The sequence below is a fragment of the Leptidea sinapis genome, chromosome 40 (genome assembly GCF_905404315.1).
Source record: "Leptidea sinapis chromosome 40, ilLepSina1.1, whole genome shotgun sequence".
NCBI classification, from domain to species: Eukaryota; Metazoa; Arthropoda; class Insecta; order Lepidoptera; family Pieridae; genus Leptidea; species Leptidea sinapis.
Genome location: NC_066304.1, coordinates 7,975,072 through 8,088,389, shown reverse-complemented (window position 1 = coordinate 8,088,389; position 113,318 = coordinate 7,975,072). Strand labels below are relative to the sequence as shown.

General features: G+C 36.4%; 4 protein-coding genes and 1 long non-coding RNA gene across 7 annotated transcripts; 1 reads left to right on the top strand and 4 right to left on the bottom strand.

Annotated features, from left to right (window-relative positions):
- Positions 1–4,937: 4,937 nt before the first annotated feature.
- On the bottom strand, positions 4,938–5,632 carry LOC126976336 (alpha-crystallin A chain-like). Its single transcript, XM_050824628.1, has one exon. It carries the CDS (start codon positions 5,561–5,563, stop codon positions 5,054–5,056), a length of 510 nt encoding a protein of 169 aa, XP_050680585.1. The 5' UTR covers positions 5,564–5,632; the 3' UTR covers positions 4,938–5,053.
- Positions 5,633–19,433: 13,801 nt separating this feature from the next.
- Positions 19,434–50,992, bottom strand: LOC126976321 (nodal modulator 1). The gene is made up of 17 exons (XM_050824603.1): positions 50,817–50,992; positions 50,310–50,696; positions 50,043–50,202; positions 49,706–49,954; positions 48,319–48,487; positions 47,783–47,977; positions 44,017–44,098; positions 42,990–43,195; positions 42,555–42,898; positions 36,997–37,173; positions 35,204–35,384; positions 33,967–34,166; positions 31,045–31,235; positions 29,660–29,803; positions 29,416–29,521; positions 23,321–23,647; positions 19,434–20,920 (listed from the first exon to the last, which is right to left on the bottom strand). Exons 1-17 carry the CDS (start codon positions 50,975–50,977, stop codon positions 20,759–20,761), a joined length of 3,441 nt encoding a protein of 1,146 aa, XP_050680560.1. The 5' UTR covers positions 50,978–50,992; the 3' UTR covers positions 19,434–20,758.
- A 4,795-nt stretch (positions 50,993–55,787) lies between these two features.
- Positions 55,788–57,235, bottom strand: LOC126976334 (cilia- and flagella-associated protein 20). The gene is made up of 2 exons (XM_050824627.1): positions 56,616–57,235; positions 55,788–56,260 (listed from the first exon to the last, which is right to left on the bottom strand). Exons 1-2 carry the CDS (start codon positions 56,889–56,891, stop codon positions 55,946–55,948), a joined length of 591 nt encoding a protein of 196 aa, XP_050680584.1. The 5' UTR covers positions 56,892–57,235; the 3' UTR covers positions 55,788–55,945.
- A 202-nt stretch (positions 57,236–57,437) lies between these two features.
- Positions 57,438–95,911, top strand: LOC126976327 (serine/threonine-protein kinase 4). 3 transcript variants are annotated; one of them, XM_050824615.1, is made up of 12 exons: positions 57,438–57,456; positions 57,618–57,666; positions 70,592–70,694; positions 73,770–73,928; positions 75,579–75,806; positions 77,089–77,297; positions 78,195–78,304; positions 79,736–79,860; positions 82,106–82,256; positions 85,325–85,481; positions 89,349–89,512; positions 91,815–95,911. In XM_050824615.1, the coding sequence occupies exons 2-12, from the start codon at positions 57,641–57,643 to the stop codon at positions 91,913–91,915; spliced, it is 1,533 nt and encodes a 510-aa protein (XP_050680572.1). In that variant the 5' UTR covers positions 57,438–57,456; positions 57,618–57,640; the 3' UTR covers positions 91,916–95,911. The 3 variants fall into 3 exon arrangements, with proteins under 3 accessions (XP_050680572.1, XP_050680570.1, XP_050680571.1); XM_050824613.1 differs by lacking the exons at positions 57,438–57,456; positions 57,618–57,666 and adding an exon at positions 65,646–66,185; XM_050824614.1 differs by lacking the exons at positions 57,438–57,456; positions 57,618–57,666 and adding an exon at positions 65,647–66,185 and having other exon boundaries at positions 89,349–89,439.
- Positions 95,912–97,508: 1,597 nt separating this feature from the next.
- Positions 97,509–98,822, bottom strand: LOC126976337 (uncharacterized). Its single transcript, XR_007731884.1, has 3 exons — positions 98,766–98,822; positions 98,524–98,638; positions 97,509–97,658 (listed from the first exon to the last, which is right to left on the bottom strand). It is a non-coding gene; the product is annotated as an uncharacterized LOC126976337 (long non-coding RNA).
- Positions 98,823–113,318: the final 14,496 nt, after the last annotated feature.

Genomic DNA, 113,318 nt, shown 5'->3' with positions numbered 1-113,318 from the left:
TAAGCTAGAGGTCCCGGGTTCGAATCTCGGTACGTGCAAACATTTATATAATGAATATGGATGTTTGTTTCCGAGTCATGGATGTTTAAATGTATTTATGTATGTTTATATGAATATATGTATGTTTAAATAAGTATATTGTATTAAATATATCATTGTCTTGTAACCCATAACACATGCTATATATGCTTAACTTGGGGCAAGATAATTTGTGTAAAAAGTGTGTCAATATTATTATATTATTATTACAATGCTCAGGATAATTGAATAATTCAAAAATTCTGAGTGGCACTACAATTGCGTTTCGTCACCTTGAGACACAAGATGTTAATTCTCATTTGCACAGAAATTTCACTAGCTACGGCGCCCTTCAGACCAAAAAACAGAAGCTTCGTGGCAGAAATACGCGCCTTTGTGGTACCTATAATCTAGTCGGCACCCTGTGCAATGGAGCCTCCCACTATTAAAGCCGCAATGTCTTCTTAATTCTGTGGTGAACCTTTAACAGTCGTGTACCTTACCTACCTACCAACCTATATATACATACATACCTATGTATATCATTATCAAAGCCACTTTATTAGTAAACGCGGAATAAGTTTCAGATATGAAGTAACAGCTAGTCAGACATAGATTATAGGTATACTCTGCGAGTGGCTAAATCTTTCAACTGCGGCGGTATCGATATGAACGTGAGTGGATCTGGTTATAATGTTGTCAGCTGAAACTGTTGTGGAGGAGTGATGTGAGTGAGGATCTGCGATGTGGGAGGCAGTGACGTCATCAGATATACTCGAGCTCATTACGTGTAGGTCAGTACTCACAACTACGTTATAATAATGCGACAAGATGTTATATTATAGTAATACAAGTTGTATATACCATACCTACCTATACCATGCTCACATCTTTCTCAATGGGTTAGGAGAAGCAGAAGAATCAACCAGTACCCAAGCATCGTAAACCTAATGATGGGTGTCAGTAGGTTTGGGTATTAATGTATCATCCCATCATCACTAGTGTTGATCATTACCAGTGATAATAATTATCGATCATATTTATTGTAAACAATACTGTCTATTTCTATTAACTTTTATATTATTTATTTCCAGTGACAGTTTTTTAAATATAAATTGTATCCACCAAATAATTTAAGCTGCCACTATTTTTTTATGCAAAAAAAAGACGTGCGGGTCACCTGATGTTGAATAAGTCATCACCACAGCCCACATTCTCTCACAACACCAGATGAATGACAGTAGCGTTGCCGGCTTTTTAGAAAAGTGCGCTTTTTTGCGAAGGTATCCCATAACCGATGACGTATCGTCCTGGAAACACAGTGCAAGTAAGCTCATTCAAAGCTTGGTTGTACGTGGAAAGACGTTCCTTGAAAATCGCACTGTAGAGGAACGCCACACATCCAGGTATCTTAATTTGTGGCTTGTCGTTTGATGGTGGAATGCGGCGGCAAGAATCAGGTCAAGCAGCTCTTCGGATCATTCCCCTTGATAAATGCGGTAGAATACACAAAAAACTAGACGTCTCTACTCAACGGCAAGTGGTTTTACCGTTTACAAAGTACCGGATTCCCGACAATTCGAGCTCTGCGTTGCACGTGGACAAATGGTTCAAGCTGTTAGTGGGGTGCGCTACACTAGAGATGACAGCAATACTCAATATGTAGCCGAATATAGGCCGACTTGAAGTATTACTCCCTCTCTATAAATAGAGAGGGAATAATACTTCAAGCTGGGCGTCATAAATGACGCCCAGCTTCTTCGAAGCCAATAATTTGGCTTTGCCTTCCAGATGACGGTGGAATTTGGCAATCGCTCGAGATTTCGAGACCTAGTACTCCGATACAATACCTATAGGTATTGTAAAACAATCATGGAAATCGGTTATTTTCAATATTTCGTACTGCAAAAGTGAAAATTTGAATCCAGTAACACTTTGATGTTCATCCGTCCGTTTGTCTGTCAATAAAGGGTTATCTGGGGAACGCGTGAAGAAGAAACACTTATGATGTGATATTTTTTCCATGTAAGTTGGCTGTCTAAAAGTCCGACTTCCGAGGAACCTCACTCTTTATTTCTTGTGGTCTCCCAGTTTCACAGGTGCATTTTTAGAGTTCCGTAGCCAAATGGCAAAAAGCGGAAACCCTATAGATTCGACATGTCTGTCTGCCCGTGTATGTCACAGCCACTTTTTTCCAAGACTATAAGAAACTTGGTAAGTAGATGTATTCTGTGAACCGCATGAACATTTTTACAAAAAAATAGAAATAACCAGGAAATTTGAGGGATCCCCATACTTAGATTTTTTTATCAAACCCATACGTGGCTATGGTGATATTGAGGTTTATATATTGCCCATATGCCTAATATTGCCCATCTAGCAGATAGACTCAGCTCTGCGGCATATGCAGTTAGAAAGATTAGAGAGTACACGAATGTTGCGACCATGTATATATGTTGCTATATTAGTGTACTTCAGTTATTTTCACAGCATCATGACGTACGGTATTTTATTATGGGGTCATGCTGCTGACATTAATATAGTGTTTGCTCTGTAAAAGAGAGCTGTTCGTGCTATATATCAGCTTGGTTATACACAGTCACTCAAAGAAAAATTTAAAGAAATAAATATTATGACTGTTCATTCTCAGTACATTTATTAAAATTTAATATACGTTCACAAAAATCGTCACCTTTTTGCTCTTAATAGTGATTTTTCATTATTATAACACTAGAAATAAGGGATTGCTTGTAACTAATTCTAGTAGGCTTCATAAGATACATAATAGCTTTAAGGGTAAATGTACACACTTCTATAATAAAGTCCCAGCCACTGTTCAGGCATTATCTATAAATAAATTTAAATGTTTTATAAAAAAAATGGCTCTGTCGTAAATCCTATTACTCCACTGCTGAATATCTAAATGATCGGACAGCCTGGGACTAAATTGTGATTATTTTATAGCGATAGAAATGACTGTACAATATTGTATATTTTTATTGAAAAGAGCGCAAAAGAAGAATGCTGGGAGAGTTTCTTGCGCTGCTTCTTCTCTCTCAGAGCGCCATTTGTTTCCGAAGTAGTAGTATCTAGTAGTTATTAGAAATTACATCAAAAAGAATTCTAAAGGAATCAATTTTGAGAAAATAAATGCCTTTTATAATATCATATTTCTAAAATTAGAGAATGATAAAACTTAAAAAAATATAGGATGTACATTACCATGCAAACATCCACTGAAAATTGGTGTGACCGAGATCTAGTAAGTAGTTTTTTTAAATACGTATAAATGATGAGAGCTCATTTGCACCGTATGATTTCGAGCAAAGATTTTATGGCTTTTTCAATTAAAATAATTTAATAACATTTACCTTTCTATATAACTTTTATATTATGTTACTTGCTGCTACGGATCCATTTATGAGCGAGTCCGACTCACTTAATATCCCAAAACATTTCATTCAACGCCTCTATTGGTGGAGATTCGAATTTATGTACGGATTTTTATAAACTAAAAATATAATAGATATATATGAGCCTTACATCTTTGTGTTGTTTAGTGTCGAGACAAGAGGCTCGTGGCTTTTGCGTCCCAGATGTGCGGATAATATATAAAATATGTACTATGTATATTAACTTTACGTTACTAGCTGACACGACAGACGTTGTTCTGTACATAATAAATAAAATACCAACTGAATGAATTTGTTAATAATATTTCATAACATTAAGAATATTATTTCGTAAAATATGCTCCCTGTTGTTATAATGAAATTGTTTCACAGCAGAACTGTCAAACCGTGCGTCAATACATTCTCGGATAGAAAATAACAAAACAAATATTGGAAATAAACATAATAATTGTGGGTCCCAAAATCGAAGTAGAAACTATCCTACGTCTCAATTTGGACTAAACTGCACTCCATGACCTAATCCCCATTAAAATCCTTGTTTAGTTACCTAGTTATCCTTAGTTTAGGAGTTCACTTGAAACAAACATCAGGACATTGGATTATATACACTATTAACTAACCAGCAAACGTTATATTGCCAATTGAAGTAATGAAAAAAAATTCAATAATTAAAATTTTTGGGGTATAAAAAATATATGACCACACCAAATATATCGTACATAAAATTTATCGTAAGTACTAGAATTTATTGTATTCGATTACCATCTTACAACGCTATTGCGGATCTGTGGATGGAACGGAACAATATAAAAATTGCGATTAAAAAACTGGGGTTGATCAAGGGAAGGTTGAAAATTTGAAGGTGTATTTTTTTCAATGTTAAATCATAAAAAATAAATTTAAGGATATTTTATTTTTATTCACCCTTATTATTTAGGGATATAAAAAATAGATATTGGCCGATTCAGACCTACCCGATAAGCACAAAAAATTTCATACAAATTGGTTCAGCCGTTTCGGAGGAATTTAGTAACAAACACCGGGACACAAGAATTTTATACAATATGAGAAGATATGGTGCCTATATTACTTGCTATGTATGTAAGGAAACTACCGAAAATCAGTGTTGGGATATACCCAACTAATATGCTGAGTAGCAAACCTTTCTGGACAAAACACCAAAAATACCAACTTAGTAGTAGATATAGAATAAGCTTTACTTTAGTTTTTTCTTTGGATCCTGATGTACATTAGTTTTTTTGTAATGTTACACATTTAGATTAAAACATACCTATTAAGATTTTCAAATTTTGTTCCCATTATTTGTTGTAAGATTTTGTAAATGTTTCTCTGTATTTGTAGTGTTTATTCCAAATAAAGATAAACTTACTTACAATCTGTGCACTTCAACTGAAACCAAGACCCAAGCTCCAGCAGCTATTTCAACGGAACAACCTAGTAAGCTTATGCGGCAATGATGCCTATATTATTTAAATAAAACATCAATTATTTTCAAGTATTTATTTAATTATATTTATATAAATGAATATATTCTAATCAGTCCAAAATAAACAGAAAATTCTTACGCTATGCACGCTAAACTCATTTGATAAGAAACATATTCAGGAGTCCCCGATAGCACCGCCGTCGGACTTGTCCTTTATGGGGACGCTTCTTTCAGCCAACGGCTGAGACCTGAACGCGATCAGCTTCAACTTTCCTTTATCGAGGTGACACTCCACCCTCTCCGGTGGGAACCCCTCAGGCAGCAAGAATCTCCTTTCGAAATGACTCCGGGTCCATCCATCTTCACGCTTGATCTCCTTTTTACCTTCAACCATTACTTCGTTGCCAACCGTTTTTACCTGAATCTGGTCTGGAGTGAAGTTCTGGACGTCTAGTTGTAACTCGACCTTCTTTCCATCAAATTTAACCTCTGAATCTGAATAAACACCTTCAATACCATGATGGTCACTCTCTGATGGCGCCGTCACTTGTCTTATGTATTTGAAGGGATCGCGAAAGAATGGATCCTTACTGAACACTGAGAAAGGATCTTCCAGAGCTCTCACGACAGGATCTCGGTACGCAAGATTTCTCAAATGTCTAAACCAGTACGGGGTAAGTGACATTGTTCTAAACAGTTCGCTTCGACAAATATTATTTTCACTACAGAACAGCTTGTTTATAACTGACGTTAAAACGTCACCTCGCTCCTTTTATATACTGAATAGGTGGCGCAATCTGTCTTCGAGAAGAAAGAGGAATTATCTAGAGTGTTCTAGTATCTCGGCAATTTTACGTAATAGCGCCGCTTAGCGTGTAGTAGAACAACTAACTATTCGTAACAAGGAAATATCTTACAGCGACATCTATGAGCTGGTAGCGAATACGCGTAGGTATTTCTATTTTAAAATATAGTGTGAGTGGGCAATGGAATATATAAACAATGAAATGTTATATTTTGTTTGTATTTGTAAAATGTATCTTTGATCATGTGACATTTACAAGGACTCTTACTTTAAATATAAACAAAGTAATACAGTCTGCTTATTTGGGCTGCCCAATTGTGATACCGATTGCGCAATACTTTTGAATTGTTGAAATGATGAAATATATTAAAATGTTGCGTACATTAGCCTGCATGTACCGTGACAATCGTTTTAACGCCTTTATGTTACAAGAAAGAAAAAAATAATACTTAAGTTTAATTCAATTAGTTCAAAATGTCACTCACGAATGTCAAAGATTAGTAGCACCATTTCGGAAAAGTTGAGCTTTGATGAAAAGAAGTGGTAAGAAAGTCATTACCACTCTTTTTATTTTATACCTACATATTATTTACAATTTCAGCATTTGAGATTATATTTTATACAATGTATGAAAAGTGATTCTTAAAAATTATTCAAACGTTTTGACTTACCTACTTGTGTAATTTAAAAAATAAGAAAAATTAATCATAAAAAACACTCAAGTGAATTACGAGTCAACGTCAAATAAATTTATTAAATTAGGCCTTAACTAAGCGCTTTTGAACTGAATCTAACATACGTTCCGAAGAAGTAGAGTTCGTGAAAATACTCTTTTTAATCAAATAGAGTATTTTAAATGACTTAATATACTTAACTTGGTTTGTAGGGTGTTGCATGAATCGTGTTTAAACAATATAAATTATTTAATAAAATTTAATAAAAAATAATCTATATTTTTTTATGGAATAGGAGGACAAACGAGCGTACGGGTCACCTGGTGTTAAGTAATCACCGCCGCCCACATTCTCTTGCAACACCAGAGGAATCACAAGAGCGTTGCCGGCCCTTGAGGAAGGTGTACGCGCTTTTTTTGATGGAACCCATGTCGTATTGTCCCGGAAACACCGCACAAGGAAGCTCATTCCACAGCTTTGTAGTACGTGGAAGAAAGCTCCTTGAAAACCGCACTGTGGAGGACCGCCACACATCCAGATGGTAGGGATGATATCCTAACTTGTGGAGTGTCGTGCGAAGGTGGAATTCGGCGGCAGGAATCAGGTTGAACAGCTCTTCGGAACACTCCCCGTGATAAATGCGGTAGAAGACACACAATGAAGCGACGTCTCTACGCAACGCCAAGTGATCCAGCCGTTCACAGAGCACTGGGTCCCCGACAATTCGAGCTGCTCTGCGTTGCATACATTAAGTAATTAACGTATATTGGATGCATCAACCTTAAGTGCTTGACTTCATTGTTTTTGTAAGGATGCTTCTCGATCATGATGGTCGTGATTACTGTCATAATTAGTAATTCGCATCCAACAAATGCAATGATTTATTTACTACTAACTGACCCGGCAAACGTTGTTTTGTCATATAAATTATTTTTAGAATTACTTAATTATTGTAAAATAAACGTAGCTTACGTTACTCCTTATTTATTACGCCCATAAAAGTCCCGTCAAAATTGGTCTAGCCATTTCAGAGATTAGCCGGAACAAACAAACATACAGACAAAAATTGCAATAAATTTTGTTTTTGTGTATATACCGTATATATTATATTAATATACATGTAGTAAAGAACGGTTATGTCAGTATTACAAAGAGACACTCCAACTTTATTTATATGTATAAATAACATGTCAACCTGGCACTACAAGCAAAACCCGTTCATGAGTTGACGCACGGACCAGCTATCGCTTCCCTCGCACATACCTTAGTGAAGGTAACGACCCTACCCACGACGCCGCCACGAGCACTGCCACCTAAACGTGCATGACTTGCCCTGCCCCGGGAATTCAACAGAAAAAGTCCAGGCAGATGTGTGATCATATATTTGCTCACTAAATAACAGTTTAAATGAACATCCAGTCTATTATAATATGGGCAGGACACCTGATACGGAGCAAACAAGAAAAATGGGATGGGCCAAACTAGTAACAGAATGGTACTTTGGTGAATGGTGTCCTAGAGAGAGAGACAGAGCTGAAGACTGAGTCGTAGATGGAGCGACGATTTAAAAGATGCCGCTGGTCACGGACTAGTAAAAAAAGAAGGACTCCGCGCCGTGATATTAGCAAGTGAAGCACCTTTATGCTAGTGTGTGTGCGGTTACGGGGTATACCAGTTACACAATTTTTTTCTCCCTTAGAAAATAATATATCCACAAATACTTTTATATTATTGTTTTTACACTTTTTCACAACGCACAACGGGATTTTAAAATATTTTATTGCGACGCAAATTGATCTGTCACAGACGATGGCAAATCTCATAATGGCGGTCGATCGGCTTGTATTAGTGTAAGTGTATGCGTGGGGCTATGTATTCACACGTTTACCGGTGTAAGGTGACACGGAGTCCTTATTTTTTTACTCGTCCGTGGCCGCTGGTATGACGTGGAGCAGATCATGTCGATGTCAACTGCAAACTCAATGTAAATCTAAAAGATTATCATAAAAGCCTATGATTACTAAATGAGACACTATACTGGTTATACGTGTACTGGTTTAGTGCCAATAACTTATTGTTAAATAGTCATAAAACCAAATATATTGAATTCACCGCGCCAAATGTCAAAAATGATGCGAATATTTTATTAAATGGAGAGGTGGTAAAACCAGTGGAATCTGCTGTAATTCTTGGCATTACTCTTGATTCCAAATTGCAGTGGGGCCCCCATATTGAAGGATTGGCGAATAGGCTTAGTTCTGCAGCATATGCGGTTAAGAAAATTAGACGGTTAACTGACATAGATACGGCGAGATTAGTATACTTTAGTTATTTTCATAGTATTATGTCCTATGGTATATTGTTATGGGGCAGTGCGGCCGATATTAATACCATCTTTGTACTGCAGGAGAGGGCTATTCGCGCGATTTATAACCTAGGTCCTAAAGAATCATTAAGAGAAAAATTTAAAGAAATAAACGACTGTTGCTTCTCAATACATTTTTTATAATGTTCTGTATGTTCATAAGCACATTGCGGAATTTTCTAGAAACTGTGACATTCATACTGTTAACATGAGGAACAAACATAAACTTGTTATGCCTACTACTCGGTTGGGTCGAGTTAGTAAGTCTTTTGTTGGGCGATGTATAAGCTTCTACAATATGATCCCAGAAAATGTACAAAACAAATGTGTTACGAAATTTAAAAGAATTGTTAAAAAACGTTTGTGTGGGAAAGGTTATTATAGCATAAATGATTTTCTTAATGACACCACGGACTGGGAATAAAGCGAACACACTCAGGCTCTTTAATTATAAATGTTACTTGTACGATATTACATTGTAATCCATATTTTATATTTAAAAAAAAAGCCCGCTGAGTTTCTTGCGCCCATTCTTCTCAGGTCTGAGGCATTCTCTTTTGAATGGGTGGTAGTTTTTGACGTTCAATAAATGATTTTAATCCTATTTTGAATAAAAATATTTGAATTTGAATTTTGAATTTGAATTTGTATTTATAAAATATGATTATGGGCAATCTATTTCACTGCCAAGCAGACTTATCATTAATGAAGTCTTTTAAATTGTAATTGGCCTTATAACCCAATTTACTTTAAGCCTCCTACAATTTTTTTTATTTTTTTTTATGAAAATTAACTCAGTTTTGGCCTGATTGTAATTGTCTTGAACGATGTATTCAAATTGCAGTGTTGTATTCCAATTGTTCTCAAGAGTCAAGTTTTTTTTATGAAAGAGGAGGACAAACAAGAGTATGGGGCGTTACCTTACACGCTTTTTTTTTAAGTACCCATGCCGTATCAACCTGGACACACCGCACAAGGAAGCTCATTCCACAGATTGGTCGTACGTGGAAGAAGCTTCCTTGAAAACCGCACTGTGGGGAACACTTCAAGGTTGTGGCGATAATATCCTAATTTGTGGCAGGAATCACGTTAAACAGGTCTTCAGAACACTCCCTGTGATAAATGCAGTAGAAGACATAAAATAAAGCGACGTCTCTACGCAACGCTTCTGGGGGTTAAATTAAGGTTCATTTTAACCAATTCTGGGACCTCAAGAGAGGACTCGATAGAAGACATAAGTTTCTTACGGCAATCGTCGACGCTTTCCCTAAACCTACATGGCCTGTGTATACTGCATGTCCAGTACTGTCTTCCACATAGAAATGCATACTGGAGTCATTCAACATATCATTAATATGCAAGAAAAAAAGTGTAGGAGATAGTACACAGAATTCGACATCTCCAAAGTTCACGGGCCTCGAGTTCGTGTAAGTCAATTACGACCTGTATATAGGATGCTGGTAGTCCACTTGCACTCAGAAAGTCCAACTTTTGACTAGCCTACAGCACAAGCACTCGATATAAATAAATCTTCAGGTCCGCATGTTGACACACGATCGATAGACGCGTAGAGACAATATGAGAAAATGGACATAAATGACTCGTATGCAGCATGCATTTTTGCTTGCAGCCCAGCTGCAATTTGCTAATTGCTGACGGTATTTCGGTAATTTAAATATTACTACTTAATTATTGGACTACTTCAGGAAGTAGTCCTGACATTACATCAGATTAATAATGATATTTGTTCCCGGATACAAATGACGAAACTACAACGATAATAACTTTGACACACACATTATTTATTTCTCGATCTAGTTTCTTTCAAACGTAGTTCGTGTGTCAACATGCGGACCTGAAGATTTATTTATATAAATAATAGTCATATTTTGGTAGTTGCTGTATGTTCTACGAGTAGGTATAAATATATAAAGTTGGTATGTTCAAGCTATTTTCGTATATAGGTAAGATATGCCACCTGAATGTCGAAGTTTTTATATGTGTTTTTATGAGAAGCACGATACATGCCAAAGATTAATGGAACGTTGTGTACAGCATATGCAAAAGAAGACAAAATGAGAGACTTAACTGATGCTTTGAGTAATGCATATGCAGACCATACGGTCTGCCGTCTGAGAGACAAAGAAGATGAGGCGCACCAGGAAAAAGGAAAACGCGGGTAGATGTATGATAAGATGGGAGGATGGATTAAAGAATAGGCTATTTGGAGTTCTTTGGAGGAGGCCTTCACCCACTAAGTGGCTCCTATTGAACATTTACTGATTACTTATTAAAAAAAATAACATTAACACTCAGAAACGGCCTTAAGGGGTGGGCAATTACCTGGGTCCTCGCTCTTGCAGGGGCCTCGCGCGACAAGAGAAGCAAATAAAAAAAATTATAGATTTTTAATTTTTTTTTTTATTTCAAACTTTTGATTTTAATTCTAAATTACTTATTAAGGTTATTACATAACTGTTAATGAAAATAAAGTTATTTCAACTAATAATAATATCAGAAAAAGGCGGTGAAAGCAGTAAGGGTAAGAATTCGAAGAAATCCTGTCCGAAAGCAAATTATTTTTTCTGGGGAGATGCAGATAGCACCTAGAACCATGTCGCGTATTTTAAAATATGAATTAGAAGTTGCAGCCTATAAGAGACGTACTGGTCATTTCTTAACTGATAATTTAAAAATGAATAGGGTGGTAAAATCGAAACATCTACTGAAGCGGTACCCAAAATTTACAATTAACCAAATTTTTAACAAACAAAATGACCGTATTAAGGCCCGAAACTCTAAGGAAGCTTCCCAACTAGTCGACAAAGTGCAACTATCCGACTTCAGTGATGATTTGGTGGGGTATTAGCTATGAAGGCGTGACTGAGCCATACTTTTGTGAAAAATGTATCAAAACATTGGTATTGTTGCGTAGCAACCCTTCGAAGTATATGACGAGAGTTGTCAAACTTCAAGACATTGTTAATTTCAACAACTCCGTCAGCAATACTCGTAGCTCAGCGGAAAAGTGTTTACTTTAGACGCTGTAGACCCGGGTTCGATACACCTACCAGTGTATGGATTTTTTTGGGTTTTGTAAAGTTAAAGGATATTACTAGTAAGTTCAGGATCAAATCGAACAGAAAAAAAGGGATGGAAAATGTGTAAGCAGGATAAAAAGAGTTAAAAGAATTTTCTAGTACAATTTAAATTTAAAGATGGAATGGGAGAATCATTTTGAAAATAGAACGGATCCGGGGGTATATAAGCCGTACTAAGCGTGGCCTACGGCAGTTCTAGTTCTGACTCGAAAGTGTAAAGAAGAAGAAGAAGAAAAGAAGAAGTAGTGAAAAGTGGAAGTGTTCTTCTTAGAACACTTCCACTTTTCCACACAGAAGAAGACAGAAGAGAAGTAGTGTTCGGTGCAGTGTGACGCGTTGAAGGTACCGCCGCCCATAAGAGGAACAGCGGCAGACCGGCGAAGTGCAAGTTCAGAAATAGTGAACGCAAATAAAGACTCGTTCCTATAAGCGGAGTATTATTTCCAATCCCTGACCCACTCCCGTGTCATTATAAAAGGTATCGAAACACAATTGTATCAAGATACTATTCTTGAGAAGGTAGAGAAGCCCCTTAGCAACACCATGTTCATTAACCAAGAATGGTCCTTTCAACGAGACTCGGCGCCGGGTCATAAAGCTCGGTTTACGCAGTCTTGGTTGGAAACCAACGTTTTAGACTTCATCAGAGCAGAAGACTGGCCGTGGCGTCTAGTTCAAATATGGTCAGTTTTAGAGAGTACTGCTTGCTCTAAACGCCATGATAATTTGGAGTCTCTAAAACAATCCGTCCGATTGGCAGAAAATAATTTTCCCATGCAAAGAGTGCGTGCTTCTTTTGATAACTTGGCTCAACGTTTAAAGGACTGTATTATAGACAATAGAGACCACTTCGTATAAGCTTATTACATTTTAAATTGTTTTATATTTATGTATTAAACTAACACACTGTAAAAGTAATAAATCTTATTTGCAATACAAAATATTTTTTTCTTTGTTTCAGTATTTATGGCAAAACTAGGTAATAGTACAAGTGCATTATCAACATGTCTATCACTATTTCCAGATTGGCATCGTGTAGTCGAGTTATTATTTAATAAATAAATAAAAAGTAAAATAAACCTTTATTGCAAAGACGGCTTTGACAAAATTTAGATATCAAATATTAACGAATATGGTTGTATGGGCTTGAACCTTTTACCTGTCGTAATACCTAATGGAGGAAAAAACCTTGCAGAAACCAAAAAAAAATGAATATTGCAAACGTCTGAAAATTTCTGAAAACTTTTATTGTTTGATGTTAAACCTAATTTTTCTTATAAAACTTAAATTAACTTAGCTAGTAAGTAAGACAAAGGCCTCCTCTAAGGACTTACACTTTTCACGGTCTCTTATTCTACTCTCATCCAGTCTGGTCCTGCTATTCTTTTAAAATCGTCCTCCCACCTACTAATCTGTATACCTTTCCTTCGTTTCCCGTTTCTTGGATGCCATTCTGTTACAGTCTTTGTCCATCTCTTCCTTTTCCCTGAGAAAATGTCCAGTCCATTTACAGTTTAGCTTTTGAAACATCTTGTGTCCGTTTTTGAATTTTGACTGACGTTGTCTCGTTTTCTAACTCCAATTACTACCTTTCTATTGAATTTTTGGCAAACTTTAATTTTTTCTGAGAGATGGTCCGTTTGAGCCCAAGTTTAACATACATACGTTTGACACGGGAGTATACACGTGCTGTAGACTTTTATTTATATTAATATAGACATTTCGTGTTTTTCATAACTTTACTGAAGGACCAGTATCTTTTCCAGGAATTACAAATACGTCTGTCTATTTCTTTCTTCATGTTATTTTCAGAGGATATGAACTTTCCTATATAAAAGTTTCCAAGTTTTTGTAAGATTTGCTCTGGATGGTTTTCACTCTCCGAAGGAGTGATTATTTACATAACTTTACATGGGCTATGCCCTTAATTATATGAAACATTGATGGTGTTACAATAACAATAATTTATATTACTCCGTTTTTTTAATGAAACTAAACTTATTTATTTCTCATAAGAGTATTTTAGCAAGATCATCATATTATACCTAAATACAATTTTTCGCAACAGTCCAATATCAGTAATACACACACATACCTCGTAGCATTAATCTCCATCTGCATGATTTCGCAAAATCCGAAATCCCACGGGATCGCAAATCACCGTTCCTGCCAATAGCGAGTATTATACCTAGTTACGTGTGGGATCGGTCATTAGTCACGCTCGCTATGCGTTTTTGATTACGTACGTGTTCGTCAGTGTGTACACAGCCCAGTACAGTTTGTTATATCGCTTACATCCACTTAACAACTTTGTAAGATATTTATTAAAGGCATTACTGTTGTGCGAATAACGTCAATCTTGCTGAATAGGTATCTGTAGAACCTTATCTCAATGGAGCCTCGCGCGGATTGACAAAAAATAAAACTGAAGTTGTGAAGATGTTAAAACTGATGCTATTACGACAAGGTTCTATATACAATTCAAGTTTGTTGATCGAACGAATCAATCACTTTGGTGGGAGAAATATAACTGGATATAAAAGAATATTACGATTACAGTAACTTATTGTTAATAATATAAAAATTAAGGATGGATGCAATATCACTTATATTACTTTCTCTGGTTGTATCGGTATATGGTGTTCCCATTGATAACAGGAATTATATTGGTGAGTGATTTCATGACATTCTAATATAAATCGATGTGTTTGCGTGCGGTGCCTAGTAGATCCTGTCATTTCGAACTCATTTACTGGTGATAAAATTTTAAGCGTCTTAGCGATGCAATGTACACAATAGCTTTATTTATTTGCACTTATTCTCTTTCACTGAAGCTCAAGTTAAGTTAATAAGTTTCACATTTCACTTTCATATGAGTCTTTTTTGGCCTATTAATAATTAAATGAATTTTGATATTATTAGATTCGACTCGTAATAAATTTACATGAATCCCTAATTACTAAAAGGGCACTTGTCACACGTGAATTCGCTAGAAAATATTTTGCAGGAGAAGGTAAAAACTAAATGTTTCATAACTGACAAAGTTTCCCGATTTGGTTATTTTGTATGTTTTTAGTAATTAAAACAACATTCTTCTATCAATAGTTTAATTGTTTTTCTATAATATCTACCTACTACAGAAAAAAAGTTAGGCAATGTAAGGCACATTATTATTCAGTAATAATTATGAGTGGACGTGTGCCCTTTAACATTATGAATTATATTGCAAAATAAAATTGAAATGGAATACCATGTTTTGCATTATTTATACTGTAAAAGTATATTAAAATTAAATTTCATTTATAGACATTCATTTCATTCACATTTGTTTTACGCAGCTGGAATTTGTGTCTTACTATTCCATTAATATAATCACTCGTAGTAACTTCATCCTTCAAACAAATTGAAATTCATTATATTATTTATTACGAGTTTCTTGCGCCGCTTTTTCTCTCTAAGAGCGCCATTTGTTTACGAAGCGGTAGTACTGTCTAGTATACGAGTATTAGAAATGACATCAAAAAGAATTCTGAAGAAATCAATTTTGAGAAAATAAATGCCTTTATGCCAAATGCCTTGCCTATTATAACTCTTTTTAAATAAATGTAGTTATGTTCATTCCTACCTATAGATATGATATTTTATTATAAAAAAAACGTGAAGGGTAGAATAGGTTCTTAATAAAATACGCCCTGGTCATAATTGATAATATTTTTTTCAGGATTTGGTACATCATCGCAGCACCTGATAGCAAAGAGATATATCAACCCCTCGCTACCCTTCGGCCAGTTCTCAGACACAGAGTTTCACAAATATAGAACTAAAAGGAGGTATGGATTTTTTATTTTTTAATTACTTACCATAAGGTATACCAACAACGTATTGTAAACTCTATGATTTACGCTATCACATGTTCTTATTACTGAAACAATATATACATTCTGATTTTTCCAAGATATTGGTGGTGGTTTTCATAATTAGCTCAAAGTAGAGCCCAAAATATTTATTATAAAAACATTTTACATCAAGTATTATTAATTTCGTTTTCTTGTATTTTTACAAGTTATGAACGCTATAAAATTTTTGGTTATATCATTGAGTGTTTTGTCTCGGTTTAAAATAAAATAGTATTTTACGCCACTAGGGAGGGAAGTAGGCCACATTTAGGCGTGCATGCCACCCGACCACCGGGTAGCATTTTGAGATGGCCTTTTTCCCTCCCGTAACGGAATACACGGTACACCTGTAACGGAAAGTTCGCTTTATTGCCCTGTTTTCCGGGAGGAAAGTGGCACTTTTTGGCCCTCTGAATTTGTTGTCGGAAAACAGGGCAAAAAAGCGGACTTTCCGCGCAGGTGTGGTGAAAAACATTATTGTGCAAGCGATGTGATTTCGCCAACGTCGGCTCAGATAATAATATATCTTATAAAGAGTCTGGCCATAGTTCTGTTCAATTGAATTTTTATGACGTAATAAAACATAAAAAACGGACGTAATAAAAGTTGAAAACTTTTTCACCCACATATCGGTACAGCAAGCATTATGATCGTAACTAACACTCTTTAACTTTTGGAATTGAGTTAGGGCACGTCCTCTACCTATATCATCAATGTGACAATAAGCATCAAGCTCAGTTCTTCTTTGATTGATTTGATTTCTTCTTTGTACTTTTAATAACATATTAACAACCCATTCAGTTATTTTTAACATTTACTATTAACTTGCCTCAGCTCAGAAGATGAATGCGAGAAGTTAAGACTGTGCCGGCTGCATGCGCGCTCCGCCAGTAACTTTATATCCGCGTTCGAGCTCTACTTCGTCAAGTAAGTATATGTATTACTTCTTGTATTTAACTATATTTTAATCACAATATTACGTACCAGTGGGAGGCTTCTTTGCACAGAATGCCGGCTAGATTATGGGTACCACAACGGCGCCTATTTCTGCCGTGAAGCTGTAATGTATAAGCATTACTATGTTTCGGTCCGAAGGGCGCCGTAGCTAGTGAAATTACTGGGCAAATGAGACTTAATATCATGTCTCAAGGTGACGAGCGCAGTTGTAGTGTTGCTCAGAATTTTTGGGGTTTTTCAAGAATCCTGAGCGGCACTGCATTGTAATGGGTAGGGCGTATAATTTCCCATCAGCAGTACGTCCTGCTTGTCTCGTCCCTTATTTTCATTTAAAAAAACGCTATAGTATCACAAAATTGAATCTTGTAATTTTTGCTAGACACTATCGTACCTGCTCCTAGGTATTACTAGTCACACAACTCAATGAATCTATATATATAAAAGGGAATGTATGTTTGTATGTTCCCTAATAACTCCTAAACTTATCGACCGATCTCAATGATCTTCGTTGAAGCTCTAGGAAGGTTTATATATATAATTTATATGGCAAAACAACGTTTGCCAGGTTAGCTGGTATTTAATATTTCATAAATATTTACCTAATTATTGCCAAACTTATATATTGCCCGTGGAAGGACTCGTCTTTATTATAAAGCTACACAGTGAACAATGACGAAGAGAATAAATATAAACATCATAGTCAAAAGTGTGACTGTGTGTGATATTGTTACAGCAAAGAGAACGCGAGGCTGTGGGACCACCGCGTGCACTCTGTGGCTGAGTGCCGCCGCCTCTACTCCTGCTACAGATAACTCTCTACATGGCGATAAGTCCTACTCACATCTGCAGGTGTCCTATTCGTTTTGGTGACATACATTTGAAAGGAACAACTTACATCATCACATCAAAATAAAAAAGTGTGTGTGTACTTATGTATGCACGCAAGAAGTTATACTTCTATGGCTGGCTTTGACAATTAATTATTAAATAATGAATACGGCTGCAGGGGCTTGAACCCTTGGCCTGTCCTAATAATGGACGAAGAAACCAAAAAAAAAAAAATAACGAATGACGCGAACGTCAGAAAATTTTAGGAACCAACTTCAACCTGTTACTTTTGTGTTACAGTTATGAGCGCGCATCTTAAAATTTCACTCTCATCATTTTTCATAACGCGCCTAAAGAAGTATTACTTCAATAAATACCTGAGAACAAACCAAGAACATGCAAAATGTTTCCCGAGTTTATTTGCAAGGCTGTTTGACATTCTAAAAACTTATCATTGTAGACAGAATTATCATTGTATTGACAGTGTTGTCAGCGGTATAATCAACATTTTACATATTCTTGGTTCATTCTCAGGTATAAGATTATACCAAGTATATTTGTATGGCCGGAGTAGTCATTTTGGGTAACTTTGAATATTGCGGTTAACTTTTAACAAAGTTTAAACATTTATTAATTTATTACATGGAAACTTTATGCTGTATAAATATTAACTACGGCGATCCGACGTAATGTATAAATGTGAAATAACGTTACTTAAAAATTATAACACTAGAAATAAGGGATTGCTTGTAACTACTTCTAGTAGGCTTCATAAGATACATAATAGCTTTAAGGGTAAATGTATACACTTCTACAATAAAGTCCCAGCCACTGTTCAGGCATTATCTATAAATAAATTTAAATGTTTTATAAAAAAAATGGCTCTGTCGTAAATCCTATTACTCCACTGCTGAATATCTAAATGATCGAACAGCCTGGGACTAGATTGTGATTATTTTATAGCGAGAGAAATGACTGTACAATATTGTATATTTTTATTGAAAAGAGCGTAAAAAAAAAGAATGCTGGGAGAGTTTCTTGCGCCGCTTCTTCTCTCTCAGAGCGCCATTTGTTTCCGAAGCGGTAGTAGTATAAGAAATGACATCAAAAAGAATTCTAAAGGAATCAATTTTGAGAAAATAAATGCCTTTTAAATAAGAATAAAGTAAAATTTGATTTATGTGATCTGTATTGACTTGAAGAGTGTAGTTATTTCTTGATCAATCAATATCATTCCTACAAAGTCGAATTATTAATACCCGAAATATTAATAACAAGAGTCTAATTGTTTTTTTCAAATTTGAATCTGTATAAAAAGTAGATATCAACTTCTTTAAATATTATATAGATTACTTTATATTTTATCCACAATAACTATTTAATAATTAATTAAAGACACTTATTTTATTTCACCAGTGGGAGGCTCCTTTGCACAGGATGCCGGCTAGATTATGGGTACCACAACGGCACTGCGGGAGCTAGTGAAATTACTAGTCAAATGAGTCTTAACATCTTATGTCTCAAGGTGACGAGCGCGATTGTAGTGCCGCACAGGATTTTTGGGTTTTTCAAGTATTCTGAGCGGCATTTCATTGTAATGGACAGGGCGTATCATTTACCATCAGCTGATCGTCCTGCTCGTCCCCTCGCCCCTTATTGTCATAAAAAAATATTATTATCTTAAATTGTTTATTTGAATTTCTGTGTTGAGCGATATTTTAGTGTGTGGTGCAGCCTTAAGTTATCTTTAATTGTATTCGTCAAAATGTTTCCTGCTTCAATATTCGCAGCCATCATTGCCAACTAGAGTCTAGACCATTTTGTGATACTTGTTAAATACACGTAATTCTTTAGCTCATTACTTATACCTACCGTTTGAGGTACATTTTAATATATAGACTTTATTTATTGTGTTATAAAATAAAACAATTATATTTAAAACTTACATTTATTTAACAACTCAATTCAATGACATTTCATACAATTAATTCATTTAATTAAAATATTAAATTTAATAAAATTATGAAATAAATTAAAAACAATTCATACTCCACCTACACCAGTAACCTTACTATAATACGACGATATGATTCCTTACTCACTAGTTCCAAAAATTACATCTGAAGTTCCAGGGAATATTTATTTATAGTCATATTGATTGTGCCCCTCTAATAGAAAATAAAATATTACATTTTCTTTTTTTTTAGAGGGGCCAAACAGACGAGTGACTTGCCGTATTATATTTTCAAAACATTAAAAGATTTCCACGAAAAATGTATTAATATAAAGAAAACCAGAGTAACATAATATTATATCATACTAAAGCCGCGTCCGCTGCGCGGTGTTTTCGTGTTTGTTAACACAAAAACAGGTTTTATATAAACAGATTAGGGGCGCGGCTTAACAGTTTTGTTAAATAAAACATCTTAACATGTTTACAGCGAAAAATGGATGGAGACTGACTGATAACAGAAAGACCGGTTCTTTGGGATATTACAATTAGTAGATTATAAAAATACAAAACACTGCATGCATTTCGTCGGAACTCATTGTTGAAATGAAACATAAACAATAACAAGTGCAGCAGATGGACCGTTTTGCTAACATGTTTTGTTAAAAATTAAAAAATTAACCTGGCTTAATGGAATATATACGAAAGTTTTGTTTTAATCGTGACAGAGATCTATATTACAAGACAAACATCTGTCATAAAGGTCCATACAACAGGTAACATTGATTTTCCTTATCATCCTATAAACAATTCAGAAGAACTATGCAATCAAACTGAAAACAAGTTTAAAAAACAAATTAATTTAAAAAACAAACCCAACCATGATTTTCATTTCATATTCAGATTATTCAACATCTCTCATACAACTGAACGGAAGTCTTCATGCGTATCACTCAAAAGCGAGTGCTTCATCAACAGTTTCAAGAGGATTTTCTAATGGAATATATTATGTAGAACGTATGAAGGTCCAGTCACAATCTATCACAACTTGAAGTCACACTCGAGACAGTTTCTATAATAGCAGTAATATTTTTGAAGAATTTCTTTTCTCAGTAGCCCTAGAAAGAAGAAGAAGAAATAAGTCTTGGCTTAGACACATAAGGGAGTGGACTGGCATGAAAACAGTCCAAGCACTATTCTGCCTAGCCATGGACAAGGAGAAGTTTAAAACACTGGTGACCTCCAGTAATGGAGAGGCACGTGAAGTAGGAGGTGCAAGTCCGGTTGAGTGTCAGTTGTGCGGTCAGTGCGTCTTCTTCTTGGGCTGGCGCTGGCGGGCGGGAGCCAGGGCCGCCATGAGCCGGTCGCGGCGCGCGTACCCCATCCGTAGCCCCACCCCCAGGAGCGTCACCAGCGCCAGAACCACCAGCGAGCTGGCGCGCAGCTCCTGATCCGACGACTTCACCTGGAACAACACGGAACAGTGTAATATCATCTGGCCGGTACAACAAGGGTCTTGCTGTCTCATTTTTGCTGATTATTTTTAAAACTAAGATAATTTATCTAAGCTTAATTTTTTTCGACATTTTCACAGCTGTCATAGTCTATTTAGATTCTAGACGTAAAAATGATCTAAGCCTCACAAATTATAATAATTTTAATTTAAGTAATGTAATGTTGATATGGAGAGACGCCAAATTTGAGAGGTATGCCGTACTTTACGTCAGAGTATCAGACTCGCATTTGATGAGGTCCACGTCTATGACTGTCAACGATTACAACTTAGTCCTCAGCTCTGGTGCGACAATACCCCAACATCAGTTACTATAGTATTTGCTAAGTCATTATATGAACGAGATAATCTATTAACAGGTGCATTATGTGATGTCCACAACCGAGAAGTTGGAACAAAGAAAGGCCTTACATTTCTAGTCCTGTACTGTAACAGAGAAAACCTGGCAACAGTTTAGAATGAATATGATGATTTAAAACTTTAAACATGTATTCATATTAGATCAATGAAATTACGGCGCATTTCAAGTGAGTCTAGATTAAATTATTTTAATCTAGCTTCGTAACTAAGCAGCGATTTTCTAAGTTTGAAACGGTTACACAAAATTCTCAAGAAACATTTTCCACATTATTAATGTGGTTTTGATAAAAAGGTGACCATGCTACTGAACCATATTCTAAAATACTACGAACCAGAGATTTATATAAGATTACAACACTATGTTGGCATTTGAAAGGTTTTGAAATTCGCAAGATAAAACCTAGCATCCGATTTGTTCTTTCGGAAGTAGTATCAATGTGTTCAATGAGTGATAGTTTTTTAACAACAATGACACCTAAATCTCTAGTAAATTCTTGATGACTTAAAACTGAATTCGAAATGTGATAGGAGCAGAAACGTCACGCTGTAGACTGAAAGAGTGATCAATATTTTACATTTTTCTGTATAGTTTAAGATCATCTGTATCAAACAGATTTCTACTATTGCAGGTAAAACATGATGAGACATCATTAATGAACAAAGCAAACAATAAAGGACCGAGGTTAGACCCTTGAGGTACTCCAGATGGAAATAAAATTGCGTAAGAAAAAAGGCCGTTGATAGCTTCATTTTGTGTACGATTTTTAATATATGACGCATTAAACTACTATGTATGCTACATTCCATTTGCTTTTTAAGTTGAGCTCGTGATTGACTTTATCATATGCTTTTTGAAAGTCTGTATAAATTACATCTATTACTTTTCTCTTATTATCGATCTCAAATAGATAGTCAACACATTCAGTTAGGTTAGATATTGCTGATTTACATTATACAAATTCGTGTTGTTCCGGAATCAATATAGGTTTAATAAAGTTGTAAAGATGTCAAAATGTCACGTTCAAATATTTTCGCATAGCTATTAAGTATACAAATGGGTTTGTAGTTACGAGCATCTGTCTTTTCACCAGATTTATGTACAGGTATTACATGAGCAATTTTCAATTTTTTAGAAAAAGCTTCAGATGATGGAGATTTATTAAATATGATAGGGGTGCAGAAAGTTCAACATGACATAATTTAACGAAATGTTACGGAATTCCATCCCGTTCAGGACCTTTATTCGGATTTAGGTTTTTCATAACTCTACCTTCATCATCCACCTGAACAACAGTACTGCTAAGACAGTTCTAATTACTATTATGGGCGTTAGTAACAAAATCACATGACATAATAGTCTCATACAGTGTGAAAATAGTCCGCAAAATTTGACAAATCTGGTTACCATCTGTAGCAATTCTGCTATCTAATTGAACAGAAGGTGGAATAAGTGAGCATTTATTTAAATTTTTACAGAATTCCAAAATAGCTTACTGCTACGTTTTATAAGACTAGACTCGATATTACTTATATATGTGATGTAACAATTTTGCATAATTTTCGTTGATCTTTTATGCAGAAGAGAAAACGTATCATAACCCCGAGGGTTATTAAACTTTTTGAACTTTTGGTAACATTTATCCTGTTTCTTTAAACATTTAATTAAGGAGTTGCTAATACAAACTGGTATAGTTTCTCCTAATAGGTAGACCTTTTCATTCACATGTTGCATTATTAGGGATTTTTTTGGATTAATAGATCTTATAGTATTGTGGATGGGGCCCGATCATGCGTAAGCTCGGTACGACCCCAGCCAGTGGCCCTCGGATCCCTGATAACACTACTCCCGTTAACGAGAAATTCTATTTGAAGTTAAAATGTTCAGCTCGACAGCTAATAAAAGTCTAATAAAGCCATCTACGATATAGCCTCTCGATGGGGGCTAAACGTGTTGTCGGGTGGGAAGCGTGGACCTCCATCCGGAGCGCTCACCTGGGCTTCGAAGTAGATGTCGAAGTGGTGGGCGCGGCCGTCCGCCTGGAAGGTGAGCACAGGCTCTTGGTAGTCGTGCGTGGCGCGGGACAGCGAGGCCTCCAGGCGCAGGTGGTAGGTGCCGTTGTCGGCGGGCAGGCGCGGCAGCGTGTGCAGCGCGGGCGCGGCGCGCGCCACGTACTGCGGCTGCGCGGCGTGCTCGGCGGCCAGCGCCAGGCGCAGCGCGCGGTAGTGGTCGGCGTGCGCGCGCACCCGCACCGTCACGTCCGTCAGCCGCGCGGGCTGCATCACGACCAGCCGCACGCTCTCCACGTCCGCGCCGCGCACCTGACACGACACACAACTCTCTAAACGTGCTAAACGTAATGCAAGAAGTAATAACTCATCAGCCATCTTATTCCAACTGTAAAAGTGGAGTTCCACAGGGAACTGCTTTGGGTCCTCTGTTGTTTCTTATTGATATTAATAACTTTGAGAAAATAACTCAACACCGTTGTTTTATGTTTGCTGATGGTATATCGATTTTCACGTCCTCTATTACTGATAATTTAAATGAATATGAATCGGACATTAACTGTACTTTGAAAAATATTATTAATTGGCTTGATAATAATTAATTCGTTGTGAATTTATTGAAAGCGAAGTATATAAAATATTGTGTAAAAGGACGAAAGCAAACTGACCTAGATTTTAATTATAATGGAATAAATATTGAAAAAAGTTGACAGTACTATATTTTTAGGTGTTATCTTAGTTAAGGGCCTTAATTTCTCTAGTCACATTGATAAGGTATGCTCTAAAATTTATAGATTTGTGTATGTCCTTAGAAGACTGAGGAGAATAGATTCTAATAAGTTATCTTCAATGGCGTACCATGGATATGTCGCGTCAGTACTCAGATACGGTCTTCTCATCTGGGGAACCTATTCATGTTGACCGTGTCATATTATTTAAAAACTTAAATATTTTGACATTGTCCAATATGTATCAAATCAAATCAATCAAATCATCTTTACTTGCAAGATAAGATAATAATAAGATGTTGGTTTATAATTAACAGGTGCTCTTATCCTAACCCATAAGCATGCAAACTTATAGTGGAATACAAAGTCAGTTCATGTTTTAATTTCTGTAACAATTATAATATACTGTACTATACTAAAAAAGATATACATCCCAAGCAAACTTAAATTAACATCAATCATACAATAGTTATTATTTCATAGGCTTATTCATTTTAAATTATATGTCACTAGCTACACAGTGATATTAAGTTCAGTCGAAGTTAATTTTATTATTTACTATTTTATCGTCAAGAAAATCTTTTAATGAGAAGTCTGCTTTTTTTATTAAGTAAGATTTGAGTGACTTTTTAAAGTAGAATATATTTTCATGCTTAGTAGTGTCAGGTAACTTATTGTAAATTGTTGGTCCCATGCAAAAGGTGCTGTTTCGATACAACTCTGTTCTGGACTTCGAAGCTCGTAATTTATTGTCGTTTCGTTTCGAAATTAGGGTTTCATATTTATTGATATTATTCTTCACCATATCTGCTACTTCATAAATATATATTGATGGCATGCTATTTTGTATATATTTCAAGCGTGTAAATTTGTAAAACAAAATAATCATTTATTTAAAAGGGCAATTGAATTGACCATTATCCACCAGGATAGACTGGTTTATGGCTACTGTCTCAGAACAACATTATACCTAAAGAGTAGCTACGCAATGTGTATAAAATTATTTAATCATCTACCTCTAGAAATAAAAATCTTACCACAGAAACGATTTACTGGACTCCTGTTTAAATGGTTAATCGACAAAAATTTTATAGTGTTAAGGATTTTTTAAATTTTAAGTAAACTTTTACATGCTAATTTAAATTAGCCGAATAGAAGACACTACAATAAATTTAAAATCTGTTATGTATACTGTATTCGACGCAATAAATAAATTTCATTTCATTTCTGTAACCAAACATGTAACTTACAAAATAAAATAATAATATTTAAATATTAGTTTTATTATTAGTTGACAATAAGTTGATGTTGCACACTTAGATAATTTATAAGTCTAGATAGTCTCTTGCTGTTAGACAACCGATAAATACTGGCCAGGAATATTAGTTGTAAACCTTTCTGTCTTCAGACACTGTGGTATTTGGGACGAGAAGATTTTACGGAGCTTCCCGCGCGCTGACCATCCGAGTTGGATTCGACGTGTGACCTCTTTCGCGTAATTGGACCTGCCTATCTGGATTGTTTGTCCGAGGTAGACGTACTTGTCGACATTTTCGACAGTACAGTTCCCAATTGTTATGGGAGTAGGTGCGACATGGACATTTGACATGATCTTCGTCTTGTCCATGTTCATTTTGAGCCTAACTACTTGGAAAGCTAGGTCTGCGAACAGACGGCAGCGGTGAACAGCTTGGGCGATATGACAGCGCCTTGTCTGACTCCCTACTGCAGTCGGATAGGCTTCGAGATCTGATTCTGGAGACGGACTGACATGGTGGCGTTTCCATACAAAAACGTGGCACCTGAGACAGAAGCACCGCCCATATCTTGATCGAATCAAAGGCTTTCTCATAGTCCACGAACACCAAACATAGTGACTGGTTAAAACATGCCGCAACGTATGTATGTGGTCTATGGTGCCAAAGCCTTTTCGAAATCGGGCTTGTTCGGGAAGCTGGAAGTCGTCAAGCCTGTCACGAGACGATTCGTGAGTACCCTAGAAAACAGCTTATATACATGGCTCAGAAGTGATATGGGCCTATAATTCTTCAAAACATTTTATTCATTTACACTTTACTAGTGCTATTCTTCAAAAAGATTATATTAAAGACTAGCTGACCCGGCAAACGTTATTTTGCCATATAATTTATTTTTAGTGTTCGAAGGTTTTTCTCCGACATATTTTTACAAATACAACTACTATGAAAAAGTATTTTAATTTTTTGGGTTAATTTATAGTACATGTGACATTCACAATAATTTTATTTTCTATTGGTAACAGAATTTTCAAATTCGGTTTAATAGATCTAGAGATAACGGCCGGCAATGCTCTTGTGTTTCCTCTGGCATGCATGAGAATTTGGCCGGCGGTGAACACTTAACATCTGGTGGCCTGTACGCTCTTTAGTCCGCCTTTTCCATAAAAAATGATTACCCTCTAGAAAATTGTGATAATGATTTTAAATGAATGAAAGTATTTTCTTTTTTCGTCAATTTTTCAATGATTTTATATTATTCTGCGATTCGGTTCGGAGGCAAGTCCACAAATTAAAAATCAGTTCAGCCATTCTCCAGATATAAGTGTTCGAACAACTATATTGTATAATGTATGTTAATTTGTACTAAAATTTTATGATTATTTCAGCAATAGGTATTATAAACGCTATAGTTTGTAAGGATAGATAGGTACGGATGTATGTATATGATGCTTGATAATAATGCAAAAGCTATAGGTAGTTACTGCAATATATTCTTATGTGCTCCTAAATTATGTTGAACGATTTATTTCAGTCAGCATAAACATGCAGATTTTGCGATTAAAAAGGCGTGAGCAAGTCACGTAGGGTTGGCCGTAGGAAAAACATGGCATGCCCACATGTATGGCTGCTTCTTTAAAGGTTTGACCCTGCGATTTGTTGATAGTCATTGAAAATGCAAATTAATAGGAACTGCAGGCGTTCAAAATTAGTAACCCCTCCACCCGCAGCCCTCCGGTCGCCCACAAGCCCGCCCGTCGCCTGCCACCGGACCGCACCATAATATCGCGCACTCGGTGGATTATCGTCATCGTCATAACTATTCAAATATTTGTTCCAATAATGTACAGATAGTGTTATTCTGATAAGCTATATTATTGTAAAGTTTCAATAAAATCCATTTGGTAGATTTCGTGTGAAAGCGCAACAAACATACATCCATACATCCAGATATCCATACATTCTTACAAACTTTCGTATTTATAATATTAGTAGAATTATCTACTACTACAAAGAATTATCTTTGGATAGCCAGAAGGTAGGGCTTAGCTTTTACAGGTCCATACATCCAGGCATCCATACATTCTTACAAACTTTCGTATTTATAACATTAAATGATACTTCTTTGGAAAGCCAGAAAATAGGGCTGAGATTTTCACAGGTCCATAGATCGAGACATCCATACATTCTTACAAAATTTCGTATTTATAATATTAGTAGATACTTCTTTGGAAAGCCAGAAGGTAGGGCTGAGATTTCCATACATGCTTACAAACTTTCGTATTTATTATTATAAATACGAAAGTTAAAATATGAGTACATTCTTCTTTAGAAAGCCAGAAGGTAGGGCTGAGATTTTCACAGGGTTGTAAGATTAAGTTTAGTATGTATCGATGTACCTATTTATTAAGTCTGACCAAAAGACTTGTTATTCTCACTCTTTGTCTCAGGTGGAAATGACGTCAGTCACACACAATTGATTTAATATGAATGACGGGATTGTCACTTTTATGGTATTTTTAAATTTTATAACATACATTGTTATACCGGCAACATAAGGTATCAACTTGACAAAATTTACTAAATTAGGAGCATACGTTGTTGTATACTAAGATATATAAGAAACTATAGTTATTTTATTTCCCACGGGAACTCGTTAATTTTTCAGGATGAAAGGTATCCAAGATGTTGACCGGCGATATAATAATTAACATGTCAAATTTTAGTAAATTAGATGCATCAGTTGTCGTGTACTAGGCTATATAATAAACTATAGTTTTTTATATTTCGCACAGGAACTCGCTAATTTTCCAGGATGACAGGTATCCAAGATGTTGACCGGCAATATAATAATAAAAATGCCAAATTTTATTAGATTATGTGCATAAGTTATTGTGCACTAAGCAATATAAGCTACTTTGGTTTTTTAGCTATCCCACGGTATCTCTTTAATTTTCTGGGATGAAAAGTATTTCAAAGTGCTGACCATCAATTTAAGGTATCAACATGGTAGATTATACTAAATTAGGTGCATAAGTTGGTGTGTACTACGCTGTATAAGTTACTGTAGTTTATAACAAACAAACGGGAACCCTTTAATTTTCTTGGATGTAAAGTGTCTAAGTTGTTGACCGGCAATATAAGGTACTATCAACATGCCAAATTTTATTAAATTATGTGCATAAGTTGTTGTGTACTACGCTATATAAGTAAGTAGAGGTTTTTAACTGTCCGACGGGAACTCTTTAATTTGCTGGGATGAAAAGTATCTATGATGTTGACTGGCAAAATAAGATGTTAATATGCCAAATTTTATCAAATTATGTGCATAAGATGTTGTATACTACGCTATATAAGTAAATTTAGGCTTTTAATTGTCCCACGGGAACTCTTTAATTTTCCGGGATGAAAAGTATCTAAGATGTTGTCCGGGGATATAAGGTATCATCATGCATAATTTCAAGTAAATCCGTCCAATAGTTTCAGAGATTAGCCCGTACAAACAGACAGAGAAACAAAAAATCGGGATTTGTTCTATATCTCTTTTACATCCCCTGACTTGGTTTTGGTTAATTTTTCTTTGTGCAGAAATTTGATCTTTACAGTTTTATTATAGGTATAGATAAACACACGCATGTATTTTTATATTTTTTCAGTGCATATTATATCTATTGTTTTGAAAAAGTGTTGAAAATGCTTGCGGCGTTTTGTACTAACCCATTACCCATTAAATTAGAGCGCCAGAGATGTCATCTCTGAAGGCGCGGGTTCAAATTCTCAGACGTGAAGGAAATCGTTTAAAATAATAGAAATTATTTAAAATACAAATAGTATTTTAAATGAATTATTAATATATAAAAAAGAATGTATGAGATCAAAGCAGTCCTACTGATTATTTATTTCAATAACTGCCCGGACATTACTAACTCGACTAGTCCCGCCGAGTTGTATACTCTCTAGAATCTAGATGAATCCATTAAAGTTGCACATCTATAGACATGGCAATTGCGAAATTTCTAAAATGATCAATGTATGTAACTTGTTATAATTGTTTATATTATATGGAAGACCATATAAACATAGCGGTCGCGCCCACCTGCACCACGTCGGGCCCCTTGACGAGGTAGGCTCTGGCCAGGTCCGTGCCGGCCGTGTCCCGCAGCTCCAGCACGTACTGGCACTCCGGCACCAGCCCGCGAATCCTGGCCACAAGGAACAGACAGAGTGATGAGGATGTACCAAATTTAATTTGCAATATTTAAAACATAACCATATCGAGGACAAAATGCTTGTGTAATCTTGAAATTAATTTTTAAACGGAAATGAGAAAATATATTAACTTGAAGTATCCGTCGGTGGTGGAGGTAGCGTCCTGCGCGGCGCAGCGCGGCGACAGCGAGCGAGCGCGCAGCGGCAGGCCGCCCACCGGGGCCCCGCCCACCTGCCAGGCGTGACCCCACGCCGACCACGCCACGCGGGTGCCCCTGCCGGACATATTTAAAAAAAAATACATTTATGTCTTACCTAGTCAGTCTTTTACATAACACACCATTTATACAGAATGTTGGTATCATAAAATATTGCTAAGAACTTTAAACAGCCGAACTCAACTTAATAAGTTATCTGAAGTTCTATTGCGCAGCTTACAATACAGTGAAGGTGAAATGGCAGATACAATTACTTAAGGGAAAAGCGCTATTCCACCTCACAACATTTATATTTAAAATAATTATAGAATTAAAAACTAAAATTTACAAAAAGGCAGAGTATATGTGTGAGAAAGAGAGAAACGTTTTGCTATAACAAAAGGAAACAAAATTTTCATTTCTCAAAAGAGGAAAATTTAAAATATAAACCATCAACATATTCATCAATTTACATTCGGAGTTAAACGAGAGAAACTTTATTCCTGGTGGGATCCCTCAACTGCACACATTTAGTAATGATGAGAGTATAATCATTATTTCCTTATTGAAGTTATACTTCTTTTGGCGCGATGAAATGACTAGAGTGAATTGTTACGATGCGCACGTACACCGACACCTGAATTCTACATCGTGAAGTTAGTTCTAGGTGGCATGAAAATTGATAACTATGTTCAAATTGTATATGCTAGTATTTTTATATTTAGAAAACGTGTTTCGTAACAGTACAATTAAACAGTGTGAATTAATAAATATTATTTTAGTGTTTTTATTAAATCAATTTCATATACAACGGTGATAGTATTTACTAATAATTTATTAGTATATGTATATATATTTAATATTAGTGATAAAACCGATTTGATTAAACTGTTTTGAGTTATAGAGTTGAGGTTAATTATCGGTATGTATAATTTATTTACATCGTTAATTAAAATTATTATATTATTATTATCTAAAAAAAAACTTTTTTTCGTTTTGTTTTAATTCTTGTATATTAACAAATTTTATGTATAAATAAAAAAAAAAAATCTATACTTGTTTACATTAACTTTAAACGCTTAGTGTTTATACTATCTTTGATCTTAACTATTTCTTAAAATTTGATTTAATTTTCCATACGCCAAAGAAGTATAACTACTAACGCGTGTACATAAATACAAACACTCTTTTTTTCAATACTTTCTTCCGGTTACTTTACCAATGCAAAAGGCGGTAATTCAATACATACCGCGTCACAAATCTTGTTTTGCAAGATAGCCTCGATAGTAGTGATCCATAAGATAACATATAACGTGTACCTGAATGTGAGATTGTGAGTGGTTCCGTCCAGGATGTCCACTATGTGGTGCGGCGGCGTGAAGCGGTACTCCTTCATGTTGGCCTTCACGTAGTACTGGGCCGGCGACAGCGCCGCGAACTGCAGGCGCCCGGCCGGACCACTGGCCACGTTGCGTCGGTACAGCCCGCCCGACACCGACACCAGCGCGCCCTGTGCACACTCACCGGTTAGCGGCGCAATACATGAGCGACATCAGTCGTTCACCTACGATTCGTATTCACGTCATTTAAATCGCACGTTCGAGAAACGATCCAAAAATCGCTAAAGCGTATTCACGTCGGCTAGACGGACTTCAATCGTTGTGTCAGTTGTATTCACCTATATTTTCACAATCGGTTACCAACGATTTAATGTCAAATCGAACGTCTGAGAGGTCGCTGAACTGAAGTTAGTAATTTGCAGTTGTTGGCTGTTGAAAGTTTTTTCGTAAACATGAATATCAGCTTGTCCTGCCTACTTTTGGGTCTTTCCGAAAGGGAAGAAAACGTCTACGCCGAAATAATATGAGGATCAACAAATATTTTGCTTTCGAAATGATAGATACGGAGTACGTGAAAACATTTCGCTTTACCAAGGATTTAGTCCTTGGTCTTATTGAAGACCTCGTTCCTCTAATTCCATGAGAGCGTAGGAGTGATATTCTCTCCGTTAATGATAAGGTAAATTAATTAATTTTATTCCAATACTATCCTTAGTTTCCTATTTAGATTGGTAGTTACCAATAAAGAACTTAGTAAATACCTACTTATCTGACTAGATATCTATATATCATATAAAACAAAGTCGTGTTAGTTACACCATTTATAACTCAAGAACGGCTGGACCAATGTTTCTGTTGTTTCATTTTTGGATTTCTCTTAGTCTGGAATAGGATAATAAGAAATAAAATATCAAAAAAAAATCACGAAAAAATATTATTATAAAAAAAAATATTTACTGATACATTTTGTATGGATTGACATTGTCATGACATCTCGAAAATAGAAAGAATTCAATTAAGTTTTTTGTTAGTTTCACGCTACATGAGGAATAAAATACAACTGACAGTGCATGTCATGTTATTCAAGTTTAACAGATCGGCTGGCAATACGAAATCATCCAGTAAAACCTCAGAGATCAACAACTAGATAATTTTCGACGCACAAGAAGAAATTTATGAAGTACTGATTTGAATCGAGCAGCGTTTCGATACGATTGCAGTACTTATTACTGCTTGCATACTAGCTTTCGCATTGGGCCCATGGACTTTGTTTGCGAGTATTATCCGGAGCCAGGATTGTGCTGACTTAGTGGGAAACTACCGGAATCACGACATTTTCTAGCAAACACTCAAAAATACAATGTTTGATTCCAAATGACTTCATTTGGGGCAGGCATTATCTAAGAACGAGGATTTAATCGACATTCAAGGTATTTATTTATTTATATACACACAATACAGTAGAAGAATAACATACCTGGTACTATACTTATTCCTATGTGTTCTGTGTGCTAATTCTAAAAAAAAGTGTTAACAAATCAGTAATACAGACTTTGCTTTTGATATTGTAGATATAAGGACAGATTCACCATCGGATTGGATTATCCTCTCGAGGAGGCCCGCAAATCTTTAATTTCCGATCCGTCTCGCATTCGCCTTGACCATTCAAATCTTAAGGCCAATCCTTGAAATATTTTTTTTGTCTGAATCTAGAAAATTCATTTTTCATGTTCAATTAATTATATGTGGCATGTTCACGGGATGGTAAACCATCTGCGTTATTTGCTCTTGCGCATGATAATAAAACTGTCGTCTATCACAAGGTGCTTCACTGAAGAGTGCAACCGATGCACCAAAATACAGAAAGAGCCAATAAAGAATCATTAACTACCTTGTTTTTTTTTTATTTCCTTATATTTATAATCCTATTAAAATATTGAAATGAATTAAATCCAAAATCTGCTCATTTATTGCCTCTAAGGCGGAACAATGTTCGCCGGGTCAGCTAGTTTACTATATTTAAGACTTTAATTAAATAAATTATAAAATCATGTGCTTTTTTACATTATAGGTATTAATAGCACTAGCATTTTATGCTACAGGATCTTATCAAACCATTGTTGGTCAGAGTAATTTCAACTCAGTATCTCAACCTACAATGTCTAGAGCAGTGTGACAGGTGATTAAGGAACTCAATGATGTTGAGTTATTCAAAATTATATATTTATTTTCCTCTTACTCAGTATGGAAGAGATAGAATAAAGAGAAGGTATTTCTTTACCTTTACCTATGTTATTGAACTAATTGAATACCTACTTAATTATTTATTAAATATTGTAATTATTACAGCTTTTATGAAAAAACTAAAATAGCTCAGTTAGCAATTCAAGCTGACACACGGTTACAATCTTCTTCCAGCTCATTTTGCTTAATCGAACAAAACGAGACGAGAAAGAGTAACATACACTGGCGAAAATCCAGTTTGATTTTGATGTACGGAGGTTTTTTTTATTATACAATATTTGGGTACGACTTTTCATTTTCCTGCCTACTAATTTCTGTACAAAAATAATTATACCTTACCTTTTTACTACTCTACGGCTTCAAATATTGTTAGGTTGAGTAATAGTAACTGAGCAAAAAACTGATATCCTAATAAACATATTTAAAAGAATAAGGTAGAAAATAAAAGGAATAGTAGAATTAGACTGGCAATGTCCTGTCGCAAGTCGACGATGAGTCGCTGAGTTTCAGTCCTATTGAGTTGTCGTCCTATCGATTCAGTACGTGAATACCAATTTTGGACCAAGTTTCAATAGGACGAGTTCTGAACTACAACGATTTTTGGATCGTTAGAATATACGTGAATCGGCCTACAGTACGTCTCCGTGAGTCACCCACCTCGAGCGGCGCGGCCCGCTCGTCCTGCAGCTCCACGAGGATCTCGGCCAGCTTGCTGGCCACGATGTCTCCGTTGTCGTCGGGCTCGCTGAACTCGTACGAGGTCTTCTCGGCCCGTACGCGGTACTGCCGGCCCTGCTCCAGCGGCCCGAACCGGTACGTGCCGTCCGGGCCCGTCTCCTGACTCAGTGTTAGCTCGTCTGAAAGTATCACGTTACTAATTTATCAAGAGTCGACGCTACGTCATCACATCGGTATTTGTGATGTCGACCTGTGTGTGTTATTTAGATATAAAAACAACTTTGCCAAATATTACTCCGAATGAATGGGCATCAAAATGAGATTTTCTTTTTATTATTCTTATATTCTTGAATAAGTTTCGTCCCAATTACGTACATTGTTACATTATCAACTTAGTTGTAAAAGCATAATATTATACTTCTCTATGTAAAAACTGACTTAAAATAAAGTTTAATTAAACTCATTAGACATGATGACTGTATTAATAAAGAATGAGAAATGAAAGGATGCTAATAAATACTTCAGTTCTGATAGAAATATTGAGATTCAATATAATATATTTAATAGAAAATTGAAACAGGCTATTTTAAACGATATATGATTGACATCATGTCGAAATTAGTGCCGACGTGAACTAACATTATGTAAAAATCTATCATTTCGTAGTTTCATTTATTATATTTTTCACTATTTGAAACATTTCTGATACTATTACTTTATCTAAAGCTATATTTAGTCAGAGACTACACTAAAAGGTAATTGTCATGCGAAGATCCTTCTGATCGCCCTTAACTTAGAAAGTGTCAGGAAAGATATAAAGTTTGGAGGTAGTCTTTAAGAAGACAAGTGGGTGGCTCCTCCTTTGCACAGGATGCCGGCTAGATTATGGGTACCTCAACGGCGTCTATTTCTGTCGTGAAGCAGAATGTGGAAGCATTACTGTGTTTCGCTCGGAAGGGCGCCGTAAGTAGTGAAATTACTGGGCAAATTGGACTTAACATCTTATGTCTCAAGGTGACGAGCGCGATTGTAGTTCCGTCCAAAATTTTTGGGTTTTCCAAGAATCCTGAGCGGCATTGCATTGTAATGGGCAGGGCAGGGAACCATCAGCTGTACGTCTTGCTCGTCTCGTCCATAATTTTCATTAAAAATAAGACAAGTGATGTTCCATCGGTTACCGTTGGGGTACGCAGCTACTGGCCAGGGCGAGTGTTACCTGAGGTCAGCGTGACGGTCACGCCGGCCACGGGCGGCGTGACGCGGCCCGCCAGCAGCACGCCGCGCGCCGCTCGGAGCGTGAGCGCCTCGGGCTGGCAGTGGGCGGCGCCCAGCACGCGACCCGCCGCCGGCCGCACCACGAGCTGCGGGGACCACGCCGACACCGCCACCGCCTCGCCCTGGAACACCAGCGGGGCTCAACTTACGACTCAATTACTAATTGACACGAAGCGGCTGGTATCGAATGCGGCTCGATCGCGGCGCCTGTCTTGCTTTTGAATTTATTTTGTCCAAAAAAATATTTGAAGTTACACAAATACCGACGGCAAATACATCCCGCGGGGGCTCTCCAACGAGATGGACTGTCCAAATTACAGACTGGTCATCCAAATTCTCCACGGTTGATAGAGACACACTGGAAAAAATCCGGTGGAGGCAGATCATCCGCAGAAATGTGGGACCGACCCCAAAAAGAGAGAGTCAGATTTACAAATAATGTCAACTGAAGGTGAATGTGAATGAATCGATAAAAAAATAGCCTGCAACGTCAAAGAAAAATTATTAAAATATAAAATTTCCGTTTGGAACTGATTTTATTTTTAAATAATAATGTACATTGTAGGTACTTTCCACCCTTGTATGGTGGAAAGTAGGCTACTGCAAACGAGCAGTCAAAACAAGCGCAAGCTGAAGGCTAGTGTTTTATAGGTCACGACTTTGTGTGTGTGTGTGTATCTTACACACCTGTATATCACACGACGTGTTTCAATTATTTATATATTAATTAAATCGAAGTATTTACCTACGTTAAACACAAATTTCTATCATCTCACAGAAATGTCATTTTATGCGTTCAATGTAGAACTCTGGCGGGACTCAACAGTCTCCAAAGAAACTTTCCTCCAGAAACAATACCAAATGGTGGTATTGTTTCTGAAGTATAAAACCTTGAATTGCCTCTTAGCATACATTTACCGCCTCTTCAGGGATTATAAATCATATTTCTCTTAACTTTCTTTTGGAAATCAGAAAAATATGCATGAGATATCATTCGATTCGGAATCAAGATAACAACCGGAAGACAGAAATTCAATTCTGCTCGCAATTATTAACAAAAGTTATAAACAATTTATAAAAATATTAATAAAAACTTAATTAATAAAATCTAAGAAAAGATTCTAGTAGGGAAACAAATTAAAAATCTCGTCAACTAACCAGTACTGAATTGAACCATGAAGTGATATGTATTTACTTCTTGTAGTAATAAAATATTATAAAGAGTTTCTAGCGCCCTCAGATCCGAGGGGAATACTTTTTCGAACGGGTGGTAGTTTTTGAGTTTCAATAAGTGATATTGTATCATATATTTAGGAGAGCTCCTATCGGTCATAATATGACATTTAAAAAAATAAAATTATCGATCTGATACAAACGAGTCAGTACTTAGGGTATACTAACATCACAACAATTGCCGCTAAATTCTTGGTAGTTTGATGCGAATCGGTTTAGACTTCAACTACGACTCTACCCATCTGTGATCATAAATTCTAATCGAATAACAGTTGAAAGACAAATAAATGTTGTACATTTGTATTAATAGAATGTTTATGCTAGCTTATGAAAAAAACGTTTGTTTTAAATTTTACACCAAGGAGGTTTTTATTATAATTCAAAGTAGGCAGCTCACTGGCCCTTATCATTCAGATTAGAATTATGCTGACATAGTATAATTAATGTCAAACCAATGCGGGTAACATTACTGAATTAAAAATGAAGTAAAAATAATGTTACCTCAGCCAGATACAAGGTGTGTTCGTACACATAGCCGGTGTCGCCGCGGGTGGGCGTGGCCAAGCGCAGCGTGTGCGAGCCCGCGTCTGACGTCAGCTGCAGCGAGATGTCGGCGCCGGGCTCCGGGGACAGGACGCGGACGGTCGCCGCGTGGGCCACCGCCTTGAACCGCGCTGACTGAAATATTGTATGACGTGTTCACATCTTAATTCAAAATATATTTATTTTCTCTCACAATCACATTATACATTTGTTGTTAATATCGGTATTTAAACATAGAGACCAGTGCTTGAAATAGGTAATGTACCTTGCCATGTAGTCTTGCCATAAAAACTGAAACAAAGAGTTAACATCTCCTGAGAATGCCTTGTGTAGAGGCGAAACACGTGTCGAATTGTTTAAATACAAATATTGGCGGAATCAACTAAATCTAAAGAAAACTTAAAACGTGGCTGCACTAGTTCGGTATATGAACTAGCCATATCTGACCATTCTGCGCAGGTTGTCCAAGTTCCAACTAAGAGAAGCGTTCTTCTAAGCCACTGGTACATTCATAAACGGCAATATTCGATTGAAAATATGAATAAATATTATGACTGCCTCAAAAGCTTATCCTTTCAAGAGGTGTTCTCTGTTGATGACCCAAATTTGGCATACAATATTTTTTTAGACTTGATATTACTATTCTATAATAATTTATGTTTCCCTATTGTAAAAATAAAAATATCCTCTACAAAACGACATAGATGGCTTTCCAGAGGTATAAGAACTTGTTCTAAAATTAAAAGGAAGCTTTTGTGGACGTCAAGATTAACTAAATGTAAATCAGATATAATTAAATTAAAGGCTTATTCCAAAAGATTTAAATCAATTATAAAACTTACACAGAGGTCTCAAAATAACTATATAATAAAAAATTCCTCTAATAAAACAAAAGCCACTTTGTTTTTATATGAGAGGGGGCAAACGGGCTAGAGGCTCACGGGATGGGGAGAGGTGAGGCAACCGCCCATGGACATCCGCAACAACAGGTGTGTCAAGAAATGCGTTGCCGGCCTAAGGCAACAAGAGGGCAACAAGGCATTCCGAGACTTTGCAAAGCATAGTCTCGATTTCAGACACAAGTTTGTTCCGGTTCTCGTCGACGCTATCCCGGGACATGTTGGCACGGCCGGTGTAGGAAGCATACCCTGTGCTGTCGTCCGCATAGCAATGAATATAGCTGATTTGCAGCATATCATTGATATGCAGAAGAAACAGCGTAGGGGATAGCACGCAGCCTTGCGGGACACCAGCGTTTATGGGTTTTAAGTCGGAGCATGCACCGTTGATAACAACCTTGATGCTCCGATCAGCCAAAAAGCTAGTGACCCATTTGCACAACTTCTCGGGAAGCCCAAAGGATGGCAGTTTCACTATAAGGCCTTCGCTATGTCCAAACTCACCGCCAACGCCTCTCCCTTCGACTCAACCGCTTATGCCCATTTATGGGTGAGGTATGCAAGAAGATCACCAGCTGAGCGACCCTGACGGAAACCGTACTGGCAGTCGCTGATCAGCTGGTGCCCCTCTAGGTATCCCAAGAGCTGGCGGTTGATGATCGACTCCATTACTTTGGAGAAAATGGAGGTAATGGCAATGGGGCGGTTGTTGGACGGATCTGAGCGTACACCTTTCTTAGGGATCGGGTGCACTAAAGCCGCCTTCCATAATTTCGGGACTACGCCTGATGAGTAGGAGAGCCGGAAAAGACGGGTTAGGACCGGCGCCAGTCCCGGAGCACATGTCCGCAGGACTATCGGGGGAATGCCATCGGGCCAGCTCGATTTGTAAATGTACAAGGTGAGAAGCGCCTTAAGCACGGCGCCATGCCGGATTTTTACCTCCGGCGTGTATGACTCGCACCGCCGAATATGCGGTGGTGGTGCACCTTGGTCATCCAGAGTCGAGTTGGACGCGAAGAGGGAGCCCAGGAGATCAGCTTTCTCTTTCGCGTCATGGGCCAGCGAGTCATCATCCCTGTGCAGTGGCGGAATGGCTGGCTGGCAGAAGTTTCCTTGGACAGCCTTGCCGAGCGACCAGAACGCACGAGTTCCCGAGGGAAGGCGTGCAAGTCTCTCGCCAATTCTGCTAATGTGCTTCGACTTCGCATCAGCAATAACCCTTTTGAAGGACCTGAAGGCATGATTGAAGTGTTTTTTAAGTTCGCTGGAATTCACATCCTTAGATACCACCGCATTGACCCAAGCCTGATAGCACTCCTGCTTTCGGTGAGAGGCCATTTTACAGGAGCGGTCAAACTTTGGTTGGGACCTGCCACCGATAGGAACAGAGGAGGATGAAATGAAGAGTTCCATACCTTGCAGTACCACATCAGCAACAGCGTCAGCAACGGCATCTGGATATCCCAGCGAAAATCAGATCTGCCTCCCACGGGTAGGATGCAAAAAAGCACCGCATCTCGTCCCACTCTGCTGACCTATAGTGCCACACGCGGCGACAGCCTAAGAATCGAGGCCGTGTTAGGCGCGTGATCGGCACGGTGCTCGGGATCAGACAGTGGTCCGACGATCCCAGAGGAGGGTCAACGGAAACTAGGTAGCCGTCCGGATGTGAGGTCAACAGAAGTTACAAGCAACACAGTGAAGGTGTATGATCTTCCACATCTGGGATTCGAGTTGGCGTAATAACCAGTTGCGTCAGACCATATGCTAAGGCGAAGTCGTGAATAGATCTCCCTGCATGATCGGTGGTACGTGGTGGGCGTTAAAATCGCCAAGAAACACGATCTCTGCAGTGGGGGTCTGCTCCAACACGGAATCTGTAGCCATTTGGATTTGTTCGAGGAGCCGGTCAGTCCGTTACCGCTATGGGACCTATACAGGCATGCGTAGATTCGCGGATGGTCATCGCAGTCTACACGCAGCCAGATGATGGATAGGTCCTGTCCTTCAAGATAACTCAGGCGTCGAGAACAGAACGGATACGATGATCTAAATACAACAGTAATAAAATATGTCGCTACCATAATAGCCCCAGTATTAAGTTACATGATGAATCAGTGTATCGAATATGGTATATACCCAGATAAAATGAAACTTACGATAATAAAACCTATTTTTAAAAAAGAAGACAAACTGGATATGCAATTTTACAGGCCTATCGCCTTGATTCCAATCTTATCAAAAGTTTTTGAAAAAATTATACACAAAAACATGTATTCCTACTTTGAAACATTTAATATTTTGACTAAGGAGCAAGTAGGCTTTAGGAAAAATAAGTCTATCAATGAAGCAATTTATAACTTTTTGGAAACGGTCATGTGAGAGTGACAGCAATATTTATGGACATGACCAGAGCTTTTGACTATGTCGACCATTTAATACTGATCAAACTTAACAAAATTAGAAACGTATGGCATAAGAAACAATGCTCTTAATTTAATTAAATCATATTTATCTGGTAGACAACAATCAACAGAAATAACTAAAATAAATCTTATAACTAAAACCAAAATGAAATATATATCAGACCCCCGGGAAACAACATTTGGCGTGCCCCAAGGCAGTATTCTAGGACCACTGCTTTTTCTTATTTATATAAATGACCTTCCTCAAACTATTAAGGATCCAATGGTCCTATTTGCAGACGCAGACTGCCATATTTATTGACAACAAGCCATTAACATATGAAAATTACATAAACAATTCGCTTAACGAACTAATAGAGTGGTTAAATTATAATAATCTAAAAATCAATCTAAATAAAACATGCATGACAAAATTTGCTTACAAAAACACACAATCTTATGGATTAAATATAAATTATGACGGTAAAGCGTTTAATGAAGAGAATTCCACAAAATTCTTGGGCATTTGTCTTGACCACAATCTGTCATGGAGAACACACATTGATAATCTCATTAAAAAACTAAATAGGTTCACATTTGCTCTACATATGCTGCAGAAAGTAGTTGATAATATGACTGCGGTGTTAGCAGCATATCATGCGTATGTAGACAGCACTCTGAGATATGGGATACTATTCTGGGGTAATGCTCCAGGGATTTATGAAGTATTCAAAGCTCAAAAGAAATGTATTAGATCTGTCTGCTCACTAAAAGCAACCGAATCATGTAAACCTCACTTTATTAAATTAAATATTCTTAGCATGCCAATAATATATATTTGTAAAGTAGCAGATATGGTGAAGAATAATATCAATAAATATGAAACCCTAATTTCGAAACGAAACGACAATAAATTACGAGCTTCGAAGTCCAGAACAGAGTTGTATCGAAACAGCACCTTTTGCATGGGACCAACAATTTACAATAAGTTACCTGACAATATTAAGCGTTAAAATATATTCTACTTTAAAAAGTCACTCAAATTTTACTTAATAAAAAAAGCATACTACTCATTAAAATACTTTCTTGCTGATAAAATACTAAATAATAAAAATTAACTGCTAGCTAATGACATTATATTATAAATTAAAATGAATAAGCCTATGAAATAATAACTATTGTGTGATTGATGTTAATTTAAGTTTGCTTGGGATGTATATCTTTTTTTAGTATAGTACAGTATATTATAATTGTTACAGAAATTAAAAAGTGAACTATGTATTCCTCTATAAGTTTGCATGCCTTATGGGTTAGGATAAGAGCACCTGTTAATTATAAGTCAACAACACATTATTACCTTATCTTGCAAATAAAAATGATTTGATTTGAAAACATTTGGATAATTATGGATTTCGGCAAAGTAACGCCTACGTCAATAAATAATAAAAAAAATAAAAATTTTATTGCAAATAACATTGAATACTTTTACAGTGTGTTAGTTTAATACATAAGTATAAAACAATTTTAAATATGAAAAGTTTATTTGAAGTTGTATCCTTTGGCTGCAATACAGTCCTTTAAATGTTGAGGTCAGTTATCAATACAAGCACGCACTCTTTCAATGAGAAAGTTCTTCACTGCCAATCGTACGGATTGTTTTAGGAACTCCAAATAATCATGGCGATTAGAGCAAGCCACACTCTATAAAACTGACTATTATTTGCCACCATGCTTTGACCACCTTTTTCGTACGAACACTACATGGACGGCCAGATATTTTTCTGTCACAAACAGAGAAGATCTCATTGTATCTATTAATAGCCTGTAATACAAACATTTTACTAATACCAAGCGTATTGAGAGTTTTAAAAATTGCATTTGGCTTCATATCTATTTTGTGTAATGCAATCACAGCAATTCGGTTTTCTTTATCACCCCACTCCATTTTAATATCGCAAAATATTGTGCAATGTATTGGCGCCAAAATGAGAAAACTCAATGAGCAATCATATAAAAATGGCAGATTCCAAATTCAAATGTAATGTCTAATTTTAATTGTAACATTGTTCATGGCCAGCCACGTATAATGACACCGAGCGGCCCATTCGCTCATCAGTTATTTCACTAAGTTGCAGTTAGCAGTAAGTTGGTCAAAAAATAGGTCTCGATAGGTCTAGCCGAAAAAAAGTAAACACAAGACATAACTGACCGCAACTTCGTTCGGGCTGAAGGCGACAGTGAGGTGGTCGGGCCGCATGCGGTGACAGCCGCGCGGCGTGAGCGTGTAGGTCGCGGCGCGCGGCGCACACTGCACGCTGTCGCCCGCGGGCGCCGCCCACCGGCCGCCGCCGGCCGCGCTGCGGTACTCCAGCTGCGTGGCGTGCGACGACCACACGCGCAGGCGCAGCCCGACCGCGCGCAGCTCGGGCGTCGCGTGCGTCTCCGTCGCCACCCCGATGTTGTGCGCGCTCTCGCTCCAGCACAGCCGCTCCCCGCTCACCGACACCTCGAAGCTGCCGGGGGGCACGTCCTTGAACTGGTAGTTGCCTTCCGCTACGAATTCAGAATATTATTATTATTAAAACGGCAACGCGACGAATTTCACCAAAAGTTCGATAATTCACATTCGAATGTTTAGTCGTACCGTCGGGCGTGACCGCGAGCGCGCCGGCGTCGCTCGCGTACTCGCCGTCGGGGGCGAGCGGCCGCAGCCGCACGGCCACGTCCGCGGCGTACTCGCGCAGGTGCTGCGGTATGACCACGCGCCCGGAGACGCGCGCGCGCAACTGGGAGAATCGCACCTCCCCAGTCGACCCGCCCACTGTCACGCGTTGCCGCTCCGGGTAGTACCTAAAAGTTATGTCTACACTATACGTTTTATAGGTTTTACCTTATTTTTATTCTTATCCAAATTAACCTTAAGCAAAACAAACATCTACAAGAAAATAAAGAAACGTATTGATAGTTTTCTACCAATTGTATTTTATAAGAGAGACGAACATAACTGAGCGTATGTGGGTACTTGATCAAGGCCGCCATACTGTTTTGCAGCATCAGCAGAATTGCTAGCCTTTTACTGACTGTCCGCCCTTTTTATGAAGGTACTCACATATATGAAACACCACGCAAGGAAACTCATTCCGCCGTTTTGTATGTAGAACAAAGTTCCTTGACCAACCACAACGCTACACATCTAGATTATTAAAATTTCTTTATTTTAAGCGTAATATTGACTCCAAAATAATAATTATTCAAAGAATTCAAAAAACGGTAACTTGTTATGTAGTATTAAGTGTTTTTCTTAATACTTACTCAAGTGATTGATTTCCTTGTATTCAAACTAAATTTTACCAATCTAAATTTTGGTGGTCTCCTCTATTTATTGTTCTATCTTATCCTGATTTTTCTAACTATAGGTCTGGGAATTTCTTTCTTTTTTGTCTTGCCAGTGATATTTATCTTATATTATTTATTTATTTTATTTTATTAGGAAAACAAACAGTATTAGGTACATGACATAAATAGGTTACAAAAAATATACATCTATTAACCATTTACAGTTTTCGCATTATATTACTATTATATATAATTGAACTATATACTATTATATTACTAGTATATATAATTGAACAGCCAAATTATATTAATTTTAAGTTGATTTTATTACTTACTGCAATCCATCCCTTTTTTCTTGATCAGTCACCTCAACATATGCAGAATATGGACCAGGAGGTAGATACAAGCACCATTTCCCTATTTAATAATAACAACATAATAATATATCAATATTATCAATTAATTTTGGTGAATCTAGAGGATTTTATTTCTTTTATCTCAATCATATGTTCCAAATTCAAAATTTTTAAATGAAGTTGCTTTCTAAAGAAAATATTTTTTTAACTATGTGGTGCACAAGTTTCTGCCGACTGCACATAAGGTTTAGACGTTTTTTATTGATTGTTTTATATTTAGTGATCTGAAACATGGTATTTTAAGTAAATGGATAAATAGTAGATAAATAAATTTTCTCTCTATCTGCAGATTTATAACACTTCATGTATTGGCTCTTCTTAATTGCTCTTTATTAACTACCAATTACTATAGAAGCAATGGTTACTACATGCAAACCAGCTCCCCATTATAATGTAGTTACAGAACTTGAATTACATACAGATAACGCGCGAGTTGTATGTAGAGTTCAGGAATACGATAGTGCTGTGACCTTATTAGAATTGATGACGATAATCATGAGTGTGTCGATAAATTTAAACAATGCCTTAAGTTTACCATTTTAACCTAATAATTAAATCTCAAATTCTTGTTCTGCCTTTCTTCAACACACATGTCTAAAACATTTTCCTCGTGCTTGGCGATGAATAAAAACTCGTTTTATTTAAAAAACGGAACCTGAGGGACTCGGATCGGTCATAATTTAAGGCGAGGTTTTCCCAACACTTTAGGCAAAAAGCGCTCGAACGTATATATCTATAGCGTTAGATATACGTTCGACGCGGGCATGGCTGAGACACGAGCCGAGCGATGCGGGTCAACGACCCCATCCCGGAACGACCGTGTAATATTTTATAAAACTTTCTGTTGGGCAAGAGTACGAAATGCTGTGATATTTTTATGCATTTTGAAATGAAACTTCTTTAGACGCATGAGGGTAAAATTTTTACAAATGAAACGGAATAGAGCATCACGGAAATTTGAGACGTTTTTGTTCAAGAAGAGGAGGAGGTTTTTGTTCAAGGGAGAGAGCGATTGACACAGATTGAGGGAGACTATTTCTTACTCTCGGGCTTCCGTACTAGCCTTGTATCGAGCCGGTGTAGCGCGCGGCCCTAGTAAGTAGAACATCTTCTCTACTAGCCTTGTATCATGCAGGTTTTTTTTAATCCAAGATGGCTGCCGCGCAAAATTATGATTTCAACAATTTGGTTATCGATTCCGAGGTTCTCGAGGATCCAGAGGACGAATTTTGGATCATTTTTGATTTCCAAGATGGCCTCCGCGCAAAATTATGATTTCAACAATTTGGATATCGAATCCGAGGCTCTCGAGAGTGCAGAGAACGAATTTGGGATCATTTTTGAAATCCAAGATGGCCCCCGCGCAAAATTATGATTTCATCAATATGGGTAACGTATCCGAGGTTCTCGAGTTTAAAGAGAACGAATTTGGTATCATTTTTGAATACCGAGATGGCCGCCGCGCAAAATTATGATTCCAACATTATGGGTATCGTTTCCGAGGTTTTCGAGGGTGCAGAGAACGAATTTGGGATAATTTTTGAAAACCAAGATGGTCGCCACGCAAAATTATGATTTCAACAATATGGGTATCGTATCCGAGGTTCTCGAGGGTGCAGATAACGAATTTGGGATCATTTTTGAAATCCAGTTGCGAGCATGCAACCAAGGCGTCGCGTTTGGTTTATTACGAAAAAAATTAATATAAAATAATTCACAAAGCGTATTGATAAAGCCCACGAGGAAAATTTATAAACTATCCAATAAAATAAGTTTTGTGTTTAGCTATCATAGTTTTATGATAACATAAAACAATTCATATAAAAAAGCCTATTTTTCAAAAAAATAAATCTATTGAGATTTTTTTTCGTAATCGAGTTTTTGAAACTGCAATAATTTAGATAAAGAAATGAAGATAAACATGTCAAAAAATTGGAACCGTAGTATTTGTAGAAGTATTAGAAGGATCCCAGTAACACGGCAGGCGCGCGGGGTGAGGCGTGGAAAGAGGGGGAATGCTCCCGCTCTTTGCCTTAGGACCCGACTGAATTCAACTCGCGCGTATTCTGTAGACTTCATTTCAATTTCGGTGGCTAATTGTTAGTTCGCATGATCCGTATTATTGTGTAGTAGGTACTTATTTCTTATAACTAGTTTATAGTCTATGAGTTAATATTTCTTATTAGCTATAAGAAATAATTGTGAGTCATGGACTCAAGATGGCCAGGATAAGGTCTTGTTATCCTTGTTACATTAAGGCCGATGTCGGCGAATATTACAAGTACGAGGCGAAAGGTGTGCAGAGGCATTTTCAAGCTTATGGAGTACTGTCATGGTTTTGGAAGAAATACGTTCACAAAATCGTCACCTTTTCGCTCTTAATAGAGACTTTCGTTATTATAAAACTAGAAATAAGGGATTGCTTGTTACTAATTCTAGTAGGCTTCATAACATACATAATAGCTTTAAGGGTAAATGTATATACTTTTATAATAAAGTCCCAGCCACTGTTCAGGCTTTATCTATAAACAAATTTAAATGTTTTATTAAAAATGGCTCCGCTGTTAATCCTACTACTCCACAGCTGAATATCTAAGTGATCCGACAGCCTGGGACTAGATAATAATTATTTTATAGCAAAATATTGCTATTGCTATAAAATATTACAATACAATATTGAATATTTCATTAAAAAGAGCGCAAAAAAAAGAATGCTGGGAGAGTTTTTTGCACCGCTTCTTCTCTCTCAGAGCGCCATTTGTTTCCGAAGCATTAGTAGTATCTAGTATATTAGAAATAACATCAAAAAGAATTCTAAAGGAATCAATTTCGAGACGATTTGCTTAATTGATTTAATAAATTCGTTGGAATATAGATAATTAGTCTTCACCGAAACTGGTACACTGAAATGATACCGATGACGGAAGTAGTAGAGCATCACAAGTATCAATTCGCTGTCATCAATTACTCAATTGTTATGGAGGTTAACGGTCGCGCCGGTTGCTAAATACTATAGAACATGCCTCGTATGTTCAAGTGACACATGGGATCAGTCCATTTGCCTCGCAAGATCATCACGGCTAAAGAATGTTAGTAGCACTGATTGTCAATGTATGCCGCAACAAACAGTAAGAGATGAACACGCTAGCATGCCCAAAATTATGTAAGCAACACTCCATGGTCCATAATATACTAAGCTCTTAATTCATTTTTTCTTTTCACTTCTACTTAGTTTATAGTTATATCTTATATGGATGCCTGTTTTTGCAAAAGAGATATCATTCATAATATTAATCCCTTCACTTAAGGAACTGCATTGCATGCGAAAATGTTCATTACGATACAAGTGAGCAAAGTAGGTCGTTCTACGTCGAGGATGACCTACGTCCGCAAGAGTATCGTATACTATTTTTCCTATTAAGTTGCGCAAAGTTCGACCACTATAATTATTTTCAAACATTCCCGCACGCTCAGCTACATTCCCGCACGCTCGTGTCAACGTGTGGGAAAGTGGTACTTTGCGAACGCAAATGCATGTGGGAAATCGAACTTTGCGTACAATAATAGGAAAAATATTTTTAAAAAGTGTAACTTTCTATAGTAAAAGGAAAGATTAAATAATTAAACTTAAAATGCTTAAATACATCAGTTGCTTTATTACACAGCTCAGTAGCATGATGCTTACCGTCAGTGGCAGCTGTAACGTGGAAGGGGTGCTTGTTGGAGTCAGCCACGAGGGTGACGCGACGCGGGGCCGGCGGCGATACAGCGCCACAGACTCGCCAGCGAGACACCTCAACCTGCAGCCCTGCTGCACCAGCACCAACCACTAGCCCACTCGGTGATAATGATAACTCAAACTCATCCCACTCGCAGCGCTCTGAAACATACAAATATTTTTTTTTAAACTTATTGCTTTTTATACACTGTTATATAAATAATCACTTTATCAACAATTGGATGTATTCCAGAAAAACGTTCCAAGCCACAATCATGTCGAAATTGAGTTAAGAACACAAAACTGTTCATGTGATTCATATTAATGGACTGACAAAAAATGGCAGCCCTACTGTCTCCCTTTAAATGACATCATGACTTAGTAGTCCAACCCTACTAACCCCAACTAATATTGATTAAACTTTAAACACAAATTCCTTAAAATGTGATGAATGTGGCTTGGAACATTTTTCAGGAACAACACCCAATTGCTAATCTTATTACCATGTCGGAATGCTACATTGTAGACCCCAGGTTTAAGAGCATTAATAGTAAACTTCCCAGCTGAATCAGTTGTCGCTACAGCCTGACCACTCAGGGCCACTTGGACACCTGCCATGGAGCTGCCACCTTTGGATTCTAGTACTGTTCCCATTATGTTGAATCCTGTCACCTGAAAAATATATATAAAATTTTAAATTTTTTACCATAAAATAAGGATTAGAAGTTCTAAATACACCTCTTTAAGTTGGTGCTGGAGACAGAAAACATAACTGTGCAATGGTGCTCATCAGGTATAATTTTATTCCACAAAAAAGGTAACCCTCAAAATGTTGGCAAGTACAGAACAATTAACATGCTTCATAGCATTTATAAACTAATTATATCCACAATACTAACAACCAAGAGGACCAAGCACAAACCATCAAGCAGGCAACCTGCCTTTATTCAGGCTTCTCCACAACAGACCACATTCACACACAAGAACAGTTGCAGGAAAGCTGCAAGGAATTCAAAATACTAATAATATATGTGGGTTTTATTGACTACCTAACAGCATTGGACAGCATTAATCATATTATAGTCTAAGTCAAAGTCAAAATATCTTTATTCATTGAAATTATATTTGATCATTTTTATTAGTAAATTTCTTGTAATAATAAGAGCTACATAATGATGTAGTTTGTAAAAATAATAATTATATTATTCTAGAAAATTATAACAAAATTTTTTATTAAGAAAGAGTTAGAGCAAGTTCATTCAGAAGCATTTTTATCATCTAAGTAATCCATTTAAGTTTAAGTGTATCACTTGGGATCTGAGAAGCATTTCACACAATACAGAATTCAACAGAACAATTTAAAAAGTGTAATAAAGAATTAAAGAAATTCCACCATTCCACAGTTTCTAAATTTCTATGACAAAAACAGTCCACTCATTCATCCACACTGTTTAGAACAATGGATCAAAGTTAGCAATCAGCAAAGTCACCCAATCATACAAGGTCTGACAGTCATTATTATTTATTTTCTCAATAGTTACTATTAAAAGTATTACAGCTAGTATTTTTTTCAATAAATATATATTAGGTTAGTTTTGACTGGGCAAAACTGGTTGTACACTTAGCCTCCTGATTGGGCCATTTTGTGTGGCAGTTAATATTCTTACTCCAACCAGCCCAGGCTGTCCCAGAAAGATTTTAGCCTTTTCAGACTGCTACAGGCCATATGAAATTGAGGATAGTTTTAAAGGTAATGTAAAGTCATCAGTGTATAGATATTGATGGTTGTGGTTCGAAAAATAAGCAAGTCTAAAATACAATAGTACATTCACTATTGATGATGTAAGATGCATGTAATAATATAATTAAATTTTTTCAGTAGAAACCAACCTCAAAAGCATTCTTGATGTATAGGCTATCATGCTGCACAATAAATGGTACTACATCAGGTTTTATGTTGTAGGTCATGGTAGCCTGCCCGGGGCTCTTAGTCATAGCCAACAGTTTGTATTCTCCAGCTGGGACTAGACCAAAGCTGAATTCTCCTGATGAGTCAGAGACTGAATAACAAATTGGCGAGTCTGGCACTCCCTGTAGCAGAGCAGTCTTACAACCCTCAACTCTGAACTTAGGATTATCCTGAATGCAAAACAAAATACATTTAAAATCAAAATTATATTTTAAAAGCCAGTAGATAGACAAAACAATAATTACTAAATGTACCTACCTCTTTTGAGTACAAAAGGACATAAACACCACTGATAGGGTTACCAAATGAAATGATAGAGCCAGTAACATCATAACCCTTCACCACCAGGACACCTTCAGGTAACACAGTATTTCCCTCTTTTACTTGTACATTAGCTTGAGAGGGCTCCAACTTCCATCTACAAATATATATCTTAAACTAACAAGTATTTGAGTGAACCAGTATGGCATCAGTACAAATATAATATTTTAAGAAATCATAATATATTCTATGAAAGAACAGTACTTGCTATGAGATGCCTTTAGCACATATTTTCCAGGAATAACAGGAGTAAAATGGAAATCTCCACTAATGCTTGTTACAGTATTTCTCACTTCACCCTTGTCATTCACCAATTGAACAGCAATTCCACTTGGTCCCTGCTTTTGACCGAGAGTAATTACCCTGCCAGTTATACCAAAACCATTAAAAGAGAAGTTAATATCCTGGCCCGTCGAACACTTATCTGTTTCACCATCAACATTAAGGTAAACTTGCGATGGCTCGAAACTCCATCCTGCAGGAGGATGCACTTTTAAAATATATTCGCCTTTTTCGTAAAGCGGTAAGAAATAATATCCATTTGTCGGCGCGCATTCAGTTTTCTCTAAAAGACTATCTTCTTTCGTATACCTGCAACAATATTCAGAATTTATATGTATTTTAGAAACGAATACAAGAATCTCACAATTATGTTTTATCTAATCCAATTAGACTGTGTTATTCGTTCCAAAGTTATAGGGGTTAGCTTACAGTCCTATTTCAATATTCGATACATCTAAGTTAACATGACTCTTAACGAAGCCTCCACAGCCTAATATTTCATTTGAGTAACATTTATCCAAATGTATAATATAAATTAATATTAATAATTTTAAACGGAATAACGAAACACTTTCACCCATTTTTATCATCGCAAAGATGATTGACAAGATTGACGGAATCTGGAGAATGGAGATTTTTTTTCTTCTTCTTTCCATTAATGGCAAAGGCAAAGGCAGAGCCAAGCAGCCATAGTCATAGACTATGAGAATGGAGTTAAACTTAGAATATTAACGGTACAGAAGTAGCCTCGGTAACTTCATTACAAATAGAAAGGACAAGCAATATACAACTAAGGCTGAGATAGAACGGGATAGCTTTGTCCCTTTATAGATCTTGCATCTCTATCGCGTAACCCATTTATTTGTTTAACGCAATGTCAACTTTTGGGACAAATAAACAAAAATCTGTCATGTCATCAAGCTTGCGAATAGTATTTTTGTGATTTACTATTTTGAAACATATTTTTTGTGAGATACGGATTCCTTTCGACTTGTAAATGAACGTAGTGTTTAAATTCTCTTTGCTTTTAACCGTTAAGGCCATGGTTGGGTGATGTGTGTCTGGTTTCTAATGCTGTAGCGAATATAAAAATTCAGGAGTTAACTTAAACACGTAAGTCTTGCTGTTTTGCTTCTTAACGTTTTCCATATAATTTGTAACAAGCGCGTATCAAATATGTTTTATATGAAAGTATTGATTTTAGATCCATAGTCACCTATTTTCAAAATAAATAAATTTGTTGTAATCAAAATTAACTTATCATAAAATAGTGATAACTAAAAATGTTGCCATAACATCGATATAGTTTCATTTTACTGATTCATAATAAAACACGGAACATGATGTAAGGATGTTGAACAATGTGTTAAAAAATAATAAACAAAGTATCTAGTCGTCGTAGTCTATTTGAGGTTTCCATTAGATCAAATACTTAAAAAAAGCAACATGGATAAAAGCATTTTTTTTATATAAGAGGGGGCAAACGGGCAAGAGGCTCACGGAATGGGGAAAGGTGAGGCCCATGGACATCCTGGCAACATCAGGTGTGTCAAGAAATGCGTTGCCGGCCTTTGAGGTGGGAGTATGCTTTTTTCTTGAAGGTCCCTAAGTCGTATCTGTTCGGGAAAACCGCAGCCTGTACTTGATTCCACAAAGTGGCTGTGCGAGGCAAGAAATTTCTAACGAAACGCGCGGCTGTGGAATGCCAGACGTCTACGTGGTGCGGGTGGTACTTTGCACGTAATGTCCGGTGGTGGAATTCGTCCGCTAGAATCAACCCGAACAGCTCCTCTGAGCACTCCCCGTGATAAATGCAGAGATGCAGTGAGAACCCGCATCTCTACGCAATGCCAAATAATCCATAAGCCATCTCCGATCGGCTTGATCGTCGATGATTCGAACCGCTCTTCGTTGTATGCGGTCAAATGGAAGAAGCTGGTACTGGGGAGCACCCACCCAGAGGTGAGAACAGTACTCCATGTGAGGCCGAATTTGCGCCTTATAAAGTTGCAGGCGGTGGCTTTTAGTGAAGTACTGTCTCGCCTTACTGAGTACACCAAGCTTTTTAGAGGCCAGTTTGGCCTTCTCTTCCAAGTGACGACGGAACTGAACGTCGCTCGATATATCGACGCCAAGTATGCCAATACAGGCTGTGGTGTTAGAGGGTGTTCTCGAATAGACTTTTTAGTGGTGAACGCACAAACTTGTGTCTTCTTGGGGTTGAATTGGACTAAATTTAGTCGGCCCCATTCGGAGACTTTGCAAAGCATTGTCTCGAATTCAGACACTAGTTTGTTCCGGATCTCGTCGACGCTATCCCGGGACATGTTGGCACAGCCGATGTAGGAAGCATACCCTGTGCTGTCGTCTGCATAGCAATGAATACTGCTGATTTGCAGCATATCATTGATATGCAGAAGAAACAGTGTAAGGGATAGCACGCAGCCTTGCGGGACACCAGCGTTTATGGGTTTTAAGTCGGAGCATGCACCGTTTATAACAACCTTGATGCTCCGATCGGCCAAAAAGCTACCCGACCCATTTGCACAATTTCTCTGGAAGCCCATAGGATGGCAGTTTCGCTATAAGCGCTTAATGCCACACCCGATCGAAGGCCTTCGCTATGTCCAAACTCACCGCCAACGCGTCTCCCTTCGAATCAACCGCTTGCGCCCATTTATGGGTGAGATATGCAAGAAAAGCGCCAGCTGAGCGACCCTGACAGAAACCGTACCGGCAGTCGCTGATCAGCTAGTGCTCCTCTAGGTATCCCAAGAGCTGGCGGTTGATGATCGACTCCATTACTTTGGAAGAAATGGAGGTAATAGCAATGGGGCGGTAGTCGGACGGATCCGAGCGTACAACTTTATTAGGGATCAGATGCACTAAAGCCGCCTTCCATAGTTTTGGGACGACGCCTGATCAGTAGGAGAGCCGGAAAAAACGGGTAAGGACCGGTGCCAGTTCCGGAGCACATGTTCGCAGCACTATCAGGGGAATGCCATTGGGTCCACTCGATTTGTGAATGTCCAAGGTGAGAAGCGCCTTAAGCACGGCACCATGCTGGATTTTTATGCGGTGGTGGTGCACCTTGGTCATCCAGAGTCGAGTTGGACGCGAAGAGGGAGCCCAGGAGATCAGCTTTCTCTTTCGCGTCATGGGCCAGCGAATCATCATCCCTGTGCAGTGGCGGAATGGTTGGCTGGCAGAAGTTTCCTTGGACAGCCTTGGCGAGCGACCAGAACGCACGAGTTCCCGAGGGAAGGCGTGCAAGTCTCTCGCCATTTCTGCCAATGTGCTTCGACTTCGCGTCAGTAATAACTATTTTGAAGGTCCTGGAGACATGATTGAAGTATTTTTTAAGTTCGCTGGAATTCACATCCTTAGATAGACCACCGCATTGACCCAAGCCTGATAGCACTTTCGGCGAGAAGCCATTTTGCAGGAGCGGTCAAACCATGGTTGGTACCTGCCACCGATAGGCACAGAGGAGGATGAAATGAAGAGTTCCATACCTTGCAGTACCACATCAGCAACAGCGTCAGCAGCGGCATCTGGATCACCCAGCGAAAAACAGGTCTGCCTCCACGGGTAGGATGCAAAAAAAACACCGCATCTCGTCCCATTCTGCTGACCTATAGTGCCACACGCGGCGACAGCCTAAGAAGCGGAGTGAACGGCACGGTGCTCCGGATCAGGCAGCGGTCCGATGATCCTAGAGGAGGTTCAACGGAAACGAGTTAGCCGTCCGGATGTGAGATCAACAGAAGGTCCAACAGTGAAGGTGTATGATCTTCCACATCTGGGATTCGCGTTGGCGTAATAACCAGTTGCGTCAGACCATATGCTAAGGCGAAGTCGTAAACAGATCTCCCTGCATGATCGGTAGTACGTGAGCGTAGACATTCGGCGTGGTGGGCGTTTAAATCGCCAAGAAACATGATCTCTGCAGGGAATCTGCTCTAACACGGAATCTGTAGCCATTTGGATGTGTTCGAGGAGCCGGTCAGTCTCTGCGTTACCGCTATGGGATCTATACAGGCATGCGTAGATTCGCGGATGGCCATCGCAGCCTACACGCAGCCAGATGATGGATAGGTCCTGTCCTGCAAGATAACTCAGGCGTCGAGAACAGACATCCTCTCTGACGTAAACGCACACACCAGCCCGTGGTATAAAGGAGTGTTCCAAATTATACCCTAGGTATGAAAGGTAAGATGAATCAGCTAGAGAGGATATCTGTGTCTCGGTTAAAAAGAGCAGGGCCGGCTTCACCGTCTCCAGGTGAAGGTGGTCGGCATTTAAATTTGAGCGAAGCCCCCTAATGTTGCAAAAAGGCCACAGCGAGTGTGTAGGAGGGTGGTTTGAGCCTCCTGCTCTGTTTGCCCCGAGTCAGCACAGATTTGCCCCCTCCAGATTACGCGGGGCAGCCTGGGCAACCACTATTAGGTACAGGCCCTAATTGTGGACGTCCAGGGATGGATTCTCCAGGACTGCATAGCCTGGTACCGCCCTGGAGTAGTCTATAATTTTAAGTCCGTGCTGCCATTTGTATTTGGGAGGGGGTGGTGTAGGCCTCCGGATACCCCACTCACCGGACGAAACACAGCGGCATAGCCGCTACTTCACGCCGGTTTCGAATGGGGGAGTGGTATTTCTCGGGTGCCGGCCCAATTCAGTTGTGTCCGTGAGGACTCAACATGGCACTACCACTCCTGAATGAGAAGAGAACTAGAGCTTCCTTTGAGAATCAAACGGAAGCTCTAGTTAACGAGAATATTGGAAGTTACGACTGATTTAAAGATATTTGTTACGTAATAATAATACTAAAAGTAAGGCCATTAATTTGTTCTTATATTAATACATGTTTTGTTTCAATAATAATAGTTACATTAATTTTTCTAAACTAATATTAGGTATACTTCGAACTATGGCCCGATGACCCAAAAAAAGGACTTATTATTGCAACATAACTTTTGCATGAAATAGTTTTTTTTTTATTGAATAGGAGGACAAACGAGCGTGCGGGTCACCTGGTGTTCAGTGATCACCGCCGCCCACATTCTCTTGCAACACCAGAGGAATCAAGTAGCTAGTGAAATTACTGGGCAAATGAGACTTAACATCTTATGCAAAACACCCTTCAGACCAAAACAAAGTAATGTTTACACATTACTGCTTCATGGCAGAAAAAGGTGCCATTGTGGTACCCATAATCTAGCCAGCTTCCTGTGCAAAGGAGCCTCCCACTGGTAAACCTAAGCTGTACCTAAGTTGCTTAATTAGTACATATGCACTATACAATATACATAATATGTATATTTTCCAATAAGGATTGGTTTTAACTAGCAGTCATAAAAGTGAGATGTTACAAAATAAAGGACATAAAACACATTCAAATTAATATAAAACTTTTGTCTTTATTCATGGTGTGAGACACATATATTAAACATATTGTCTTTTAGTGCAGTAGGTGTTATTCAACCACTATTAAATATCAGTGTCAAATTAAAGAATATTTAATTAATATAGTGTAATAGTGCATTGTTACAAATGAATTATGTGACTACTGCTTTAGTCTTGTTTTGTATGGGGAGGAATAATTTAAACTCAGCAGGCAATTCATCTTCTGAATACAGTCTATCAGAGAAGTATACTCGTCTGATTCTACAGTTTGCATGAATTTGTACTCTTAGAGTTTCTACATAGTTTGTGCCATAAGCCCTACGTGTAAAATCTGCCAAATTGAACTGTATTTGGTTCCACCCTTCATCCAGTCTCATCGGCATTGTGCAGATGAAAGGTTTCACTCTTGTGGTTGATTGGTAATTGCTTGCCCTGAATCTTCTTCGTACATTTTTATCATCTAAAACCTGTAATTATCAAAATAATAATACAATGATTTTGATAATTCTTTAGAAAAGAAGAATCAATGCTGGGATGAAAAGATTGGCTTAAAGAACTTGTTTCCAAAACCATTGTCTTAATATATTATAGATAACTAGTAGACCCAGGAAAAGTTGTATTGCCATATAAATTAGTAAAATTTTACAATAAAAACAGTTTACACACTGTATACAGTAGATCTCACTACGGAATATACACAAAAGATATCATAAAAATCGGTCAAGCTCTTTCAGAAAAATTTTGGTAACAAGGAACACACAAGAATTTTACAAATTAGAAAAAAGGAAAGATTTAAAAAACATCTTACTGCAAATATTTTACCTGCACTTCAAACGTGAAATATTTTTTGAGGTTTTTAATAATCATCACCAGGTACGGTAATTTTATTCCAAGTGTTTTTTTTGGGTCCGCTGGACAGGTTATGTAGGTTGTAGATACATTGGTCCCGACAATTTCTAGTACAAGGCTTTGAATATCGTTATCCGTGATTCTCTTTATGTGCCCATTTCGAACTTTTTTATCCCAAATTTGTAAGGGTTTGCTACCTATGCTGTAAAGAATTGATAAAAACCCTGATTGAAATGTGTTTTTGAACATTGTGAGAATTCACTGTTTCACAACACTTCTATAAAACTACATTTAATTAAAGTTCACTATGTTGTTTGATCAATAAACAGTAATAAATCGTTGCTTCATTACTAAAATGACAAAGTCAAAGTAAACACAAGAATTTTGAAGTCCACCATTGGCGTACACCATGACTACACACATCAACACATGAGTTTGTTACTGTTGCAGAGAATGACTGTTGCCATGGCAACGGATAAAGGTGACCGTTCTGTTATACGAGTTTTTTAATTTGGTATAATTACGTGTACAGTAAGAATAGTATTAAATATGGTATTTCATGTAAAATATTGAAATACTAAGAAATATTGTTTGTTAATCACTGTTACTAAAACAAATCGATCAAATGTAAAACTTTCTCTCGATTTATAAAGCTGGGTTATTCAAAATTTACAATAGGTATGTACTACGAAATCTCTACTCATAAATACGTTTTATTCCATTGTTTGACATTGACAGAAGTCAGTAGTCACAAACTCGCAAGTTCGCAACTATCAACGAATTTTAATTTATGAGTGTAGACTGTAGACCGTAGGTAATGTGTATGTAATAGCGGCGGTTCATGATGCATAATACCGCAATATTATAATTTGTGTTTTATAAAAGATACCCACTACAGCAAACATTATTTTTATCTCAAAATGTTTTAATATCTGTCGTTTCCAAAGAGATATTAATTTTTAAATTTGTGTTTAGATTATTACCACTGCGATTAGAAAATGACTGAAAACCCATCATCAAAAAGGTAAGTGAAACTTGTATGATTTATTTGTTCATCATTACAAAATAATTAAATTTATTACCTGCATGCAAATTGCTCAACGGTATCAATTTTGAATTAGCTTATTTCTAGAAATATCAGCATACCCAGCCTAAAGTATAATATATTCCTTTTAAATTTTTATTGGCTTTAAAATTATCACAATGTAAGTAGGTATACAATTCTGAAATAAAAGCGTGTATCAAATAAATAGCCAAAGGATCTGCATACTCAAAATATGTATTTATAACAAATAAATACATATTTTGAGTATGCAGTATGTTGTCAGTGTCAGTATTTTTTAAACAAAAAAAAAACAAATGTATAAACTTTTTAGAGGCATAAATTTATACTAATAAGATTTATATATATATTTTGCACATTTGTCAATAATTAGAGGCAGGCTATATATAAAAAATATACTCCAAAAATCTACATCTGTCTTTACCATATGGTCTCATTGTTTACATCCATTTTATGGGTTTTTATGAATGAATTGAATTCATGCATATTTAAAGAAAAAAAATACCTAAAAATTACTTACAGCATTTTAGGTCATTTCATCATTAATTTATATTCGGCCTGACCTTGTAGTGCAAAAAATAAGATAGTATTGGTTATATGACGCTGCAGTCATATAACCAATGTTAAAGCAATAAAAAATATTTTTAGGTTCAAGGCATTTCTCTTTGAAGAAGTGGTAGAATTTGACATTCAAGTAGTGATATTTAATAATTCTCATTCTCTTCTCAGTCAATAATTAGTAGAATGAGATCAGACCACTTTGGTCAAAAAGAGGCTACTCTTTTAATATTGAAGAAAACAAATGTACTTCAAATAAAAAGTTTATGTTTGTTCCGTAAATAATAGGCAAATGGAGAAATCTAGAAGCTATGTTTCGGAAAAACTCCCAAATTTGTATTTGAATTATATTATAACAGTACTCCGAATGAGATATATCTGTAAAAATAATAAGTTCTGTAATTGATATCATAGCACATTATCTAGCAATAGTTTTTAATAGCTGTATTGAACATGGCATGTTTCCTGACCTTCTGAAATATAGTAAAATTACACCAATATTAAAATCGGGACTCACTTCTGACCAGAATAACTATCATCCTGTTTGGGTGTTGCCGACCCTAAGTAAAGTTAATTGTAATAATTAAGTGGTAGTGCCATATTGGGTCCTAACAGGCACAACCGAGTTAGGCCGGCACACCCTGAGAAATACCACTCTCCCACTTGTAACCGGCGTGAAATAGTGGCTTTGCTGCTGTGTTTTGTCTGGTATGTGGGGTATCTGGAAGAGTTTTTGACATTCAATAAGTGATTTTAAATCCTATTTTGAATAAAAATATTTAAATTTAATGAACAGTTAGGGGATCCCATAGTTTTGATTAATTGAGAGTATTAAAGTATGTGTAAAATTACATCAATGGTCTTCATTTTTCTACAACCAATTGTGTTAGCACTGTGTAGAAATACTTATTATTTTGCTAAACATTGATTAAATGTTTTTTATATAATACTTTAATATTATAATTCTTTCAAACTAGTAGAGGTTAATGATCTTAGTGAGTATATTAGTTGGTGTAAATGTTTGCATAATAATTATTAGTAACAATGATTAAATGTTAAACAACATTGTTTGCGGCTCAAAGATGGGTGCGTGAGAACACACACCCATTGTTTGTAACTTTTTGTGAATGACTTAACATTGAATAAGCATTTTTATCCTAGTATACATTCATAGCATATGGTTGAAGTCATAGCATTAGATCTAATATTATGCTGAGTTACCTACTCACATTTTTTTTATTATGACAATCCTAGCCCTGGGAACAAGTAATGATACCCTTTTTTTATGGGAACGCAGGACAAAAGAGCCGGCGGGTCACCTGGTGTTAAGTGATCACCACCGCCCACATTCTCTTGCAACACGAGAGGAATCACAGGAGCGTTGCCGGCCGTTACGGAAGGTGTACGCGTTTTTTTTGAAGGTATCTATATCGTATCGTCCCGGAAACACCGCACAAGGAAGTTCATTCCACAGCTTTGTAGAATGTGGAAGAAAGCTCCTTGAAAACCGCACTGTGGAGGACCGCCACACATCCAGATGTCTGGCTCGCATGTGTGTCTTGTTATTGTGATTCTTTTGTCGATTATTGAAATGTATTTGTTGTACATTTAACTATATTGCTGCACCAAACCGTTAGTCGAACTATCAGATTTTCTTCATAGGATCTTGAATGAACTTCTGGAGAGTCCTCCGTTTCTTTAGATAATCGATTTAGTTTTCGTTACTGTTCGAGGCAAGTTAATTTCCGTCCTTTTGCCGCTAAATATTTAACGTTAACGTTCATTTTCATAGTGTGTTTCCAAGAATTTGACTACTTCTGTAATAGTGTTAAATCTAAATAAAAAATATTATAAGACAACTAATATTTTCGATGCGTGAATGTGGATGATAGACGTAGACTTAACTAGACGATAGATAATTAATTAGAGTGGGTAGATTCAGAGTAAAATATTAATATTATGCAACGACATAATGTCGTTTGTGTTTAGTATCTACCCCGTAATACGAGACGTTTTCATTATTATGGCAACTAGACAGTATTATTACGAACCAGAAGCACAATCCACACGAAGTATCTTGCATTATTTTACATCGTGTAAATGGGGAAAGAATCTTAAAATAAAGCTTAAAAGAAAATAATTAAAAACTAGCGGCTACAATGGCCATCTCTGTTGCCGTTTACTGAACAATTGCGATCTTCCAATGACTAGTCTTGTCCAACTTAAGTCGCCTTGCGCTGTGAACTATTGTTGATTCTTTATTTATTAAGTACTTAGTGTGTGCAAGCGAGAGTACTGTGGCTAGCGGTGACTGAACTCCTTCGACTTTCGACATACTGACAGTTTTATGTAATGCCTTGTTTACCTTTGGAGGAAGATTTCGTTATCGTTAATAGTCTATGTTTTCCTTTGAATGCTCGATGGTAATTAAATTGTATTCACGGGGTATGATGGTCAGCTCAGTCTCCAGCTGTCGCAACGGGGGAAGATTTACCAATCATCTAAATGAGTCCCAAGCTCGTTTGGCGATCAGCATAAAACAACAGTAGTGATTTTTTTTCGTAATATCATAATAGTAACTGCGACATCGTTATTTTTCTTACCTGTTATTTATTTCCATCGCATTATACGCCCCTAACTTTAACATCAACCCCGTGTGTGTATGCCTAGTGATCAGTCATTGGACAGATTGGTTTTCAAGCAGCGTTATTCCACATACGCTCTTTTGAGAGTCTTCTGTTATTGCAACATCATGGGCTACGATGATTTTCGCATTTTGTGTGGAACTTATACAGGTGTCTGCATGAGTGTCATACATATTTGCATGTTATCAGATTAGAGTGAACTATACTGCTGTGGTCCTCGAAATGGCGAGCGGCGAGCCTATTGTTCCACCCGCGACTCAAATTGGGCGACGCTATATTGTTGCGACGATTGCAGCTTAGTGTACTAATTGTTAAACCACATTATAAACACACGCAGTTTATTGCCCGTGATACCTGGATGTGGGTGAAAAAGTATCTATATGCTTTCATGTGTTACCCGACGATGATTTGACCGTACGATTTTAAGTGATGAATTTCATTTTTAAACATCATTCCTATTTGGCAGGGGCCAAAATACACATTGTAAATTATTTTTTTATCCAACACCACTCCCTAAGTTTCTCTGCCGTGACGTCTGAATGTGTAACGGCATACAGCTTACCTGTGTGGTCAATAAATGGGCAGCCATCCAGTGGCCTATTGTGACGATGTACCACCCATCACGTAACACTAACTTGGGCATGGTGGTTGTCGGCTGGGTGACGCGTCAGTGTCAAGTGCCCCACATGCGAACGTTGGCTCGCGGGCTGGTGGTTAAGTGAATAATGCATCTTCACTGCGTATTGGATAGCGACTTGAAAAGGTCTACACATTTTATATGTATATCTCTACGTATATTTATTTATTTACTAGCATCGGCAGTATTCATTAATTAATAGTATTATAAAATAATATAATACTATAAATACAAATGTAAGATTGTTTGTTTGTTTCACCTTTACGCCTTCACTACTCAATCGATCATCATGAAATTAAGAGCACTAATTCAGAATTTTAAAGTTTCCCAGAAAGCACGATACTAATTTTAGGTCGTGTTCACATGACGAACTACGATGAAAGTGAGCTATGGAAGGAAAGAGGAACATTTTGGCGTAAAATGAATTTGGAATTATTTGTTAAATCCGTATCCGCACCATTGGTGTGGCTAAGATCGAACTTAAAATTATTATAATTATTATATTGACAATTTTTTATTTTATATACATCACATAACAAGGAGATCTTATTGTTATACCGTTAGCCGTAATGGTGAAAAAAGAATTCATTCAAAATTTAAAACTTTGATGAAGCGAATATTAAACATTCGAAAAAGAGAGAAAGACTATAAGGTCTCTCTTTTTCGATAAGTAGTGTCGTGTAGGAAGAACGGTTGCCCTTTGACCTAATATTTAATATAATGTAGAAATAATAAATAAATAAATTCATATTCAATCACTGATATGAATTTGATATATTATATGAAGTCACTTATTGAAAGTCAAATTCGGAAATTTATGCTTTAGACCTGAGAAGAACGGACGCAAGAAACTCAACGGATTGGTTTTGAACATTTTCTGGGATCATGTTGTAAAAGCATATACATTGACCAACAATATATTTACTAACTCGACTTAAGTAGTGACAATAAGTTTATGTTTGTTCCTGGTGTTAACATTATGATTTTGACAGTTTCTAAAAAAATCATTTATGTGCCTATGTATATTCCTACATAACATTATCAAGAATATATTGAGGGGCAACAATTGGGGTTAAAAATATAGAGATAAATCTGAGAAATTATTAAAATAATATTAAAAGATGACAAATGTGTGTAATAAACATTTTTTGAAACACAATATTGTGACATTCTCAATAATCGAGTAGAGCCTTGCGACAAACATCCTGGGTACTTGGCTATATCTACTTTACTGTGATATTTTGATACTTACCTACCTTTTTATATATTATTTTGGATTTTTAATGTTTACTATCAGCTGAGCCGCAAGCGAGTTACTATTATATTAACAGATTGAATATACATATAAGTCCTAGATATTCATTATATTCTTATAAGTGACGTCATTTATTTTACTTTGCAAATTAACGGCCGTTCCCAATATTCAGTCTATCTCCGGTTGTGGCCTACTTGAGATAAAAATCGTAACTATCGTTGAATTTTCTGTCCCAATATACTTATCGACGACAACTCACCTTATCCGTACACGCCTTCTGTCAATGGGAGGACGTATGGCTTACCAGCGATAGAAGTTTGTATGGAAATTGCAATACACGAGTCCCAATATAAGGCGATAAGAATGACTTATCGGGTATATTGGGAAAGCTTCAGATTATTGACAGCTAATTACTGACAGAAGATGGTAGTAATTTTTCTCTATCCGTAAATCGCGATCTTCTTTTGACACATTAACACCAATAATGAAACAAAACAGCAGCTAAACTTCTGAGCAGCATCCGTCTATAAGGACTAAGCTTTAGATCCACTCAGAAACGCCATAAGATGGAAGTTTCAAGTGCCTTGTGCCGTGGAACGCAACTGCACGAACAAAGGCCCTCGGGTGGCCAAACTGGCTGACAAGCCTTCATACATTTAACAGAAATAAGGCACTGCATTAGTATGGAGAAGTTTTGGCTCTATAAAAATTAATTTTGAGGAAAGGAATCGACGAAATTGATCTCAAGATGTCATTGTTTGTTCGCGTTCCTATTTCTAAGATAACGAACAATTTAATGCGTGTCTAAGCATAGTATACTTTATAGGAGTCAGAGTGCGTTGAACCGCCGCTGCAAGTTAACACGGACATAAACAAATACGCCACTAACTTACCTGTTTAGTTTAGTACGATTTCAGTTCAATCTGTTAATTAAAACACCTCGCTATAAAAATAATCTTTTGCAAACTAAATCTAAATTAACATTATACACATTTCCGGTCCCTACCCAATGTCAGTTAAAATTTATAATAAGTTACTAGAACGCTTAAAAGCCGAAACCAGTATTAGAAAATTCATAAGCTCTTTGAAAAAGTTACTTTTGGAAAAAGTTACTCTTCTATTAATTAATACTTAAAGGGAAAAAATATTTGAATGTCTGCCCCTCTGTCGTTTATTGCTATGCCTTACGAGGTGCATGTGATAATTATTTAGTACTATAATTTTGTTAAGTAACTAAGTCGCATGTAACGCAATTTTTTTTTCTGACATTTTGTTTTTCTCTCGGAGTAGCTCTTATTGCTTCACCGATTATTTGCTATAATAATTTCGAGGAATTGGTTAAGCGGAATAACGCTTACGAGCCGAGGCCCTTTGGGTTCATTTCTTATTAAAATCTGATGCACGATATCACATATTGTTATTTTACTCCTTAAAGAGTAGTCTCGCGAATTGTAGTTAAATTGCAGCAAAAAACCAATTCTAGTAAATCTAAGAACCGTCAAGTATAGATTTGACGTTTCCTTTGACGGATGTCTTTTTATTAATTTTAACCTTAGCTAGATTTTTTCTATTTTTTTTTTGTGAAATGATTTAAATGTTTGCCCCCGAACTAGATGTGCAGAGTAGCATGCCACATCTTACACAATGCTATCAATACTTTTACGAATTAATAAATAGAAATACACAATATTATTCTAGATGTGGATAATTGCGTTGTCGTACATGTATGTTAATCCCCAGTTAAAGTTTACGCTAAAGGATAATCAACTAGAACTGCAATAATGGGGTCAACGCGTTGGTGTGTTCTATATATTGAGACTGTTGTATATACCTACCTACTGCAAACATAGTGTGGCTCACCTACTTATAGACGGAGCGAACCAACTTGTTGTTACTAGTGTTCTGTGGATTCATACATGCTGAAGAATAAACCCGAAGAAAAATGTAAAAGTGATGATATTGAGTCAAAATGAATAAAAAAAAATATTATTATAAGAGTAAATAAATAGATTGCCGACGCAACATTTAATGGCCGCAGTGAAGATTTTAAAATGGCCGAAATTTAAAATTCATCTTACCCAATGATATTATATACAATTACTTTTTAGTATCATTGATCTTTTATATATATCCTTTATATAGTAACAAGAGATGAGCTTATATGTTTTGTTACATGAGGTTCCTTATTGAGGCGTAACAAGAGTTAAAATATCATTATTTATTTAGTGTGGATTATGTATCTACTGTAGGTTCTCAATAACTCTTGTGTTTTTTTAATCTGTAAACGTTGATATAAAAGAGTGGCAATGAGTTTCTTGCCACTTCTACTCATTAAAGATCACACTATTCCGAAATGGTAAAAGTATAAGTTTTGACAATTATAAGTGTGCTTGCTTTATTTGAATCCGATATTATGTAAATTAATGTCGAAAATCATGCATCCACAATCACTTATAATCATCGCCAATGACAAAAATCACGTAACTAGAGTTTAATGTTTTCTTAATATGATGCTTTTATAAAGTAGATAAATTTCTCCAGCAAATTTTTTGAGCGTAAGCCATGTTTACAAACAGAGGTTTAACTTTTCAACTGATGTTAATTTCGAATCTATCTATTTATATCTTTTATGTCGTCGTCAGCCTGCAAACAGTACCTAGGCGTGTTTTCAGCAAAAATTACAAAGCAGTATTTTCCTTCCTCAATGTATCAATAGTTTTAGCGCATTCTGCGGGAACGGGAAGGTCATTTAATGAGTGCGATGAACCAACTGTAACGGTGAGACACGTGCTCGCTCGTCCACAGAATGTGACTTTTCATATTTTTAAATACAAAACTAATTCGAGACGTGAACTTTCCGTGACAGTGTGCGGTAAGAGATCAGGAGCAGCGGCCGGCGTTCGCTCGTCACTCGTCACCCCGAACACGAGCAGTTCCGAGTCGGCGAGCGGCCCGCTCTATCGTGTTCTACCAATGTTGGTACCAGTGATCGGGACTCGACCTGGAACCAGGTCGCCTATCCGTATGAATATATCAAATAAACAATCGGCAATTATATATTTGGCTCTGCGTGCAACAGGCAACTTATCAGTGGAGTAGTTTTTGTGATATATCCTGTTTGGAGAGATAAACGTATCGGCAATATAACTTGGCTGTGTGTGTGTGTGTAGTTGTTGGATGACTCTGTCGTGATTCTGTTCTCATTTTGTGACAAAAATATTTGTCCTTTAAAACTTGTTATAAAAGTATGGTGGTAATTCTTTATGGATGCTGAGGGTGGGCTAGTCTTGTGGAAGGGCGGGCTCTGGGAGAGCGACGCGCCTCCTAACAGCTGCAGCACCTGTAACAAACGGCGGTCTGACGACATGAGTGGGAGACCTCAGGGGTACGTAGTGTGTTCGCAGATTATAACAGTTACACAGATGTAAGACAACTTATTGTAGATGTTGATCAGTTAACTTCACGTGACGTATGTAGTCCAATTTTGAGTTTACTTCACGCGATGTATGTACCTACTCCAATTAGTAATATTGGATCAAAGTTGTATTAGACATTATTAGTATATCAGTCTATTTAGATAATACAAAAATTCATGTAAAACACAATAAAACAGTTAACGCTTTTTGTTTTAAATTGAAGTGCCAATGGAAACGTCTGTGTGTTAACTGACTTTGTTTTCTGTTGTTAATTAATAATAATGTCGCAAAATATTAATACCCATGAGCCAATAGTCTCTCACTGGGCAACAATTATCAATCTGCAACGGTACTTGGTTACTCATGCACAGATAATATCAGCAGGGCTCGGGCTCTGCCGCTTTATGGATCAGTTTACGATCGTAATTAACATCGATGAAGTTATTGAAGTATGCACTTGATAATTTTTTTTATTGCCTGAGGTAAACTTTGTTTTGATAAGGGGTCAAAATATGACGTATAATAACAGAGACTCCTACCTGCTCTCTTTACCTTGCTTCAGACGCTATGCCGAAGACGACAACTTCTTCCTGATCACAGCCTTTACTTTCTGCGTCCACTGCATGTTAAGCGTTGTAAACTGTATTGTATTAAGCTCGTGTGTATGCGTTAAGGCTTCATCGAAATCTGCACAGATAGTGTAGACCAATGAGTCATACAGTTTGCTTAAAAGGTTATTATAACGTTGTAATAATATAAGAGCAATGAAATAATAATTTAGAGAGCCAACCTTGACATTCATTGTCATTGGCTATGCTGGATTAATCGAAGTAAAAACCATTTCTGTTGATTGGTTATAAAGTTGTCAATACTAAAACACGGAATCTTTTTTGTTTTTTTCAGTTTTGTTCATTTGTTGTCAGACCGGATTTGAAATGATCTGTTTTATTCAGAATTATTAATAACACTATAATTAATATTATCAACAATTAATTAGACATCTGTGCTTTCTGTTTCCAAAAGGATATGCCATATATTATTAACTAATAATATTTGTTTTTTTGTTTGCGAAACTAAACATTCTTATAGAATACTACGATTAGTATTTTCAAAAAGCATCCTTAAACTTTTTAATTTCATTTCTACTCAATACGCCAATGTATTACTAAAATTGTGTATTGACTGACATACGCGATTGAAAACAATCCTGTCCTTTATATTAACTGGCTTAAACCGAAATAGTTCATGTTAGAGCGAAAGCATCACATTTTCTGAACTTGTGATGAAACGTATCCCGATAGTAATTATAATTGAATACCTATTTATACTGGTGCTGTGGTCTCCGGTATGTACGCCTGTATCATAAGTTTATTAAGAAACTAAAATATTCACCAGCATTCCTCTCCCGGCCACAGATCACAGATGCGCGTCGGGCTAGCACTCGGCACGTGTCTTCATCTGACAAGAGAAATTCAAAACATGCCCTCTGTATTATTAATAGCAGTATAAACTTCCAGATTTTAATAATCTTATAAACTTATCAAGTCTTTTTTATTTTAATAATATTATTGTGAGGAATTTCTTGTCTCGCGCAGCCGCTATGTTGAATTACCGGCTGCAGTTTTGCTGAACCGTTATGACTTCAAGTGACCTTCAGCTTGGAGCATACTCCCAACACGCATCTCCTCACCCCTGGTGTTGCGGATGTTCATAGGTGGCTGCCTCACCACTTCCCATCACGTGAACCTCTTGCCCGTTTGCCCTCTCTTACCTAAAAATATATCATATGTACAAAATTTAAATGGCTCGATTTTTTTATCCTGGTATCCTGCAAATGATACCATGCTATAATAATGAAAACATTATATTATCATATCCCTCTGATATAAAAAAAATCAGGTCACGAGTATTAAGTTCAAAATCTGTTATCATTATTAAGTTTAAATAAAATCCCGGGAGTGAACGTGGAGTGGGGTTCCTTTTATTTTTGATAAGAAGAGGTGCCGAACCTTCCCCGGTCAGAACGCAAGGGAATACTTGGGAAGGCCTCATACTCTATTGAAGTTGATATACTCCTGGGCTATGGTAGAGCGGCTCACTCATCAGCGGGTAAGACCATTGTCTTCTATCTAGTATTACAATATTATATTAAAGATGTTTAATTTGCTTCCGTTAATTACCAATGAGTCAGTCATACGAGTAGACACACAAAACGTCGATATTGAGCTGAGTTCGCGGAGGGGTTGATTAGAGGTTGTTCACCTTCAAATATCACGAGTGTCTGTTACCATAACATCAATTATTATACGAAGTAATAGTGTCGACATCATCAAAGATGCTTCACTTAATATTGCTCAAAATGATTAAATTACAATGGTCATACAAGTAATAAATATTGATGCAGATTTTAAGATCTATTTTATTAAAATAAAGTTTATCGATGCATATTACTAATTCGTGATTACTGTCTTGAGTTTTCGTATAAATATTTATTAACACAAAATATACACACGTATGCACACACTTAAAAAAATAAAAGAAAGTTCGTTTATGCAAATACTTATAAATTGTTGTTTATTTTTGTTAACATTCATTTTGTTTTAAATCTAAACAATAGGTACTAGGCCTCATGGACCAGTCCTTAAGCAGCTAAATACATTAATCAGTGAGTGATTCAAGAAACAATTTTAAGAGAAAATTTTATAAATGATGATCTTTAGTGGTTATTCCGCTAAGTTTCAAAATACTACTTAGACACCTGTTTCGCCTCTGCACGAGGCATCTTCAGGAACAGTTGACTTTACCATGTGCCAAATGGAATGTCGCACTTCGAAGTGTACGATGAGATCATCTCGTTCCAAATATTGTTTGGGTCAGCTTACGTTGGCTGGCAAAATTCTGCGTAAACGTCTGCTTACTCATGTGAAAATGTAACTTAGTTACAATAAAAAATTACTCATACTTATATTGTATCGGATTAAACTATTGAGCTAACCCAGCTTTGTCATTTTATATTTACTAAGTACAAAAGGTGCCATAGAAATTGTTACATAGGAAACATCGTACTTTTATAATGTATGAAACATTTATTACTAGAGTGTCCGTTAGTTTATATTTTAATATAGTGAAATAATGAGCTGCAAAATGAAATCCCCGTTGAGTTATCGATTGAAGCACACACTATCCCTATTGAAAATTCGCCTGTGCTGTCAATCCAACCTAATGTTTAATGAAATGAAATGATCAACATAATCATGGTGTTAGCATTAAATATTGTCATAAATTATAATGAAACGGTTTGGGATTAGATGACGGCCTTCAGTTCGGAACATAAAAACGTTCCTTTCCAGCTACGCTTGTGTGTATGGGGTTTTATGATCCTAGATCAGTTGAGTATTGCTGGAAAGAAGAAATAACCATTAGTAAGTTGTTAATGGTAGATGGAGTTGTTAAAAAGCTTTGTAACATCCTAAGAATCTTATCTTGAAACTCTTCAGCCCAATTTTACTAGCTTTTGAACAAAAATATTTATTTCTTGATAGCGAACTCGCCTTAACGCACTGATACCGGATAAAGTACGCACTACATAATTACAAAAACAACTCGGTTATTCCGCTTTTTAAATTTTTGCTAAATAGTAACGAAAACATTTTATAAAAAATATTGTAAATACATTGGTACCTTATACACCCATTTGTAATACCGAATACGTCGTTTGTTTTTGGTTGGTCAGTGTGCAGCGCAACTACAAAAGCAGCAATGTCCGACAGCGATACGTCCATGAAACATCTGCAATACTGCGTCAGGCTTGCAGTGGGAGTATTAACTCCTATGCTAGTGCTGAGCCGTAAAAGTTTGCTATTTCAAAAAAGACGCGTTGAAATTTCTTTTCGATGTCTATTTACTTAAATGAAGCCGTTCGCGAAGTATTATAAGTACACAATAATTATCACGTTTAGTAAATATATTTTAGTTGATTATGTTTTTAGATTCTGGGTGCTCTGAAAGGTTCATGGCTAACATTTCATAGGAAAGGAAGACAAATGAGCGGGTCTCCTGGTGTTAAGTTATCACCGCCGGCCACATTCTCTTGCAATACCAGAGGAATCACAGGAGCATTGTCGACCTTTAAGGGAGGTGTACGCGCTTTTCTTTCGATGGCACCCATGTCGTATCGACCCTGAAACACCGCACAAGGAAGCTCATTCCACTGCTTTGTAGTACGTGGATGAACATACACATCTAGATGGTAGGGATAATATCCTAATTTGTGGAATTCGGTGGTTTCACCTGATTCCTGCTCTTCAGAACATTCCCCTTAATAAAATAAAATAACATTCAGTGAAATAACATGAATATTGTATAATTGTTTCAGTGAACTCAAGAAATTATCAGAGGAGAGTCTCACTCGGCAGCCTGAGGAAGTGTTTGACATCATCTGTAAACTTGGCGAAGGTTCCTATGGCAGCGTTTACAAGGTACCGATATTCTTATCTTTTTATTTGCGATTATTTTTACTGCAATAGTTTATTTTGAATATTGTGAAGAAAAAGCAAAGTATTTTGATGTTGCAATTATTGAGAAACACACTGGTAGGACACCTGGGCAGCAAGCAATATAATTTATTTATGTTTACTTGAAATTCACACCTGAAAATTACATAAAAGGCTTTTATTTTCTCAAAATTGATTCCTTTAGATTTTTTTATGTCAATTCTAAGACTACCACCGCTTCGGAAACAAATGGCGCCCTAAGACAGAAGAAGCAGCGCAAGAAACTCTCCCAGCATATATTTTTGCGGCGCTCCTTTTAATTAAATTATTCTGTCTTAAAATAATCATAATCTAGTCCCAGGCTGTCGGATCACTTCGATAGTGTGGAGTAGTAGGATTTACGACAGAGCCATTTTTAATAAAACATTTTTTTTTATAGATAATAACTGAATAGTGGCTGGGACTTTATTGTAAAAGAGTATATATTCACCCTTAAAGCTATTATGTATCTTATGAAGCCTAATACGCATTCTGTTCATAGAAATCCAAAGAGATAGATAATTAACAGCTCCACCCATCCTCAAACAAAACATAATGAGGATTGTATAATACATTACTTATAGGGAACAATCAATGAGACATACAATATTCATTATAATAGTGCGCACACACGAGAAGAATTAATGTTATTGTAAATAGATGATACCAACATAATTAATTTGTTATGTTTTAAAAATGATAACCCTCACTTCTAGGATTAATACACAAATAAAATTTTATGAACGATGCGTGACTCGAACTCACGACCTCCGGCGTTCCGTGCCGGTGCTCTAACCAACTGAGCTAACCGTTCGAGTCACGTATCGTCATAAAATCTTGTATGCTTTGTTCAACTCTCAGGTTGTGGCTTCATATGCAAATATTGGGGTTGAGCAGGTTATCAACTGTAAAGTAGATCCCGTAGATGAAGCCACAATCTGAGAGTTGAACAAAGTACACAAGATTTGATAACGATACGTCACTCGAACGGTTAGCTCAGTTGGTTAGAGCACCGGCACGGAACGACCTCCGGGGTTCGAGTCCCGCATCGTTTACAAAATTTTGTTTTTCAAATTTTATTTGTGTAATACTAACATGTCATTTCATTAAAATTAAGTATATTATAATAGGTCAATCATTTTGTTTGTAACTTGCCTTCATCCCTATTGTAAAGAATCCTGATGAAGTCTTTGAGTATATTCATCATAAACATTGTCATCATATTACGGTTAAGGAGATGGATAAATTATGCAGTAGTCCCCAAATTTACAGTTGGAAGTTTCCTGAAAATAAAACTCATGAGAAGATATTTAGATATAATTGTGTTTTGTCTTTCGTATCGTAGGTGTTGTGGTACTGTCGCGTACAAAAAGGCTGCTCCTTCAATAACTCGCTAACTGAATACCGTGTAGGTAATACATAACATGGTGAGTCAACAGCTTGTTTGCCGTTACTCGAGTCTCCGAGCCGCACATTGTGCAGCAAACTTTATCTTTCATCGACTACCGTTTTGTTCCCGATCGGATTGTAAAGCGGTCCCGGCCTGCCTTTCGCAGAACTTCGCTTGCATTCAACCGGTTTCGTACATTGTTGGCGGGATTTACGTCGTGTTTTGATTATTTTTTATCGAACAATATTGGGTTGGGTTTTTCATTTCTGACTATCACAAAAAAATAATGGTGGTTAGCCGTAATATATCAATTATTATTGAACAATGAAAGCTAAAGGTAATTTTTCAGTTAGGGTCTAATGTATCTTGACTTCTATATGTGATATACGTTTGAATTAAACGTATTTTACCGTAATGGTTTTTCTTTTCAAAGTTATCCAAAATAGAAAAGTGAATCATAATTTAATATCTACTGTTACAAAAACATTTGAAAATTCAATATAGATATGTTAGCGCGTTGAAAACGATGTTACCATTTCGTAAACGAATCTATTACTGCGTAAATATAATTCCTACTATTTTTGTAAGCCATCTTGCATTGTGACTGTCAAGTATAAAGCAATTGTAGTATAATTATTGTTCAAAAATAATAGATTATTAAGTGTATGGTTTTACGTTATAATTTTAATATATAATAATTATATACATTATTGTGTTCAATCGGTGATTATAAAAGGGTTTACTTCGTCTCAAGTATTAGTGACATCCGGCGTCCCCCAGGGCTCAATCCTTGGGCCGTTGCTCTTCTCCTTATTTATAAACGACATATCGAAGTGCTTCCTACGCTGCAATTTTTTACTCTACGCAGATGATCTAAAGTTATATAAAACGATACTTACACCTTCTGATGTGTCACTGATACAGGTAGATTTTGATAGGCTCGACGACTATAGCAAAAGAAACAAATAAGTTCTAAATTATAATAAGTGGCAGCATTTATTTATTTATTAGAAAGCAATCGTGCATAAAACTAGCTTATCTTATTATTGTCAGCATGTCATCTTTACTAGAAAGTAGAAACACTCATAATATAATCACGTCCAACTTCACCCTTAGAGACATTAGAATCTGTTCACTCTGTCAGGGATCTTGGGGTCCTTCTTGACCCTAAACCCCTGGAAAAGCATAAGGGCATAATTATTAATCAAGCTTACCGAATGTATTTCATAACGTGCCACCAGGCCTTTCAAAGGTAAAGGCCACATATATTTACCATTATAAAACGCTTGTGCAGTCCTGCCTGTCGAATCTGGAATCCCCATTATGCTATATATGTCAGACAACTGGAGGCTGTACAAAAATTCTTGCGTATTTTAAACTATCGTATGAAAGGTGGTAGGGCGAACTAGTATGAACTTTAAAAAATATCCAATTTACTTTCACTAAGCCAAAGACGTCGCTTGATAGATTATGTCACCTTACGAAAAATAACTACGATGATGTCGTACTATAGTGATGTATCTGATTGTTTCCTTAATAAATAAATAAACACTTATGTGTTTGGCTGTACATCCATCATTGTTTATTGTTAGAAGATGGTATATTAATATATAGTTTGGTGATGCTTGCAGGCGTTACACAAAGAGAGCGGGCAGGTGCTCGCCATCAAGCAGGTGCCGGTGGACACCGACCTGCAGGAGATCATCAAGGAGATATCCATCATGCAGCAGTGTGACAGCCCGTACGTGGTCAAATACTACGGGAGCTACTTTAAGAATACAGATCTATGGGTGGGTATTGTGTACTAACATAATATTAATGACAATAATACTCCGAGGTATAACATTTCTTTCAACGTGGTTTTTATAGAATATGTAATCAACATTTCTCGTAAGCTCGGTCGACCTTTATAAATAAATAGATAATAGTAATAATTATTTATTATTATATACTTATTACAAATTTTAATAGTCGAAGCACTTGTGGCTTTGTAATCGCGACGGCCGCCTACTTTAAAGGATCTACTTAAAATCAGTATTGCGTTATTACCAACTAATATGCTGAGTAGCAAATCTTTTTGGGACAAAACACTGCAAGCACTTTATTAGGTTGAGAAAAAATTGAAGAATAAGTCTAGTAACTAATGGTCTAGAATAAGTCTTACTTTAGTTTTTTCTTTGGTTCCTCGTATATATTAGTTTTAATTACATTATGCATGTATATATTTATATTTAGTTAAGTGTTTCAAATTTTTCCTTGTATATGAAGTATTTGTTCCTTATAAAGATATACTTATGTACTTAATTACTTAATCTACTCGAAATCATTCAATATTATAACGCAGGCTCACTATAGCGGATCCTCCTCCTCGCGTCGTTTTCCTCATTATTGAGGGTCGTGACTGTAGAGGATAATTTGAATGAAATATGTTCCGGCATGCTGCAGGGTTTTATTTTGAAATGAAATAAAATGACATTTTATTTGCAAGAAACATTGAACTTAAGATGTTAACATAATATTATTGATAATCCAATGATTCGTCAATTGACATGCAAAATATGTTATAAAATTGTCTAAATACCAACACACTACTGTTATACTGAAACATGTCGGATTTATCAATGCTTTCATTAATATCTATAAAATAAAAATTTTTGAAATTATAATATAAGACGTAAGTAATTTAATAATCCATTTAGTACCTATGTATAATGTTAACAAGTTCAATTAAATAATTTACATATATTATTATCAAATAGAATAATTCATAATATATTTAAGCCCAAGTATATATAAACTTACACTTAAATTAAACATACATATTAAATTATGCATAATATTTCGTTTGAAAAAGAATAACGAAAAATTCACTCGGAAGTAGTACTAGATAGGCGTCCGGGCCAGTTATACCAGTGAGCTTAATAAATGATTTTTATTGGTTTATAATTTATATTAATGAGAAATGTGAATATTCATTGAAATGTTCAACGCCTTGCACACGTGACATATCTTTTTAGTTCGATAGAGTGAAAGACAGCGATACACATTTGTCGCGGACTAAGTCGTGGGCAAAGCTAGTGTACTAGAATTTAATAGTTAATTTATGCTTATTAGTTATTTTAGAAGAGAGTTTTCCGTTCACGTTAACAAAATGTTGATGAACAAAAATAGGAGTTGGAATACGGTTTATCAATCGAGGATGCTGTTAAATTGATGCTAGCAGGAGTTGTTAAATATACTATAAATAATTGTCCAAAATTATTATTTTCCTCTTTAGTTTACGGTTTTCATCGACTAACCCTGTTGTTTGTTTTAAGAATGCTCTGTTTAACGATTTTTGTTCAAATGAGGGATATTGATAATTTGAATTTTTAATTGAGCTATTTTTTTTTTGACTTGTAACATGGTGTTATTAATAAATGATTTGATTTGAACTTCAGATCGTAATGGAGTACTGCGGGGCTGGATCAGTGTCCGACATCATGAGATTGCGGAAGAAGACGCTGTCCGAGGATGAGATAGCGACGATACTGTGTGACACGCTCAAGGGGCTGGAGTACTTGCACCGACGGAGAAAAATACACAGAGACATCAAGGCGGGCAACATTCTGCTGAACACCGAGGGACACGCCAAACTGGCGGACTTTGGAGTTGCGGGGCAGTTGACGGTGGGCAGATAATGTACTCAATAATTACGTAAAATATGTTATAGTGTGCGCGGAAGTGCTAGTCATCGCCTGAGGTTTGTGAGCGGCAGGACGGCGGAGGTAGTCAACGTCAATCTAACTCAGTGTGCACTCTGCCGTCGACCATATATATTGTGTGCGTCTTGTCAATAGAGCCCTCCCCCGTCTCACTCCCCCACATACCTCAGTAGATGACTTCCACTTGCCCGTTTGCCCCTCTAATATAAAAAAAAATAAGTTGCTTACTTGTTTCTCGATAACAATTATAAAAATAACACGATTATTAATATACTCGTATGTATAAGGGGTCATAACAGTATTATGTTATACATATTATAATTCTCTTATACATAATTTTGTCAACGCAAACCTATAAAATTTCTAAGAAAATACTTCTAAAATTGAGTTATAGTTTACGTTTACTTAATGTAAATGTAACTGTAATTGATACTGTTTGTATTACGTTGATTAATGAAATGATATTATATTGAGTGAGTAATTTTCAGAAGAGCAGTTTTGTTTAGTTTCTTGCTGTTGTTTATCAAACAAATGTGATTTACTAATTGACGGTAGTGCTAGAAAATGTTGTTGGCTTTTGACTTTCAATTGACATAATTTTGAAGTACTAGTGAACAAAATCTGTAAGTCTTATACATTATATTTACTTGGTCACTTTTAATGTTAATTGGATCGTCGAATTCTTAACAAACAAATTCAAATATTTTTATGTGATATCACTTATTGAAAGTCAAAAACTACCACGCATTCCAAAACGAATGCCTCAGACCTGAGAAGAATGGGCGCAACAAACTCAGCGGGCATTTTTCTTTTCATCAAAAAAATATGTTAACAAAGTTATATTGTACAATTAAATCAAAATAAAATACAATTAAAAAAAAAGCTTATTATTTAATAGCCTGAGGGCGTTCGCTCCATCCCCAATCTGTGGAATCATTAAGATAGTCATTTATGTTATAGTAACCTTTACCACACAAACGTTTTTTAACAATTCTTTTGAATATCGTCATAATTTTGTTTTAAACATTTTCTGGGATCTTGTTGTAAAAGCATATAAATCGCCACACACAAGATTTACTTACTCGACTTAGCCCAATAGTAGGCATAACAAGTTTATGTTTGTTCCAAACAAACTGATACGTACACTCTCCGCCGACACAGCAATACTATTCGATATCACATTATGGAACGTATCAAGAAGACAATCGTTAAATTTAAAAACAGAATTTGTATTATTGTGTTTCAGGACACAATGGCCAAGCGTAACACAGTGATAGGGACGCCGTTCTGGATGGCTCCCGAGGTCATCCAAGAGATAGGCTACGACTGCGTGGCTGACATCTGGTCGCTGGGTATCACCGCACTGGAGATGGCGGAAGGCAAGCCGCCCTACGGAGACATACACCCCATGAGGGCGATATTTATGATACCGACCAAACCACCGCCTTCCTTCAGGTACAATTTTTACATATTGTGAACAATGAATAGACAGTCTAATAATTTAACCGGCTTGAAATACCATAAACCTATGGGTATTTTAAGTTTTTTTATGGGTTATGTGATGTATCATATAGAAGTAATAAGATCATGTGAGTACATTGTGTAGCACAAAACGAGCTGCGGCGTAGCGTAGCGGTAGGAACTGTGGTGAGTGGTCGCCCGAATCTTTAATAATCTTTAAAAGAGTGGCTCATGCAACGGTAATTACTACCTCTTAGATACGCTTTTTGCGTGGTAATAAAATAAAAACCTTTTTTTGAGTACGTACCAATGCGATAAAACCGGGCGAATTGACATATCTCAATAGCAATCACATTACATTATCATAAGAATTACAATTGAAATGTAATAGTGATTTCTTTATACTCTATGTAAATAAGGGGCGAGACAGGCAGGACGTTCAGCTGATGGTAATTGATACGCCCTGACCAATGCAGTGCCGCTCAGGATACTTGAAAAACCCAAAAATTCTGAGCGGCACTACAATTACGCTCGTCAGCTTGAGACATAATTAAGTGTCATTTGCCCAGTAATTCCACTAGCTACGGCGCCCTTCAGACCGAAACACAGTAATGCTTACATATTACTGCTTCACGGTAGAAATAGGCGGCGTTGTGGTACCCATAATCTAGCCGGCTTCCTGCCTCCTAATGGTAAACGCGCGAGACTACTTTATTTAATTGTCAAAACAATATGATACTTTCTAGTATGAAAGTAATGAAACGGACTTATACAGGTGGCCTAAATAATGAAACGGACTTATACAGGTGGCCTAAATAATGAAACGGACTTATACAGGATGAGCCTGGCAATCAACCTGTCGAGTTCTTGATTTCATGACGTGTGTTTCAGAGAGCCGGATAAATGGTCACCAGAGTTCATAGACTTCGTGAGCCAATGTCTCATTAAGACCCCTGAGGAGCGAGCGACTGCGGAGTTTCTATTGACACACGACTTTATTGGTATGGTATATGTTTACAAAATTTGATTGATCACGAGAAACAAACATAAACTTGTTATGCCAACTACTCGGATGAGTCGTCTTAGTATGTCCTTTATTGGGCGATGCATATGCTTCTACAATATGATCCCAGAAAATGTACAAAACAAATATGTTACGAAATTTAAAAGAATTATTAAAAAACGTTTGTGTGGGAAAGGTTTATGCTATTAAACGATTTTCTTAATGACACCACAGACTGGGAATGAAGAGGACACCCTCAGGCTCTTTAATTATAAATGTTTATTGTACGATGTTACATTGTAATCCATATTTTTGTAACAAAAAGGTCGCTGAGTTTCTTGCGTCCGTTCTTCTCAGGTCTGAGGCAGTCTATTTTAAATGGGTGGTAGTTTTTGACGTTCAATTAGTGATGCTTTATTTTGAATATTATTTATTTATATTTTTTTATTCAAATTCAATGGGACGCCATATTTAATGATATATGCATATATTACGTCAACCCCGAGAAAAATGAGGGTATAATTATTTTTAAATCGTCGTTACGATCGATCATTTTCTTCGCCTGACGTGATGGTTCCAACAGATGGGAAATCTTATCCAACAGATGAAGATGTACTACTTTGACGTTGTCCATGGTGTAGAGCATAGATATAATTTGCGATTAAGAGTGGTCACCGAAAAAGCACGTCACTTCGCGCTGTTATCTGGTTATCATATTGAAGCTTGCGTTTCAGAATATTTAAGTTAGCGTGTAAACCACAAAAAATCCCCATTTTTTTTTCAAAACTTTCCTTAAAGGCTCATCTAGTATCGCGGTCATCTAGAGCACAAAGCCAAATTGGCTTCGAAGGAATTGGGGGTCATAACGGGGGTAAGAGTTATACAAAGCGCAGGTGCGGCCTGCGCTCATATCTCAGGTTTCGTGTCCCCAATATCAGCTCGAACAATTTGACCGCGTGCAAGACAGAGCTGTTTTAATTGACGAATTCCAGAGCTCTGTGAACGGCTCCATATCTGGGCGTTGCGAAGAGACGTCGCTTTATTGTGTGTCTTACGCATTCATCAGAAGAAGAGCTGTTTGACCCGATTCTTGTCGCCGAATTCCACCTTCGTTCGACACTCTACGTACTTGGATGTCACTCTCAACATGTGTATATGCGGTGTTTTTCCACATTGCAGTCTTTAATGAACTTTCTCGCACGTACAACCAAATTGTGGAATGAACTTCCTTGCGTGGTATGTCCAGGAGGACACGACATAAGTGGATTTAAATAAGTCTGTACAACTGTTTCAAGTGGCCGGCAACGGTGTTACAGAAGAATGTTATTGGTGTTAATATTGAATTAGATATGCATTAGTATTATTATTCACAATATCATCACCTGAAGTGGTAATACACAGTGTTGCAGGAGTATATTTTGTGTGCCAGGTAACGCCAAGCAGGCCACCATACTGAGCACCATGATCGCGGAGGCGCGCGAGATCCGCGAGAGTCAACACTTCCGCATCGCCACGCGCAATAAGACGTACGCACACTCGCACCCCGCACGCCCGGTACGTACTAACACGCAGGTTCACCAACTACATCTAAATACAAAAGACTTCAAAATTAAAACTTAAAAAATTAAACAGAAACAAATTTGAGGAATATTACTTTCTATATCTACGTCACAACGTGGTCCCAACTCAGCATTTTTGCTAGTTTGAAAACCAGCGCAAGTCTTCCGTTGGGCCATTTGGTGACGTCGCCTTAAAGATATTATAAAATAATAACTAATATTAAGTTGTAAGCTAAAACTATACTAACTTACATAAAATTAGTGAAATAGTTCAACAAATAAAAGGAACTTGATTTCGTACTTGTTTCTTGCATTATTAATAATCTACTCAACGTTTCTTATAAGTTGCATAATACAGGTTGTCTCATAACGACCCAACTACTTTAGTTGGAAAAAAAATACATTAAACTTATTTTTGTATGCATTTATTGGTATGAATTAAAAGATAAGGAACAAAATTTTACTTTTTAAACACTACGTTATTTAAATGATGGCCATCACGTTGACGGATTTCCTCAAACCGTTTGCGTACACTTTCAAAAACTTTTTGAAGAAGTGGTCGAGGAATACTCCTGACTTTTTCTTCAATATTATTTCTTAAATCTGTTAAATTTCGTGGATTATTCTCTTGTAATGTAATCATTTTCATGAAGAGCTTGCACAATCTGAATTTTATAGGCCTTTAGGTGTAAATCTGATCGCATTATGCGGTGAATTGTCGCTCTTGATAATCCCAGCTGAAACTCACGCTTTCTTACGCTGAGTCGAGGCTGTCGGCTTACAGAATCTGCAACTGACTGAATGTTTCTAGTCCTTTTACGGCCGTGATGTATTTCACCAATAGTGTTTCCAGTAGTATTTAATGTCTGGATCCAAGCTAAAATTGTTGCATTTCTTGGAGTTGCCTCAATGTTGCGCTGCCGATAATGTAACCGATACATCAGTCGAACTCGAATGAGTGATCGATTGTACTCAAAATACTTGCGCACGCAAAACGAGCGTTGCTCTCCCGTGTACGGCATGATGGCAACTAAAAATTTAAGGAACGCTCTAGTAAACGACGCCCGCGCCACTCCTCCCCCGCGCCTTGTTTGCTTCTCGCTCACTCATGAAATAGATGGATCGTTTTGAGACAGCCTGTATAAAGTAAGCCTGTGTTGGATCAGTCTATTAGCCACGCCAACCAATATATAATATATAACACAGAGGCGATTCAGCTCGAACAACCAGACCAGTAATTCTTGTTACCTCGCTAGTCTATTCACGCATGAAGCATATGATGACATTATATTTAGAAATATTAATCATGCCTCACAAATTTGTAGTATTGTAGTAGTAGTTGCAATGCAGCTTTATAGTATTAAATGTCAACTGGCTGAAATGCAGTGATGCAACATATCGTGTTAATGTGAATTGGCTCTTATAATAAAATTCCATTTGATATTCGCCACTGTGCTGCTGATAGCAGTTGTGACTCGTGTGAGGGTATTCGGAACTAATACACTGGTATTAAAAGGCATTTATTTTCTCGAAATTGATTCCTTTACAATTATTTTTAATGTCATTTCTAATATACTAGATACTGCTACCGCTTTGGAAAGAAATGGCGCTTTTAGAGAGAAGACGCGGCCCAAGAAACTCTCCCAGCATTCTTTTTTTGCGCTCTTTTTAATAAAATATACAATACTGTACTGTCATTGCTATTGCTATAAAATAATCATAATCCAGTCCCACGCAGTCCGATCACTTAGATATTTAGCTGTGGAGTAGTAGGATTTACGACAAAATGTCGCACGGGCCTTCAATTCAGTTTCCAAAATCGACTCCACTTTTTACGGGACAGTGTGACCAACGTGACTTGAAAATCAACGGTCAGAAGATAATATTCTGTATTCTTATTATTTCCATGTTGTGACATAAATGAACCAGCTATAGTTGAGGGAGTCATACTTTGCACAGGATGCCGGCAATTAGGTATTAACGGCGCCTGCGCGTTGAGCTCTGAAGGGTAGGTAGTGAAATAACTGGGCAAATGAGAAATCTTATGTCTCAGGGTGGCGAGCGTTAGAGAGTAGAGGAAGTAGAGCCGTTCAGAGTTTTTGGGTGTTTCAAAAATCCTGAGCGGCACTGAATTGTAATGGGCAGGGTGTATCAACTACCATCAGCTGGACGTCCTGCTCGACTCGTTCCTTAATGAATGGAAGAGCGCTGGCTAAGAGTGTCCGTCATGTCGTTTGTAGAGTGGCGAGAGGGAGGTTGTAGAGGAGGGCGCGACGGAGGAGCTGGAATGCGGCACCATGAAGGCGGCGGGAGGCACGCTGGTGGCGGGCGAGGTAGCGGCCGGCCTGGCCACCATGGTCATCAACGAGACCGACATGAACACCATGCGGCGTGAGTCTCACACACCACATACTCATACTCATTATACTGTACTGTGTGTAAGGCAGCGGGCGAGGTGGCGGCCGGCCTGGCCACCATGGTCATTTACGAGACATACAACACAACATTGATAATAATGGGTTTTCGCTTTTTATGTTAATTCTTGATAAAGCACCTAAAATATGAGTTGAATTCAACTATGAGGTATTTATTCTTATAGTATGAACATAACAAATTGCAATTAAGGCGTGGTAGTGCCATGTTAGGTCCTCACGGACACAACCGAATTGGGCCGGCATGCCCGGAGAAATACCACTCCCCCACTCGAAACCGGCCTGAAACAGCGGCTATGCCGCTGTGTTTCGTCAGGTAAGTGTGCTGACTCGGAGCAAACAGAGCAGGAGGCTCAAACCTCCTCCACACTTGCTGTGGATTTTTGCAACATCAGGGGGCTTCGCTCAAATTTAAATGCCGTGCACTTTCACCTGGAGACGGCGAACCCGGCCCTGCTCTTTTTAACCGAGACACAGATATCCTCTCTGACTGATTCATCTTACCTTTCATAGCCGGGGTATAATTTGGAACACTTCTTTATACCAAGGGCTGGCGTGTGCGTTTACGTCAGGGAGGATGTCTGTTCTCGACGCCTGAGTTTTCTTGAAGTACAGGCCCTATCCACCATCTGGCGGCGTGTAGACTGCGATGACCATCCGCGAATCTACGCATGCCTGTATAGGTCCCATAGCGGTAACGCAGAGACTGAACGGCTCCAAATGGCTACAGATTCCGTGTTGGAGCAATTTCCCACTGCAGAGATCGTGTTTCTTGGCGATTTTAACGCCCACCACGCCGAATGGCTAGGCTCACGTACCACCGATCATGCAGGGAGATCTATTCACGACTTCGCCTTAGCATATGGTCTGACGCAACTGGTTATTGCGCCAACGCGAATCCCAGATGTGGAAGATCATACACCTTAAGTGTTGACCTCACATCCGGACGGCTACCTAGTTTCCGTTGACCCTCCTCTGGGATCGTCGGACCACTGCCTGATCCGGAGCACCGTGCCGATCACGCGCCTAACATGGTCCCGCTTCTTAGGCTGTCGCCGCGTGTGGCACTATAGGTCGCTCTGTTTTTCGCTGGGTGATCCAGATGCCGCTGCTGACGCTGTTGCTAATGTGGTACTGCAAGGTATGGAACTCTTCATTCCATCCTCCTATGTGCCTATCGGTGGCAGGTCCCAACCATGGTTTGACCGCTCCTGCAAAATGGCCGCTCGAATAAAGCAGGAGTGCTATCAGGCTTGGGTCAATGCTGTGGCGGATCTAAGGATGTGAATTCCAGCGAACTTAAAAAACACTTCAATCATGTCTCTAGGTCCTTGAAAAGAGTTATTGCTGACGCGAAGTCGAAGCACATTGGCAGAATTGGCGAGAGACTTGCACGCCTTCCCTCGGGAACTCGTGCGTTCTGGTCGCTTGCCAAGGCTGTCCAAGGAAACTTTTGCCAGCCAGCCATTCCGCCACTCCACAGGGATGATGACTTGCTGGCCCATGACGCGAAAGAGAAAGCTGATCTCCTGGGCTCCCTCTTCGCTGGTGTCCCGCAAGACTGCGTGCTATCCCCTACACTGTTTCTTCTGCATATTAATTATATGCTGCAAATCAGCAGTATTCATTGCTATGCAGACGACAGCACAGGGTATGCTTCCTACACCGGCTGTGCCAACATGTCACGGGATAGCGTCGACGAGAACCGGAACAAACTCGTGTCTGAAATCGAGACTATTCTTTGCAAAATCTCGGAATGGGGCCGACAAAATTTAGTCCAATTCAACCCCAAGAAGACACAAGTTTGTGCGTTCACCACTAAAAAGTCTCCCTTTGTCGTATCCCCTCGATTCGAGATCACTCCTCTAACTGCCACCTGTATTGGCATACTTGGCGTCGATATATCGAGCGACGTTCAGTTCCGTGGTCACTTGGAAGAGAAGGCCAAACTGGCCTCTAAAATGCTTGGTGTACTCAGTAAGGCGAGACAGTACTTCACTAAAAGCCACCGCCTGCAACTTTATAAGGCGCAAATTCGGCCTCACATGGAGTACTGTTCTCACCTCTGGGCGGGTGCTCCCCAGTACCAGCTTCTTCCATTTGACCGCATACAACGAAGAGCGGTTCAAATCATCGACGATCAAACCATCTCCGATCGGCTTGATTCTTTGGCATTGCGTAGAGATGTGGGTTCTCTCTGCATCTTCTAGTGCATTTATCACGAGGAGTGCTCATAGGAGCTGTTCGGGTTGAGTCCAGCGGCCGAATTTCACCATCGGACATTACGTGCAAAGTACCACCCGCACCACGTAGACGTCTGGCATTCCACAACCGCGCGTTAGAAATTTCTTGCCTCGCACAGCCACTTTTTGGAATCAATTACCGGCTGCGGTTTTCCCGAACAGATACGACTTAGGGACCTTCAAGAAAAAAGCATACTCCCACCTCAAAGGCCGGCAACGTATTCCTTGACACACCTGATGTTGCGGATGTCCATGGGCAGTTGCCTCACCTTTTCCCATCCCGTGAGCCTCTTGCCCGTTTGCCCCCTCTTATATAAAATAATAAAAAAAAATCAAATTAAGAAGAAAAAATATCACTTAGATTTTCGTTAATAATTCGAAAATGGTTACTATAAAGTCCCTTAAAAAGATTTTTTTGTTAACTTTAATAAATATTATAGACAAAATAATAATTTTATGCTTAGTAATTTGATAGTATAATTCTTGCAAAACGGAAATGGAATGCCAGACGTCAACGTGATGTGGTACTTTGCACGTAATGTCCGGTGGTGGAATTCGGCCGCTGGAATCAACCCGAACAGCTCCTCTGAGCACTCCCCGTGATAAATGCGGTAGAATATGCAGAGGGAACTCACATCTCTACGCAATGCCAAAAAAGGTTCACGGAAGTACTCCACCCCAACAACTGTCCGAGCAGTGTAGAGGGTGGACTACATTAAAAATACAAAATTTTGACAAATCTTCTATAAAAGGTTAGTATTTCACATATGTATGTATATTACAGGACATGACACAGACCCAATGGACACCAACAAACCAAAATACCGTCCGTTATTCCTAGAGCACTTCGATAAGAAAGAAGTGAATCACCTGAACATAGGCGGAACACCCAACGGTACTCTCACCAATAGAAACCGACGTGTCGACGATGAGACAGATCTGTAAGTGATACTTGATACTTTATACTAATTCAATAAATAAGGCACAAGATACATTATACAAATTATCCGGATTAATAAATACATCGAAAGTCCATTAATTTTTAAACATTACTATGTAAACAAAACTATTACCGTTGCGGGTAAAACAGTGAACCTACGAAACAAACCTACAAGTTGTTATGTTTTTAAAGTGATGACCCTCACTTCTAGGATTAATACACAAATAAAATTTGAAAACAAAATTTTCAAAAAGCGATCGTTCATAAAATTTTGTTTTCAAATTTTATTTGGGTATTAATCCTAGAAGTGAGGTTTATCACTTTAAAAACATGAATTGTTTAGATTTACAAGTGCGACATCTCAAGTCAATTTCCTAATATACAAATATTGGAGCAGGTTATCAACTGTCAAGTAGATCCAGCAGATGAAGCCACAACCTGAGAGTTGAACAAAGCATACAAAATTAAGTATCTTAAAAATAAGTTGTTAAGTATTAGTCGGAAAAATATGGTTTTCTGAACAAGATCAAATGTTGAATATAATAAAAAGTTAAACACTAATTAATTAGCCAGAGCATCGCTCCATTTTTTCAGAAAAAGTGGGAGCCTATCAGAACCAATGTCCAGTGTTACTATGTTTTTTGCACATTCATTGTATTCGCGTGACATACGGGTTGTAGGAGCGTCCTGTCCAAGTTTCGTTCGAGCGTTATTAGTTTTAAAGAAAGGACATGGGTTGCGAGGAGGTCTCCGAGGTACGATATTGAATCTACTCAACAGTTCATTGTCATCTATTTTTCCAGTGAAAACTTTATAGAGAAGTTTCATATCTTGAAAAGATCTACGAACTGCCAGTGGTTTCATCCTAAAGTAATCGAGTTTGTTTTTGTAGCAGTCTCTATAACATGAGATCTTAAATCGGAAGGTTAGCTGTTTAATGAGTCTCTTTTGAACACGTTCGATTCTGTAAATGTCATTTTTGTACCAGGGGGACCACACTTGACAACAATATTCTAGTTTGCTAAGAACCAAGCTGTTGTACAGTTGAAGGATTGTTGTTAGCTTTTGGAAATCTTTAGACTGTCTGAGAATAAAGCCGACCAATTTGAAAGAAGCTGTCACTATAGAATTTATGTGTTTGGCAAATTTTAATTTGTTTTCTAATATTACGCCTAGGTCCCGAATGGAATCTGTTTCTTTCAATTTGTTTCCCAAGATGTTGTATGAACTCATTAATGGACATTTTTTCTAGTGAATTTTATAAAACTGCATTTACCCGGATTAAGCAGCATACGATTAGCTTCACACCATAGTACAAGTCTGTCAAGATTTGCTTGTAGATCTGTTACATCAGATTCTTGCTTTATAATTTTAGCTATTTTTAAATCATCTGCGAACAGATAAACCTGACAATTTTTAAATAATTCAATTATATCGTTAATAAATAAAACAAAGTAACAAGGTCACAAATTAGAGCCCTGCGGAACACCGGAAATTGCATTGAAAGATTCCGAACACTTGCCATCAATCATTACTATGGCATTTCGGTTAGAAAGGTAGGATTTGCACCAGCTTAAAAAAACATGTCACTAATGCCAAAATATGAGAGTTTTTTGATAAGTATCTCATGGTCCACCATATCAAATGCCTTAGCATGTGAGATGTCGTGGGTTCGAGACCCACATCGTCCATAAAATTTTGTTTTCAAATTTTATTTGTGTATTAAACCTACAAGTGCTTGTTGAACACCGATTTAATTACAAATCAAACGCTGCAAACTGAAGCTGCATTTGACCTAATTGATTCACACTATGTGGCTACCATCGTGTAGAGCTTCAGTTATGAAATGTCATTATCAATTATATCGAAGATATTCTATCTAAACTTAGAATTAGGAATAAAAAAAATATGGATAAAATCAGGTAGGTACCAGATTTAGCATTAATATCCGAATAAAAATTTTATTCGATAATTTTGTGACATTTTGTATAATTTGGACATTTAATTGTGTTTAATGTATGTAGGTATTGTATTATGTATACAGCAATAGAATGCGAATGATAACTGAAATTGATAAACAAGTTATAAATTTAAATGAATAGTAAATAAAATATAAAAAAACCGTAAAAATTAAGGTGAAACAATTATAATCTCTTTCCAAGTTTAGAAGTATTGAAAGCAAGGGGAAGGCCTGGCAGTTAGATATAGCGAAGGCCTTTGATCGTGTATGACACAAGGCGCTCCTCGCAAAACTTCTATCATCTGGGCTTCCCGAAAGCTTATGCAAGTGGACCTCCAGCTTCCTCACTGGGCGCAGCATACAGGTCGTTGTCGACGGACATTGCTCGAACCCGAAGCCCATCAACGCTGGAGTGCCCCAAGGCTGTGTGCTATCTCCAACGCTGTTTCTTCTGCATATCAATGATATGTTAGACACCTCCAACATACATTGCTTTGCAGACGACAGCACTGGTGATGCCGTATACACGGGCCATGCAGGTCTCTCTCGGGAAATCGTCGACCAGTGCCGGGAGAAACTTGTGTCTTCTATCGAGTCCTCTCTTGAGAAGGTCGTGGAATGGGGTAACTTGCATCTTGTCCAATTTAACCCCCAGAAGACTCAAGTTTGCGCGTTTACCACTAAAAAAACCCCTCTTGGACAATACTTCCCTTAAAGCCTCGCCTAATATCGGAATACTGGGTCTCGAAATCTCGAGCATTTGCCTAGGGAGGGCATGGCCAAATTGGCTTTGAAGAAACTGGGCGTTATTAATAGAGCACGGCAATACTTCAAGCCGGCCACACATTGCTGTCATCTTTGGTCTGGCGAACCCCAGTATCAGTGCTCTGTGAACGGCTGGATCACTTGGCGCTACGTAGAGACGTCGCTTCATTGTGTGTCTTCTACCGCATGTATTACGGGGAGTATTCCGAAGAGCTGTTTAACCTGATTCCCGCCGCCGAATTCCACCTTCGCACGACACGCCACAAGTTAGCATAGGATCATCCCTACCACCTGGATGTGTATTGGTCCTCCACAGTGCGGTTTTCAAGGATCTTTCTTCCACGTACTACAAAACTGTGGGATGAGTTTCCTTGTGCGGTGTTTCCGGGACGATACGACATGGGTACCTTCAAAAAAAGCGCGTACATCTTCCTTTAAGGCCGGCAACGCTCCTGTGATTCCTCTGGTGTTGCAAGAGGATGTGGGCGATGGTGATCACTTAACACCAGGTGACGCTCGTTTGTCCTCCTATTCCATAAAAAAAAGTTCATATCGAGGTAGAACACTCAAAGAGGACCAAAAATGAGCAAAAGATAATTATTTTAAACTAAGTGTTCAGAAAAATAAATAAGCCAAGTAAAAATATGAGAAGAGGAGTTATACAAGGTGAGACATGGTCGATAACATTACAACACAGTCAGACAGATGAACTGAAACTTAGGTACAATTTGTACTCTAATTAAAGTCAATTTTCATGCTATCACTTGAGAAGAGTACCAGGAGGCCTCGTTCTACGAAGAACCGGCAAGAAACTGGCCAAGTTATATCTTGCCTTTACATTTTTCACAATATCCATAGATTTTTAGAGCCATAAACAGTATCATAGTAGAAAATAGGAATTACCACGGGAAACCAAACGAAGACGTCAATCTAACAGATTGTTAGGGATAGCAGGGGGAAAGGCTGGTGGAGATGGCTTTTGAGAGTGCATCCTTGAGAGACAATATTATAAGGGATGGGGAGGTCTACTGTTATTTAATTGACTGTTGATGCTGTGAACTATGGTGGGACTGTGAAGTACCAAGTAGCTTAATTCATCAAAAATAATGTGTCTATTAAATAGTCCGTTGGATTGTTGACCAGGAGCGGCGAGGGTGGCGAAGGAGGTGACGGTGTGGCCCTGGGCGTGGGCGGCAGCGTGGGCGCCATGATTGAGGAGGGGAACTTCGAATTCGTAAGTCAACTGCACATCGTCCTACTGCTACCGCTCGACGCGACCGCTGACGACGCGCTCGACACGCGCGCCCGTGAGTTGATACGCGCACTCGCCCGACCAAATACACACACACACACACACACTCACACACACACTCACAGACATTTCTTTTTTACTAACGCATATAAAAATTTATATAATTATATATAATTAGTATTTGTAACTTTTTGTAGTTTCATATTTTCACCGTCATTTAATTGGGAATTAATAACTTATATACATTTAATTTACATTTTTGAGTTTAATTATTTATAAATTATTTTAGTACATTTATTTTTTGTATGTATGTGTTGATTAACCTATTAAATATTCTCCTTTGTTTATTTAACACACAAGTTATTTATTTATTATATTATTCAAAAACTTATTAAACCTTTTTCCGCCCTCGAACTGTTTTGCTCCTTTTTGTCACCATTTTAATTTTGCTAGAAAGGAACAAAAGAGTTTGATAGTTAAAATAGGCTGGGTAAGCAGATGGTGTTATAAGATTTATACATTGTTTTATTATAAATACTAACAGTGAACCAAACATGAAACATTAATTAACAGTAACTTACGGGACGTGTGTCGATTGATTTTATTGTATGAATTTATTTGGAGATTGTCCAAGTCAAGAGTAATATTAAGTTACTACAGTGTCCATAAAAAGGGAATGTATATAACTTTACTCTTGAATCTAACCTACACAGTGTCAGTATTGAGTTTTTTTTAACTTGTCCATGAATCAATCAAATAAACAACCGTGTTTGCATTTCATTTACTTATGTGAATAACATTATTAATCAACTATTTTAACTTGGAAAAAACAATCACAGATTACGAACAGGTGACATAGGATTTCGCACTAAATGATTGAGGCAATTGTGAATAAGTTCCCTCCCATCAATCATTGCTCTGGATGTTCACGTGATAAAATAATCGTACTTTGTAAGTATCCATAACGGCTGTTTGCACATCCACAAATATATGTATTTATCGATTTTGATATAAATACTTGCATGTTAGACATGTAGAAATTCAATGGTATAAAAATAAAAGGAAATATAGGTTAAGGTTATGTTTCAGGCCCTGTGCTAGGTCTTTGTACGTGAGGCCCTATATAAGGGTCAACTCAAAGCTTCTTAATTTTCTACTCCATTGTTTGTGTGTCTCACAATGTTTACTAAATAAATATGGCGTTAATTCTCTTGTCATGGTGGTCATGACAGTGACAATGACATTAACCTTACCGACAATAAAGAGCTGACAATTAACATACTATTTTTTTCTTCTCACTGTGGAAAATTTACACCACAATTTAGCTAAATGTCATGTTTCTACCAGTGGGAGGCTCCTTTGCACAGGATGCCGGCTAGATTATGGGTACCACAACGGCGCCTATTTCTGCCGTGAAGCAGTAATGTGTAAGCATTACTGTGTTTTGGTCTGAAGGGCGCCGTAGCTAGTGAAATTACTGGGCAAATTAGGCTTAACATCTTATGTTTAAAGGTGACGAGCGCAATTGTAGTGCTGCTCAGAATTTTTGGGTTTTTTGAGAATCCTGAGCGGCACTGCATTGTAATGGGCATGGCGTATCAATTACCATCAGCTGAACGTCCTGCTCGTCTCGTCCCTTATTATCATTAAAAAATAAAATGTTTAAAGTAGAGCACCAAGCTTTAAGCGAGAAGTATGTGTTTTGTAATTTTAACGGTAATGATCGGTGCTACGATTGTACAAGTTTTGTTTCTTATTATACTTGAAACAAATATACATGCTATTAGATTTTTTTATGAAAATAAGGGACGAGACGAGCATGAGGACATCATTGCGGAACTTTAGCATAGTAATTATTAAGATGTGTACTCACGATACATATTTTATTAATTTAATGCCGATATTTTGATTCAATTGTATGAATTGACACTTGATTGATTTGTTTCCCGCCGTCTCCGCGGTTCGAAATATCAGCCTAGCGAAACTCGATAAGAAAAAAGCGATTGTATGTGCGTAAGAAGAGGAAGATAGCGGATATTCACAACGTTTTATGCAACTGGTCGCTTTCAAACTTAGCTGGATTATTATTCGTCGCCATATTGTATTTACAATTTCAAACATATGTGAAATCTCACTGCACGCTTCATACCAAACTGAATTTCACACAAAACAATTTGGCGATTAGTCACACCTGCCACGACCAAGATTTTTTGTAACATTATTTGCGTTTTTCTTATGCCAAGAGCCAAATGTTTAGAGCTTGTATCTTATTGCCAGTGTCACAGCAACTTCTTATTCCCGCCTCTTATTACACACAATAGTCAGCCATGTTTGTTGTACGTGTGTTGTGCCCGCAGCTGTCGTACCTTCCCGAGCGCGAGCTAGAGGCGCTCCAGAGCCGGCTGGATGTGGAGATGGAGGCCGAGATAGAGCGACTGCACGCGCTCTACGACCGTAAGCGACGCCCCATCCTCGACGCCATCTCGCTCAAGCGCAAGCGGCAGCAGAACTTCTAGCGCGCGGCGGACCGCACCATTGACGGTGTTATTACAAACAAATAATGGACGTTATTACAAAACAGTGTTTGGCTTGTGTTTGACTAAAACGTCGTTAAACACGACATAAACTGAAGTGTACACGAACAATTAAAAGAACAGAACGCAATTTTTGTCAGCCGTCATCTATCTGTCATCATATAATCTAACAGCCGTTCCCAATATAATACTACCTTCTACTGTCAGTAATTAGCTGTCAATAATCTGAAGCTGTCGCAATATACCCGATAAGTATTCTTATCGCCTTATATTGGGACGCGTAAATTGCAATTTCCATACGTTGCTGTACGTCGTCCCATTGACAGACCGCGTGCACAGATAAGTTGAGTTACCGTCGATAAGTTTATTGGGACAGAAAAGTCAACGATAGTTACGATTTTTATCTCAAGTAAGAGATAGACTGAATATTGGGAACGGCCGTAAATCTTCCTTGAATATAATCATTTGTTAGAAACACCTTAGACAAGGTTCGACTCTTGTTTATATATAAGCAATGTCAAAAGATTGTTGAACGCTAAACAACAGACAGACACAGATTTGTAATAGAACTTTTTTAAAACAAGTGTTCAACACATGTTTTACTTTTTTGTAATAACACATTAACAGTCTGTCATTAATGTAATACTTTATCAAAAAAAAAAAAAATTAAATGAATTTCTAATTAGACGTCCGCCTGGTGTGGACACCTCTACTAGTACAAATGAAACTAAATGTACAATATATTTATCTGATATATTTTTTAATTAATACAGTATTTTTCCAACTTCCCATGATTTATTTTGCAATATTTAAATGAAATACGATCAATTTTGTTCATTTGTATCGCTAATGCCTAATGTAGTGTATAAAATATAATTAATTAGAGGTGCTTGGCAATGTGAAGGAAAATGTCGATGTTCGCGTTGAAACTAAATTGGGCCAAATTTTTGTAACGTTTTGTAGAAAATGCATTTAAATGTCTCAAACCTGTGTGGAGGGTTATCTCTTAGTATTAGAATAGGCTTTAAGTTGTTATAATGTATACTTGTTTGATAGACCTACTGAGACATATCTCCTAAAATATATAAACTTTTGTATACAGATGTCCATCATGAAACGCAAAAGTGTTGGAATAGATTATGTATTAGATATAATAATATGGCCTAGTTTTTCCAACTTGTTAAACTCGTGGTAACTTGCGTTATAAATTTTAATTTTGATATAGTCACGCAAATGTCCGCTAGGTGGCACTGTTTCCTGTAGTCATAGATAGTACTATAACAGTTTGTTGTCAAGATACTAACTATAAGTATATCATATTAGATTAAGGATTGATCTCCGCTGCGCTTCAACTAGATACCCCCAATTTATAACAATAGCTTTCTTATTACGGCAACTTTATATCGTTGTGTGTATTGGCTCTTTGTAAAGATGCTTGTTCCGTGCCATCTTGACACTCAATGGCATCTTTCAAATTTTGTAACATACGCTTCGTGTTATTTTAAATTGAAATTAATAAAAAACAAAATACTCACTGATGATATCTGATCCCAGTGTCTTTCTTATTTCCTGTAGTATTCTTTTTACAAAGTTGTACTACGCAACCCGCCATTTTACTTTCAATTATTAGCAAAGTTTAACAGAACATGTGGCACGTCAAAGTAACACATTTTTCGAGACTGGCTCGAGTACACTTTGGCGTAGTATTAGTTGCCGCACTTTGCAACTACGCCTGCGGTATCTAGTTTGAGCGCAGCGGAGACCAATCCTGAATCTAAGTACATCATATTTTAATGATATTGGCACATAGTAGGTATTTAAAATGAAGTCCACGTGTTTGTTTGTCACAATGTGTGCTGGTATTAATATTATTTCAAACAGCACCATCTGGCGGCCCGCCGAGGAGACATACATACATTCAGAAGTCTGAAGAAACTGAGACTTGTGCACTATTCCACATGAACTGCAATTACATTAAAGTTGTTATTTATTATTTCCTTAGATCTCATTCGAAATGTCGCAATGTACCACAGGGTAGTGTCAGTTATGAGACATAACATTATGGAACCATCTATAAAATGTTATTCAACATGGTTTAACCTCCAAACTGGAAAAGGCTATCAAGAGCAAAACACCGCGACTTTCGTTATTGGCATTACTCTATGATACTTAGTATAGATTATATTATTACCTATTTCAATTAAAAATTAACTTCGTAGTGGGTTGTGAAAATCATGAATTTATGAGAGAATTGCTAATACAAAATATATGACATCGAGGTATATATATTCACTATAATGTTACTAATACACATTCACGTTACAATAGCTTGAGATATATAGGAATTCATAAATACATGTTGTGTATTGTTTTGATTATTCAGTTATGTGGTGTGATATTCAAGTCAGAGATATCAGAGTCAAATCATTATGAAAACCAAACAGTCAGTACTTTCAGAACATTTTAATAGAGTATTTCACTCCTCTTAATTCTTAATTACCTTAAAAGTCGGTCTAAAGAAATAATTATTGGTGACATAATATTTACTGTGGGGTAGCCACATGTACGGCATATTTGCATTTCAAGTTTAATGATAAAAACTGATTGAAATAACGTTTGATTACCACAATCATTTTAAATATTTTATGCACAGATGATTGTTTCCATTTTCAAACCTAAACAAACTGATTGAGTCATTAAAATATAATGTATCTGTATGTAAGGAGTCAGTATTGACCTGATGTTTAGGTAAACATGACAATCGGATAATTGTATCACATATGACAACATATGAAGACATAAGTGTAACAACAGTAAATTGAAGACTTTAATAACTCCGGTACAGTTTTTGTCATTGACAAACATCACCTTGACCAGGATGTTTATTGTTAGTGTACAAGTTATTATTGTTAGTTTGTAGGATTATACATCTAGAAGTGCCATTAAGTGTAGACTATACACAGTATTTTGATAAATTTGTAATTTTTAGAAAAATTTCAACTTCTTTCTGCTTAATAGTTTCTCAAACACTAATAGTATTAATGTTTCTAATGACGTATGTTCCCATTTCTGTAAAATAAATAATAAAATATATATTTTAGTACTTGCTTAGAGATTGGCCTAATATTGAATATTTATTTTATATACCTAATATTTACAGGGTAGGTGACACATATTCGGCAATCACTGATGTTTCAATAGGGTTTGTTATATTTAAACTCATTCAATTAATGTTCATACATGCTTACTTTTATTTTAAAGCAAATAACCTATGTGCGATATATTGTTATTGATTTAAGATTTAATTGGTATCACTTTTTCATATGTATTTACAGTTTAGCAATTTTGATTTCAATAAATACAAATAATTATTAATGATTCCACATCACTATAGATAAATACGGAGTTATTGTTTGTTAAGTAGTTTGCATTGTATGTTAATTGTTAAATAAACAATTTGAAATGTTTGAACAAGACAACTATTTCCTTTGGAATCATCTGCAAACAGTTGTCTTCTTCATTTGACCTGGTTGACATTGATGTATGCGCGTGTGGATGGAGCATTGTCACTGCCCACTGGACCACTCATAGAAATATTTCAATTTAAAAATAATTGGACTTTTTAAAGATAAGCTGGAAATCGCGCATGTAATAAACGTGACAAATACTACATAAGTATTGCATATTTTTAAATTAATATGCTCCATACATAAGTAACACTTTGTATTGTGTGGTGTTGCCCTTATTGTATGTATGTGGTGAGTGAGCCACGTGGCCAGACTCCGTCCACTTCGCACCTGTGTGGGTTCAGATATTATAATGTTGCACATCTCCGTAGCTTGTTGCAGTGTTGGATAGATATGCAGTATATTTTTGGACAATCAACTCACTTAATAAAGAGAAATTATTGAAAAGAAAAACTATTTTTATTTATACTCATTTAATATTGGATAAATAAAACTTAATAGTAACACAACATTACATATATGTTTGTGATGATAAAATTATAATATATATAGACTATGAAGACTGGCACCATACATCAGTCTGTTTTGTGATTATATTTTTAATGGGTACCTTATTTAACTAGGTTCTAGCCAAATAATGTCTTACATTTTAACAATAAATTAAGATTATTTCAATATTTTTGTTGATATAAGGATTAAAGCAAATTAAAATTTGGTAGTGTTGTGCTTAAACTTAAAAGTATATCAAGAAATAAAAATATTAAATCATAAAATATCACAAATAAAAACAAATAGTACCTCAATAACAATCTAATGATAAAAACTTAACAAAAATATATGATTTACTTCAGCATTAACTATGCATAGGAATTTGTTGGACCACAGATTATCCAAAGTTAAATAATTACAGATTATGTTGACTTATCTTAGTTCAACATTCACAAACAACTTAAATGTGTAAGATGTATGAATATCACATAGTTACAAACCCTGTTCACTTTTTGTACAACTTACATCATATAGACTCAAGTACATATAAACTTTGATCACTAAAATCAGTTAAGGTGTAATAAAATATACTTGAGTAGTAAATAATGTTGGTGAACGAAAAGTGTAACATTTCTAATTTAGATCTTAACTTCCTAATTTCACTAGATATGATAGAGTATTAAACCAAATTTGACTTTCTACCTTTCTAATCAAAGCAATATAATTTTACTACTACATAGGTGTTATGCTTATTTTATAAAATTCTTCAAACTCACTACAAATTTTGTGATATTATAATTTCTTTAGTGTAACTATTGTATAAGCCCTGGAAACTGGTCTTGAACGACCAGGAAACTCATTTTCGGGTTCTGTTCATTCAGTGATAGCACACAATATAAGTGCCAGGGGACTCATCCTAATGTCAGGTCAACAATAACTAAATTTAATAGTTGCCTACAACTAACTTTAAATTAAATTAGACAGATCACAGATTCAAGACAAATACTAAACAATACATGTGTCTCACACTAAATTTATCTCACTTTCAAAATAATACTTAGTTTTCAAGAGATCAATTTTGGAATAAAGAGGAATGTTCCATATTAACAATAAATAACAGTAGACTAATGTCTGAGTATCATTTGGCAGTACAGGAAACTATCAAGCACTGAAAAAGAAATAAATATTATGAGTATCAGAAATAATTTTTATAAATTATGGAAAGTTTATTAACAAAATTGTTGGTGGTGACCATGGTTTTGGCTTTAATGCATACAAACACACAAATGAATCAATCAGCATATTTAGATTAAGTTGATTATGATTTAAATACAATATTTTTTACACTTGCAATCATTACTAAAACTTATTAAAACAAAGAAAATTTTACTAATAAAAAGCAATTGTATTGTGGTAGTTATTCTAAATTTAATTTTGCTAACATAAATGAGAATTATCCAAGTGTACTCACAGTACTGCCCTATACTGATGACCAGCTCCCAGAACTGCAGCTGTCCTTTACCCTGCAGCATGATCTCACACAAGAATACATACACTACTCGGGTAGTCTCAAACAGTGAGTCCAAAAGTAGCCACACTGTTATATTTCTCCCAGTATTCTTTGAACTACTTCTGTTCATTACAATTAAACTGTTCAGAAATCCGATAGCACTTGTCACTATCATCATGCCACAGATTATATAATGAATGACTAAAATAAAACAAACATTTTTGAGTAACCATAATGCAATATATCAATTACTACTTAGTTCTACACTAGTTTGAACTATCAAAACCAATTATTATAATAATTAAATTGTATATGATACAGACAGAATTAGACTAATTCAAACAAATAATGTATAATTATACACTATAGATAAGAACTAATGATTCAATGATATTTAATTTTATAAAAGTTATCTAATGAGGTATTAAAATATAGTTAATGAATAAATGTACTGATTTGTTAATAAATGATACATTAAAAAATAAACTTATTTGTCCAGTCTGTTTTTTACAAAAATTCTTGTAAATGAAAACCATCTCCATTGTACTGGTGGCTGTAAATTTATACTTATTTGTAATTATAAAGTAGTTGACAATTATTGTTTTGAAGTCAATACTAGATATTGGAAAATAAAATAATTCTGTACCCATCACACAGAAGACAAGTTTGTAACAATGGTTTTGTCTAACCATAGGATGGTCATCAAAGGATTAAAACTCATATTGGGATTTGTTCATTCATGTTATGAGACAGACATGAACTAATAATCAAATACAACAGGTATAATCTCTAATATTATGTTGAGCTATTCAGTCATATTGTACCTACAATATGAGCATAAACTGGACTCAAAAATAATCTAAAGGAATCAACTTCCAGTAAATAAATGCCTTTAATACCCTTACCTAATAACAGACATAACTTCAGATTTACAAAATAGAGTTATAAAATTAAGCCATAATTATTACACTTGCTATTCCAGAGCCTACTAAAATGTATTTGATAAACTTTTAAGTTTACATTCAACACTAGATTTTACTACAAATAAGGATTTTTACATACTTACCCAAATTAAATTTGTGAACATTACCTATTCCAGTATTGTCCAACTCGACTGTGTAAAATAATTCAGGATCTAAAAGTCGTAATAATGAGAATCCAAATGCTGTTGCTGAAGAAATCTGAAATTTTTTTAAGTATGATTTATTGTATGTAGCTTGTAGTAGTAATGAAAATTAACAGACTTTCAATCAAAGAATTATTAATTTTTAAAGCATTTAAGTACGAATTATGGAACGACAGCTATACAGAAAATACTACAGCAACTATTCGTATATATAATTTGAGTTCTAGCGACGGCATTGCTTTGAATTGCGTCGACATTTAATTAAATCTTCACTAAAGAACTAATAACAGCAATTTTTATAATACTTCTTTATGTATTTGCAAGTATATTTATTACTTAAAATTCAAAACAACATTTTTAACGGTCAAAAATACGTTTCCTGTTTGTTATAAAATACTAAAGTCTGAACTCTAAAATCGATTATCGAATTGATGAGTGAAATTTAAATTTTAAAATACGATTCACTATATGACACATGAAACAAATGACAAAAAATGCACTAATCACAGAGTACATTAAAATAATATGCTCTTGACTTACCAAAGAGTATATTAATGTAAGCTTCGTAGAGTATTTTTTTGTACTGGTAAAAGTGTTTAAACTAACTAACACTGCAGAAGTAGCGTCGGTAACTTCATTGCAAATAGAAGGAACAAGTTGTATACAACTGTTTGTCGCTTGTTCATAGTTTGTGTACACAGTTGAATATCAGGCTAAGTTTAGCCTGAGATAGAACGGGATAAAACTATTGATCTTGCATCTCGTGTAACCCATTTTATTTTTGTCACAATGTCAACTTTGCGACAAACCAACAAGTGCTGTCATGTCATCGGTTGGCGATTAGCTTGTGAATATTATTTATGTGATTTTATTGGTTTGTTCAAATATATTTGTTGTGATATACGGATTTCCTTGGAATTCTAAAAGTTTACACGATGTATGGGTGTGTAGCTGCCAAAGCCGTATTTAATACAAAAATCATGGAGTTAGGTTCCACGCGTAAATATTACCTATTTTCCACCTAACGTTTTCAATATAATATGCAACAAGCTCGTCTAGGTATTAATTTTTGATCTCACCATATGACTGATTATTTAAGATACTCACTAATTTTCATTTAATTTATCGTAATAAAAATAAACATAACTTATAACAGTGACAATGTAACTCAATGGAAATCATATTTTAGTCATACTTATATATAAGCTTGTAAAATATTTAAAGTTAATGTAATTTAATGACAATGCATTTGTAAAAAGATCAATTTAAATAAATTATTCTTATACAAGGGGAATGCTGCCATAAAATAGATGTAGTTTTACCCAAGTTATATGAAATGTTAATTATATGCAATGGTAATGGTTTGGAGACTGAGCGTTTGGAGATTCAATAAAACAACTGCTTGACTGTGAGGAATATGTGGAAGATATATGATTTATTAGAAAGTTACATGATATATATACAAAATCCTTAAAACTAGTTACCCAATTACAATTGTTACTTAAAAATTATTTACAAGTTTAGAAAATACACACCAATACTAAAGCTTACATTTTGACCAATAGTAAAACGTTTCATTCAGTAAGAATTGAGAATAATATTATGTGTTCCATCTCGCTCTAAAACTAATGCTATCGCAGTAAGCCGGCTAGCGAGCGCGGGTTGTGTAAACTCGCGTCGAACCTCGATCATACGATGTCAATGAGCATTTAGCACCTACTCTGTCGCTCATTGATTAAAATTGCATGAATAGTGATCGACCCCCGACGCCTCAGTCGAGTACGCTCGGCCTTGCTGTGCAGCTGTGTAACGCTGAGCATATGACTGATCTCGTGAGTATATCTGCGGTCGTCGAGAGAACGTTCGATTTGACTACTGGTGATCTGTATGATTCTATGAGTTGATGTACAGCATTATGAAAAGGTTCTTATCAGAGCTAATATTACGTTATATAAAATAAAATGTTCTTTTCAGAACGAATCTTTCGGCATACGCTTATTACAGTTATTATGCACGATTAAAATTTCTACGATCTATAATGCTACGAAGGTATTACGTTACAAGTTAGATATTAGACATTTGTATTAATTGATATTATTGGTTGTAGGTACAGCTACAATGGTTTTGTTTAAATCATTTTGTTATTCAATTTTATTAAAATTGCATACATGATATTTGTTACTGGTATTTATCAGCAGTGGTTTTGTATGTCAGATTTCTTCAGCAACAGCATTTGGATTACTAAGCTATTTATTGCTACGCTACTTTTCAATGCGATTGAAGCGCTGTAGCCGTTAGATGTTCGTTCTATTCGTAATTAGAGGGCGAGAAAGTAAAAATAAAAGTCTGATGGGATCTCTGGACAGAGGTGTTAACAGTCTAAAATGTTAGAGAGCCGCTACCTGAACCAGAAAGCTATTTGTGTATAAGTTGAGTTAAGCCTACGACTCTATGCAGCATATGCTTACACTGCATTACCGCTTCTTTCCTAGTTCCACAAAATGCGGGGTATAAATTTGAATTCTATACCCTGGTCCACAACTTTTGACTCTATGACGAACGAGGAAAGTTGGAGAAAGCGTGAAAGTTAATTAAAGGAACGCCTCTTTTGTGAGGTCAGAGGTAGAGAGTGTTGCTGTGGGGTCATAATGCTGACATTAATATAGTGTTTGCTCTCCAAAAGAGAGCTGTTCGTGCTATATATCGCCTTGGTTATACAGTCACTCAAAGAAAAATTTGACATGTTCATTATCCTCTCGTATGTTAACTGTCTAAATGACAATTCAAGCCCATCTGTGGATCCCATTACAGGACTTTCCACAGATCTGGGTATGAGCGCTAATTTTTGAGACCTAGGTTTGAAAAAACTAGATGTTCTCTTAATCAAGCTAAAAATTTGTAAAACTACAGATAATTTTATAATTAAGATATATTCTTGAAATTTCTAACACTTAATTTTGTATTGCATTGCAATTGTTCTAGGTTAAATAATATTGGTCTCCAAAAACATAACTTTTATTCTCTCATGTATAAAAAATAAAACGATTGCTGGATGTAATATTATATTTTATTTATACAATCTAACATATATGATAAAATTAAAAAAACAAATGGCATAAGTATGAAGTTTTTACACTTGTTTTTAAACTTGGGACCAAAAAAGCACCTCTTTAAAAGTCACTTCAGTGGGTCTCATATCTCTTTAGTTAATAATACATTTCTGGCGTCAGGGACAAAGCATTTTTTGTTTACAATAATTTTAACTTATTGTCAAGTTAGTTTAAATAATGACACGTAATAGTCAACATATCTTGAGTATGAAAGTATCAAAAATGAGACTCATAAGAGGTACAAAAAAATTGTTTCATAAAGACTAAGATTTTGCAGAATTATGTTGATACAAAAGTTATCATTATTAATTATTCAAGATTTACATAGAACTAGGACTTAAATACAACAAAAAAACAAACATGTTTGGAAGAGAAATATCAAAAACCATGTTATTAAACATAGTGAAAAATGGACATATCTGCTCTATGAAGGCTGTATAGTATGGATACAAATTATAAATGTATGTTAACACATCCCAGTACAGGATACTGTAATATGGTCATGTCAGTTGAAGGTTTTCGGACTATTATTATTATTATTAACAGCCTGTACTGTCTCACTGCTGGCAAAAGGCCTTCCTCAACACCTTCCAATTATCCCTGTATTTTTTTCGGACTAAAATTAAATTAAAAATTAATGTGGTATGGCTCGTAGCAAGTGAATACACACATTGCAAGCTTTACAACATGTAATGGTCCTCTTCTTGCAGACGGCGCATTGGCGCTTAAGTTGGTCTGGCTTTCCGGGCCTAATAAAATCATATTGTGCAGGAGTGTGTACTCCTGCTCGGATCGGTGCACTGGGTGCAGGCGTTCTGCATGCTACCAACAAATCAGTAATTAACGTCTTCCGGAATTTACGATGTGACAATGGCAGATTTTTGTTCAGTAAAATATATGAGTTCAGTACACATCTTTCTAAAAAATTTTTTGTACCACACTAGAGTCCGCCTTCTTTCAATGCATTGCGAGTTGCTGATCTTTGCGATCTACTCCGCCCATAGATATGTTGTAGTCCTGCATGACAGTCGGCTTCAAAATATCGCCACCACTGGTAGCTGCGAGGCGCCTTCGGGTTACATCATTGTTGTTATTGTTAGTACATGCAAAAAAGCCAATAAAAACAAATTGTGAGTGCAAAATTAACATTTTCAGTGTAAAAAAATTTAACAACATTAGAAGTACTAAAAGCAATCAAGTCAATAAAAAACATTTTAAAAATCGATCAAAATTGATTTTTAAATTAAATTAATTCGTCATAATAACTGCCTTAGACACAGCATCCAATCACTTTTTAAAATATAGCTATATGAAAAAAAAGCAAATAATTTTTAATTAAAATAACAAAAGAAAATAAAAAATAAAAAAATCGAACATGAATTTCAATAGCCTGTTCCATATTATCCAACCGGCGGCCATTTTGTGATTCAAAATTCCTATCTGTGGCAAGTCCCAGAACAGGACTTTTGAGTGTCTTCATATCTTTGAGCTCGGAATTTACACATTTTCGACTAAATTACACGTATTTTTTAATTACTATATTGAAGTTCAATATAATTGTGACCTAACTACACAGATGCTTTAAGGTTTTAATAATTTTTCGACCAAATATGACAAAACGAAATCCACGTACAAATTTGTAAAGTTACTTGTACGTTGGTTCTAAGGCTGTTTTTGACTTTAAAAGTAAAGAATATGTCAATATGAGTAAATAAAATGAAATATTACTGACTATTCCATGATTATTCCAGTTAAAATCACTAAAATTTACTAAGTTCAGCACAAAAACAATCGTGAAATCGCGACAATCGCTGATTGAACTTGTCACAGATTAAAACAACAAATTTCAACTTTTTTGTACCATAGACGTGCTAAATTATATATGAGAGCGAGAGTCAGTTCATTCTTATAAAATTTTTCATGTGGGCAAAAGAGTAAGAACTATAAGAACGTCAAAATATGCTCGAAACTGAACAAGGTGATCGCACCTGTGGCGGGTCCTGCGACAGGACCTTCCACAGACTGTGTCCTGTGTACTGTGTCCTGTAATAGGCGCGTTAACATACAAGACGTTATCTGTACATTCATGAAAATTTAATATACATTCACAAAAATAGTACCTTTTTGATCTTAATAGTGATTTTGCATTATAGAAATAAGGGATTGCTTGTAACTAATTCTTATAGGCTTCATAATAGAAATAATTGCTTTAAGAATAAAGGGACTATTATGACGGGGATAATATATATAGATATAAGGGGATATTGTATATTTTATTAAAAAAACGCAAAAATAGAATAGTGGGAGAGTTTCTTGCGCCGCTTCTTCTCTCTCAGAGCACCATTCGATTCCGAAGGTGTAGTAGTAGTAGTATTGACAGTAGTAGTAGAAAAAGAATTCTAAAGGAATCAATTTTAAACAGATAAATGCCTTTTATGATTTTTTTTATGGTTTATCACAAGGTAAGTTTTTAATATGACCTGGATATGCTGCAATTTTAAACGAATACACCTAAGGTTTATGGCTGCTAGAGGAAGTGAGCCTAATGTGTGCCAATAAAGGTCCTGCATGACAAGGTGCTTTGTGTTCTTTATGACACATGATTTTTGTTACATATTGCTAACTCCACAATAAGATAGGATGTCTGACGTCATAGCAATAGTTAGAATTTTTAAGACGTCCGTCCATATACTCGTATTAAAGTTTCTGAACTAATAAAGGTGAAAGACTAATTAATCGGTTTTATGTAAGGCCTGGTTTTCTATGAGTTGAATATTCCTCATGGACCATTTCCTGTTGAGAAATCTGTAATATTAAGAGTCATGACATGACATTTGTAATTCTGAACGAGTGAGGTAAGTTAATATATTGTTTTTACAATTCTACAATTTAGTCCGGTCAATTTAGATGAAAAGATGAGAGTGAAGTTACATAAAGCCCCAACAAGCTGAAAATCAGTGAAATTGTTCAAAACATTATAAACAATATTTAAAAGTTCCCCATAATTCCCGTGTATGGAAAAAAAAAGGTCAAAGGTCAAAAAAATGAGTTTTTCGCGATTTTCAGCAAAACGGTAAGATCTATCATAAAAGTACCTCAGACAAAAATTTAAATGTATCAGTACTTTTTTTTCTTAGAAGCCACCGTTTCTGAGATATAACGATTCAAAAAGATATAAAAGTTGTTGTTGTGTGATTTTAAATAAAGGCCAAGAGTTTTACAAGGAGACGAGTCACTTTAAGGAGAACAACAAAATCAGCTTGTACATTTATCAATTTTATATAAATTATTCTACGATGTATTACGAGTAAAATGAGAAAAAATCAGGAGCTAATGAAGAAAGTCTAAGAATATTATTTAAAGTTATTAAATAGTTTGGAAGAGAACCGCGTTACTATTAATCGATTTTGTCATTACAAAAATAAATAATACAGAACTTGTCTATTAAAACTTATCCACATAAACGATATTCTTGTTGTTTTTTAGTATTCAGTTACCTAAAGTACCAGCTAACGTTATAAAGGTACATATTTATTAATTTTATTAGTATTTTAGTATCCGTTCTATGTGTCTGATAGTAAAATCTCAAATCGATATCATCTGTCACGTGTCAATGTAACGTCTATCATAGTATAAATTAAGATTTTGTTAAAAGGCATAAAAGGCATTTATTCTCTCAAAATTGATTCCTTTAGAATTCTTTTTGATGTAATTTCTAATATACTAGATACTACTACCGCTTCGGAAACAAATGGCGCTCTGAGAGAGAAGAAGCGGCGCAAGAAACTCTCCCAGCATTCGATTTTTGCTCTCTTTTCAATAAAAATATACAATATTGTACAGTCATTTCTATCGCTATAAAATAATCATAATCTAGTCTCAGGCTGTCCGATCATTTAGATATTCAGCTGTGGGGTATCCGGAGGCCTACACCCCCCTCCCAAATACAAATGGCAGCACGGAATAAAAATAGACTACTCCAGGACGGTACCAGGCTATGCAGCCCTGGAGAATCCGTCCCTGGGTGTCCACAATTAGGGCCTGTACCTAATAGTGGTTGCCCAGACTGCCCAACAATGCCCTGAAAATCTCATGGCTTTCATCTACCACAAACGGTAGATCGTTAATATATGTAAGAAACAAGAAAGGACCGAGAATATAACCCTGTGGAACACCTATTCCCACAGGTTTACCCCAAGACCGCATGCCATTTACATCGACTATCTGAACACTTTCGCTTAAATATGATTTTAACAGATTTAGGGCTCTATTTTTCACTCCATTATGCTTTAGTTTTAGGAGTAAAGTTTCATGGTGGACGCAGTCAAATGCTGCATCCTGTGACTCTTCCCAGGCGTTAATGATGTGCTCAATGAGTCTAGTACCCGCATTAATTGTTGATAAGCCCCTAGTGAAACCGAATTGATTTTTGTTTATTATTTTGCTGTTGAAGCAAAAGCTTTTCAAAAATCTTATTAAAAACAGGCAGCACTGAAATAGGTCTGAAATTAGCAGGGTCAAAAGAACTGCCCGATTTGAGCAAAGGTATAACTTTGCTGTATTTCATGAGGTCAGGGAACTCACCCTCATCTATGCATTCATTAAATATTATTGCTAATTCAGGTGCTATAATGCCAAGTATGTGTTTTAGAATATTAGTCGAATGGCCCCATAGGTCTTTTGTATTTTTTAGGTTAATTAATTTGAAGATTTTTATTACATCGCTACCTGTAACATACTTAAATTTCAAATCAGTGGAAGATACTGGTACGTGTAATTTAAGCATATCATGTGCTGCTTTGGGGAAGAGTTAAGGTCTTTGGTCGTCATAATCGGGATTTCGGAGAAGTATTTATCAAAATCATGCAATTGTAGATCCGCTCAAAATTTTTGGGTTTTGCGAGAATCATGAGCGGCACTGCATTGTTATGTGAAGGGCGTATCAATTACCATCAGCTGAACGTCCTGCTCGTCCCGTTCCCTAATGTCATAAAAAATAACCAAGTTATTGTAGAGATACCAATTTCCTAATTACAACAATAAATAATGATTTAGCTTATTATACCGATTTACAGGCCACCATCTTTTGGAAATCTATCTATATCCAATCTTTTGAAAAAATCTTGTCCAGTCTTAAATAATTCAAAAAAATAATCATGGTGAGTGACATGAATATTAATATTACATTGGAAAAACTTAACATAAAATCTTCAGAATATACGGATCTACTTGCTTTATAATATGGCCCGCTTATCACGCATACCTTTCCAACGGGAGAATCAAATTGCCTTAATCACTGTTTTGTTAAATCAAAACTCAAAACTTCTATAGTTGCTTGTGATACAACCCTAACTGACCACTTTCGATGATTTAAATCAAATTATAGAATATTTACAACGTTCTTTTCAAGATACCTGTCTTAAAAACTTATTGTAGGTATTCTGTATCTTTTTGGGTTGTCTGGAAGAGATCGCTTGAAGCGATAAGGCTGCCCATTGCGTACCTTTGAATGAAATTAGCTTAAGATCTTTTTTATAAATTTTTATTTTTATTGAATGTAATAAAGTGTCTATCTATCTATCTATCACGGAACGGCGTTATACACTTATGTATTATATTATTATTATTATTTTATACAGCAGTTGTTCCAGCTTTCCTGAAGAATGGTGTGAATGGCCTCTTGGAAAGCATTCACCGCGTTTTCAGGTATTGTAAATCATAAACTCTTAGCTTATCTTCAACTATCGGAAATAAAAAAAAACGCACGTTGTAAAAAAGGTACGGACTGAATAGTGGATGGATCATGAGTTATATATATGAGGCCTTTAAAAAGTTGTTCGTTATCTAATTGGAATGTGAGGACGCGTTGTCTTCATGAGTGATGACTTTGCTGCGAGGACGTTTTGCGTAAACTTTTATAAGCTCTGGACAAGCACGTATTTACCTACCTGTGTGTAATTCTTTGTTCTTTGGTTTTCAAGCTAACTGCAGTGTATATATGAAATATCGAAAAAGAAGCAACAATTTTTTACACGCTTTTTATTAGCTTACCCTATATGTATGTTTGTTTGTAACCGACTCATTTGGGCGGGATTTTGACCCAATTTTAACGGCCAGATTTCGTTCAAACTACGTAGATATATCGAGGACTGATGACAATACATTAATTTGATATAATTATTCCAGTTTTCAATTTGCAAAATAAGATTTTTGTTAATTTATATAATTTTCATGAATCGTCTAAAAGGCAGGAATTGATGTTAATTTTAAATTACAAAATAAATTTTCTATTTCTTAGTTCGGTTTTCTATAAAATGCGTGTTTTTTTTACACTACCATTAATCTCATCAATGCTTACAAGACTTATACTTAAAGACCCATTCTATCAATTTCATTATTCTTTCAGCTTCAAAGCAGGTTCTGTCACCAGTGAAAGTGTTATATTCAGCTCATTGGCTGACTGTCCGCCGCGCCTTTTTACTTTGATAACGGTAATGGCTTACGATACATGTGGCAGGAACCTGATGAATATTATTAATTTCTATGTGCATTGTTTTCTTATTCTGCCTTTCATACTTTATATATCTATATTTTCCGATATATATCTTATGTTAGGTTATATATTATATCTTATGTGCAATTCTTTAATACTGCGATGGGCAGATTGAACTTTTTTTTTACATGAGCAGCCGGGTCCATGATCGTACCTCAATGATCATCTCTTGCAATACCGGAATAAGTACTTACAGCTGCATTGCCGGTCATTTCGATATGTGCTTCGGCTCTTCCTCACAAACTCACGCCTGCGTCCCGTCGGGGTAGGCAGAGACAACAGAATGCCATTTGCTTCTATCCTTACAAACCTCACGTGCTTCCTCTATGTTCATTTCTCTTTCCATACATTCTCGCCTGTTCCGGGTCCCCAATGTGGTCGACGAATGTTCTACGAGGTCTACCCCGTCCGACTTGCCGATACCCACTTGCCCCATTATTTGATTCGTCATTATTTCTCTACTCATTCGCTCTACATGACCAAACCATTTCATAATTCCTTTCTCAATCCTTGTCACATCTTACTGCACACAGTCTCACCCCACACCTACTACGCAGTGCTCTCATCTCAACTGCGTTAAGTCTGCTTCTTCTGCGATACCGTAGTGTCTGAGAACTTATAAATGATTGAGAAACATGAACTATATAGGTAACTTCGTGCTCTATATGTGACGTGTAATCGATTTGTTTCGGCTCTGTGTCCCGTCACTCACTCGCCCCGTTCCAGAAATTGAAATGTTTTAGAGCAATTAAAATCATTTCATTTGACGTTCACGCCTGTCAACAAATAAATCCAACGACTGTGCATTTGCATACGAAATACATTTGTGATTTGATTATATACTTGTCTTGTACGAGGAAGTCGTCAAAGATATTTGTAAGGGTTTATAATAAAAGCTCCTAATTATATTAATTGTTATATATTTAATATTAGTATGTAGCTTAGTACCTATCTTTTATATCTATTTGAGAAGAAAATTTAGGTATGAATTACCCTCATGTCAATTACTTTGAGGTTACAACTACAGTAGTAAAAATATTAAATTAATAAATAAATACAATATAAAAGTTTTAATCAATTTGCGTCCCTTCGTGAGTATAACTTATACCTTAGACCTAGGTATTCACACCTTTCTTATTATTTGCTCGCTTATATCTAATTTCTTGAGTGGTGTGCGTCCTTCCAAAAAAAAACCCTTCCAAAAATGGCCGATAGAAGCGATGGCTGGTCCATGTGTCATGCTCGTGATCAGACTTGTGGTGAGTGATCGATGACATCATCGAGCAACCTGCTATAATCGTATTTTTTTAAATTATTAAATATATGTTGTTAAGGTTTTAAATTAAGATAAATATATACAATTTTTTTAATACTTCACATTTATTAACTAAATATCTTCTAAAATTTAGATTGATACATCTGCGGGATTCAACAATTCTTGCAATTATTTCTGATTTATTTACATTTTTAAGTATTACTTCTGTGAGTGAAACCTTTGAATATTACGGTTGCAACACGTTGCGTGTATTATAAATCGAAATTAAGAAACGATGAAGCTGTATTACATAATATTATATAGATTTAAAGAGTGTCAATGAGCTCAACTTCTCCCGAAGTGTTGGTAAATGATAAAATAGATTCAAAAATTTGTGATCTTAAATTCATAATTAAATTATTTTCGTGCTCTCTCAACCTCCTCTGTGGTACACCTGACAGCACGTGTGCAAAATGTCATGTAACAAAGATACAAACGAACCCACAATCGCATTCATGGCAAAGATTCTTGAACACCCATGAAAAGCAAAGCAAACTAAATGTTTATCGAGCTCCTCAATAATTCATTCTTATATCCCTACATACATTTCACATTTCTAGCTAGTTTTATGAATGATTATTAAAGACGAATTCATATTTTTTTTAATATTTCGTGGTAAAAAACGTAAAAATCTCAAGGGGTGCTCTTATTTTTAAAGGCATTACATACCTATGCATTGTATAGTGGTAACTTATATCGTTCCTGTGTCTACATGTTCCTGAGTAAGTTACTGCATAGCTTAAAAAACTGAAAATGCAGCCTCGTAACAGTCTCATATTAGAGTCCACTTTGACCCTTTTTCTTAAAATCTCTAAGCATCATTTTGATGATCTTTCCCTACAATCCAATACAAAATACTAGATTTAGTTTTCGGCATTACCGATAAATTGGAATAATTAATTAAATAATTTAATTGTCATTAATTAAAAGTTGACTTGCGTAAGGGCGGGCGTGTCCACATAATGTGAACAGTGAGCAATGATTAGGTCCCATTCATGGAGTACCCACTTCGATTAACCGGATTGCGTCCAATAATTAATTCGATTATACATCGAGTGTTGCCAGTTGTAAATTTTATTTGATTGTACACTTCCCGATTATTGCTGACTTGCTGAGTCTAATTTATTATTTGGTTACATCTGTGATATTTATGATTACAGTTATGCACTTTTCATTGCATCATAATTTAAGTTTTAATTTTTCTCTTGTTATCAATAGGCGGAGCGTTGTTAAATTATTATTACATTTATTTATTATTACAGAGCAGCGAAATACGAGGGAAATATTACTTATAAAGTTTTTGGAAATAATGCAATTATCGATATTAGAATTGATTATTTTAGATTAAAGTTTTTCAGGAATTTTCAATATTACGTAGGTATTGTTAAAAATATAAAAGAAGTGAAATGTATTTATGTTTCGGGTGGTATGCAAATATTAAAATAAAAAACTGAACATTCAGAGATAATATTGACTAAACTATATATTTAATGGATGAGGAGAATAAATAAGCGTACGGGTTCTAACCTACTTGGTGTTAAGTGATCACCGCCGCCCACATTCTCTTGCAACACCAGAGGAATCACAGGACCGTTACCGGCCTTTAATGTATATGCGGTTTTTTTGAAGGTACCAATGTCGTATCGTCCTGGCAATACCGCACAAGAAAGTTTGGTTAATTTATGAATATTTAATAATAATTTGATAAATAAAAATGAATACAATAACCATGAAAGCTCAAATATCCAGAGCCTACTGGTTTCATGATATATACAATAATATTAGATTAATATCATTGGTTAATAATACAAGTTGTCTATACTTTTTAACTGGCTATCATGTGACTGACATTACCTTCTATAATAATTGCTTTTACTTATAAAAAAACCCGATGCGTCCTTAGAATTGCATTTACATTTACTTATATTGGTTTCAAATAAAGTGGACAATGCACTTGTCAATGTTTATTCAGAACATTCGGTGGTCAGTAGTGAGTGGTCAGTCTATATTCAATTAAATGTAGACAGACAAATCACGACTCTTCTCCCTTGTGATAAGGCAGGTTTATTTGTAGCGCGGGGGGTGTAGGGGTTCCTTTATTGTTATGCAATAAAACGGTATGGTCAACCTTTCCACGCAACACATTGTTATGTGAGTTACAATTATTATACGCATTGTATAGAGCGATCAGATATTTTGATCTCTTGTCTAAGCTAAGTGAAATGATATATAATTCTTTTTATTGTAAATAAAATATCCAACGCTTACGTATTAAGGTTTAACATCATATTATTTTCAAATACAAAAACCCATGATGAATATTTCAATAATTAATGGTAGAATAGTTTCTCAATAGAGTAATTCTTAAACTGTGTTTGTGCTTCAGCCGTTACAGATGATTAATTAATATGTATATATATCTAAGTGTAATATTTTATCTTTTTCACAAATGTAAAACCCACGACAGCACATTGCTATAGAGACTCATCCTAGTAAGTAACATCATAATATTCTAGGTAATAATGAACAAGCATGTTATTTCACTTCATACACGGTACGTTATAGCCAGTAGGAATGGCTGACTAGTGAGTGATCTGATTATAATTTTAAAATTATAGGTATCGCTACACATAAAACTAAATAAACTAATAATATCGTAAATGGTGTTATACGAAGTTGTTGTAGGAGTGTGATGGCCACAAATTGTTCATAGTAAAAGTTTATAGAAAGATCTCTGATACAAAAATAAAAATGTCAACGATTTAACCGAGTATTAAGATTGTCGAAGCGCAGCACACTAACAGTCAATTGATAATTATTATTGTTATGAATATCAATGATGACCAGAATAATATCGAAATAATGAGAGTATCGTATTCAAAATGTTTGTGCACATAACTCAGACGAACAGCGGATTGCGTTCAATGGGGTGAAAAGATAATATGAAAATTTCATTATACTCGAACGTACCTACCTCTTTGGCTGCCGAAAATTATTTATAATAATATACATCGTATACGATATTACGTTATATTGACGGCTGGATTAAAACTAAAAGGCGGAATGACATTTATTGGGATTTACAAAAAACTACTACTACTAGCTTTCGCGTCGGCAATATATTGAATTTCATTAAAAATACCCGAATTTGACACCACCGCGTCGGCACCACGTCTCCGATCCACAAGAGTTACCGTTTTACGTACTGCTCATGATAGCGATATTTGGTAGTGGATACTAAACATAATTATGAACATGTGAACTAAAGAAATGATTAGTAATAAATAGCTATTAAAAATATCTTTTTGGCTCATTTGTGCACACGGGCATCGCGGAAAAACTACTGGATTGATTTCAATTATTAAAAAAAATATTGCGATATCTTAATTCCTTCGCTTTGCTGAATATGCGCATTAAGTTATTAAAGTTTTAAGAAACAAAGATTTCTATACTACTACTACTACGTGCGTAAGTGACGTGTGTACGCGGGCAAAGTCGCGGGTATCAGTTAGTATGATATTAAGTGAACAATCTTCTTTAGGCTTACCGTAAATAACGTTTAGTTAAAACTAAATAAAGAACGATTATAAAACAAAAATAAAATTAAATAAAAACGTTATGATAACAAAAAAGCGACCGGAAAATTACAAAAAAGCATAGACATAAAAGTTAACTTAGAGGTGAATTATTGCCGTGTACATTATTGATATAATATGTACTTAAATAGCTTACTAGTTGATATTTCCATACCAGAAAA

Coding starts and splice junctions, on each gene's coding strand:
- LOC126976336 (XM_050824628.1), bottom strand. CDS start 5,563: ATGTCACTTACCCCGTACTGGTTTAGACATTTGAGAAATCTTGCGTAC.
- LOC126976321 (XM_050824603.1), bottom strand. CDS start 50,977: ATGATAAAAATGGGTGAAAGTGTTTCGTTATTCCGTTTAAAATTATTA. Junction 44,099..47,782: donor CGTTACAGCTGCCACTGACG/GTAAGCATCATG, acceptor ATTATTAAATAG/GGAAATGGTGCTTGTATCTA. Junction 29,804..31,044: donor ACTCACAATCTCACATTCAG/GTACACGTTATA, acceptor TATGTCCGGCAG/GGGCACCCGCGTGGCGTGGT.
- LOC126976334 (XM_050824627.1), bottom strand. CDS start 56,891: ATGTTCAAAAACACATTTCAATCAGGGTTTTTATCAATTCTTTACAGC. Junction 56,261..56,615: donor ATTTCACGTTTGAAGTGCAG/GTAAAATATTTG, acceptor TGATAATTACAG/GTTTTAGATGATAAAAATGT.
- LOC126976327 (XM_050824613.1), top strand. CDS start 66,064: ATGGATGCTGAGGGTGGGCTAGTCTTGTGGAAGGGCGGGCTCTGGGAG. Junction 70,695..73,769: donor CCTATGGCAGCGTTTACAAG/GTACCGATATTC, acceptor TGATGCTTGCAG/GCGTTACACAAAGAGAGCGG. Junction 73,929..75,578: donor TTAAGAATACAGATCTATGG/GTGGGTATTGTG, acceptor TTTGAACTTCAG/ATCGTAATGGAGTACTGCGG.